Genomic DNA, 138766 nt, shown 5'->3' with positions numbered 1-138766 from the left:
ATAACGGAACAGAAGGGAATGCCCATAGAGAATAACGAAACAGAAGGGAATGCCCATAGAGAATAACGAAACAGAAGGGAATGCCCATAGAGAATAACGAAACAGAAGGGAATGCCCATAGAGAATAACGAAACAGAAGGGAATGCCCATAGAGAATAACGGAACAGAAGAGAATGCCCATAGAGAATAATGGAACAGAACAGAAGGGAATTACATTACATTACATTGAGTAATGTAAAGGGTTTGCTCAGCGCTGTACAATAGAGGGGGGGACAATACATGAAACATTACAGCAACTACGAACAGCACACGAGGGGTAAGAGGGCCCTACTCTTTCGAGCTTACAATCTAGGAGGGAGGGGGTAGTGGTACAGGAGGAAGTGGCTGTGGGGGATGGAGTGGTAGGAGGAATGAAGGAGAGCAGCAGTTAGGTGAGGGTGGGGTAGGCTTCCCTGAAGAGATGGGTTTTCAGGGAGCGCCTGAAGGTGAGGAGGGAAGGTGACAGTCTGGTGGATTGGGGTAGTGAGTTCCAGAGGATGGGGGAGGACCTGGAGAAGTCTTGCAGTCGTGCGTGGGAGGAGGAGACCAGGGAGCAAGATAGAAGGAGGTCCTGTGAAGAGCGAAGGGTACGGGTAGGGTGGTACTTGGGAATCAGGTCGGTGAGGTAGTTAGGGGCAGTGTTGTGAATGGCTTTGTAGGTCAGAGTGAGTAGTTTGAATTTGATGCGTTGGGCGATAGGGAGCCAGTGGAGGGAGAGGCAGAGGGGGGTGGCAGAGGTGGAGCGGGTGGTGAGGTGGATGAGTCTAGCCGCTGAGTTGAGGATGGTCTGAAGCGGGGAGAGCCTGCACTGGGGTAGGCCGGTGAGGAGGGAGTTGCAGTAGTCAAGGCGTGAGATAATCAGGGAGTGCACAAGTAGTTTAGCGGTGTCTGGGGTAAGGAAGGAGCGTATTTTGGCGATATTGCGGAGGTGGAGCCTGCATGTGTTTGTCAGTGATTTGACATGAGGTTGGAAGGAGAGGTTAGAGTCCAGAATGACTCCAAGGACTTTGGCTTGCGGGGCGGGATTGATGGTGGTGATGTTAGTAGTGATGGATAGGGTGGGGGGGAGGCGCGGGCAGGAGGGAAGACGAGAAGCTCGGTTTTGGAGAGGTTGAGTTTGAGGAAATGGAGCGACATCCAGTCAGAGATGTCGTTTAGGAGGTGAGTGATGCGGGCGGAGAATGTGGGGGTGAGGTGAGGGGTGGAGAGGTAAATTTGAGTGTCATCAGCATAGAGATGGTAGTTGAAGCCGTGGGAGTGTATGAGTTTGCCAAGGGAGGAGGTGTAGATGGAGAAGAGAAGGGGTCCAAGGACAGAGCCCTGGGGGACCCCAACAGAGAGGGGGAGGGAAGGGGAGGTGGCACCATAGAATGCCCATAGAGAATAATGGAACAGAACAGAAGGGAATGCCCATAGAGAATAATGGAACAGATGGGAATGCCCATAGAGAATAATGGAACAGATGGGAATGCCCATAGAGAATAATGGAACAGAACAGAAGGGAATGCCCATAGAGAATAACGAAACAGAAGGGAATGCCCATAGAGAATAACGGAACAGAAGAGAATGCCCATAGAGAATAACGGAACAGAACAGAAGGGAATGCCCATAGAGAATAATGGAACAGAACAGAAGGGAATGCCCATAGAGAATAATGGAACAGATGGGAATGCCCATAGAGAATAATGGAACAGATGGGAATGCCCATAGAGAATAATGGAACAGAAGAGAAGGGAATGCCCATAGAGAATAATGGAACAGAAGAGAAGGGAATGCCCATAGAGAATAATGGAACAGAAGAGAAGGGAATGCCCATAGAGAATAATGGAACAGAAGAGAAGGGAATGCCCATAGAGAATAATGGAACAGAAGAGAAGGGAATGCCCATAGAGAATAATGGAACAGATGGGAATGCCCATAGAGAATAATGGAACAGATGGGAATGCCCATAGAGAATAATGGAACAGAAGAGAAGGGAATGCCCATAGAGAATAACGGAACAGAAGGGAATGCCCATAGAGAATAACGGAACAGAAGGGAATGCCCATAGAGAATAACGAAACAGAAGAGAATGCCCATAGAGAATAATGGAACAGAACAGAAGGGAATGCCCATAGAGAATAACGGAACAGAAGCGAATGCCCATAGAGAATAACGGAACAGAAGGGAATGCCCATAGAGAATAACGGAACAGAAGGGAATGCCCATAGAGAATAACGGAACAGAAGAGAATGCCCATAGAGAATAATGGAACAGAACAGAAGGGAATGCCCATAGAGAATAACGGAACAGAAGGGAATGCCCATAGAGAATAACGGAACAGAAGGGAATGCCCATAGAGAATAACGGAACAGATGGGAATGCCCATAGAGAATAATGGAACAGAACAGAAGGGAATGCCCATAGAGAATAATGGAACAGAACAGAAGGGAATGCCCATAGAGAATAATGGAACAGATGGGAATGCCCATAGAGAATAATGGAACAGATGGGAATGCCCATAGAGAATAATGGAACAGATGGGAATGCCCATAGAGAATAATGGAACAGAAGAGAAGGGAATGCCCATAGAGAATAATGGAACAGAACAGAAGGGAATGCCCATAGAGAATAATGGAACAGAAGAGAAGGGAATGCCCATAGAGAATAATGGAACAGAACAGAAGGGAATGCCCATAGAGAATAATGGAACAGAACAGAAGGGAATGCCCATAGAGAATAATGGAACAGATGGGAATGCCCATAGAGAATAATGGAACAGATGGGAATGCCCATAGAGAATAATGGAACAGAAGAGAAGGGAATGCCCATAGAGAATAACGGAACAGAAGGGAATGCCCATAGAGAATAACGGAACAGAAGAGAATGCCCATAGAGAATAACGGAACAGAAGGGAATGCCCATAGAGAATAACGGAACAGAAGGGAATGCCCATAGAGAATAACGAAACAGAAGGGAATGCCCATAGAGAATAACGGAACAGAAGGGAATGCCCATAGAGAATAACGGAACAGAAGAGAATGCCCATAGAGAATAACGGAACAGAAGGGAATGCCCATAGAGAATAACGGAACAGAAGGGAATGCCCATAGAGAATAACGAAACAGAAGAGAATGCCCATAGAGAATAATGGAACAGAACAGAAGGGAATGCCCATAGAGAATAACGGAACAGAAGGGAATGCCCATAGAGAATAACGGAACAGAAGGGAATGCCCATAGAGAATAACGGAACAGAAGGGAATGCCCATAGAGAATAACGGAACAGAAGAGAATGCCCATAGAGAATAATGGAACAGAACAGAAGGGAATGCCCATAGAGAATAACGGAACAGAAGGGAATGCCCATAGAGAATAACGGAACAGAAGGGAATGCCCATAGAGAATAACGGAACAGAAGGGAATGCCCATAGAGAATAACGGAACAGAAGGGAATGCCCATAGAGAATAATGGAACAGAACAGAAGGGAATGCCCATCGAGAATAATGGAACAGATGGGAATGCCCATAGAGAATAATGGAACAGAACAGAAGGGAATGCCCATAGAGAATAATGGAACAGAAGGGAATGCCCATAGAGAATAACGGAACAGAAGAGAATGCCCATAGAGAATAACGGAACAGAAGGGAATACCCATAGAGAATAACGGAACAGAAGGGAATGCCCATAGAGAATAACGGAACAGAAGGGAATGCCCATAGAGAATAACGGAACAGAAGGGAATGCCCATAGAGAATAACGGAACAGAAGGGAATGCTCATAGAGAATAACGGAACAGAAGGGAATGCCCATAGAGAATAATGGAACAGAACAGAAGGGAATGCCCATAGAGAATAATGGAACAGAACAGAAGGGAATGCCCATAGAGAATAATGGAACAGATGGGAATGCCCATAGAGAATAATGGAACAGAACAGAAGGGAATGCCCATAGAGAATAATGGAACAGAAGGGAATGCCCATAGAGAATAATGGAACAGAACAGAAGGGAATGCCCATAGAGAATAATGGAACAGAACAGAAGGGAATGCCCATAGAGAATAATGGAACAGAACAGAAGGGAATGCCCATAGAGAATAATAGAACAGAACAGAAGGGAATGCCCATAGAGAATAATGGAACAGAACAGAAGGGAATGCCCATAGAGAATAATGGAACAGAAGGGAATGCCCATAGAGAATAATGGAACAGAACAGAAGGGAATGCCCATAGAGAATAATGGAACAGAAGGGAATGCCCATAGAGAATAACGGAACAGAAGAGAATGCCCATAGAGAATAACGGAACAGAAGGGAATACCCATAGAGAATAATGGAACAGAAGGGAATGCCCATAGAGAATAATAGAACAGAAGGGAATGCCCATAGAGAATAACGGAACAGAAGGGAATGCCCATAGAGAATAATGGAACAGATGGGAATGCCCATAGAGAATAATGGAACAGAAGGGAATGCCCATAGAGAATAATGGAACAGAACAGAAGGGAATGCCCATAGAGAATAATGGAACAGAACAGAAGGGAATGCCCAAAGAGAATAATGGAACAGAAGGGAATGCCCATAGAGAATAACGGAACAGAAGAGAATGCCCATAGAGAATAACAGAACAGAAGGGAATGCCCATAGAGAATAATGGAGTCAGAACCATTAGACATATCACATAAATCGTTAGCAGATATACTCTCCCAAGTTCAGTGGTGATGTTAGAAACTAACCACTTGCCATCCTGAGGATTTACCCCCCTTAATGACCAGGCCTCTTTTTGCTGTTCAGCACTGCACTATTTCAGCTGATAATTGCGCGGTTATGCAATGCTGCACTCAAACAAAATTTACATCCTTTTTTTCACACAAATAGAGCTTTCTTTCTGTGGTATTTGATCACCTGTGCGCTTTTTATTTTTTGCGCTATAAACAAAAAAAGACCGAAAATTTTGAAGAAAAACTATATTTTTTACTTTTAGCTATAAAAAATATATAGTAAACTCAAGGTTATAAATTTAGGCCAAAATGTATTCTGCTATATGTTTTTGGTAAAAAATCCCAATAAGTGTATATTGATTGCTTTGTGTGAAAATTATAGCGTCTACAAACTATGATATAGATACTGCAATTTACGCCATTTGTTTGCTATACAGCGCTGTGCTAGTTAAACTGACAATTGCGCAGTCATGCAATACGGTACATAAATGAAATTTACGTTCTTTTTTAGAGCTTTCTTTCGGCAGTATTTGATCACCCGTGTGCTTTTCATTTTTGGCGCCATAAACAAAAAAAGATTGAATATTTTGAAAAAAAACAATATTTTCTCATTTCTGTCATAAAAAATATTTTAAAAAACTCACATTTTGTCATAAATTTAGGCCAAAATGTATTCTGCTACCTGTTTTTGGTTAAAAAATCCCAATAAGTGTATATTGATTGCTTTGTGTGAAAGTTATAGTATGTACAAACTATGGTATAGATAATGGAATTTACACAGCTTTTACTTTCTGACTGCCCATCACATTTCTTGAGGTGCTAAAATACCAGAATAGTACAAACACCCTCAAATGACCCCTTTTCAGAAAGTAGACACCCTAAGCTATCTGCTGAGAGGCATATTGAGTCCATGGAAGATTTTTTTTTTCCACAAATTTTTGGAATATGACAAAAACAAAAAGTTGTCATTTAAATTATATATTTTTCTGTGTGAGACTTTTTGGGAGCCTAGCCACATACAGGAGCCTGAAATCCAATGACCACTTTGAAAGCCTGAAGGTGCGTAACTTCCTCATTTCACTTCCTCACTATCTATCACAGTTTCAGAGGCCCTGAAGTGCCAGGATAGCACCCAACCCCCCCCCATGACCCCTTTTTGGAAAGTAGACACCCCAAGGAATTTAAAGAGACATGGTGAGTATTTTGTGGATCTCATTTTTTTCTCACAAGGTTTTGAAATATAAAAAAAAGAAAAAATATGTTTTCGTTTTCTTTCTTCATTTTCCAAAAACTTGTGGCAACAACGAGATCTGCAAAATACTCACCATACTTCTTATCAAATTCCTTGGGGTGTCTACTTTCCAAAAAGGGGTCATTTGGGGGTGTTAGGTGCTATCCTGGCATTTCAGGGCCTCCGAAACTGTGATAGGTAGTCTGGAAGTGTAATGAGGAAATAAAGCCCTTTAAAAGCCTGAAGGTGCTTATTGGATTTTGGGGTCCTGTGCTTGGCTAGACTGCCAAAACGTCTCTCACATGTGGTACCCCCATAGTTGGGAGAAGTAGCAGAATGTATTTTGGGGAGTAATTTCACATATACCCATGGCATGTGTGAGTAATCATTAAAGTGACAATTTTGTGTACATTTATTTATTTTTTTTGTCATTTTCCAAAAACTTGTGGTAAAAAAATAAATTCTTCTATTGACTCAGCAAGCCTCTCAGCAAATAGTTCGGGGTGTCTGCTTTCCAAAACGGGGTCGGTTTGGGGGGTGGGGGCATTTTATGCCCAGCATTAGAAGATTATGCCACACATCATTCATCATTCACTCTTCTAACCACCTGAAGATCAAGCCATTTCTGACACTTTGTTCACACGAAAAAAATCTGTATTTTTTGCTAGGAAATTACATTGAACCCCCAAACATTATATTTTTTTAAGCAGGCAGCCTAGTGAATAAAATGGTGGGTGCTGCAATTTTTTATGTCACATAGTACTCGCGCAGCGATTTTTCAAACGCAAGTTGTTTGAAAAAAATACTTTTAATGCACAAAAACAAAACATTGGCCAATTATTTGGTAATATATAAAAGATGATGGTATGCCGAGTAAAAAGATACCAAAAGCTTTAAAACTGCGCATGCCGGTGCAATGGCGACAAACTGCATACATTTTTAATATCCATAGACAACGCTTTAAAAGCCTTTACAAGCTACCATTGTAGATTTACAGAGGCGATCTAATGTTAGAATAACTGCCCTTGATCTGACGTTCATGGCGATACCTCATATGCATGGTGTAACTGCTGTTTACATACCGGCACAGGGTCGACTCTCACACACACAGGTGCACACTTCTGGGGGGGGGGGGGGGGTGAGGGTGCTTTTTGTTTTTTTTATTAGTTATTTGGATTTTTTAAAAATTTTTTGCACTGTCCCCTTCATTTTTTTTAATCACTTTTAATGCTATAACAGGGAATGCAAATAACCCCTATAACTTCAATGGGTATTGTCATACTGTCAGGTCCATAAATATTGGGACATCGACACAATTCTAACATTTTTGGCTCTATACACCACCACAATAGATTTGAAATGAAACGAACAAGATGTGCTTTAACTGCAGACTGTCAGCTTTAATTTGAGGGTATTTACATCCAAATCAGGTGAACGGTGTACGAATTACAACAGTTTGCATATGTGCCTCCCACTTGTTAAGGGACCAAAAGTAATGGGACAATTGGCTTCTCAGCTGTTCCATGGCCAGGTGTGTGTTATTCCCTCATTATCCCAATTACAATGAGCAGATAAAAGGTCCAGAGTTCATTTCAAGTGTGCTATTTGCATTTGGAATCTGTTGCTGTCAACTCTCAAGATGAGATCCAAAGAGCTGTCACTATCAGTGAAGCAAGCCATCATTAGGCTGAAAAAACAAAACAAACCCATCAGAGAGATAGCAAAAACATTAGGAGTGGCCAAAACAACTGTTTGGAACATTCTTAAAAAGAAGGAACACACCGGTGAGCTCAGAAACACCAAAAGACCCGGAAGACCACAGAAAAAAACTGGTGGATGACCGAAGAATTCTTTCCCTGGTGAAGAAAACACCCTTCACAACAGTTGGCCAGATCAAGAACACTCTCCAGGAGGTAGGTGTATGTGTGTCAAAGTCAACAATCAAGAGAAGACTTCACCAGAGTGAATACAGAGGGTTCACCGCAAGATGCAAACCATTGGCCTCAAAAACAGGAAGGCCAGATTAGAGTTTGCCAAACGACATCTAAAAAAGCCTTCACAGTTCTGGAACAACATCCTATGGACAGATGAGACCAAGATCAACTTGTACCAGAGTGATGGGAAGAGAAGAGTATGGAGAAGGAAAGGAACTGCTCATGATCCTAAGCATACCACCTCATCAGTGAAGCATGGTGGTGGTAGTGTCATGGCATGGGCATGTATGGCTGCCAATGGAACTGGTTCTCTTGTATTTATTGATGTTGTGACTGCTGACAAAAGCAGCAGGATGAATTCTGAAGTGTTTCGGGCAATATTATCTGCTCATATTCAGCCAAATGCTTCAGAACTCATTGGACGCCGCTTCACAGTGCAGATGGACAATGACCCAAAGCATACTGCAAAAGCAACCAAAGAGTTTTTTAAGGGAAAGAAGTGGAATGTTATGCAATGGCCAAGTCAATCACCTGACCTGAATCCGATTGGGCATGCATTTCACTTGCTGATGACAAAACTGAAGGGAAAATGCCCCAAGAACAAGCAGGAACTGAAGACAGTTGCAGTAGAGGCCTGGCAGAGCATCACCAGGGATGAAACCCAGCGTCTGGTGATGTCTATGCGTTCCAGACTTCAGGCTGTAATTGACTGCAAAGGATTTTCAACCAAGTATTAAAAAGTGAAAGTTTGATTTAAGATTATTATTCTGTCCCATTACTTTTGGTCCCTTAACAAGTGGGAGGCACACATGCAAACTGTTATAATTCCTACACTGTTCACCTGATTTGGATGTAAATACCCTCAAATTAAAGCTGACAGTCTGCAGTTAAAGCATATCTTGTTCGTTTCATTTCAATTCCATTGTGGTGGTGTATAGAGCCAAAAATGTTAGAATTGTGTCGATGTCCCAATATTTATGGACCTGACTGTATATTCTTTTTTGAGAAATCTGGGGTCTATCAGACTCTAGATATCTCCTCTGCCCTTACATTATCTAATCAAACCAAGATCGGTATGATCATATGCTTTCCCAATTTACAAATGGCGCTGTTTATATCCTGAGAAACGGAAGTGATTAAATGCTCGTAGCTTCCAATTTCTTAGACTATAGAGATGATTGGCATCATTCCGGTTTTCAATTAGCTCTATGGTCAGCTGGCAGAAACACCGGCTGCATTCTCAGGTTCCCCTGATGACACGGGACTGCCCAAGAAGACCGTGGAAGGCAGCGGGGGAGGGGGGCATCGTATCCCGCTGCTTGTAAAAGCAATCCTGCAGCTAATTAGCCACTAGGATTGCTTTTACATGAAAGCTGAAAAAAAACGATACCAGGATGATGCCTGCAGCTGTAGGCATCATCCTGGTATAACCATTCAAAGTCCAGTGATGTACCAGTATGTCGCTGGTCCTTGTTGGGTATATATGCTATGTTCTTTTTTTTTTTGTATGCTGAATGAAAAAAAGAGAAGAAATCTCTGCCAGAAAAAGTGTGTGTTATGCCCACCATTAGAATATACAGCCCCGCATCCACCCACTTCTAATGGTGGGCACACATTAGGTTGCACGGTGCCACATGTGCCAATTCCAAGATTGTACAAATGTCTAAATAGTGGCACACTTGAATAAAAATTGTCAACGTATAAGTGGTACCCCATATAGAAAAAGGATGATACCAAGTCCCAAGTCTATGGAATGACAAAAGAGAATGCCCATAGGGTATAATGGGAACCAAGATTTGACCCGGAGTCAGAACCATTCAACATTCCAAATAAATCCTTAGCAGACATACTCTCCAAATTTAGTGATGAATGATTATCCTGTTTAATCTCAATTTTAAACATCATCATATGGAATGAGAAAGATGAATGACAGAAGAAAATGTCCATAGAATAAATAAATAATAAATATGGAAAGCAAAATTGACCTTTCCTACAGGTGATCCCCAAGTAGAGTATCAGATTGTAAGAATGATATTATTAGGATTATAGCTGTTTTCTATGGAATGACACAAAAGCGGCACATAGAATACAATGTGAAGCAAGTTGTAACTTGAAATCCAAACCATTAGACATATCAAATAAATCCTTATCAGGCATACTCTGCAAGCTCAGTGCTGATGCTTAAAATTGATATTGAGAGCAATTATCATTGCTCTCTATGGAATGACAGAGATGAATGCCCAAAGAGTGACAATACAATGACAGTTAAAAAATTTGTGTTTTTTTTACAGTTGAAAAATGACAGTTTCTTTACAGTAGCAAAAAAAATACAGTTAATTAAAAAGAAAAATATGTGAAGTCCTTGTCTGAGGGATGTACAGTGCGCCAGGTATCTACAAGCGTTAGTGAGGATAGGAGTGATTTTATTTCCCGTAGAATCCTACATGACAGACTGGATTTCCAATTGGATGTATCCTGGAGTGGATTCAAAGGCACATTGAAATCTCCCCCCAGTATAATACAGCCAGAGGCAAAACCCTTCAGTTCCTCCATTAAATGTTGGCAAAATGTTATATGCTCAGAGTTTGGAAAATAAACATTAGCCAAAGTGATTGGCATTCCAGACCAAGTTCCCTTAAGAAAAATGAATCTCCCTTGTGGGTCTGCAAGGTGATGGGTTATGTCAACTGCATTTTTTGCAGCAGTACGGACACTCCTTTAGATTTTGATAGGGAGCTCGTGGAATGAAATACCTTGGGGTAGTGTTTATTGAAAAGACTTGGCAATTTGCCCGTTTTAAAATATGTTTCCTGAAGAAATACAATCTGTGGTTTGCTGCGGTTAAGTTCTCTCAGTAATGAAACTCTTTTTTCAGGTGTATTCAGACTCTGGCATTCTGTGAGATCAAGAAGGGTTTGGTACCTAGTGAAGAATACGCCATAGTTATATAAAGGTGTCAAGGCCCGAAAGATAGTCTACCAACCAACCAACTACAAAGGGAAAAAAAAAGGGGAAGAAGTGGGAAAAAGGAAGCAAGAACGGTAGAGACACTGGGAGATGTATGAAGCTCTGCTGGTTAAATCGAGACCCAGTTATTTAAATGTAGATCAGAATGTGTGAACTCCAGATAGAGGGGGTAAAGTAAGCCACAATTGGAATGTGTCCGGCGTTCTACCCAGAGGTAACGAGGCGCGTTCACCCAACTTGTCAGGTTCACTACCGCCTGGTGGGGGCGATAGAATGACCAGGGAAAGCAGGACAAAAGAACATGTGATAGCTCAATTAAGCCCTGATTCCTGTTCTCCAGAGAATGACAAATAACACCTAATTGCGGCTCTGCTAGTTACAGACATGATGTCATTCACAAAGCATTATCCATAGTATCCTCCTATTTTCTGAGCCAATATCAAGCATATGGAAGGCAAAACTTAGCAAATATACTCTATATGTCTGTGTGATTATTTGTATCACAAGAAACATAATATCCAGTCCACACATCAATAGGGTAGAAATCTGGAGCTACCACTCCTTCATTCCAATTACACTACAAGCACAGAAATTATTTGTTTCAAAAGATTACAAAAGTCAAAACTAAAAACCTGTAACTCAGGGGTTGACCCATATATAGAAAAAAACATCACACATATATTGACTTAGAAAATCAGGTAGGTTCTCTATGTCACGCTCCTTTAGATCTCTTGCCATAGGTCATTCTTTTGGAAGAGGGTGGCTTAGATGGAGAGGTTAGAGGTGTGTGTGGTGGCCAATTCAGGCATGCGGTACTCTGTACTATTCTGGGAGTTCAATACTTGGAAGATATAATTGCTCACAAAAAGTTTGAAGCTCTTCTGGAAGCTTTAGGAAGTATTGTTTTCCTTCATAGGTTGCATTTAATGCGAACGGATAGCACCATCTATAGGGCATTCCATTTTCCTGCATTAGAGGTCTTCTGGCTCTTCTGTTTTGAAGTGATGGGAGAAGGTCCTGATATAATGAAATAGAGTGTAATAAGATCATTTTGCTGGGCTTTATTCAAGTGTAAAGCTCATTAGACAGCAAATTATATCTCATGGAGGTGCTGTGTCTGCTGGACGAGGCTTCAGTGCTCTATGGGCTCTGATAAACTCCATGACTGTGTCCCTTGGGCGATGAAGCAGGCTGTTGAAAATGGCTTGCAGTGCTTGTGTCACCTGGGTCGGGTCCACCGATTCACGTACTCCCCTCACTCTTGTGTTCTGCTGACGACCCGTTGTCTAAAGCTTCCAGGTGTCTATTAATATGGATGAGGTGGGTAGCATGTGAGGAAATGACTGTTTCTAAGCGTTCCATATTAGAAGCTCTTCTTGTATCCTCTCTCTCCTTATCAGGCAGCCCGTCAGTGAGTGTTAATAAATCAACTTTAAGTTCAGTGATAGCAGAGAAGAAAGTACTGTATGCTTGATATCTGCAGTGATCTTGGTCATATATTGACAGTGTGAAAGGGGTGATCAGAGGGTTCTAGATCTCTTACCAGATCCTCCAATGATGCCGACTCCTCACTGTGCTCTGCCTCATCCCTCTCCGGCGCCATCTTGGCCATCATCCCACCACGGGTCTGGGAGGCCTGAGAGTGCAATATGTCCGGTATACTGCGGGATCTTGCAGCAGAAAGTCGGGGACCGGGAGTTTGCTTGCTTTGTTTGCCCATTTTAGGGCTAGGAGGTCCAGAAGCCTATGAACGGCAGCGTGGGGTGCAGAGCCACCATTCCCGCTGAGCTGCAGGCCACGCCCCCAACTCTTTTTCAACTGTCAAAAATAATGGTCATTTTTCAACGGACAAAAAAACTAACTTTTCAACTGTCCTTTTTTTTCCTCTGTAAAAAACTGTCTTTTTTTTGTCACTGTCAAAAAAAACCTGTTGTTTTTCAACTGTCAAAAATAGCTGTCATTTTATTGCCACTGTCAAATATAACTGTCATTTTTAAACTGTAATTTTTGCCACTGTCAAAAAGAACTGCCATTTTTCAGCTGTCAAAAATAACTAATTTCTTAACTGTCATTTTATTGCCACTGTCAAAAATAACTCATTTCTCAATCGGTTTTCAACTGATAAAAAATAACTGCCCCTTTCAAGAGACAAAAATCCTCACTGTCATTATTTTCCACTGTAAAAAACTGTCTTTGTCACTGTCAAAAACAACTGTCATTTTTCAACTGACAAAAATATCTGTCATTTTTCAACTGTAAAAAATAACAGTAGTTTTTCTATTGATAAAAAAATAACTCCTTTTTTAACTGTCAAAAAATAACTCATTTTTCAACTGAAAAAAGTAACTTATTTTTTGCCACTGTCAAAAAACCTATCATTTCTCAACTGTCAAAAATAACTGTCATTTTTAAACGGACAAAAAATAAATTTTTTGCCACTGCCAAAAATAACTGTCATTTTTTAACTGTAAAAAAACCTGTCATTTTACAAATATCATTTTATTGCTACTATCAAAAATAAGTCATTTCTCAACTTTCAAAAATAACTGTAAATTTTCAACGGACAAAAAATAACTTTATTTGTGCCAGTGTCAAAAATAACTGCCACTGTCAAAAAACCATCAATTTTCAACTGTCATTTTATTGTCACTGTCAAAAAAACCTGTCATTTTTAAACTGTCATTTTTCAATTGACAAAAAACCCTAATTTTTCAACTGTCAAAGATTAACTGTCTTTTTTTCCACTGTCAAAAATAACTGTCAGTTTTCAACTGTCAAAAAATCTCTAATTTTTCAACTAGCAATTTTTGCCACTGTCAAAAATTACTGTCATTTTTCAACTACCAAAAAACCCTGTCATTTTTAAACGTCAAAAAACCCTCATTTTTCAACTGTCATTTTTTGCCACTGTCAAAAATTAACTGTCATTTTCTTGACACTGTCAAACATAACTGTCATTTTTGCCACTGTCAAAAAGTAACTGTCTTTTTTTTGCCTGTCAAAAATTACCTGTCATTTTTTGCCTATCAAAAATAACTTGTTTTTCAACTGTCATTTTTAACTGTCAAAAAACACAATTTTTCAACTGTCATTTTTTGCGATTGTCAAAAATAACTCATTTTTAAACTATCAAAACCCCCCTCATTTTTCAACTGTCATTTTTTTTGCCAGTGTCAAAAATGAACTGTCATTTTCTTGCCACTGTCAAAAATGAACTGTCATATTTCAACAGACAAAAAATAACTACTTTTTCAACTGTCAAAACCCCCCTCATTTTTCAACTGTCATTTTTTTGACACTGTCAAAAATAGCTCATTCTTCAACTGTCATTTTTTGCCTGTCAAAAATTAGATGTCATTTTTTGCCTGGCAAACATAACTTACTTTTCAAGTGTCATTTTTAAGCTAACAAAAAATAACTGCCGTTTTCAACTGTCAAAAAACACCTAATTTTTCAACTGTAATTTTTTTGCCACTGACAAAAAAACCCCTAATTTTTTAACTGTAATTTTTTGCCACTGTCAAAAATTACTGTCATTATTCAACTGACAAAAAATAACTAATTTTTCAACTATCAAAAAAAAGCATTTTTCAACTGTCAAAAAACCCCTCATTTTTCAAGTTTTTTTTTTTGCCACTGTCAAAAATTAACTGTCTTTTACCACTGTCACAAAAACCTCATTTTCAACTATCAAAAAACCTAATTTTTCAACTGTCATTTTTTTGCCATCAAAAATTAACTGTCATTCTTCAAATGTAATTTTTGGCAGTCAAAAATTAACTCTTTTTTGCCACTGCCAAAAATAACTCATTTTTCAACTGACAAAAAAACCTGTCAACACCAAGTTGCTTAAATTCTATTGCAGCATCCAGAAGTCATTGGGGTGGAGATGCTGATCGCAGAGTGGATCTCCAGGACAGCTTATGCCTTTCTGCCTCTCCTGATTCTCAGCTTCCTGCTGAGGCTGTGGCAGGTGAAGGTGATAATTCTGGTGGTGATCCCAGATTGGTTGAACGGGCCTTGATACCCTCTGCCCCCATTTCAGTTTGAGCCATTTCTGCATTGCGTTTTTGCACTTAATTTTTCCATTTTTTTTCCTTGTTGCTAGGCAGATTTAAAATGCATCAAAAATGCATAAAATGGTTTTCTTCAGCATTTCCATTGAAGTCTATAGAACCAAAAACGCAACTTTCTGCATTCAAGAAAGTCCCTTGCACCAGGGGAAAATGCACAGGTGTGAACATGTCCCATAGGAAATCATGCTAAATGACTGTACTGCATTTATGCAAAATGCATAGGTGGCACTGATGGGCATTGACAGACATCACTGATGAGCACTGAAAGGCAGTACTCATATATGGCACTGATAGGCAGCACTGACGGGCTCTGATAGGCGGCATTGACTGGCAGCTCAGATGGGCACTGATATATGGCACTGATCATTAGATGCTGATTACCGGCTCTCCTCACGAGCTGTCAGCTGATAACCGGCATTTCCTTATTTACATGCGATCAGCTGTGATTGGACACAGCTGATCACGACAGAGCTGAAGTCATCAGCTCTTTCCGCTGATCGGTGATCCATTGTGTCCCAGGGACACAGTGCATCAGCGATTGCCGTGGGAGGACGTCATATGACGTCCTCCCAGAATGAGAGAACCACCACCCATCCATCATTTCCTTATATGGTGGGTGGGAGGTGGTTAAAGAACCCTTTATTATGTTCATCCCAGATAGGATGGTACTCATGCTGATACTGAAGATCATGCCTAAGTGGTCTTCAGAGTCCATATCACACAAGATGTCCTTCCTACGTCCCTCTTGGGGAGTACCCAAGAAGTTAGCCCATCAGGTGTGGATCAAGCTTTAAAATGTCACATCAAGGTGACATCTGGCATCAGGAAGTTGGAGCACTTGTTTGTCATTCCAGGTAGAGTGTGTAATGATTTTATGGCTTCCAACAAGATTATTGCCTCTTGGTTGGTGAAACTCATCTCCTTGCCCTACAAGTTGATAGAGTTGGCTGTGCCCAGGGATCACATCACTGTCCACCCGAAGGGTCTTGACCTTGTGAGCGGCAGCAGGCTGAGTGTTCCCAGACACTATCTGCAAGGCAGCTATGTGGGGGTCAATATATACAATCATGGCTTATTACTGTATAGAAGCAGTCTTAATGACAGTTGAGTTTGGCAGAGAAATCCCAGCTTTTGCTTTTAGCCAGAATTGAATGTGAAGCATTATCCCTCCCATGTGGCTAGTTAGTTCTAGGTGGCACCCTTTAAAAAAACATCACTCCCCCACAGTAGTGTCCTTTGTCCCCTTTTACATTACCCCCATTATAGTGTCCTGTACCTCTCCAATGCACTGTCCTCTGCTCCCTATTCATCACCCCCCCCCACCACTGTAGTGTCCTGTACCCCCAATGCTGTGTCTTCTGTCCCCCTTCACACAACATCCCCCCCCCCAGTAGCGTCCTGCAACCCCCCCCTCAAACCAGTGTCCTTTGGCCCCCTTCACATCACCATCCCCCCCGTGTAGTGTCCTCTACCCTACTCCATAGCAGTGTTCTCTGCCCCCCACAAAGTGCCCTCTACCTCCCCATCCCCCAAAGTAATGTCCCCTGTCCTTTTCTCATCAAAATCCCCTCCACTGTAGTTTACTCTGTCCCCCCCTCCCACAGGGTCTCTAAAGCCCCCCCCCCCCCCCCACAGTGTCTCCCAAGTTCCCCTCCTACAGTCTTCTGTGTCCCCCCTCCCATGGTGTCTCCTAAGCTCCCCCTCAGTGTCTCCTGTGTCCCCCCTCTCATGGTGACTCCTAAGCCCCTCCTTCCCAAAGTCTTCTGTGTTCCCCCTCCCACAGTTTCCTGTATTCCCCCTCTCACAGTGTCTTCTAAGTCCCCCCCAGAGTCTCCTGTGTCCCCCCCACAATGTCTCCTAAGCTCCCCCTGTCTCCTGTGTCCCCCTCCCTCCCACAGAGTCTCCTGTGTTCCACCTCCCACAGTGTCTCCAAAGTCCCCTCACCCCACAGTGTTTCCTCTGCCCCCCCACCTACAGTGTCTCCTTTGTCCCTTTCATATCACACACACACACGTAGCACTGCCTGTCAGCGTGTGTAGAGCAGAGCGGAGATCAGAAAACAACATAGTGCTGGGTGGAAGGCGGGACCAGAAGCTGCCAAGCAGCCTAGCAACCAATCACTGAGCAGCTTCCGCCCCCGACCCTGCCCTCCATCCCGCACTATGCTGCCTCCTGCTCTCCGCTCTGCCTGTAACATGAGAGCAGCGAAGGCTGGGGGCAGACAAAATCATGATCACAATCGACCTGTCGGCTCCCTGCGGTCGACTGGTCGTGCACAATGAACAGGTTGCCGACCCCGCATTACAAGCTTGCACAATATGTGCCGAACATTTAATATATGCCAAAGGAAAAAGGGCCTTCTGGCCAAGAATTTCCAGTATCATATTTTGAATGTTTGGTTTATTATGCTTCTAGCTCGTAAAGTTATTAAAAGCACCTTTGTTTAGGTGTTTTACACAACATGCCGGGATGACACAGCATATTTATCTACCACTAGCTTTAACTTGTACATGTTTGGAGTTTTACTTGTCTTGAGATAAGATTTTCCACTTGATAGATCACCTCCATCACTCTGTTTTCCAATTTATTCAGTCCAGGTACATGTTTGAAGGCAATGAATTTAAAAACAAGTATATGCACCATGAAAAAAGCTAGAAAACCTTAAACAAACTGAAAATGATAGTGCAAGTGCTTAATTGTTAAGAACATTCCACGTGCTCCAGTTTTTGGCTTTTCTGTATTGTAACGAATAAAATAAAGTATTAACAGATGTTTAAACCTTCATGTTCAAGTACAAAACACTGCTGTTCAATAAGAAATTTGTCACCCTAACTTCTCTCCATCATCAAGCCTTGGTGGCCATACATGACTGTACATATTAATCCCTAGGTAAATTCACACTCCAAGCTCTAAATCTTCGATTTCCTTTAGAAGTGCTTCCTCTTTCTGGATTTTCTCAATCTGCAAAAAAAGGAGAGTAACAGTATTTTAGCAAATACTTAAAGAGTTTTGAACTTAGAAATAGCTAAAGAGGAACTGAAAAGGTTAAAGGAGGAAATGGTGTGCTATTATTATTATTATTATACAGTATTTATAAAGCGCCAATAGTTCGCTCAGCGCTGTACATTACAAAGGGGGACAGAACATGTGACAGAACAATACCAATACAATGCAAAACATGAGGGGACTGAGGGCCCTGCTCTTTCGAGCTTACAATCTAGGAGGGAGGGAATAGTGGCACAGGAGGAGATAGCTGTGGGGAATGGAGTGGTAGGAAGAGTGGAGGAGGTCGGCAAGTTAGCAGGGGGTGGGGTAGGCTTCCCTGAAGAGATGGGTTTTCAGGGTGCACCTAAAGGAGAGGAGAGTAGGTGATATTCTGATGGGTTGGGGCAGGGAGTTCCAGAGGATGGGTGACACCCTGGAGAAGTCCTGGAAGCGGGCATGGGAGGAGGAGACCAGGGAACTAAAGAGAAGGTGGTCTTGTGAGGAGCGGAGTATGCGTGCTGGGCGGTACTTGGATATTAGGTCAGTGATGTAGTTCGGGGCAGTGTGGTGGACAGCTTTGTACATCAGTGTTAGGATTTTGAATTTGATCCGTTGCGCAATCGGAAGCCAGTGGAGGGATTGGCAGAGGGGGGTGGCGGAGATGGAGTGGTTGGAAAGGTGAATGAGTCTGGCAGCTGTATTCAGGATCGACTGAAGCGGGGATAGCCAGCGGCGAGGCAGGCCAGTGAGGAGGGAGTTGCAGTAGTCGAGTCGTGATATGATGAGGGAGTGCTATCATTGAGGTATTACTGTAACATTTCCCAGAATGTGAATAAGCAGCAGAGGATGCTACTTGCTACTATCTAAGTGTAGCCATTTAATACATATTAAAAAACATAGAAACATGTATGCACTCATTGTATTATCATTGAGGTAGGCATGTCAGTCCCATACAGTTGGGGGCAGATTCCATTTGGTTCCACAAAGGGGCGTTTTCCAGCCCCGAAATACGTAACCTAAGCCACCACTGACATCCTGATGTCATCAACTGAGTACCGCTGAGCTGAGCCGGAGCTTAGTCCAGAAACCCCAGCTGCATCTACAGTACCTTGTGTTCCAGCATGGTTCCATGACTGTCACTTACAATGCAGCTTCCCAGCGCAGCTCTGCAACCACTAACCATCTCTCTGCCAAACACTGACAATCCTGGCCGCTTCCCAGATGAACTCTGCATGGGGAACATGACTGATATGCCTACCACTATGATCATGCAGTAAGTGCATTCATGTTTTTTTTATATTTTATAAATGGCTACACATAGATGGTGGTTCCCTCATCTGCTTATTCATTATCTGTGCATTAGGTTGAACTCAAGACCTGGATACTGGGAGTTGCAACCATCATTTAGTGACATTTTAGAGACTCTTTGGCTCAACTTTTATTTACCCATAGTACTTTCGTTATTAACCCCTTGACGCCGATGTAACACAAATATGTGGCCTCACAGAACTGGGCTTTTTTCCGTGGGCCCGCATATTTGCGTACCTGTCTTTCTGCTGAGAGCGCGCCGCACAGTACGCAACGTTGCAAAATTGTGCTTAGGCATTTACCATTAGGCGTGAAGGGGTTAAATACTCAGGCCTATTTTTCTCTTCTACGTCCATTGTGTTTAATACTGCGCCACAATATTCTATTGTTTTAGTTCCCAGAATGTGCCCATTGACACAACTTTAATATTTTAACTTGCGGTTCCATAGTTTTGTTGCTGTATTTTGAGTAAGGACTCTAAATGTTCCCTCTAATGCCCATTAAAAAAAAGATTTAAAGTATAGGTAAAACACTAACGTTGAAAAGAATCATTTGTTTCTTTTGGTCTGTTAAAACAAAATGTGTTTTATTATATACCTGGTCTATAGATCTATTCCTGTTATTCCTGCTGGAAATCTAGTATTGTGCCCTGGTTAACTGATGTTAAATCAAGTAGCGTTATCAGCTCTGTACGGTTTGCCCTGTGAACCACAGGAAATCCCCCCACGTTATGGATTTGAGGAGAGGGAATGTGTTCTGTAGTCCTAACACATCCTGTCCTAAAGCGATAAAGCGGCTCCTTCGCTGATACAATATGGTGAGCACTGTCACCTTAGAACAGGAAGCTTAAAGAGGATGTAAACCCTTACATATACCCAGTGAAGTGACTAGCCTCAGGTAACACTAAGAGATAAAACAAATCCTCTACCTAAGTTGTATCTGTTTATCTGCAGCCCCCTTTCCTCAACACCCTTCCAAAACACACATTTTATACAGCATCTCTCAGCTCTGAAAAGCAATGGACATGGATCTGAAGTCTCACATTGCAGAGCTCAATGGGGAGAGCTCTGAGCTCAATGTGAAGAGACATTCCCCCCTCCCCCTTCTCACTGTACAGAAGGAATATGCACAGCTGTGGCTGTCAATCACAGGCTGTGTGCAGGAGCTCCCCTGTCACCAAATAGCTTTTGAAGTTGGGAAAAGCTGTGATAACAGAGGAAGGAGCCAGCAGAGAGAAATCACATTCATATTTCATGTCTCGGGTTTACAACCACTTTAAGCCTATAATCACTGCTGTCTCAACTAAAAGATGCAGTTCTTGGATACCTTAATTAAAATGTTTATTATGTATGGGAACCTTTATTATACACAAGAATGAAAAAAGAAAAAAAAAAACCCACAAACAAGCAATTCATGCAAGCAGGACATTGCATATGTTATTACTACCAGAGAATATTTATGGTGACTCTGGATATGTCACTGATCTTACAAATAATGGGAATAGAACAGGCTTATGTAATAAAGTAACAATGTGCAGTAACCCACATCATCATTTGTCTGCAGTCTAATCAAAGAGCAACTCTGACTGGTTGCTGTTTGTTCCTCTACTCTTCACTCGCTCTCACTGAATAAGTCTGTTCATAGGAGGGTTGAGAACAGGCTGGAGACTGAATGCACTTAGCATTGCACATACCATAAACAGATCCCTGGAGACTGTTTACACAAGATGTTTTTCATCACAGTATGGATACATGGAAACATTTACATGAACGATATATACAATAACTAGCTTGATGCTGCTTAGGGAGGAGTACATCCAGTTAAAGGGACTATAAGCCCATTTCTCTTTTTAACCACTTGCCTACCGGGCACTTGTACCCCCTTCCTGCCCAGGTCAATTTTCAGCTTTCAGCACTGTCACACTTTGAATGAAAATTGCACGGTCATGCAACATTGTACCCATATGAAATATTTATCATTTTTTTCACACAAATAGAGCTTTCTTTTGGTGGTATTTAATCACCGCTGGGCTTTATTTTTTTGTGCTATTAAAAAGTTTTGCAAACAGGTAATTTTTCTCCACTGATGTGCATTGATGAGGCTGCACTGATAGGCAGCACTGATAGGCAACACTGATAATGCTGCAATGATGGGCACTAATAGGCGGCACTGCTGGGCACAGGTGGGTGGCACTGCTGGGCACAGGTGGGTGGCACTGCTGGGCAACACTGGTGGGCACTGACAATTGCCGGTTATCGGCAGTACTTTCCTCATGCTGTGACAGCGCGAGGAAAGTGCAACTGATAACTGGCAACTGCATTTACTGGTGATCTGCTGTGTCATTGGACACAGCTGATCACGTGGTAAAAGGCCGCTGTGATTGGCCTTTTACCACATCACATGATCAGCTATGTCCGTAGGATACAGCGATCATGGAGATCACCGGGAGCGCGCATTCTGGGAAGACGTCATATATCGCCCTCCCAGGACTGGACAACCGTGCTGTAGCCATCATTCGGCTATAGTGAGGTTGGCACGTGGTTAATATTTGTGCTTTGGTGTGTGAAAAATGTGAGTTTCTGTGAAAGTGTTTTAAAGATGATATCCAGTACTCATCACTGTGCTTAAATGTTCTTGTTCTACTCACTGTTGACATGTGAGTATCCTCATAGCACAATGACTATTAAAATCTGGCAATAAAGGGCAAAACTAATATTGAAGGGAGACTGACAGCATTACGGGAAAGTCTAGACTAATCTGCATTGAACATATACAATACCTACTACATACTAGTGGCCTAGAGATGCAGCCAGTGTACTCTATTCAACAATACTTAACACAAAGAATAATTATATCTAAGGAAAATTAAAGTGCAACAAAACCCAAAATAAGTAGAATCATCATAATTTGCATTACCTTCTCCTTTCACAGAGTGCTCCATTATGATGAATAACCTATGTACAAAATCTCACTTTAGGACTTTCTGTACAAGGGTGGCTACACTAGCCCAACATGTTCTCCCTGTAGGAGTAGTGTAGCCACCCTCCACAGCATGATCACAGTGGTACATGCCAGTGCTAGTACTATTATGTCAGCAGGCTGCTTCTTTGACAGCACTGCCCATGTAGCCCCACCATGCCTAAGCTGGCTGATAGCAACTCCAGTACATTGTAAAGCCTTTGCTTGCTGGGTCCCCCTTGATGAGGCACATATACATATTGCAGAATGCCAGTGCAAGGCACCACTGTATATGTAGTTTGATGCTAGCAGTGTACCTGATCATGATGATACATCTACTGCACAAACCTCAAACCCAAGTTCAAAGACAGCATTTTGTGGAGCGGAGTGGAATTGCTGCTAAATAAAAAAGAAAAAAATCAAACTTGTTCTGCATAGAGAAAATATGAGATGGTGTAACATAAAAGTGAATATGGATGTAACAGAAATGTAAGAGTATGGTAGTTTTGCCAGTAGCTGAGATGTGACATGACCTGTCAAAGTAGTGAAACTGTACAGTGCATCCAGAAAGTATTCACAGCGCTTAACTTTTGCCACAGTTTGTTATGTTACAGCCTTATTCCAAAATGGATTAAATTATTTTTTTCCTCAACATTCTACAAACAATACCCCATAATAACGTGAGAGAAATTAATTTTCAAATATTTGCAATTTGTTAAAAAAAAAAAGAAAAAAAAAAAAAAAGACATGTACATAAGTATTCACAGCTTTTGCCATGACACTCAAAATTGAGCTTTGGTGCATCCTGTTCCCACTGATCCTCGAGATGTTTCCACAACTTGATTGGAGTCCACCTGTGGGAAATTCAGTTGATTGGACATAATTAGGAAAGGCATAAACCTGTCTATATAAGGTCCCACAGTTAACAGTGCAAGTCAGAGCACAAACCAAGCCATGAAGTCCAAGGAATTGTCCGTAGACCTCTGAGACAGGTTTGTATCAAGGCACAGATCTGGGGAAGGGTACAGAAACATTTCTGAAGCATTGAAGGTCCCAATGAGGACAGTGGCCTCAATCATCCATAAACGGAAGTGGTTTGGAACCACCAGGAATCTTCCTAGAGCAGGCCGTCTGGCCAAAATGAGTGATCGAGGGAGAAAGGCCTTAGCTAGGGAGGCTGATGGTCAATCTGAAAGAGCTCCAGCGTTTCTCTGTGGAGAGAGGAGAACCTTCCAGAAGAACAACCATCTCTGCAGCACTCCACCAATCAGGCCTGTATGGTATAGTGGACAGATGGAAGCCACTCCTCAGTAAAAGGCAAATGGCAGCCCACTTGGAGTTTGCCAAAAGGCACCTGAGGAACTCTCAGTCCATGAGAAACAAAACTCTCTGGTCTGATAAAACAAAGATTGAACTCTTTGGCCTGAATGGCAAGTATCATGTCTGCAGAAAACCAGACACCGGTCACCACCTGGCTAATACCATCCCTACAATGAAGCATGAAGGTGGCAGCATCATGCTGTGGGGATGTTTTTCAGCTGTAAAAACTAGGAGACTAGTCAGGATCTAAGGAAACATGAATGCAGCAATGTACAGAGACATCCTTGATGAAAACCCGTCCCAATGAGCAACGACTCTAAGCACACAGCCCACATAACAAAGGAGTGGCTATGGGCCAACTCTGTGAATGTCCTGGAGTGGCCCAGCCAGAACCCAGACTTGAACCTGATTGAACATCTCTGGAGAGATTTAAAAATGGCTGTGCACTGATGCTCCCCATCCAACCTGATGGCACTTGAGAGGTACTGCAAAGAATGGGAGAAATAGCCCAAAAATAGGTGTGCCAAGCTTGTAGCATCATACTCAAAACGACTTGAGGCTGTAATTGGTGCTAAAGGTGCTTCAACAAAAGTATTGAGCAAAGGCTGTGAATATTTATGTACGTGTTTTTTTTTTCATTTTTTATTTTTAATAATTTGCAAAGATTTCAAAAGGAACTTCTTTCCCATTGTCATTATGGGGTATTTTTTGTAGAATGTTGAGGGAAAAATTAATTGAATCATTTTGGAATAAGGCTGTAACATAACAAAATGTGGCAAAAGTTAAGCGCTGTGAATACTTTCTGGATACACTGTAGATATAGTTTATTTTGTGTTATTAAATATACAGCATACAGAGTATTCAGTAATCACAGACATACAGTATGTTCTTAAATTAGCATTTGAAAAGGAGACAGCAAGCTTCTAGACTAGAATTGACATCTAGATGCCAAAAAAATGATTCCTTCCATGTAGACATAGATTTCTCACCTTCCTGAACCTCAAAGAAGAATCCTAGCTATTTCCGCTACAAGAACCAGCAGGGGACAGTGAGAGGGACACAGAATGTCTGCCTGCTTTGATTTATATCAACAGATCAAAGGAATCTATTTTATCTCTCATAAGAGTTAAAATATTAGTTGCAAGGTGATAAAAATATTTCCTAAAACTGTATTTGCAGATTATGTAGAATCCCAGAGAAGAACTCAAAATCATTTTAGGGTGCCTGATCGCGGCAGCCAAGCAGTGATTAGTACTATCATGAACGGAATGACGCGCTGTTGTCGAAAATCCAGCCATCAGAACCGTTCCTGGCCTATTCCACTCTGGTCACTTCAGAATACAGAACGTCCTGTGGGATGGGACCATCCACCAGGGTTGATTGGCCAAGGGCTAAAGTCCAGCCCACATCCATGTTTCAATAAATTGAGGACCCTGATATATGGACAGGGCGATTCCTACGGAGCCAGTGCAGCTGAGGAATTACAAATATTCTGACTTGCCCCAGTCACATGATAAATCTTAGTAAAGTTTTATTTCTGTTTATCCCTTTTTATTTTCATAGTGAATAGCCAATTGTTTATGTCTTTTTTTATAATGCTTTTTCTTTGTATACATTTTGTGCGCTTCCCACTTTTGGGATATTAAATTATAAAATGAATAAGTGACTTCTGTGTGCTAAGCTAGGACTCATATCTCTGGAGTGATTGATGCATTTCAGTGTCTATGTGCTCGGTCCAGGTTCATTGCCAATCTGTATGCAATTGTACTGTAGGTTGGCAGGTTGCATGCAGATTGTAAACTAGCAGATCTGCCAGATGGAGATCTGTGTGTGTGTCCACTGACTAATCTGTTAGGCAACCACACAAACTGCTAGGTGGTGGCAAGCTACACTTAGTGTATGTCTGGTGTGTGGACAGTGGGAAGAGTGATTACACTGGGGTTCTAGCCTGGAGGAATTCTATAAGGGTGTGCTAATTGCTAGCCAGCTCCCCAGCCATTAGAGTGCACCAGACTGTATGTAAGATTCATATCTGCCTATGTGTGGTCAGTCAGCAGAACTGAAGTCTTTAGTGGTGGTCAGAGGTCGTGAGGGCTGTGAAAGTGGATCTTTATTGCTCAAAGTTAGTCCCCTCATTTCCTCAATACCCTAGTCAAGGAACAAGCCCTGGTTAGCTAGCCGCCACGGGCATGCGTTCCATGACAGATGGGCTTTAGTATTTGAGGACAGACTTGCTCATGTATTTTAATGTGAAGGTTTAATGACACTTTAAGACTGATAAAGCACTTGGTCCAGGTGGCATCCATGTAAATGTGTCATTTGATATGGCACTGTATCATATTTTCTTAGACTCTCATTATACACTTATAAAAAGGGGGGAAAAAAAACACTATTTGTGCTTTTTATCTACAGTAACACATTAGTCAAAGTAGAGAAAAAGCACGTTTTTACCTGTAGGTTGCACAGCTGAAAAATATTAAATTTTTGTTCTTGAGTAAAATACATGTAAAGCCAGCATATTAACCTCAATAGGTCCTTAATGAGCCTTAAAGTGACATTAAAACCTGTTTTTAAGAACTTTAATCAGCTGATTTAAACACTTACCAAGTATGCATTTACCTTTTTATTTATCTTGCCTATTGTTCCAGTTTAAGCTGATGGCATCATAATCACTGCCCACCCCAGGTTTCCTGTTTCAGGATGGCTCCTTTCTCTTTCAGTATCCTATGGAGCAACCTTTGCATGCAGAGACTAGAGTTGTGTCTTCCTACACTGTGTGCATCAATAGAAACACAAAGCTCCAATGCCTAGGATGACAAGGCACCCCCGTCTCTCCCTCCTCCTCATTCCCTTCAAGCTAACAGACTGGCTTGAGACTGCACTGTCTACTGTTAACTCTTGCCTCTGAAGACCAAAAGTTTCAGGAAAGAAGCAGTACTGAGAGAGAAGGAATGCTGTAAACTGCAAGTGCTAGGGTAAGAATTTTACCAGCTTACTGGGGAATGTTTATTTTATTGTGCTTAATGTGTTAAAGTATACAGCGCTGAGGGTTTATTACTACTTTAATGTACCTTCACTACTTTTAAGCAACAGCTTTAAAAGAGAAGTGTGGACTTTTTTTTTGCTCATTTATACTTTCCTGGGTTGAACTGATACTGCATCTGTCCCCCGCCGGCTCTAAGTGTGAGAACTCAGGAAATCACATGACTGCTGGGTTCTCACAGCCATTCTGAACAGAGAGCAGTGACTGTCAGCAACAGAACCCTGATTGGCTCAGAGTGCTGCCCATCCGGTTCTCATAACAACCAGGTTACTGCAACTTTCAACAGAACAGTTCAGCTATTAAGCATGACTTCCAAAAGCAGAAGCACGAGTTGTATTTCCGTAACAGCTGGTGGGCCACAGGTGGTGCACCCATGAGCTATGACATCCTACATATTTCTCACAGAGCAAGCATCCTTTATTTTTTATTTAAACTGATCACATGAATGTATTCATAAAAAAACTGTGTATTACCTTTAAGATCGAAAACACATTGCTGAAATATCTAGCTTGTGTGCATTGCTATTTCTGCAAAGTACAAGGCAAAATATAATCCTTTTTCATAAAAAGAAGCCTGAACAGCCAACTCAAAATCCTGGAATTATTCACAGCAACATGTGTTTTGCTGCCACATTACGAAAGCCTTCTATAAGAATAACACTCGAGCACTAAATTAATTTTGTATTTAGCCTGGACAAAGAGGACATTACCTGGTTCTTTTCCAACATCTTGCCAGAAGCCTGGAGCTCTTTCAGTTGTTCAATTGCTTTCAGTTTCTGTCAAACAATAAATATATTGATGACTGACACTCACTGGTAGTAACTGCAAACTTCACAGTCTTAGATATTAGAAGAAAAAAGCAATAGCACTGCCTACTGGAAGATTGCAGGTAATGCAGATCATACAACATGAATACAAGGTAACGGTACAGTTGTTTGACGTTTGCATTCCAGATACGAGGTAATATGACAGAGGTCAAGTAGTAGGAAATTGCAAGTACTGTATATCCTGATAATAGGCCCTGTGCATAAAATACAAATTCACGCCACCAACCCTCCCAGCAGGTTCTTACTGGCCTCCACCAATTTCTGTGGTCCTGTTGATATAAATCTAGTGTCAGACTGCCCAAGCCTGCTCAACAATATCTCTTAGACTTCAATGGGATGTAACTGTAATGCAGGACCAATGTCTTATTTACGTGTATAGGTGCGTGCAGCCTGGCACTACATTTTTATTGTCAGGTCTACAAAAAGTGTGGCAGCAGCTGTCAGAGCTATGGACCTATGGGTAAGGGAGGGATAAGGGGTGAGATTATTTTGTAAAAATATTGCACTTATGTACTCATTTTTTTGCTCTGGGTAGGATGGGCAGTTTTAGAATGTTAGGTATTATTAAAGTCTGCGTCCCCATTGGGTAAATTTCTCTCTGAATTCTTGTCCTGGTGATCACAAGGGACAGTGGTCTCCAAACTGTGGCCTGGGGGGACGGATGTGGCCCTTTGTCTGCCTTTGTGGCATAATTCATGCCACTGACAAACAATGCGGCACTATTCCTCCCATTGACACCAACATTAAGGCGCACTATTGCTCCCACTGACACCAATGATGGGGCCCTATTCCTCCAGCTGACACCAACAATGGAGCCTTTTCACTCCACTGACCCCATCAACGAGGCACTGCTTACTCCCACTGGGCACAGTCTAGCCCCCCTAAAGTCTGAAGGACAGTAAACTGGCCCTTTATTTAGAAGGTTTGGAGACCCCTGAGAAAATGGAAAATAGGAGTCATCCCAGCAGTGACACAGGCAGCAATAAAGAAGAAATTACACAATTTCCAACTATACCTTTTGCTATTAAAAAGAAGTGCTATAAATTGTTCTCTATATTCCTGTTGGAGAGATTCCCCTCACCTCCTGATTCAGTTTCTTCACAGGATGTTGGGCGCTTTCTCAACAATGGAACACAAAGAGCAATGAAAACCTAACAAATGTTCTACAAAACATTTGCCTAGAGTTGGGTTTTAAATTAGTAACTTCACTAGTGGTTTTGCTGTAAAACACAAACACACTTAAAGCCCAACTCTGGGAAAATTTAAAACTATCCCTTGCCTTGGGGCTGTGCTTGCACTACAAGGGTTCTTAGCTCATCTTGTCTAAGGAAGAGGACAACCACTTACCCGATTCTCCACACCCCCCGACAGATGGTGCTTTCGCAGTAGACTGCACCTTGGCATCACCACGTCCAGTGCAGGGCTATGGACCCTGCTTTGGTCTTGAAGACGTCAAGATCTTAGACCAGTGGGCTAGCAGCAGGAAGGGTAGGATCATTGGATCTTCCCTTATTGTTCTCATAGACCAGGGGTAGGCAACTTGCGGCTTTCCAGCTGTGTCAGGACTACAAGTTCCATCATGCCTCTGCAAGTCATAGCTCTGTAAGTTTTCTAATGTTGCAATGTCTCATGGGAAATGTAATTTCACAACAGCTAGAGAGCCACAGGTTGCCTATCCCTGTCCTAGACCTAAACAAGCAATTAACCCTTACAGTATGGGCACAGCCCTATTGCAACGGTTACATTTTTAGTTGCCAGGATTTGGACTTTAATATGCTTCATTAAGCAAAGCTTGTATCTGGAATTGTTTCTTGAAGCTCCTCCATTTAACTGTTGGAAAAAGATTGAATAGAATACATTTCATTCTATTTGGTGCAAGAAAATGATGATATGGAAACAGACATGTATTTTGTGAGGACATGTGAACACTGAAAATTTGTAGCTTCATGGGAATAAGGTAAAAGTGGCTGTGAATGTATTTAGAGCAGACCACGTCATTAGAAGGAAAATTACAGTGAGGAATTGTGCAGTTTGTCATTACTGGCCCGTCCTTCTGACAATAGCAGTTCTCTAGCTATAATGCTAAACCTTCGCTAAGGACTACGCTACGACTTTCTAATTTGTATTCTTGTTCCAGGTCTGACTATGGCCAGGGACAGCCTTTCAAATATCATTTTCAGAAGGTGGTTAGCAATCCATACAGTGCTCAGCATAAATGAGTACACCCTTGTCAGAAAACCTTTACTTTCCTTTCAGAATCAACATTTTCTATGGGACACTATACTACAAAATACTCCCCCAAATGCGGGCCATTGATTGCAAACAAGATTTGTTCCTTTGCACACATAAAAACTTATTTTTTCTAACAAATTAATTCAAGACCATGTTGCAAAAATGAGTAGACCCCAAAGTCTTAGGAGAAAAGCTACATTTTAGACAACATCCTGATTAAAAAGAATTCAACTAAAGGTGAGTCTAATTATTCATTAAACTGGTGTCCAGCAGACAGGTGCTTATAAAAGTCCATTACTTAACAAAAAAACCCATTCCCATTTCATGCTGTCAGTAATGGCATCACATGGAAGAGAAATGTCATAAGGCCAGAGAAAGAAAATAATTTCTTTACACAGGAAAGGTGAAGGCTACAAGATCAGCAAAGCCTTACTTATCAGTCAGAGTACTGTAAAAAAAGTGATACAAAAATTTACAAAGATGGAACTGCAACCAGCTCACAGAGACATCCAGGTTGTCCACGGAAGTTAACACCTCGACAGGAGTGTCTTCTGATGAGAAGGGTTGAAGAAAATCACCATGCAAGTTCACTGCAGTTTGCTAAAGAAGTAGAAAGCCAAACTGGGGTGATTGTTTCCCATAACACAATATGGTATACACTGCAGAGGAATGGCATGCATGGGTGTCATCCATGAAGGAAGCCTCTCTTAAAACCCATGCACAAAAAAGCCTGCCTAGAATTTGCCAGGGCCCATGCTGAAAAAGAAGACTACTGTATTCTGAAGTGATGAGCCCAAGATAAACGTTTTTGGAACTGATGACTTCCAAATTGTGTGGCATTGCAAAGTTGAGGAGTACAAAGAAAAATGCATGGTGCCTACAGTGAAACATGGTGGTAGCAGTGTATTTCAATGGGGCTACATGAGTGCTGCTGGTGTCAGGGAGCTGCATTTCATTGATGGCATCATGAATTCAGATGTACTGCTCTATATTGAAAGAGAAGATGCTACTATTGTTCTGTGCCCTTGGTCATCATGCACTTTTCCAACATGACAATGATCCAAAACACACGTTTTTCTCCTGCCCTGGTTGGAACTCTCTTATGTGCCCTTTGTCTTCCATCCGGCACCGTTAAACAGTTGGAGTTGTTCCTGAACGTTTTCTCTGCTGCTTTCATCACCTTTCCCAGAGATGACTAGGGCTCCTGTCACTTTAATTATTCTCCTGACATCCTGCCAGCCCGCTATGATGGTCTAAGGAGTGGAAGACTCTTGCATGCACAAGTATTGTCAGCTTCCCTAAGGCGGACTGTTGGATGGACATTTGGAGTTCGCTATCTGTTTCTAAGTTTTGGTTACAGACCCTGCACCAGTTTTCAATTTTGTTTATTTTTTGCGGTGCAAGGGTAGGGATTTGCTTTTTAGGACCGGGGGGGATCTCCTTATCTTAGTTATGTATGTATTTTGCAATACCCACCTAGGTTTGTTAATGCAATGTCCAAGATCGATTTTGCTGCCTATAGGGACCCTTTTGCTGTATCTCCTGGCATTCAGGTGGCTACATCCACCGTGACACGACAATATGACATCTACAGGCAAAGATTGCCTCTCTATTCTCTCCTGGAACATCAGGGGTCTAAACTCCAAATACAAACGCTCTCTATTGTTACAATACCTTAAATTGCATAACCCACATAGTCCTACTGCAAGAAACCCACCTTCTGTGGAGCAAAATTATGGCTCTGAAAAAACCATGGGTGCAGACAGCATTTCGCGCCAAATATTCAACATACGCCCGCAGGGTATCTATCTTGATAAGTAAATCAGTTCCATGTGTTGTTGAAGAGGTTGCTATTGACCCTAACGGGAAGTATGTCATGCTGGTGGAGCTACTATGGAGTCAGAAACATATTATAATTAACACCTACTTGCCACTGCCTAGTCATATGGCTCCCTTATACAGTGAAGGAAATAAGTATTTAATGCTAATTTTGAATGTTTGCCCACTCACAAAGAAATGATCAGTCTAAAAATCGAATGGTATGTGTATTGTAACACTGAGACACAGAATAGCAACAAAAAATTCAACAGAAATGCATATCAAACAAATGATGCACTAATTTGCATGTTCCTGAGGGAAATAAGTATTTGATCTCCTTCACAAAACATGACTTAGTACTTGGTGGCAAATCCCTTGTTGGCAATCACAGAGGGCAGACGTTTCCTGTAGTTGGCCAGGTTTGCACACATCTCAGGACGGATTTTGGCCCACTCCTCTTGGCAGATCCTCTCCAAGTCTTTATGGTGTGGTGGCTGATGTTTGACAACTCGAACTTTCAGCTCCCTCTACAGATTTTCAATCGGATTAAGGTCTGGAGACTGGCTAGGCCACTCCAGGACCTTAATGTACTCTTGTTTTTCTTCGACCTATAAAACCGCCTCATGTATTGATCTAGAATTTGTCAGTCCTGCTCTCCTGAGTAAATTTACAGGATGCTTGTTATCTCCCTGCGGGATTATCACACCATAGTCCCCTTTAATTGACGCTCTGTGCACAGCAGCCCTGTAAAGGCTCCTTCCGGATGCTTCATCCCAAGTTCATTCACCATACAGTCTCCCAGGACCGAATTTCTTCTGGCCTACGAGACTACTGGGTATTCAATGCTGGGTCAGCTTCTTCTGCTGCGGTTTGGGAAGTCTCTAAGGCTCATAGTAGAGAGCTATATATAGCTGTCATCTCTGCCAGTAAGTCGGATCACTCCGCTCTCACATCAGACTTGCAGTCCAAAGTGTCAGATACTAATACCTGTAACGAACTAGGAGCGCAGAGAGAGAGCACACAGAGACAGATCACACGGAACACGACGTGTGGGCCTTTATTTTGGAGATTTGCGGGGTTACAGGTGATCGAACAGCTAATCCACATAACAACACAGGGTTAGTCCACAGGGTTCAACAGAACAGGTACTGCAGAATTCGGCATCCACGGGCAAGTGTTTCGGGCAGAATCAGGTTAAGTCCACGCAGGGCAGAGATCTGGGCACCACGGGGTTAATCCAATCACTGGATGCAGATCAGGGCACAGAGGGTTAAGTCCACAGGCACAGAGTCGAGCAGCGCATGGTTAATCCAATCACTGGATGCAGGGAGCAGGGCACAGAGGGTAAAGTTCATGCAGGGCAGAGATCAGGGCAATGCGTAGTTAATCCAATCACTGGATGCAGGGAGCAGGGCACAGAGGGTTAAGTCCACACAGGGCAGATATCAGGGTTAATCTAATCACTGGATGCAGGGTGCAGGCTTGCAGTCTCGTGAAGAAGGCTGGTGGGGGGGGGAACTTCCGTGGGGTCTGGCTGCAGCACAGACCTTGCACAGCAGCAGGCAGGGGGGAGCAACTTAACACACAGGACCAGGGGGCCCGCTCCAGCATTCTATGTGGAGCCAGGCTCGTTCTCGTTGCCGTGGTAACCGGAGACTTGAGGTCGTGTTACCATGGCAATGGGCCCCACCCCCCTCGACGCCGGCCCTGCACAGGGAGCATGGCCTTTGTCTCTGGTGAGCACAGAGTGCGGAATCGCGCCATGCCCGTGGAGACAGGGCGGGGGGCGAGAGGAGGGGAGCCTGCATATGGCGAATCCACATGCAGGCACAGCAGGAGGGCAGCTTGCTGTCACTTGGCCAGGGGGCAGGATGCCGCCTCAGTAGGGGACAGACTCCTGGTGGCAGCAGTGTGAGGGGATGCTGGGGAGGAGGGGTGACTAGCTCTGTGAAAATAGCGAACACTCCTCCGCTGCTCTGCAGACAACGATGACTCCATTTCCTCGGCTCACCAAGATTTGAATTTACATATGTCTGAAATCACTAGACTGGATATATATGCTCACGGGCAGGAATTTTTAGAATAAGAGGATAAAAATAGTAGGCTATTGGCAATGATGGCTCAGCACGATAGACCTATCACGATCATTCATGAAATCTATACTGCGGATGGAGTGGTGGTGTCCTCCCAGGAAGCTATTTTTAGATGAATTTAAAAATGACTACACCTCCCTTTATGCCTCCTCTTTACCACCTGATTTTAGCCCTCTGGCATAACCACCTTGTTAGATCCCTTGGCCCTAGGTTGGCTCTCCGACTCTGACCGTGCTCTGTTGGTTTCAGATACCCCACAGCAAGTTTCTATGGCTGTAGGTTCCTTTCCTAGTGGCATGCCTCCTCTTTACCACCTGATTTTAGCCCCTCTGGCATAACCACCTTGTTAGATCCCTTGGCCCTAGGTTGGCTCTCTGACTCTGACCGTGCTCTGTTGGTTTCAGATACCCCACAGCAAGTTTCTATGCCTGTAGGTTCCTTTCCTAGTGGCAAGCCTCCGGGCCTATACGGCCTGCCCATGGACTTCTGCAAGACTCATGCGGAGCTTTTAGCCCTTATACTTTCATCTTTCTATAAGGAGTGCCTGCTCATAGGCTCCTTACCTCCTTCTATGCAGGAGGCACATATAGTATTGCTGCATAAATCAGGCAAGGACCCCAAATTTGTGCTTCATACAAGCCCATAGCCTTTCTCAACAGTGGCCTTAAAATACTCACCAAACTCCTATCTGCTAGACTAAATAAGATGATCAAGTCTCTTATAGGCTTTGTGCCTGGCAGATCCACAGATATTAATATCCGCCGTTTGTTTTTGTTTTCTAATATACATACTTCACACCTAAATGTGAGTTCCAGGACTATAGCCACATTAGATATAGAGAAAGCTTTTGATACGGTGGAATGGGCTTATCTATGGGTGATGTTACGACAGGTGGGTTTCCCATTACAGTTTATAGAATGGCTACGGATTCTATACTTGAATCCTCTGGCTAAAATACGGATGGGCAGCCTTCTCTATACCTCCTTCCAACTACAACGAGGTACCAGGCAGGGTTGCCTTCTCTCCCTGGCCCTCTTCATCATTGCGATGGATCCTATATCTGAAGCCCTTCGAGTTTCTCCAAAGATTGTTGGCCTCCGGGTGGGATGGCTGGAGAAGAGGGTGGCTTTTATGCAGATGATTTACTATTGTTTCTAAATGATGCCGGGCATTCCCTCCAGGGAGCCCTCCATATTATGAACTCATTCTCCAGATTCACGGGTCTGAGGGTTAACTGGCATAAGTCACTGTTATTTCTGGTGGATGAGGGGGCACCAGCCTCCCCCTCCTCCCCTTATCCTCCTTTGCAATGGGTGGATAAATTCACTTATCTCAGTATTGTAATCTCCAAAAAGGCTTCTGATTATATAGAATTTAATCTTCATCCAGTACTGTCCGAGGCAAAGTAAAAACTGAAAGCATGGAACAACCTGCCCCTTTCTCTAATTGGCTTTGTTAACCTTCTAAAAATGAAAATCCTCCTTAAAGTTACATATATTTTTCAAAATTCCCCACAGTGGCTCTCCAAGTCATTCTTGCTTAAACTAAACCGATTGTTCCTCTCTCTTGGTTGGGGGACTAAACAGATACAAACTCAGTATCTTCACCAGACCAAAAGAGAGAGGTGGACTGGCAATGCAGGACTGTTTCAAATACTTCCATGCTGCCGAACTAGTGACTGCACACTGGTGGCTACAGCCAGACTTGACCGATACCTCCGTTGTCCTGGAAGCAGCAATTTTGCAATCCATGGATGCCCTCTAGTCCCTAGTGTTCAGAGGATTAAAATCGCCTCATAACCTCACTCCATCCATGTGTACCACTTTTTGGGCCTGGAGAGCTGGGCTTTGATTTGAATCTCTCCCCTCCAATACCTTATCCAGCATACTCCACTTTGGCTGAATCCCTTTCCCACTTTGTTACAATTCCAGACCCCAAGGCCTGGGCTAAATACAAAATAAAAATATTGGAACATATAATTGGACATAATGATTTACTCCCATTCCCAATTCTCCAATCTAAATTTAATCTATCCCCGCATTATTACTACAGATGCCTTCAGGTTTCTTATGCCTTCAGAAGCCAATTTCCAGGACATCAAATCTCTCTCTCATACTCAGAGTTGGAGGTAATCTTTGAGTGCCAAATTTGGAGAAACCCACATCAGAGCTCTACAGATACCTCCTAGTGGCGGCTAGCCCACGGTTAACATCTCTACAACAGAAATGGAGGGTGGATATCTGAGGTTCGAGACTCTCCCTTTTCTCACCTATTCTCTGCTAGAGATAAATTAAGATACAATTTAAAATTTTGCACTGGGCCTATTTTACTCCACACCAGCTGCACAGAATGAACCCCTCACTCCCTTCAACCTGTTGGCGTTGTTCACATCAAACTGGGGAAGTATTCTACATATTTTGGTCCTGTCCTGCTATTGTGCATTTTTGGCAGGGGGTGCTACAAACTATTGTACCTAGGAGGTACAGCACAAACTACAGCACCCCTTGACCCAAAATATTGCCTGTTGGAGCTGGGGGAATCCTCCGCTCCCGCATCAGCTAAGCGTATCCTCCTTAATACCATGTTTTTTATGCACGCAAGGCAATTACATTGTGCTGGAAGCAAGTCTCCTACGACAAATTTCTGGAAGCATTTAGTAAATTCCAACCTGCCTCTATATCAAACCACCTATGCTAATAGAGGGTGCCCCCATAAATTTCACAAAATTTGGTCCTGCTGGTTAGAGAACTCATCCACCGCCACCATGGTAGATGATAAGAAGGCTTAGAAGTGTTTGTATTTACTTGCTGTGTCTTCCTTGTTTGTAAAAGGTCCCTTCATTGTCTCTGAATTTAACTGTGTTCGTTTAAGCCTTGCATGTCCTGTGACTCAACCCCCCTCCCCAGGGGTTTAGTTTTAGCTGGTTTTTGTGTTGGGCCAATGCTCTGCTCCTGTGTTGGCGCTGTCTTTATTTTCTCTTTTGTTGTATGTGTTCTCTGTTAAAACGCAATAAAACAGATTTTTCTAAATGCACATTTAAGGCCACTGTTGCATTGCTGAAGAAGAACAGGGTGAAAGTGATTCGGTGGCCAAGTATGTCTCCTGATCTGAACCCAATCAAACACCTATGGGGAATTCTGAAGATACAAGTTTAAGCATGACTCTCCATCTAGCATCCAGGTTCTAAAAGAGGTAGTTCTTGAAGAATGGAAAAAGATAGATGTTGCAATATGTTGCCAACTTGTTCATTCCATACCTAGATTTGGTACTGTCCTCACAAATCGTGCAAGTCATACAAAATACCAGATGTAGTAGTTTTTGTTGTGGGGTGTATTCAATTTTGCATCAACTAATTTGAGTAAAACTGAAGATTCTGCAATCTAAGTTATATTATTACTTTCATGTAATGAGCTAAACAAATGTTCTATAAAACTAATTATCAAAATTTTGGAAATTGTTTTTGTATTCATTGATATATTACCGGTAATTAAAATCTTACTTTTCAAAAGGGGTGTACTCATTTATGCTGAGCACTGTATATCTCCCAGCACAGGATTCCTTTGAAACACATGTAAATATAGCTCCTCTCACTTTTAGCATAGACTATACACAGAAACAAGGTTTTCAAAACATTAAAGCAGTATTAAACCTAGAACCAAAAATGTTAAATACTGCAGCTTACCATTAGCTTAATCGGATGTGTTGGCTGCATTAGTTTTCTTTATTTAGGCCTTTTCCCCTCTGTTTTTACCTGGTGATTAGGCCAGTAGCACACCTCCATTGTTATACTCTGGATGAATGTGCAAAGAGACACCTTTTGACAGTAACAATGTCTGGGAGGAGGGGAGTGTTAGATGCAATAGCAGGTTTAAATACACTAACAAATTGAAATCAAACTCCAGCTAAGGCCACACGCACACTGCAGCTAAAAAAGATCCATTTCAATGTGTTTGATTTTTTTTTTCTGCAACTAAACACCCCTCTGTTAGCCTATGTGTTCATGCACACATAGACGTTTACAGGCGTTTAAAGGCAGGAGCTTTTAGGGGCAGAAATCTGAACCAAAAATGGCATTCAGGAAAGAAGCATTAGGGGAAAAAAAATTGCCCGCCACACCTAAACATGTGTAAGCACAAAATGCCTAAATGTGCTTTAATGCTAAGTGCATTTAGCGCTTGAGCCTTCATTCATTTCAATGGCCAGGACGAATGTAAAACACGCTAGATGCATTTGAAAAACATTGGTTTAGGAGCTTTTTTAAAGCTGCTTTTCTCTTGCTAGGAGCAGAGCTGTGTGTGCACGAGGCCTAATACTTTATAAGCATTTACAGAAACTTTTTTTCCCCCCTTTTGAGATAAAGGTTCTACATAAATAAAGGCTAATCATTGTAAGCACCTCTGTCCATGGTTAATGCTTTCTCTCAACCCTCTAACTGCTACTTCTGCAGGATAACTTTTCTGTTGAAAAACAACATAATTACTGGCTGGATTACCAGGTGAAAGAACACCTAAAAAAGAAAACTACTGCAGCCAGCACATCTAATAATTGATGAGCTGTAATACAATGTTTGCTTTTGGGTTTAATACTGTTTTACCAAACAATATGACCATTTTCATTAGGCAGATCTTTCACATGCACATAACTAAAATAACATTTAACCAAAACAAGTCTGAGATTTTTACTTGATGATATGGTAAGAAAGAGGAATGGCTGAATGCAAAACAGCACTTCTTACAGTAGTATAACTGGACACTGTTGTGACTAAAATGGAAGGCACTTTGATATTTCTGAAAAATCTGTCCTGTAGCTCATTCACCTGATATTACATGTATATGAAGTTCTTTTGTGCACCGATCTGTTTGTTATCTCCTTTTATGAAAAAAGTGAATGGAATATCCTCTCTCCATTAAAAAAATTGAAGAAATTATATGAAGAGCATAAAGATGGAGTGCTTCACCAGAGCACCACAGGAGGTTCCCTTGAACAGTCTCTGTTGCCTTATGAAGGGTACTTTGTATGGCATGTTATTTGCAATGACTAAATAAATAGGTCTTTTTATGTGACCATCGTCAATATCACATAAAAACTCCATAAAATAAGGGTGTAGATTTTCTAAATTCAGTGTTTGATGGATTTAAACACCTCTAGTCTATCGAGAGCTAAAAGTCTGTCTGCTGTGGTGGTGGGGGATAGAACCGGTAGTTTATTCACAGATCCTAGTGCGGTTCCTCACACAGCTGTGCCAATTTCAAATGTGACAGCAGCTTAAAAGATAAATGTATGAATATAAAAGAGGCTTGCTTTAAGCAGGATCACCACCAAATGCATCCCATTCCATTGCATGAGGCTGTGCTGCAACTGCTAACCAAATGCTTGGTTGTGGCATGATATTACAACACAAAATTCAAGTGGCAGCAATACTGTCTTGCAAACAATACTATGCTGCCCTCAAGAAAGCAATTCACCGCTTTTCAAAGGGATGGTAGCGAGTGCCACTTGTGTAAACAACCCCTAAGGTTGGATTCACATTTGAGCAAAGCATCTATGAGCGATTTTTGAGAGTTTTTATACAGCGTTGTTCAGGCATTCCTGAGCTTTGACGTTTTATTAGCCATTAGAAAAAAATATAATATTTTACATCATTTGTAGCTATGTTTTTCACCTTCTTTAGCTTTTCCATCCACTTTCATTTATTTTGTTTTATTATTATTCATTTATTTTAATTTTCTTTTTGCTAGAGTAAGGTAGAATGGGGTTAATATGTATGATCTTATTATTTACTTTTTTTGTTGGGGTGTTAATAATGATACTACTAATAATAAATGAATACATAAATGTAAATAAATAAAAAATAAATACAATAAATTAATAATATGTAATAATAAATAATAACTAACCCACAACCTTACCCCAACCCTTTAAAAAATAAAAATGATAAAACACCCTAACACAACATAAATAATTATCATTATTAATAAAAGATATATTTTTTAAAGGTTATGAGGTTAAGGTTATTTTGTTTTATTTATTATTACATATTTGTTTATTTTATTTATTTCTGATTATTTAAATTTATTTTTGTATTTATTTTACTTATTTTACATTTATTATTATATTATTACTATTTCTTTTTAAACATCTATTTTATTTGAGCAGAAATTTGCGTAAAAACGTTGAAAAGTGCGCAAAGCCCATGTTTCCATTCATTTCTATGGAACTGAAAATGCGAAATTCTGCCCAAATTCAGCAACTAAAAAAGCTTCAGAACTTGTTTGAGTTTCAGGTGTTTGGCTTCAGGCGACTTGGAGCGGAGACGTCAAACATCTCCACTGAGAATTGACTTTTGCTCCTCAAGCGTTTGTGAGCTTCGCGCTTCAAGCTACAAATGGCTCAAGTTTGAATCCAGATTAAGAGTTACCATAAGGCAAACTCTACTGGCTTCTCTTCAATCTATAGAAAAAGTGAATGCTTATTACAGAAGTTTGCCTAAGAAGAACATAAGAACAGTGAGTATGGGAAAATACACAGGCCATACAGTGCAAATTCACAGCTGCTGGAGTGAAAGTACTGATTCACTTTTTCCAAGGCATCCACAGCTACCTGGTGTTGATCACAACAGAACAGCAACACACATGGCCTCTGGGGCATGACACTGAAATAAAGTCCTATGCATGGGTAACAGCAAATTTTTGTGAGTCATACAAATCTTTTAAGTAGTAAATTTTATAACGTGAATAATGTGCAGTCACCATGGAAATATTGCTAATGCATTTAACATATGAAAGGACATTGGCAACACCTTGCTTACAAACACGTATTTCAAGAAAAGCAGACATTTAAAATTCCTTTGGACATACAACCACACCTTTTTTAGATTCTTGATCTTTTTGTCAGTTTCAGGGTCTCCTGTTGTCAAAGTGGCTAGAGCGATATTCTGATTGCTCTGCAAAACTTGCTCAGGAGGTTCATCTGTTTTGGCATCCTAAAAAAAGTAAAAACACAATACCACTAATTAATGTACATTCTAGTGCCCATTTGAATGATCTTCTAGTTAATTATGATTTAAAACAATGTAGGACAGTCTCTGATATACTCCTTAGTGCCTCATGTGTTAAATAGGGTTCACAACACACATTTTCAAACAACTTTAGATATTTACATTACATTATAAAAAGTAATTCTACCAACTGAAGATGTAAGTAAATGCAACCACTGCCACAAAACATTACAGCAGAGGCTCAAAGCCTAGTAATATCATTAGAGTTGCACTTGAAAATGTGCATAGCCTGGCAGAAATCATGAAATTTTGGCACTAATATTGAAAATATGACTGATCATGCCAAAAAACAGCCTTTTGTTTATGGATAGTGATCATATGAAGCCATTTATCATCACATAGGTCTCTGGCTCCTTTTTAAATCATAACAATAGAAATCACCCAAATGGCCATGATCAAATGTTTACACACCCTGGCTTGTTTGGCCTTGGTACCGAAAAACAAGGCAACACACACAGGTTAAAATGGCAATTAAAGGTTAATTTGCCACATCTGTGACTTTTTAAATTGCAGTTGGTGTCTGTATATAAATAGTCAATGAGTTTGTTCTCGTGTGAATGCACTGAGCAGGCTAGATACTGAGCCATGGGGAGTAGAAAAGAACTGTCAAAAGACCTGCATAACAAGGTAATGGAACCTTATAGAGATGAAAAAGGATATAAAAATATCCAAAGCCTTGAATATGCCAGTTAGTACTGTTCAATCACCTATTAAGAAGCAGAAAATTCAGGGATAACTTGATGCCAAGCCAAGGTCAGGTAGACCAAGAAAGATTGCACCAAAACTGAAAGAAGAATTGTTCAGGATACAAAGAAAAACCCACATGTGTTCTTCAGAAGAAATACAGGCTGCTCTGGAAAAAGACAATGTAGTTGTTTCAAGAAGCACAACATGATACTTGAACAAAATAAGCTACATGGTCAACTTGCCAGAAAGAAGTCTTTACTTCACCAGTGCCACAAAGAAACCCCGGTAACAATATGCCCTAACACTTTGACATGCCTCTCAGCTTCTGGCACACTAATTTAGAATGACGAGAGCAAAATAGCAAAAGAGAGCTTTACAGTCAGAACCATACGTGCTATGTTTAGCGAAGGGTCAACAAGGTCTATAGCGACAAGAAGACCATCCCCACCGTGTATCATGGTGGTGGCTCGCTGATGTTTTGGGGTGTGTGTGGGCCAAAGTGACCCTCCAGTGGTTACAGCAGAAAAAGGTGAAGGTTCTGGAGTGGCAGTCACAGTCTCCTGACCTTTGTTTCATCAAGCCATTCAGAGAAAATGTCAAAATATGTGGTACATGAAAGACGACCGCAGACTTTGCATGACCTCGAGGCATTTCCCAAGATGAATGGGCACCTTTACTACCTGCAAGAATTCTGTGCCTCATATACAACAATTACAAAAGACTGCAGGCTCTCAAAGATGCTAAAGGGAGAATACACAGTATTAAGAATTAAGGGTATGCAGAATTCTAAATAGGGGTCATTTGTTTACTTGTTGCCATTTTTTGTTTTATGATAGTGCCATTCTGTTATGACCTACAGTTGAATAATAATCCCATAAATTGAGTACATGTAAAGACCACTGGGCTTATTTACAGTAGTCAAGTAAACTAATCAGACTTTTTCTCCTGGTGAGGTAAAAACTAATTGGCTGCTCTGGGAAGTTACTAAATAAGCCTGAATGTCTCCCACGTATGATTTGTATTGACTATACAGTGGGTATAGAAAAGAATCACCCCCCTTTAACAATCACATTTAGTTGCTTTGTAGCCTTACTAGGCCATGCAAGGACATTCACCTTTTTCTCCAACAACTGTGTGGTCACTATTGCTGTGTGCTTTGGGTCATTGTCATGTTGGAAGGTAAACCCTTTCCTTCATTAACCCTCAATGGCAACATCTTTGCTTCTGTGCAGCAAACGGCAAAATAAATCATTGCCCTGCCTACTTCGGGTACATCTGGACAAATCCTGACCAAATCCCATGAGTTAGCTTTGGAAAAATTAAGAAAAAGAAGGGAATTGCGATCAAATCCTCAGATAAGGAAGGTAATGTTGTAATAATGTCTTGTGATCAATATAGTGTCATGTGCCAGCAGATTCTAAAAAATACAAAATGGTATAAAAAGGTCTCCCAACATCAAGTAACAATTCTAAATTAACCTATTATAAGATCATTAATGATGCCTTGCAAGATAATATAATTCCCAAGAGTACTTGGGAATTTTTGAACACTGAATGGTCACACTTCTCGACCTTGTATGCTCTTCCAAAAGTGCATAAAAACTTAAATAAATCCCCAGGTAGACCCATTGGGGTTTATTTACTAAAGCTGGAGAGTCCAACATCAGACTCCCTTCTGCATAGAAACCAATCAGCTTCTAACCTCAGCTTGTTCAATGAAGCTTTGGCAATGAAACCTGGAAGCGGATTGGTTTCTATGCTGAAGGGAGTCTGATTTTGGACTCTCCAGCTTTAGTAAATAAACCCCATTATGTCTGGATGTGGGGTCTCACGGAAAATGCAAGTACCTTGATGGACATGCATTTGAGACCACATGTCATTAGTTTACCATCATACACCAAGGACACAATTAATTTGTTACAAATAATTGAAAACGTGCAGCTCCCCGCCAATACATATTAGTGATCCTGGATGTGGAGGCTCTATATAGTAGTATACCACACAGTAAGGGCCTGGATATTGTTAACAGTTTTCTACAAGAAAGAAGCAGGGACCAGACTGAATTCAATGTTTTCTGATACACTGAAGTATAGACCAAGAAATAAACTGAGTACACAAGCGCAGTATATGAATAGATGACATAAAACATAATAATTTGCATAAATAGCAGACAATTAAAGACCAATGAATTAGTAAACAAGATTTTTATAAGGGAGGATTACACCTTAGGATCTACTCTATATCGTAAGGCCACAGCTGCAATACTATTCTAAGGGCCAACAGTGGTCACCCATGCAACTATACCATATAGCCAGTAGTTATGTTTTAAACAAAATTGTTCTAATCAAGCAGATTTTAAACGAGAGGCAGATTCATTAAGAATCAGATTATTAGCCCATGGATATTCAAATAAAATGTTGAAAAAAGCATATTGTCAAGTAAACCAACAGTCTCATACAGATCGGATTTTTCAGACCCCACAATATAGCCCTAATACAGTAACAACTACTAGATTAATTATGCGTTATAATAAACAACAGCAACAAATCCACCACATTGTAAACAATTACTGGTATTTATTAAAAGCTGATCCAGTTGTGGCTACATGTGTGAGGGATAAAGCCAAGATTATGCATTGTAGGAATAGATCAAATCACAGATACTTTGGTACATAGTCATTTCAATAGATCAGGAAGGATGGACCCATGCCGCCACAGGGGAACCTTTATTTGTGGTGGTTGTGCATACTGCCAGCACATCTTGCAAGGCAGAAAACATTCTGCCAAATGGTGAGATGCATGAAGCACGACACTACTTCAACTGCCAAATGGAAGGTGTTGTTTATATGATGACATGTAGTTGTGGTAGCTTCTATATTGGCAAAACCAAACGCAAGTTTTGGTAAAGAATCGATGATCATGTTTCAGCCATCCAAACGGGAGACATTTCATCCCCCGTTAGTAGACATGGGACTTGGTATCATTCTAAAAATCCACAATGTGTTTTACTCTTGAAAGAGTACATTTGAACCACCGTATCCTCCAAAAAGAGGCAAGATGGATACATAATTTGTGGCGACGCAGCCTCCGGGCTTGAATGACTCATTAAGTTTCAAACCCTTTTTGCCCTGATATTCAGCCACCTTATGTATTAATATTGTAATTTTTCTTTTTTCCTTTATATCTTGAGTATTGTTCATATAACTTATGTATATACTTCTTTGTAATGTATTATTTATATATATATATATATATTTATTTTTTTGTATGCACTCTTTGGAAAAAAATTCTTTTGTATTGTATTATTTTTGATGTATTATGATTTTGAATGTGTAATATCTATGCACAATGTATATGGTTGTGGTTATTTTAATAATGTATTGTTTAGGTTTGATGATGATTAATTTTGACTTCGAGGAAGGTGTCTGGAATCATGAGCATATATCCATATAATAATGCGCCTTTTGAAGTATATGTGGATGTAGGACTGGTTCATGTGTGCGTTTTGGCCTGGCGGTTTATCTATTTTCTCTCTGGTGTATCCCGGTGTTAACTGAGTTGATGCTTTAATCTCCGATGTCTTCACACAATGACTTCTTAAAAATAGCCGCAATCATGTGACGTTTGGCATCATGACACGCTGGCTGGTGACACCAGACGTCATGACGTTATGTATTTACATCGATAATGGCGTTGCGCATGCGCCGTAGGGTGGGATCGCCGATATTTTGGTGGTTTAGTCCGCTATTTAAGGCATTTACAATGGAGATTGTACCTCTTTGGCTGCGTTGTTGGGCTGGATTGGCAGCAATGTTTCTACTGTGTTTCCAGAGCGGTTTAGGAGCATCATTACCGCTGTATAGGGATCGTTTTTCCTCTTGCCAGAGGAACTTTTATTATTGGGAGCCCCCTGACCAACTACAAAAGCACTCTGCCTGACTTGGTATGCATCCAATTAGTAATTTATTTATGGATCTATTTAGTATGTCTTTCCTTTCTCTCTTTTTGTTGAGAAGAGTAGAATAAATTGTAGCAAAATTGGTAATAGTGAATTTAAGGTCCCACCAGGGATACAGTACACATTATGTATTGTAGTTCCCAGTTTATAGGGTCTTTACATATAACTAGTGTGGGGAGTAGACTCCTGAGAAGTCTTTGATGTCATTTTGAGTAAATGCTAATGGGGCGTGTTAGATATATTATATGTTTTATTTCAATTTTTGATTCATTATGTATAGTTTCAGAGTTTTTATACTCTTTTTTTTTCCTTGAAGAAGCAGGCTATGTCCCGCGAAACGCGTTGGAGAACAAAAGCCAAGTATCTGCTTGCAATAACTATGCCAGTTATGGAGAACAGTAAAGCATTCTCTTGTACCAATTATGCCAATTATAATATTCAGGCTATTTGAAGCCTTATTTTTGTACCAATGTGTATCTACTGTGCCAGTTACCAATCTTACAAGCATTTTTTAAAATAATGTATTATACATTCTATTTTTCATTACCACAACAGTGGGTTTAATTTTATTAATAAAGTTGGATTTACTATACAGTTTGTGATTGTATTTTTGTGGTATGGTGCCTCTAAAACCCCATTCGTTTTTTTAGTTAGGGATGTTATCTTCAGAATCTTAATCAAGGGGTGTGGCACCAATAAATCCCATTAGCAAGGAGAGATGATCTGATTTTGGATTTCCATCTCTCACCTTCTCCTTCTTATCAATGCAAAAAAACAAAAAAAACTTCGTACTCACTTCAATGCTGCAACATACCACATCAGCTCTAAGACTGAGAACTGAGTTATTACATGACCGCTAATCACTTGGATCAGAGCAGAGAGTGGTGACTCATTAACCGCTCTCCACTCTGCCCCTTGAGTGCTAATTGGAGCACTGCACATAGCTTATGCTTTCAGACATGTGCCGAGAGTCAGAGCCAGCTGTCCGTCAGGCAGCTGGGTGGATTTCAACAATACGGTCAGGATCCTTCCAGAGCCTGGAGCAGATCTGTGATATCAGCTGATAGCAGGCAATAGCTCGCTTTAAGATGAAACCTTGGTCACAGAAGAGCAAGTGACCCGCCGGAGAAGCATAGCCAAAAAAGCTGTGACATTTGGCCAAGTTTCTCTTTTAAAGTCAACTCAGCAGTTTTGTGCACTTGCCATTTTACTTGGAGGCAACATGATTATATGCAAAATTAACACTTCAGGTGATGTGCCAAATTGGTACTGACTGCACAGGACTATACTGCCTAATGACAATATGTAATACCTGTTTGGCAGCTTTCTTCGCCTCTCTCTTCTTTTGGTTTTTCAGTGCTGTTTTTGACATGGGTTTCTCAGTAGACTGAGGCTTCACACTTTGTGGAGGCTCATCTTCATGCTGTGTAAGAAAAGAAACTTAATTATATGAACGTTTGTTAAAGTGGTTTTAAAGACAAAAGTTTTTCTTTTTAACCTTTTTGCATTCTCTGGATTAAGGTAAAAAGCTTTCCAATACCTGTCCCCCACCCAGCCATCTCTAAACACTTACCTGGGCCCGCCACTGATCCAGCGCTGTGCCTGTCTGCAGCTCTTCTCTCCCTTCTCTCTGCTCTTACAGACTTCACTGAAAGCAATTGAATCCATTGGGAGCTGAGGGGTGTGGTCGAGCTGTACTGTGTGTATATCTACGAATGCACACAGCCCAGCTCGGGAGCGTGCCTGCATGTGTGAGAAGAGGAGGAGCCAAGAGCTTAGGCGAAAAGGAGGTCAAGGACCATTCTGTGCAATAACACTACACAGAGCTGGTAATTATAAAAGGTTTATTAAATTACTGTAAAAAAAAGTAGTGCTTACAGTATATTTAAAAATACATGGTTTCCATGTGTAATGACATTTACCCCTGGTTCACATATCCGCATTCCAGCGGGCCGCATTTTGTGTGGGCACGAGAGCCCATTCATTTGGACTCCTGTGCCCCAGGACACAGAGGGAAGAAGTCCCTGCACCTCTTCTGAAAATGCAGCCCGCACGGGAACCTCGGTTCCCAGTACGGTTGCGATTTCCAGTGCGGGCGGCGTGCCATTAGAATTAACGGCACCTGCCCACGGGTCCGGTTTTGTGCAGATCCGCAGCGGCACCACCTGCACATATGTGAACCTAGCCTGACACTGACATAATTAATGTACCTAAGTTGCAAAAATATACAAGCTCTCTTTGATCTGGGGAACAAGGCCTTACCTTAGCCTTTGGTAAATTTCTTAGAAGGCTTTTTCACTTCCTGGAATGTTAACAGAGGAGCCAGTAAGAGCTGGAAACATATTACCAGCTGATCTCATTAGAACACACATCCTGCACTGACCTCATTCGTACACACCCTTCACCCATCGACTTTTTTTTCACAGCATCCCCGGCATCTCTCCCCACATGCATTTACCTGAATACCCCACCGTCTCTACAGACAGGCTCAGGACGCATGCTAGACTACCTGGGGCCACATGCAGCCCACAGGACACCCCTGTTGTAGTGCAAGGGCCTGCTTGAATGGATATAAAGTGATTGGATAGATGGTGTGTCCTCCTACTATATAGTTTTGGTAAATTTAAAGGAGATCGTACAATCAGATTGTATAATGTATGGCCACATTTATACACCTAAATTTCCAAAGTTGTGCTCTCAATGTCATTAATTGGTAATGGCACATCAAACACAGAAACAAGCACACATTTTGCCACATGAAAAAACTGGTGACAAATGCAGCAAAATGCACAGTAAAAAATGTGCAACACGCCTCATGTTAAAATATCCCATGAGCTACTTTGCCACGTGTAGCGCAGCCCATTGAAATCAACAGGCTGCCCTATGTGTGTCACTGGAAAAACAAGCCAAAAAAACATGCTCCCACTACTCTTGGTGTGAATGGGGCCTAAAAGTGAATTTGGTGCGTTTACACAAGAACAATGAGGCTCCATTCACATCTGCGTGTTTCTGAATGCATGGCAAACGGCACAGAAAATGCGTGCTTTGCCATGCATTTCAGAAACACAATGCAAATATGCATTGTGTTTGTGTTGTCCTTACATGTTAAAGGCACCTTAAGTTTGGAAAACACCAAAAACTGCGGTAGCACAACGTGCTTTGCTCCAAAAATAGTTCTGGAGCTTTTCTAGGGTGATTGTTGCAAGTATGGCAGCCTGTTCCACTGAATGGGCTACCCTATGCATGACAAGTGAAAAAGCTCCAAAACACCCAAAACAAATGCATGCAGGAATGTGAGTCTTCACTACGTGGAGATGTGAATGGGGCCTGACAATTGAGTGCCTCCATCCACTCCCTCCTATGTACTTGTGTAAAGACAGACATACACTATGCAATCTGATTGTACAATGTCTGTACAATTTCCTTTACATTTACCAGAGATATGGAATAGGAGGACACACCTGAACAACCTATTCAATTGGTACCAAATCAGACAGGCCCTTGTACTACAAGCTAATGGGAGGAAGGTAGTATTGTAATGAGGGAGTTGTGGTTCAGAGTGGTGAACACACCCTATCACACCCTCTTCTGTGATGCAACAAGGAAGTGAAGACTTCTGGGAGATGGCCTAGGAAGTGAATGCTGAGATATCATCTAGGAAATGATGCAACCTGAAAATCTATTCAAACATTCAAGTAAACTGAAAAATCTAAACCTGCAGTGGATGAGGTAAGAGAGAGATATTGGGATGGCTGGGCTAGAAATGGCATTCGAAAACGCTTCTATTTATTATCTAAAGTGAAATTCTGCCTGAAAAGGTGAACTTATCGTTTAAAGCAAACCTGTAGATATACCTTTTAATAGCATTCTGAGCCTTACAGGTTGGCAAGGCAAGCAGTTACAGTAATAGGTCAATGATATGGATCAGGAGGAAGGCAGAACTGGCAACTAAGAAAGCTGCATAACAAGGGCACCCATAAACCTGCCTACTTTTAACTATGATCGGTGGCTTTACTGGCCAAAAGGAACATGCAGGAGGGGGCAGTTAACAACACTACCAAGAATTCTAAAAATCAGCATGTTACAGTTGTCTGGGATTTTGGGCTACTATAGCATTGGATGGGTCAAATAAAATGGACAAACACACACTGCCAGACATCTGCATTCTGATGCTGCACTATGTTTATGCTCTTGAAGATTTTCTTTAAAGCAGACCTTAAACAAGTATTTGTCAACTTATGAGGTATGGAAGGCCTCAACAGTGGCCCCCAACATCAAAAGGGACACATATAATAAGACGCTCTCTGGCTGCAGGTTGGCCACCAAGGAGTTAAACCAATAAAAGGAATGTCCTCCAGCTGCCAGTGCAGGGTGGGATTTACATGAGGAAGGGGCATAGATTCTACTGACAGCTATGTATTTCTACACTTTTAATACGGGTTCTAAGTAGCAAACATCAAGGAAGCCAGCTTCTTTTAAAAGGTTTAGGTTATAGGCTATGGTGTTATTGCTATATGAATCTGCCTGTCCCAGTGCCACCTACTAACCCCCCTCGCCCACCACTCAATTTTTTGCAAGGGCATCACAGGGAGCGGAAGCAAGGACAATTCTCCCCAATATGATGACAAATGGAAACAAAGACCTGAGACAAATTTTGTCTTGCCTATTCAAAACAAAAAAAGTTAGATTTTAATTTTGATTTATCAGAGCTCTACTGAATATACTTTCTTCTACGGCTTGCTACTGGCAGAAACAATAATCCAAATTAAAAGGTATGCGCTAATAACAAACTTATACAAAAGTGTATGTCATCATCCAAAAAACATTAGTGTTTTAAATAAATTATAGTGCCCAAACATAAATTAGTGTCCAAAAAAATATATATATCTTCAGTGACTTGAACCAATTGTGAGAAATCCACCACCAAAGGAGATTAACCGTTTCAATACCGTGTGATTTTACACCTTCCTGCCCAGGCCATTTTTCAGGTTTCAGCGCTCTCACACTTTGAATGACAATTGCGCGGTCATACAACACTGTACCCAAACTAAAATTTTATCATTTTCTTCACACAACTAGAGCTTTCTTTTGGTGGTATTTAATCACCGCTGGGGTTTTTATTTTTTGCTAACAAAAAAAGACCAAAAATTTTGAAAAAAAACCACATTTTTCTTTGTTTCTGTTATAAAAGTTTACAAATAAATAATTGTTCTTCATAAATTTAGGCCGAGATGTATTCTGCTACATGTCTTTGGTGAAAATAACCCAAATTAGGATGTATTTTTTAGTTTGTAGGAAAGTTATAGAGTTCACAAACTATGGTATAGATCTGAATATTGATCAATCCTGAAGTACTGACAGCCAATCTAATTTCTTGAGGTCCATGAATGTCAGAATAGTACAGATATCCCCAAATGACCCCTTTTTGCAGAGTAGACAGTCCGACGTACTTCATAAGAGGCATGGCGAGTTTTTTGAAGTTGTATTTTTTTGTCATAATTTTTCAGAAAATGAAAAAATTTAAAAAATTATTTTCACTATTTTTTTTTTTTTTACATACTGTCACCAGTGCAGTACAGCGTCTTCATATAACTGGCATGGCAGTGAACATGGACACTGACTGGTGACAGTATGAAAAAAAAATATATATATATTTTTTTTTATTTTTTTATTATATTTAATTTTTTATTACATTTTTTTAAAGATTTTTTTTTCATAGTTTACTATGACCAAAGTAGTACAATGTTACCATAGTAACATTGTACTACTTTGGGGGAGTGATCAGTATTTGTTTTTGTTTTTTTTTTATACACAGTTTGCTTATAGCAAAGAATTACTTTGCTATAAGCAAGCATTTAGCTGAATGAAATCGATTCATTCAGCTTTTTTTTTTTTTTTTTTTTTTTTTTGTGCTTAGCTGTGATTTGGTCACAGCTAATCACATGACATGTGCATGTGACCTGCTGTGACCATTCACAGCTAGGCACTAGTATACAATGGATGGCATCATGAATGAAGCCATCCATTGTATACAACTATCATGTGACCTGCTGTGATTGGTCACAGCAGGTCACATGGTACCAGCTATGGGAGCCGGTACTCGGATCTGTCATCGGCCGTGTCCGAGGTGCACGGCCCGTGACAGATCCCGCTGCTGCGCCGCTCTGCTGTGCCGCTCTGCTGTGCCGCAAACTGCGCATGTGCGGTAGCACGCCAAATGGCGTGCACCCGGAATTTAGGAGCGCATTTCAAGCCACCAAACGGCCATTGGCCGGGCGGCTAATGGTTAAATAAACTCACCAGAGCTAATGGCTGGTCAGATTATAAACCAGCAACAGCGCTTGTGCTCTGGGAGCAATGAACCCGATGTCCAAATAGATATGGTGATGTTTCAGATACTTCCAGATAATAATCACAGCCAAACAACTTTGCAGCCCAAGCTCTTATGATGAACTTCTCCACTCTTTCTCATACCTCCATGAGAGCATGCAGTACACTCAGGGACAAAAAAGAGAACATAATGGTGCAATACATTTTTTCATTTATCTCTTTAATAAAAAAGGTATAAGGAAACTCACAAACAAGGTGTCCAACAGACACCAGCTTCAATCGCAAAAAAGGGTTGAGATACAGTTAACGCTCACCGCAGATCTCTTCCATACAGCACAGACCAGCAAGGCTCTCTAACGTCCACATCAAATAGGCTACGCCCAACCGGTTTCGTCACACCGACGTCATCAAGGGGCGGTACCGCCCCTTGATGACGTCGGTGTGACGAAACCGGTTGGGCGTAGCCTATTTGATGTGGACGTTAGAGAGCCTTGCTGGTCTGTGCTGTATGGAAGAGATCTGCGGTGAGCGTTAACTGTATCTCAACCCTTTTTTGCGATTGAAGCTGGTGTCTGTTGGACACCTTGTTTGTGAGTTTCCTTATACCTTTTTTATTAAAGAGATAAATGAAAAAACGTATTGCACCATTATGTTCTCTTTTTTGTCCCTGAGTGTACTGCATGCTCTCATGGAGGTATGAGAAAGAGTGGAGAAGTTCATCATAAGAGCTTGGGCTGCAAAGTTGTTTGGCTGTGATTATTATCTGGAAGTATCTGAAACATCACCATATCTATTTGGACATCGGGTTCATTGCTCCCAGAGCACAAGCGCTGTTGCTGGTTTATAATCTGACCAGCCATTAGCTCTGGTGAGTTTATTTAATCTCCTTTGGTGGTGGATTTCTCACAATTGGTTCAAGTCACTGAAGATATATATATTTTTTTGGACACTAATTTATGTTTGGACACTATAATTTATTTAAAACACTAATGTTTTTTGGATGATGACATACACTTTTGTATAAGTTTGTTATTAGCGCATACCTTTTAATTTGGATTATTGTTGCCAAAATTTATTTTGGGTGGGATATGCTGCTGACACTTTGGTGTTTTTTGTAAGTGGCGCTTTTTTCTTTTTTAATTTGGTACTGGCAGAAACAACCAGGGTTTGTCAAAGTGAAGTGAATAAATCATAAAATGACATGAAAGAAAATGTAATATAACTGACAGCATTAAAGTTACTTTGTTAAGAGAAAAGTATATGGCTGCAAGTGCAGGCCTACTGAAAATGCTAGATGCCCGGTTGTAACTCTCTTTGGTATAGCTCAGTCACAGTTGCAGAACAAGTATGAGGTATATGAGTATCAGAAAATGGTCAGAACTTCTTATCTCCATACTTGTCAGCAACTCAGACAGCACTGAAGTCAAAGAAATATAATCACAATGAGAGAACCATCATTCTTAGTAATGGAAGCCTTCGCTAATCTCTCATGATGGTGTGTCATTAACAACATATAGCAAGTATACTGTAAAACAGGTGAAAAAAAAAAAAACTTAGGCACAGGGCTGAAGTCTACTCATCACAAGGCTGGCTTGTGAAAGGAAATTGGATTGATCATATACATGTAATGTATAAGAACTGCTATATGAAAACTAAAAAGAGAAGCTGTGATGACAATGGTAACCATATTCATGGTTTACCATAGGTAACAACTATTCATCCATTAAAAGTAGTTGATCAGGAGTTAGGAAGGTGTAAACCCAGATGCACCATCTTGATAACCTTTGTCATTTCTAGTAACAGGCAGTCAAGAAATCATTAATTATATGCTATAAATGTGTACATTTTTGTTGTACTAGAAAGTGCTGTATTCTTCCTCATCTGTGCTACTGAGTTGTGTCAAGTGTCCCTTATTCTGTACACATAGTAATCTGCCTACCTAGATTATTGGAAAACTCACTATAGCAAGTCTAATACTTGCATCAATTAAATCTATTTGGTTTGTGAATAAGAACTAGAATCCCTTACATATCAAAATGTCACAGAAGTCCCTGACAGTCTATGCTGGGCCACAGCAAACAAATTCTCCTAATCCAGTATTGCAAGACATTAGGCAGGCTGAAGTCCTTAAGGTAATAACTCTGTGTTATCCTCAAACAAGAGATTCCGGTGTGCTCGCTCTAATGTCATTAAGAGAACACTCAAAAATATTTGCATAAATTACTACCTGCATCAATGAAAATCACCAACCTTCACCACTTTTAGGACTTCTGCCCTGTGCATTTTGTTCACATCAAGTGGTTTCAATTCAATACATGTCTACTGGCTCCTTGTGTAGCTTCTACCTATGACAGTCTGAGCTTTCCTGTACAGAAATTGCAAGAGGCTTCTACCAGGTCAAATTAAGCTACTTACATAACAATGATAAAATATATACATATATATATATATATATATATATATATATATATATATATATACACATACACACAAACACATACACACACTGAAATAAATACTGAACAAGTCACCATTTTTCTACGTAAATCTATTTCTAACGATGCTATTGACATGAAAGTTACACCACATGTCGCTAACAACCCATGCAATCCATACATACAAAGAAACCAAAACAAATACGTTTAGAATTTAAGTTATGTATAATAAAATCGAATGACACAGGGAAAAAGTATTGAACATGCTAACTGAAATTTAATACTTTGCACAAAATCCTTTGTTGGGAATGACAGCTTTAAGACGCCTCCTGTATGGAGAAACTAGTCGCATGCATTGCTCAGGTGTGATTTTGGCCCATTCTTTCACACAAACAGTCTTCAAATCTTGAAGGTTCCTTGGGCCTCTTCTTTGAACTCTTATCTTTAGTTCTTTCCATAGATTTTCTGTTGGATTCAAGTCAGGTGATTGGCTGGGCCATTCTAGCTGCTTTATTTCCTTTCTTTGAAACCAATTGAGAGTTTCCTTGGCTCTGCAGTTGGGATCATTGTCTTACTGAAAAGTCCACCATCATTTCATCTTCATCATCCTGGTAGATGGCAGCAAATTGTTATCAAGAATGTCTTGGTACATTTTTTGGTGTTTTTGGGTGACGTGCAGTGCCATTTGTCCTCCAAACATGGCGTGTATTATGACATCCAAAAAGTTCAAATTTGGTCTCATCTGACCAGACTATATTCCCCCAGTATTTCACAGGCTTGTCTAAATGTGCAGCAAACTTTCTATGAGGTTTAACATGCTTGTTCTTCAGCAATGAAATGTTGTGTGGTGAGCGTGCATACAGGCAATGGCGGTTGAGTGCATTACTTATGGTTTTCTTTTAAACAATTGTACCTGCTAATTCAAGGTCTTTCTGAAGTTTTCCACAAGTGGTCCTTGGCTTTTGGACAACGCTTCTTTTCACTGTCAGAAATCTTGCGAGGAGCACCTGGTCATGGCCGGTTTATGGTGAAATGATGTTCTTTCCACTTCCTGATTATAGCCCCAACAGTGCTCATTGGAACATTCAGAAGTTTGGAAATGATTAAAAATGTAATAAATTAAAAAGTATTAAATTTCAGTTAGCATGTTCAATACTTTTTCCCTGTGTCATTCCATTTTATAATACATCAAACTGTACATCCTTCTGTAATCTTATGCCATCAGTATGTTTTGAAACAGTAAGGTTGCGAAGGTCTTGAGAGAGCTCCTTGCTTTTACCCATCATGAAAGGTTTCTGAGACACCTTTTTATAGGCCAGCTGATATTAATTTGCACTGACAAGGGGCAGGATTGCTTTATAGTTACGGATAGATTTCAGCTGGTGTCTTGGCTTTCCATGTCTTTTTACACCTCCCTTTCTTCATGTGTTCAATACTTTCTCCCTGTGTCATTCCATTTTATTACACATAACTTAATTTCTGAACTTATTTGTTTTGGTTTCTTTGTGTGTATGGGTTGCATGGGTTGTTACCGACATGTGATGAAAATTTCATGTCAATAGCACCTTTAGAAATAAATTTACCAAGAAAAATGGTGACGTGTTCAATACTTATTTTAGCCACTGTATATCTATATATCCTACAAAAAGATCAGAAGTAGACTACTGATACTTACCAGCTTATAACTAGTGACAGGCTTGTTCCTCAGTGCTGGTGGCCTGTATGCTTGAGCTGGTTTGCTCTCCTCTGCTGGTATTTCTCCAGGTACGGGCTGATAAATAATGGGCTTTGCTGGAAAGACCCCATCTGTAAATGGCTGCCAGGACACCTGCCACAGTTCTGTATTGTCTGGTACATCATATTGATGTAATATAGAACCTGTGTAGTGCCAGATCTTATAACCATTGCCAACTCGCAATCTTGGAGAACAGGTAGCAGTGACAATATGTTCCCCATTAGGACACCAGGCAAAATAGGTTGCATCAGAAGCTGTTGGCTTGGAAATAAGTTTGTAATTTTTGATGTCCCATACTTCCATTTGGCCCCTCAGGTTACCAAACCCAGCTAGTACCAATATGTGTCCTTGTGGGCTGTAGAAGGCAGCATTCCGAGGGCCAGTTCCAAAATCGAAAATGGGATCACATTTTAGGTTGAAAACAGTAGCTTTGGCTGGCATAAAACCATAAACAACACAAAATTCTGTTGAATTTTTGTTCCACACTACATCATAAATGGGACCATTTTTTGCTGGAAAAGGAAAACAGAAAGAGTAGAAAATTACATTTCAACATTTCAACCAATACTGGTTTTTAAAAACTGAAACCAGCATACAAATATCTATGCAACACAATTCTGCTGTGAATTAAAAATGTATATAAAGGCAAACATTTTTTATAAATATATATTTATTTTTTCTATTTGGCGGGGGGGGGGGGGGGGCGGGGTTGGGGGTGACTGCTGTGTGTGTGAGGGGGGCACAGCACACTACTGTGTATGTGTGTGTCTGTGTGTGTGTGGGGGGGGTGGGGTGATGTGAAGGTGGAAGGTTGCAGAGCACACTACTGTGGGAGGGTGATGTGAGAGAGGCAGAGGACACTACTGCAGGGGTGGTGATGTGAATGGGGGTTCAGAACACTGGTGTAAAGGGGCAGAGGATACTGATGTAAGAACAGGATTGTGATATAAGAGGAGAGGTGGCCATGATGTGAAGGATCCGAGTCACTGGACAAGCATGCGATTTTTGGACCTCTGCTGGAAGAACGTTTTACTGATCAGACCTCCATGGATTTTAATTCCCTACCCCTGCTGTAAAGGATAGGAGAGTTTAGTTCTGAGTTTAGTATGCCTAACTGGCTTCCTTCCTTGTCTCTTTTCACATGAACATATTGAACAGAATTAAGTTCATCAAAAAAGTTGGGTTATTACACTTACGTAACTGCACAACAGCACTTTCCCCATTTACTGCAATGTAGTGCAGTGTCTGCTCCCCATAGTAAGAGGCTCCTGTTTTGTCCACGTCAGTGCTGGCAGTGACTAGTACCGCAGTAGCTGTTACATAAGAAACATAACACAGTGTTTTAAGGTGAGACGAGAAGGAAGTAATGGAGCCTAAAATGACCTGGCAGAAAAGATTAAGCATAGTTATCTTTTATAACAACATTTATTTCTTGTCTTGCTAAACCCTTATACAACTGTACAATCCCACCAGCAGAACAATGAAACAAGCTACAGCAATGCAGCAAACTGCTAATATGGTAGACTAAGAAAAGCATCAAGACATTTTAAATTAATTACCTCGTAAACACTAGCAATGACAGGTTGCTGGAGGATATTGTAGCCGAAAGATTTGAACACTACTGTAGTATTTAACGTAAACCTGCCGGTACATAAAACTACCTTCACTGACATTATAATTGAAATGCAGACACTAGAGTACCTACATGTAACCTTTATCTATTCTCTCATCACCCTGGATGCCCCAAAACCCAAGGAACTGAAATAAGCAGTGAAATTCAAGTGCTAGCCTTCCCATTCTGCAAACGGTCACTGGATACCTCTGCATTTAATGGTAGGTAACAGGCTGTTTCATGCCATGCATGACACTTTCCAAATATTAGAATGCTTGCATTTAAAAAATGTGTTTTAATCCTTAATATTGTTCTGGTTTCAATGATTTGTTACAATACGCTATGTACTAGGGATGCACAGAAATTTCGGCCACTGAAACATAGCCTTATCGGCATTTTGCCGATAGGAAAAATTTTGCAGATACAGGGGACTGTGTGTACTGCAGATGTGATGGGGGGCAGAGAAAGGCAGGAGAGGAGGAGCGTATACAGTGACTAGCTGGCACTATATGTCAGTGCCGGTTTTTAAATGTATTTACCAGCTTTTTCTTTCTTCACTGTAGCTCAGAAAATAAGCTGTCACTTTCCCCAAGCTAAATGAAACAGTATTTCTTTTTAGTTTCTTTCCCAGAGCTAAAAGAAACAAAGTTTCCATTAGCTCTTGTTAAAGTGACAGCTCATTATCTGAGCTATAGTGAATATAAAAAAAAAAAGCGGCAATTGCATTTAAAAACCGGCACTGACATATAGTGACAGCCAGTGAGGGAGCCTCTCTGTATACACTGCTCCTCTCCTGCCCCCTTCTTGCACTTATTTAGATCCCTGCTAATAAGTGCTGCGATAAAATCAGTTATGATATAACCACATCTGAGTGGAGTTTTATATTAAGACAGAACAGTAAATCACACAAGCACAGCCTGTATACGTAATAAACACATATGGTTTCACAATTGTGGCCAAGCAAACGTTTTCTAGTGCCTGGAAACCCCTCACTTGTGCCTTGTTGAAACAAAAAACATAGGATCACCTAAGTGACGATCAACGCTACAACTGAAGCCGCGTTGCAAGGTAGGGTCCTTATACTGCATTATGGCAACCATGGATTGATCATTTCCTTCCACTGAGCTTTGACTCACCCGTTAGAATCCTGATTACTTGATTTTGGTTTTCTTTGCCTGTTTGATTATCTTGGCTCCACCCACTGACACACTGGGATCCCCTTCCCCCTCTACCCCTCCTCTTTCCACTCCCCTTCTCCCCCCCTCCTTCTGTCCTTGTAACACTTGATAGGTTATATTGTTGGCATAAGTGGGAACCTATGTTCCGATATATGCTGTTTTTCTGTTCTCCTATTAAGCACTGAAACACCATGGTCCCCAGGCTACCTTTTATACCACACTCGAAACATAAACTATGGCCAAAACTATTTTGGCCATACTTCTCTTGTGGGTCACAGGAGTATACTTATTTCTGCACTCCAGTGACTTAAGATTCAGCTGGCAACAGGCAAAGTCCGCTGTTGGCTAACATCACAGAGCCATTCCAGGCCCTGCAGGGATCACAACAATAATGTCCAGATTTGCCCAGATGTCTGGCCGGCAGCTGGCTCAGCCTTTCAGTGTGCTACTGAGAGCTTGAGCCAACCACTCCCACCCCCTTCACAGAGCAAAGGGCTAGTGATTGACAGCCACCACACTGCTCAGTGAAGCCTGAGAACTGAACGACCAGCGGCCATGTGATTGCTCAGTTCTCGGTCTTAAGGCCAGCTGGGGAGAGCTGCAGCATTAGATCGATGCTTCAGCCATCTAAGTGAGTATGTATGTTTATTTGGCTTTTTCTCCCCCCAATTACACACTTTATTGCTTTTTGGATAAGTTCTACTTACTGTATGTATCGCACCCTTAGGGCTTTATTGCTACTGTAAATGCTGTTTTCTCAATAAAAACCTTTGAACAAGAACAAATATGGCTGCCTTCATCTACATATAAGACTGCAAACTATACATAGATAACTTTTAATACAAATGCATTTGGTAATATTTATTTTATATTGTTATATTACCATAACGCTTCCTTTCTTACTCCTGGTGGCTTAATGGAGCAGCGGGGAAGTCAAATAAAGGTTAGTAGGGGGGAAATTTACTAAAACTAGAGCACTCAGAATCTGGTGCAGCTGTGCATGGTAGCCATGGTAACTTCAGCTTTTTCAATTAAGCTTTGACAATAAAATTTGGAAGCCGATTGGTTTCTATGCAGAGCTGCTCCAGATTTTGCGTGCTCCAGTTTTAGTAAATCTACCCCATATGTGTTGCTGGGGCTGGGAGCATCAAAAACAGACCAGATACTTTGCCCGGCATGGGCACAGGTTTGCTTTAAACTGATCATATTTTCATGTATATCTACAATGCTTTTGATAATATTTATATAAAGGCAAATTTGTACTTGTCCCAATTAGACCTTATGCACACTGCGCAGCTTAAAAACCGTTCATAAAGCTATATTTTGCAAACGCACTGAGGTGTATCAAGCATTTATGCATTCATTCATTCCACTGGCCAAAATATTAATCTATTCTGGCCACTGAAATGAATGAATGCTCATGCACTAAAAGCATCATGCGTTTAGACCCGTTTATAGGCATTTAAGCATGTCGGCAAACACTTCTCTCCTGAATGCATAAGTGATTTTTTTTTAAGAGCCTCTAAATGCACCTCTATGAATACACCTGCAAACGCCTATGTGTGCATGGCCACATAAGCTAACATAGAACGTCGTGTACAGGCTAAAAAGTCTTCTTAAAAGAAGCAATTTATTTATTTTGTTTACATCCAGTGTTCATAAGGCCTAAGGTTAGCTTTAATGCTCCTCTACCCAGCAGTACATAGCCATTTTACCTTCACCCCCTCTGCTGCATTTGACTGCTAAGACTTGGGTACATGCTAGCTACTTCAAGTGTAGGACAACAAGGTGACATAAGGGTGGAAAGTGAGCCCACAACCGTGTTTATTCTTCACCTACAATGCGGCAGTGAACCTGAATGAAGATATGTGTGTTTATGGTGAGGAGCATTAAAGAAGACCTGTTTTTTGCTCTGCATGTGCAAAGCACAAGTTTGCTTTGAGGTATTCACATGCATATCTACAAAAAAAAAAATAAAGATTCCCTTTAAAGAAAGTGCTCCAAAACACTCATTGCAAAGTATAAGATATACGGTTTATGGGATAAAAATTACCTTTTGAATTCCATAACATGGTGACCCGATCTGCTTTGAAGAAACTCTTATTTGCTACTGCTGAATGGGGTCCACTGAAGTTAGGATATTGGTAAAGTCTCACAAATGATGGAGCTCCTTTGCTTCCAGGAACGTAAACTGCTACCTAGAAGGGGTAAAAAAAAAAATGTTCCATGCTTCTTGTGCCAATACCAATAAAATATTGCAGTTTACTTTTTTTTTTATGTCAGAAGTCTTTTTTTTTTTTTTTTTTGAGGGGAGCTCTGTACTGGTGGGATTGGGGGGAGTTCTTTCTTTGGTTATACACGGGCCTATGTTACCCACTCCTGCACTCTATGATATACACTTTTAAATCCTGTATTCTGTGCATTCCTGAACCTTACACGTTCTGAGCACTGGCCACACCTGTGTACACCTTATAAATATGAAAACTTTGAGCTCGCAGAGGACAAGTTCCCTCATTCAAACTCAGTCCCATAGTCCACTGTCCCTTAAAATGCTACAGGACTATTTAAACAAAGCTTCAGAAAAGACATTAATAAAATGAGAGTTCACCTTTGCAACAATTAAAAACTAAATTATAAAAGTATCCTTGTGCTGAAACATTGATTCTATTTCTGTGAACATGGGGGAATCAGGTACAAGTAGCGGAGGGTGGCAAGAAAGTGTGAAGCACCATTCCAACCCTATTTTTACATAAAAGGTCAATTACAAATAAAAGACTGAACAGCATCACATTACTTTCAAAGGAGTTTAGAGAGATGCTGAAATAGTCACAAAAGTTCCTGAATTCATTTTTCTACTCTGCAGCCTCTCCACTGGCAAAATCATACAATCTTGTGCTAATCAACTATTGTGTGACTTGACAAACATTTGAAATTCTGGATAAACCCTCTGCACATAGCTATATACCCTTTCTAGCAAACTTTGCAATAAAAATAGGGATTTTTAGCTCACACATATTCCAAGACATGTTTAAACTGGCCAACTGTGTCAAAATAATCCCTTTGGCCAGTCCTAGTCTGCTCTGCAAATGCATGGGGCAAACAGACACAAAGTGGGAGAGCTATTAAGTATTATGCGGTACTTTTTCTCTGTTGAAAAACATTTGGGGGAACAGAAGGGCTGAAAAACTTCCCTTTTCTGAAGTAATGCTACTTTGGGCCACCTTCTGAGCCATAAGACATGCAAGCTGCAATCTTTGTCGGACAGCTCCTTGGTCATATGAGGTCTGCTGAAGCAATTTCCAAATGACTTAACATCCTCTTCAGCAAAAATCATATAACCAAGTGACTAGACCCTCTCACTAGGCGAGCAGCACTAGAGGGAGCCCAGACCAGAATTTCCTCCAAGACAGGTATTCCAGTTTTGTTAAACTGTTAGGACAGGTTTGTTAACACCTGAGGCTGCATTCACACTTGAGCATTTTGTAGCTTAAAGTTTGAAGGTCCAAAAAAAAGCTCAAACTTAAAAAATCAATTGTTCTCTATGGTGCCTGTTCACACCTGATCGCACGAACAGGCACATAGAGAACAATTGATTTTTTAAGTTTCAGCATTTTTGGAGCTTTGACCTTCTAGCTTCAAAACGCTAAAGTGTGAATGCAGCATAAAGAGAAGTATGTCCAAAACGCTTTTGGCTGTACTTCTGTGAATCACAGGAGCGCTGCACACCTGTGACCCGTTTTCAGCTGACAGCTGAAGCCCACTGTCGGCTGATGTCACTCAGCCGGTCCAGGCTGGATAAAGATTCTGACTTTAAAGTCAGGATCCACCCCAGAGTTTAGAGCGGAACCTGAGAGCCTGAGCCAGCTGATCCCTCCTGCTCCACAGTCCAGCGCTCCAGTAAGCACGGGGTGGATAGAGCAGACAGCGATGACCAACAGCAGCGGTGAGAAGTCAGCAATCAGCAGTCATGTGATCGCTGAGTTCTCACACAGGGGACAGATGCAGCAACGGACAGATGCTGCATCCACCAAGGCAAGTATGCTTTGGGGGGGAAAAAAAAAAACACAAAAAACTTCTCTTTTAAGAAAATTAAAGATTTGGTGACCAAACTGAAAGGATAGAAATGGATATGTGGCAAAAAGAAGCATAAATTGACAAACACATTCTACTTTCTAAATGAGCAGGCTTTAGGTCTTATAAGATTTACCAAGACAGAGCGAGATATATATATATATATATATATATATATATATACATACATACATATATATACACACTGAAGACAACTATCTGTTGGGACAAACTGCATATTGCTTTTTAATTTATCAGATTTTAAATGAAGCACATTAGCCATGAACTGACATGGTGATACTCTACCTTGCAAGGATGATCTCCAGGTGACAATTCAAAATCACTTACTTTCTGTAAGTGCAGTTTATTTGCAATGACATCTGCCAAGAAAAAATAATATTAATAAAGCTTCTACTTAACTGTGAAAGCCTAAAATCCATGAAATATATACAGATCAGCCATAACATTATGACTACCACTGTAACCCATCGACCTGGACTCCAGTAGACCTTTGAAAGTATTCTGTGGTATGTGCCACCAAGCCGTTAGTAGCAAATCCTTTAAAGCTGGCCATACATGGATCAAAATTCAGAAGGTTCAGCAGGGACCAGCTGAATTTCAATCTATGTATGGGCAAGGAGGTTGTACAGAATTCAATCCACAAATTGACTTCTGCACAACTACACTGTCAGATCTTCCCCGCTCGATCAGTAAGGGAAGCTATAGCTTGCAATGCTGATCAGTGAATTTGGACAGCGGTGAAGTCTCCCAGCTGTCAGAATACAATAGCTTAGCAGGAAGGATTACCCCCTTTCACATCAAGTAAGTGGATAGGGGAATCAATTTTATTTTTTTTCTTCCTTTGACCCACTGGTTGAACGAAAAAAACAAAAATCACTCATCTATGGGTAGCCTAAGGCTTGTAAGTTGTGAAGTGGGGCCTCCATGGATCAGACTTGTGCTTCCAGCACATTCCACAGACACTTGACTGGGTTGAGATCTGGAGAATTTAGAGATCAAGTCAACAGCGCAAACTTGTTGTTGTGTTCCTTCAAACCATTCTTGAATTCTTCTGCCCAGGCAACCTTCTTCTATTTCTCCGTGGTCCAGTTTTTTGTAGCTTATGTGCCCATTGAAACATTTTTGGCAGTGTATATGGGTCAGCATGAGCACTCTTACCAGTCTGCGGCTATGCAGTCCTATACGCAACAAGCTGCAATGCATCAGTACAGCACTAACTTTTTTTGCACCTCAGCTACAGTAGCTCTTCTACTAGACCAGACTACATAGGCCAGCCTTCGCTCCTTACGTGCATCAATGAGCCATGGCTGCTCATGGCCTTGTTGCCAGTTTTCCTTCATTGGACCGCTTTTGTCCTGACCACTGCAGACTGGGAACATCCCAGATGACTTGCAGTTCTGAAGATAGTCAGACCCAAATCTTTACAATTGCCCTGTTTCACGGACAACATGTTCACTTGCTTTCTAATGTATCACACCCACTTACAGGTGCCATTCTAACAAGATGATCAATGATATTCACTTTACCTGTCAGTGATCATAATGTTATGGCTGATCAATGTATACATCACCAAGCTGTCAACTCAGCAACAAAAAAAACCTTTCAGATTTAAATTTATCATTTCTCCAAACTCTGGATCAATCTGGTTGCTTTAAGGCAATGCAGACAGTTCTACAAGATAAAAGTGTTAAATCAACGAGGACCCCTTGAAATGAGTTGCTCTGTGCCAAGACATGAATATAATCTGGCAGGAAGAGGTAGATTTTGTTTGCGTATAAGATAAAATAATAATGTTCCGAGGCACAAAACCCAGTGATCTGAGATGTTGTTCATTCACATTTATGATGAGCTTGGTGTTGAAAAATCTCTCTGAGATGAAGATCATATATGCAACAGGAAATAATGGAAAGACATATTCTGTTGCTTATATTCAGGATCTGAAGCTTATTGCTGTCTTACCATTTATCAAATACGCAGAATATTACACAGCACTCATTAAAACTAGTGATAGTGTGACTCAGGAAAATTAGACCAATACAAAATGTATTTTATATATTTACTTTGAGTGCCTAGGATTAAAGTTTCAACTATTTTTTTCCTCAAATTTCAGATAGCAGTTTGCTACTCTCTATTACAATCTTTTATAAGTAAAACCTTCATACGCTATGGCAGCTATATCTATCAGATGTAACTGGTAACCCTGTCACTTGAATCATTACACAAGGGGTTATTTACTAAAGCTGGAGAGTGCAAAATCTGGTGCAGCTCTGCATAGAAACCAATCAGCTTCCAGGTGTTATTGCCAAAGCTTAATTGAACAAGCTGAGTTTAGAAGCTGATTGGCTACCAAGCACAGCTGCACCAGATTCTGCATATACCAGGTTTAATAAATCTCCCCCACAGTCTCCTTTTAATGGGAATCGGTTGGAACCTCAGGTCGCAACACCCTGCAAGACCCTGCCTGCTTCTTTTTAAAATATATCTTTCTTCAAAAGTAACAGACTGTTCTGACCAAACATTTAAATTATTCTCTCTCTAAAGTACATTTTGATTGTCAACACAGTAAATGCATTCTCACACAAGCAATATATTTAGAACTGCTAGGTTGTAAAGAAACAACAGATGTAATAACAGTAAACCAGAAGTGTCATTCCATGGCCCTCAGCCAGTCCTCCTTTTAGTTGTCATATCCTATTAACCACTTGCCGCCCAGCCACTGTAGAAATATGGCGGCAGGGTGGCACGGCTGGGCAAAAGCATGTTTTAAAACGCGCTTTTGCAAAACAGGTAGGGGGTGCTCCGCCGCCCTACCTGCACCGCCGATCCCGGCCGTGGGTGTCAGTTGCCAGGTCACGGCCGGTCATTACTGGCCGTGTCCCGCCGATTAGCGGCAATCACTGACAGAGGGAAGGGCTGCAGTAGCTCTGCAATCTGTCAGTTCCCTGACAGCTCCTGACACGCTGATCGGGAGAGAAGAGTTTATCTCTCCCGATCAGCGTGGCCCCGTGCAGTACACACCCCTGCCCCCTAGTAAAACACTCCCCTCACACAGTTAACCCTTTCAGTGAATAAAAAAGTTAACCCCTTCCTCCCCAGTGCCATTAGTACAGTGTCAGTGGTTTTTTTTTTGCACTGATCACTGTATTGGTGTCACTGGGGATGTCAGTAACCCCAAGTCAGTTTACCCCCCAGTGTCAGAATGTCCGCCGCAGTCCTGCCATAAGTCGCTGATCACCGCATTAGTATAAAAAAAATTAAAAATCCGAGTATCTTTCCCACCATTTGTAAACGCTATAACTTTCACGTAAACCAATTAATTTACACGTATTGGGTTTTTTTTTTTTTTTTAGTAAAGACATGACGCAGAATGCATTTTGGCTGAAATTTATAACGAAATTTAATTTTTAAATTTTTTTTACTGGACATGTTTTATAGCAAAAAGTCCAAAATATTGTTTTTTTTTCTCAAAATTATCAGCCTTTTTTATTTTATAGCACAAAAAATAAAAAAAAAAACGCACAGGCGATCAAATACCACCGAAAGAAAGCTCTATTTGTGTGAAAAAAAGGACATAAATTTTATTTATGTACCATTTTGCATAACAGCGCAATTGTCCGTTAAACTAGCGCAGCGCTGTATAGCAAAAAAAATGGCGTAAATTGCAGTATCTATACCATAGTTTGTAGACGCTATAACTTTCACACAAAGCAATCAACATACACTAATTGGGATTTTGTTTACCAAAAACATGTAGCAGAATACATTTTGGCCTAAATTTATAACCAACTTTTTAGTTTACTATATATTTTTTATAGCTGAAAGTAAAAAATATTGTTTTTCTTCAAAATTTTTGGTCTTTTATTGTTTATAGCGTGAAAAATAAAAAGCGCACAGGTGATCAAATACCACCGAAAGAAAGCTCTATTTGTGTGAAAAAAAGGACGTAAATTTCGTTTGGGTGCAGCATTGCATGACCGCGCAATTATCAGTTGAATTAGTGCAGCGCCGAGTAGCAAAAAGAGGCCTGGTCATTAAGGGGGGTAAATCCTCAGGAGAGCAAGTGGTTAAGTAATAATCAGAAAGAGCCTTTATCACTTCTGGTAAACATCTTGCATTTTAGGTAAATCTGGATTTCTATTCCAATATTAGACCATGACAGTGTTTTACTAGATGGTATGTTTTTCTATTTTGCTAATTACTAGCATACCAAAATTGTTGTCTTCAAAGAACTGCACTTCATTGTTTACATTCCTGGCACATATCTTCTCATCTTCAGACCAGCAAGGAGACCTAGAACAACCCAAGACATGTTACTGGGTTTAATAAACAAACAATATACATCAAAATTGTAAACTAAAATTCCAAAACAAAGACAAGTAAGATCAACTAGGAAAAAAATACAAATAATGGGTACAATACTTAAAGTGGAACTTTAGTCAGAAAATTAAACCCTGCTAGCCCCTATTGCAAGTATAGCAATTCTAAAACATATTAAAAATATGACCTCAGCAGTCTGTAGTGGGACATTGATTAGGGTAATAACACAGAGCTCCACTAGCCTGGTGTAACACGTTGCCAGGTTCATATTGTCTTCTGTAGCATATCCCTAGCCAAAAATGTAGCATATCCACACTCTCTGGCCCTCATTTCCTCAATTAGGTCTGCATTAAATATATTGAACATTATTTGTGGCCTTTTGATGATGGCTGAAGCTGCAACTGAGGCCATATTTAGCTCATAAGTTGACAACTAATGGCCTAAACATCCAGTAATACTGTCTCACCCTGCTCTGAACATGATTAGTTTTGTTTCTCTCTATCCTTGGCGCTGTGCCTAAAATCAGAGCCACCTGGGAATCTCTCCTCAATGCAAAACACATGAAAGCCTGCTTGGAGTTTGTAAAAGCTTTATTGCAAACTCCAAACAGGATTTCATGTGTTTTTAAAGCAGAGTTCCACTTGTCTGCCTCCTGCCCCCCTCTGCTGTCACATTTGGCACCTTTTTGGGGAGAGTGGGTACCTGGCTTTGACAGGTACTCAATCCCACTTCCAACTTAGTTCACCGTGGTGAACTGACCCAGAAGTTCAGCCCCCTCTTTCCCCCCGCAGCAAGGCTGGTTTCCTTTAGTCAAGATGAATAAATGGCTTGGGTGAAGACACCGCTGGATACCTGGACAGGTAAGTGCCCTAATAGTAAAAGTCAGCAGCTGCAGTATTTGTTGCTACAGACTTAATTTTTTTTTTTGTTGGGGGGGGGGGGGGCAGAACTCCTATATAATGTTTCCAGGTTTATTCCGCCAAGAAATTGGGAAGGGGCAATTAGCAATTCTCCTCCCATTTTTCATGCCGATTCCCCTTGCATCAGTCCCAGGCTCACACAGAAGGTGAGACCGTGGACGAGAGTGTTTTTTGCCAAGTGCCTACTAACAGCAGCCAAATAAGGCACCCAGTAAAAAGAAACTTTACATGGCTTGTTTCTGCTAATTTCTCACATAAGTTTAAGTGTTTGTGCAGTCAACAGTAACAATGTTAAAATGTATGTGGTTCTAAAAATGTTAAACAAAACTACATTGTCTTTTTCTAAGTAAAATATATATTGATTTTATGAACTGCTGAAGCCTAATAACCTTTCTCATACTTCTTGGCCAGATACTTACCAATTCTGCATCTTTTTCTGGATAAAGGATTTCACACACTTTCCATTTTTCAGGTCATACAGTTGTAGATTGGGAACACCTGCTGTGCCATCCTTCCCAGCTTTTAAAGAAGCAAACAGAATAAATCTTAAGCAGCATAGATACATGCATCATTAAGGGGTCTATTTATAAAAAAAAAAAAAATATGCATGGCTATTTATCCAGCAAAACTGCACGTACATTCATTCGGTTTGAATTACCCATAATTCTCCAATTAGTTTTAATTTTTTTTGCACAATGTATAAAGCTGTGGTTGTTGTAAAAAACTCAAATGTTCTTTGGTTCCTTGTAAACTTTGAGGTTAGGTGAATGATGGATACTTGAATATTTTATTGTGAATATTGGCACATACCCAAAGAGAAAACTATAAAGGCAGCTGATCGCTTTTACGGAGTCCGGTGACCACTTTTACAAAAAGGCTGAGAACTGGCTGTACAAAAGAGACACAAACTCACAGTCATTGCTATGGATGAGAGCTTTTGACCCTGGGTGTACCAGACATGTCCAAAGAGCTCAGGTCAATAAAGAAACAAATTGATACAATACACCAAGCTACTACATAGTATTAAATATTTTAAAACCTTCATTTATATTTTTCTCCATTTTAGCCAAAGACTAAGCTGTCTGGCAAAAGTGACAGTGATGGAAATTAGAACAAACCATGTCATTGCCAGGGGGAGTTTACAATGCCTACCTTTTAATGATATGGTTCAAATCATTTGTTTAAAAAATACAAATACTCAAGAGTGACTTTTAGGTCTAACACCTTGTTCATGACAACACAAGCACTGACATCAATTAATTCAAAGAACAGCCAGCACTCTACTTGTAATCCAGTAAATTTAGTTCATGTAGATAAAGACATCAAATCAAAGTTTCAGAGTCTTGCAGGGACATTTAACAAAGTACTTAAAGTGTTACTAAACCTACAACAGTAAAATCAGCCTGTCCATGCAGTAAAACATGCTTGTTACAGTGCATCCAGGAAGTATTCACAGCGCTTAACTTTTGCCACATTTTGTTATGTTACAGCCTTATTCCAAAATGGTTTAAATTAATTTTTTTCCTCAACATTCTACAAACAATACCCCATAATGACATCGTGAAAAGTTTGTTTTAAAATCTTTGCAATTTATTAAAAATAAAAAAAAGGAAAAAAAAAAAAAACACGTACATAAGTATTTACAGCCTTTGCTCAATACTTTGTTGAAGCACCTTTAGCACCAATTACTGCCTCAAGTAGTTTTGAGTATGATGCTACCAGCTTGGCACATCTATTTTTGGGCAATTTCTCCCATTCTTCTTTACAGTACCTCTTTACAGCCATTTCTCTCCAGAGATGTTCAATCGGTTTCAAGTCTGTGCCACTCCAGGACATTCACAGAGTTGGCCCATAGCCACTCCTTTGTTATGTGGGCTGTGTGCTTAGGGCTGTTGTCCTGTTGAAAGATGAACTGTCCCCAGTCTAAGGTCCAGAGCGCTCTAGAACAGGTTTTCATCAAGGATGTCTCTGTACATTGCTGCATTCATCTTTCCTTCGATCCTAACTAGTCTCCCAGTTCCTGCCATGGAAAAACATCCCCACGGCATGATGCGGCCACCACCATGCTTCACTGTAGGGATGATATTGGCCAGGTGGTGACCGATGCCTGGTTTGTTCAGACATGACGCTTGCCATTTAGGCCAAAAGTTCAATCTTTGTTTCATCAGACCAGAGAGTTTTGCTTCTTATGGCCTAAGAGTCCCTCAGGTGCCTTTTGGCAAACTCCAGGCGGGCTGCCATTTGCCTTTTACTGAGGAGTGGCTTCCGTCTGGCCACTCTACCATACAGGCCTGATTGGTGGAGTGCTGCAGAGATGGTTGTTCTTTTGGAAGGTTCTCCTCTTGCCACAGAGAAATGCTGGAACTCTTTCAGAGTGACCATCGGGTGCTTGGTTACCTCCATGACTAAGGCCCTTCTCTCTTGATCACTCATTTTGGCCAGACGGCCCACTCTAGGAAGATTCCTGGTGGCTCCAAAATTCTTCCATTTACAGATGACGGAGGCCACTGTGCTCATTGGGACCTTCAATGCTGCAGAAAGTTTTCTGTACCCTTCCCCAGACCTGTGCCTTGATACAATACAGTCTCGGAGGTCTACAGACAATTCCTTGGACTTAATGGCTTGGTTTGTGCTCTGACATGCAGTTAACTGCGGGAACTTATATAGACAGGTGTATGCCTTTCCTAAACATGTCCAAGCAACTGAATATCCACAGGTGGGCTCCAATCAAGTTGTGGAAACATCTCAAAGATGATCAGTTGGAACAGGATGCACCAGAGCTCAACTTTGAGTGTCATGGCAAAGGCGGTGAATACTTATGTACATGTGTTTTTTTCATTTTTTTATTTTTAATAAATTACAAAGATTCCAAAATGAACTTCTTTCATGTTGTCATTATGGGGTATTGTTTGTTGAATGTTGAGGGAAAAAATGGAATTTAATCCATTTTGGAATAAGGCTGTAACATAACAAAATATGGCAAAAGTTAAGAACTGTGAATACTTTCTGGATGCACTGTATACTCACTGTGGAAACTAAGGGGTTAATCCTCTGCATTGTGTAAAAAGGCAGTTTGATCCTTTCTTCTCTGTTCCTCCCCTTTTTCAAGCTTATCTCCTGATAAGACAGACTGAACTGTAGGCATTTGCACATGCTCAGTTTGGTGCGTACTGCTAGAGGTTTTTTTTTTTCTTGGGAGAGTGCATGTGATCAGCACAGGGCCAATCAGCACTGGTCAAACAGAGGGTCAGGGGTTTTGCATCCTCCTAGAGAAGAAAGAAAACTCCTCCTACAAGCTTTAGCTAGTTCTGGGCTGGACACAGATAGAAGTCACAAGACTGCTCTAACTTCTGATGAGAAAATGTATTTATCAGTTTAGATTTACTAAAATAATTGCATTTCCATGTTCTGTGTACTGTGGGAGACCAGATATAGAGGATGCAGGGTCCTGGATTTAGTAACACTTTAAACAATAAAAACATCTAAACCTTGGTAAACAAGCCCTGCAAGATTCTAAAACCTCTGTGTGAGGTCATGTGGAGCAAACCAGCTAATGAGTCGAATCCAGAAATGTTTTGCAAAGGGTAAATGTTCCATGCTAAAGAAGAAGATGGCCAATAAGGTTGTGGTGTCTTTAAAAACAAGAACCAGATTTCTGGAAATATTAACAGTTTTATTTACACGTAACAAGCAAGTAAATATGCATTTGAAAGCATTTTGTTAACAGACCAAAATGGAGCAAACAAAATAAGGTAAAATTATATTAAATCCTCAGTTTTTAAGTACTTTCAGCAGCTTATTCAGTATGCAACTTCATAGTTACATAGTTAGTCTGACTGAAAAAAAGACAAAAGTCCTCCTAGTTCAACCATTTATAAAGTTATAATCCTATACCCACAGTTGATTCAGTGGAAGGCAAAAAAAAACCCAGCAGAGCATGATCCAATTTGCTCCTGCAGGGGAATAAAATTCCTTCCTGATCCCTGAGAGGGAATCGGATATTCCCTGGATCAACCCCTCCTATAAATGTTAGTATTCAGTTATATTATGTTTATCTAGGAAACAATCCAGGCCTTTTTTATAGTAATCCACCGAGCTGGCCAGAACCAACTCTTGAGGGAGTCTAGTCCACATTTTCATAATTCTTATTTATATTTGGACATTAAATCTCTTTTCCTCCACACGTAAAGAGTGCCCCCTTGTCATTTTTTTTAAACCTTGCTTATGCCCCTGTTCAAGCTTGTGCCATGACCGCATCTCCCTACAAATGTATGCTTCAATAGGAAACAAACAGCCTTGTAATCTAGGATGCTAAGGCATTTCCCTCTTCCTCCAAGTTAAGAGACTGACTTGGAGACTGCACTGTCCACTGTTAAAGTGATATTAAATACAATATTAAAAAAAAAAAATGTTATGCTTACCTGCTCTGTGCAATGGTTTTCAACAGAGCAGCCCTGATCCTTCTGTTCTCAGGACCCCTGCTGGCACTCCTGGCCCCTCCCTCCTGTCAAGTGCCCCCACAGCAAGCAGCTTGCTATGGGTGCACCCGTGCCGGCTCGCTCCCGAGTCGTTGCCCTGTATGTCCATTCACACATAGAGTGACGGCTCAACCTCGCCCCCTACCCCCCTCCTCATTGGCTCACTGGCTGTGAATGACAGCAGCGGGAGCCAATGGCTCCCACTGCTGTCTCAGCCAATCAGGAGGGAGAGTCCCTAAAGAGCTGAGGCACATTGCTGGATCGGGATGGGCTTAGGTAAGTATTGGGCAGGCTGGGGGGGGGGGGGGGGGCTGCTGCTCACAGAAGGGTTTTTACCTTCATGCATAGTATGCATGAAAATAAAAAACCTGGATCCTTTACAACCATTTTAAATTTTTCCTGTGAAGAGAACAGAACTGAACACTGTAAATGGCAAGTGCTAGGTTAAGAATTTTAACAAACAATTTACTAAGGGAGTGTTTATTGTGCTCAATGTGTTACACTGAAAAGAGATTATCAACATTTTGATCGGCAGGGTTTACGTACATTTTAAAAAGTCAAACTAATTTGCACAGAATCCTTGTCAAGAGACTGCAGTCTTATCTGTAACACAGCTCAGTCTGGCAGCTACGGACACAATGAAGATTATATCAAATGAACAGATTTTCTAAACTTGGCATACTGGCAAAATTTGCAGAATAATGTTTACCATTCTTTGCTTGTCTGGAATTGCTGTTTAAAGGCAAAGGATTTTCTGACTTCATTTGGAAAAAACATTTTCTTCATGGGCAACATACTGTATAATGTGCCCTTTAAATTTTTTTGGAAATACGACCAGATGAGCTCAGAGTTACTTTGTGTCTCCAGTGACACTATTTGCGGTCCTGCTGACATTTACTTACTTGTGTAGGTCTGCCATGTTGCCAGGATTGTGTTCTTTGGAGAGAGTTCAAGGCCGACTACTTTAGGCAGATCAAAGGTGTGCAGCGGTGTGCTGTCAGCACTGTTCACTATATTTATTCTGAAAACAGAAGAAGGTCAATTAAAGTCAGATTTCATAGATTAATTATTAAACTATACCACCAATTCTCAAAAGTGTTCACTTCTCATTTGTCTCTTACCACTGCACTGTCACTACATGACACAACACATATTTCCCGTATAAACATTGCATTTTTTGCCATTATGTAATCACATACACGTTGCAGTTAAAATGTACCGTAGTTGTCAAATACATACATGCCTATTTAGCCAACATTATTTCACTGTTGTTGTGTAACCCTGGAATAAACCAATCAGATCAATCCTTACATTTCAGCTATAAGCCTATGAAATTGGCAAAAACCTTTTCAAAGTGTATCTAAACCCAAGAATGCTAGCTGCATTAGTTTTCTTTTTACTTTATGTTTACCTGGTGATCCTGCAACTAACATATTTCATGCCCTGTGACAACAATATACGCTCACTCTACCATGTTTAAAACTACAGAACACTTCCTCCTCCCCTCATCTCTATAACAAGGGTAGAGGTATTCTGTAGTCCACAGAGAACTGGGAACAATGCTGACAGATATCAGCAGAGTCAGAGAGCACAGGACATTATCAGCTTACAAGAGTTCTGGTAGGAGCAACAAGTATTTCTGTACTAATCAAACAGATCACAAACAAAACACTTTCACTGTTACATTTGTGTATATTTCACTGCGGTGGCTGCAGGGAAGAAGAGGAAGCATCAACAATGGATGTGCTATAGAACTGTATAGGTGATGCCACAGCTCTAAGGTATACCAGCCGTTGTTGAGTGCTCTCTCCATTCCCCTGAAGCCACTTCTGACTGACACTGGGGAGGTCACATGACTCAACACGCATGGCCTGAAAGTAGGTAGAAATATATACCTCTTTCTTACAGCGGGTAGTCAGCATAGGTGTTAGGCCTGGTTCACACTTATGTGTGTGTTGCAGTCTGCTTTGGGAAAAAAGTCCTTAACCCTTACCAAAAATGCAGTGACAGAAAACGCATAGATGTGAACATGTCCCATAGGAAACCATGTTAAATGGAATATAGTGTGTTTATGCAAAATGCAAAAAGCACTAAAAAATGCATAAGTGTGAACCAGGCCTTAGGAGGGGGGAGGACGCAAGTTAGGTGTAGCCTGGAATTCTACTTCAATCTAGGTACAAATAAAGTAATATGGCTGCTTTTTCTATCTGATAAAAAATAATCAGTAACATATCAAAAATATAAACATACGGTGTCTAGATTTAAGGTGTATGGGGTTACATACACGAAAGGCCTCAGGAGGAGCTAGCAGCGTGAGATGTCATCCCCTGCCGCGACCACGAGGAGGTCCGGTGGCCATCTTACAAAGGGTCAGTGCTGCAGTACTCTGCCTTTTTTTAACCCCACTTTGTACTGTACCTTCACCCACTCTGTTTGCGTATGATTCTTTCAATAAATGCTGAAATACTACACTATTGGCACCCCTTCTTCTTTGGCTCCCTTTGGAGGAGCTAATTGAATCCCACAGAATCACCTTTACATCTACGTCCAGAGGAGGGAGCCCTGCATACATACTGTCAACCCAGTCATCCTAAAGGACACCTCTGGACCTGTTATACCAGCACTGCATCCAAAACCTGATGATTTGCTGACCTGCGAGGGAGGCCCACCATTTACATGCTGCATATACCCCATCATGTAGTGATTTACATGCGCATTTCCTATGCGTATTTGGTGAGTGCACATTTTTGCTATTTAGCGTTTATCACAGGCTTTGGAAGGATCTGCTGCTGTGGAAGACATCTCTATCTACTATAATCATTTATATTTGTACACATTCATTGGTTCCATTTAGTATATCTTATTGAGCGGACGATTTTATATTTGAACTTTTTTATCAATATTTATATTTTGCATTTACACCTTTAGCGCTGAACTGGTGACAATACAACCCACCAAAATTGGTTCCAGAGAACCAAAACCATTTAACAAGTAAGCTTCCTATACACAGATTTCCAGTCATGAACTATGAGTTAATATGTAGTTGGATACAAACATGGAAATACGACACGATTTCCAGGTGTGAAAGTGACCACATGTTTCACACTGAAAGCGGACATGATGTAACATTGTTTTGCTTCCGCTGTGTGATGAGACACCTAGCTAACAGGTGGGAAGCCTCACTTACGTCATTCACTGCATGCGCTGTCAGTAATCCAGAGTCATGCAAGAGCTTACTGAGCTTCAAAGAGGGTAAATGGTCGGTGCCCACTTAGTTGGTGCCTCTGTGACTGAAGTTGTCATTTTATTTGCCATGTCACGAGGTACAGTATCAAATATTATGACAACATATACAGTTTCCAGGAAAATGTTCTCTGATAAGCATAAGCACGGTCGACATGGTCAACTGACTTAAAGAGAGAAAAGGACATTGCGCAGGATTGGGACCTGGAAAAGGAAAACCACTGCTGCAAAGTGACTGCAGAGCTCAATCTCAGCCTTCCAAAGCCGTGTCCATACAAATTGTGCAGAGGGAGATCCATAAGCAAAACATTCAAGAGCTGCAATTGCCAAACCACTACTGACTGATATTAATGCTCAGAAGAGTAGAGAGTGGTGCAAAACCCAGAAATCGTGGACTGTTGATCGATGGAAGACTGTAATATGGTCCGATTAATCGAGCCTTACACATTTTTCAATCACCAGATTTTATGTTTACATGTGGCAAACACTGTCCCAAGCTTACGACCTGGCCTGCTTTAACGTGCCAACGTTAAAGCATGGTAGTGGCACAATCATAATTTGGGCAGGATCCATTCTCATCTTGATCTTGACAGGTAGAGTCACTGCCAGCGAATATGTACAAATTTTGGCCGACCACGTGCACCCCATGCTGCAGACACTGTTTCTCCAAAACAGCACTATTTACCAAGACGATAATGCGCAGATTCACGCAGCTGGTGTTGTCAAATTGTAGTTTGACAGGCATGAATAAAGTCTCGCACCTTCCGCTGCAGTCACCGGACTTCAATATCATAGAGTCACTTTGGTCAATTTTGGAGAACAAGGTTCGGTCTTGTTTTCTGCCTCCGGCATCTCTGTGAGCACTGGTACACATTTTTGCATGAAGCGGTGTCAGATCCATTATCCAACATCCAAGACTTATATTTGTCAATTTCCAGGAGAATTCAGGCCGTCTTGGATGCTAAAGGCGGTCCAACACCATATTAGGTAAGAATTTTGTTCTTTTACCTGGTGTTGCCATAATTTTGTCCAACCTTTATTTCCAGGCGTTTCCCAAATTTACCCCTAGACCTACTTTAGGGCATGTCCTAGCTCTTTTTTTTTTTTGTTTTACTTTGTTCCTCCCTGTGACATCACCACCAGACATGCAGGGGCAGCTGCTAAGAGCTCAGTTTCTATTCATGTATCCCTCAGAACTACATTTCCCATAAGCCCCTTCCCTACACTCAATGTATGCATGGGCTCTTGGGAGTTAAGGCAGCAGCACTGTTTTGACAGGAAAAAAAACAATATATGCATGTAAAGTAGGACAGACAATCAAGCCATCAGATGGCTGGTGTCATAACTGATCACATGTGCAGCACATGGCAACTGCATATTAAACAGAGGCTAAGATGGCAGTTTCCTTGGCTATAAAGGATAGGGAGGTTTAATCCCCTTCAGAGAGCCGTTTCGTAATATGTATAAAAAAAAATTTAAAAAAAAGGAAGAAAGAAGAAGAAAAAGGAAGTGAAAATATCAATGATCTGTACTAAGAACCACAATAGGAGTTACGGACAAGTTGTATGCTTGCAGTACAAATAAAGGGAGCTCATGCAAAAGTTCTTAACTGTCTTAGGACTAGTGCATGGGCTTTTGATTTGCTACTACTTTCCATTTGCCATGTACATAGATGAAATAAAACAAAGGTGTTCCTTTATTTTCACCTGTTGATTCTGTCAGTAGGGCAATGCATGTGGATGTGGTGCAGCGGTGCAGGTTTAAAGGATTGTCAAGCATTGAGAACGTAACATATTTCCTCTCAGTTGCCTGGCAAAGGCCCTCTGAAAAGTGATCTACCATCGCTTACAGGAGTTTCTACATATACACTACTATTAAAAAGTTATTTTATGTTATAAAATGTAAGAACATAACTTAGTGGTGTACGTTGTATACTGCATATACATGGGCGCTTAAATGTCCCACACAGAGTGGAGTTTTCATTGCAGAGGGATGTTGTTGTCCACCTGTGTGATCCTAGCAGTATGTATTTGCATGGTCTTTATCCAAAAAGGAAAACAAAAACACTTTCTGTACCTGCTTAAAAAGTATTAGCTGAAGATGAACTCAAATTTTTCAGTTACTGATGTAAAATTCATCTAACACTACCCTCTCCATAGGTTGAGAATGCTCCTGTCCAAGGATGGCTATGTTGTGCCTCCATAGATACAGTGGAGGAATGAGTGAAGCCATCCTAAAACAAAAAGGTGAAATACTAGATTGATAGCTGTGATAACTGGGTGAAAATAAAGGGAAAAGGCCTAAAAAAAGGAAAACAAATGCATCCACAACATTTGAGACTGGTAAGCTCCAATATACTAATATACCTTTTTTTTGTTGTTTTTGATTTTAGCTATTCAACTCCTTCCTGACTAAGTAACACATACAGTGGGCACAGAAAAGAACCATCCCCTTTAAAATAATCACATTTTGTTGCTTTGAAGCCTGAAATAAAGACAGACACAGTTTTTGTTTTATCCAGCTGTATCCAAGTGAAAGATATGTCAGAAAAAAATAAAAAAACAATTCAAAAACAGAATCAACGAGTTGGGAAAAAGGATGAACCCCTCCTAAAAATTACTTGTAAACTCAATCAAGTGTAGCTAACCACCTTATCAATGGCACACAAAGTCATTTGACTTTCAACTGTGATCAGTTTGATTAGCTCAGCATGAAAAGAGCCTTCCTGGAGCATGTCAGTCCCAGTAGTGCACCTGAAGCAAACAACCAAGTATGGGTGGAGAGGCACTGTCAAAAGATCTCTGGGGTAAAGTTGTTAAAAGTCAGGAGAGGGAAACAAAAAAAAAAAAAAATCAAATACTTTATCAATGCCTAGAAGCACAGTGAAGTTATTACAAAGTGGAAGGTATTTGGTACAACACAGACCCTCCCTGAATCAGGACGTTGCTCCAAAAGAGCCAGGAGGAAACTGGTCAGAAAGTCAGGAAGAAACTAGTCAGAGGCTACCAAGAGGCCAACAGCAACTCTGAAGCAGTTGCAAGAACTTATGTCAAAGAGTGGTTATTGTCTGCAGGTGTCAACAATATCATAAAGTTGCCACAAATAAGGCTTGTATGGGAGAGTTGCAAGAAAAAAAGCCACTCCTCGAAGAAAGGCCACATGTAGTCACGACTGAGCTTTGCCAAAACTCACCATGAAGATTCCACATGGAAAAAGGTGTTATGGTCAGATGAGACTAAAATGTAATTATTTGGCATCAACACTGAATGATATGTCTGTCAGAAATCCAATACAGCTCACTATCCAAATAACACCATTCCTACAGTAAAGCATGGCGGTGGTAATATCCTGTTATGGGGGTGTTTCTCTGCAGTAGAGGGACTGGAACACTTGTCAGGATAGAAGGAAAAAATGAACGGGGCAAAATAAGGTCAAATTCAAGGAAAATCTGCTGCCCTCTGCCAGAAAGTTGTCAATGGGAAGAAGGTTTACCTTCCAACATGAAAATTACCCAAAGCACACAGCAATAACGACAAAACAGTTGCTGAAGGAGAAAAAGATGAATGTCCTTGTGTGGTCTAATCAGAGCCCAGACTTAACCACAGGGGTGTTACATTCCTATCGCCCGACACCGGGACATGTAGTTCCAGGCGCCGGGCAGGTAGGTTTTTTTTTACCTTCATCCCTGCAGCGAGCATGCGACAGGGTTCACCTGTCAGGTGAAAGCAATCAGCATCAGCACTGCCACTGATTGCTTCCACACAGTACCAGCCTCCACTCCCCCCTGCGTGAACCTCTCCCTGCCAACTATCTCCTGGGCTCCGCTTCGTCAGCTAGAGTGGAGGGAGGAGTGGACATGTCCACTCCCCTCCCCTTCTTGTCTTATGATGTCACTTTCGGGTCCCCATTGAGAGAAAGAATGTAATGCGGTGCGATGTGCACTGCATTACATTCAGTGTACTACAGGGGAGACATCCAGGGTCTTTTAAACCTTGGATGTCTCAATAAAGAGAACCTGTCACCAAAAATCAGTCCCACTAGTGCACCTGAAGCAAACAACCAAGTATGGGTGGAGAGACACTGTCAAAAGATCTCTGGGATAAAGTTGTGGAAAGGACAAGTCAGGAGAGGGATACAAAAAAAATAAAATCAAATACTTTATCAATGCCTAGAAGCACAGTGAAGTCTATTATTAAGAAGTGGAAGGTATTTGGTACAACACAGACCCTCCCTGGATCAGGACGTTGCTCCAAACTGGATAAAAGAGCCAGGAGGAAACTGGTCAGAAAGTCAGGAAGAAACTAGTCAGAGGCTACCAAGAGGCCAACAGCAACTCTGAAGCAGTTGCAAGAACTTATGTCAAAGAGTGGTCATTGTGTGCTTTTGAGTGGTCACCAAAAATCATCACTTAGGGGACATTGTTTCCTATGTGATGAAAAAAAAGTTAAAAAATTAAAGTTACACCTAGGCACATAACATCTCCCTCCCCCCCACAAAAAAAAATTGAAGCCCCCCCACCCCCACATATACGCACGTACAAACGTAAAAAGCACACACTGGGGCGCCTACGCATGAAAATGGCGATTGCGATACACGTTACATATCGCTGCGCACGCCAGGATGAGAGCAATAATTCTAGCACCAAACCTCCTCCATAACACTAAACTGATGACCTAGTAGGGGCTTTAAAAGGATCACCTATAGAAAATTTAGGGTACTGAAAATTGTCGCCATTTCACAAGCGCACCCAAATTTAAGGTTTGACAAGTTGGATATCTATTTACTCGATGCAACCTCATCTTTTATATTTTACAAAAAAATAGTCATTTATTGATTTTTTTTGTGCCCTAAAATTAACTTACTTGTAATTTTACTGAAATTATGCGGTAATATCATGCAACATAAAAAATTGGAATTACCACTTATTCTCTAAGGTCTCTGCTTTCAGAAAATATATAATGTTTGGGGGATTTATGTAATATTCAGGCCTAAAATTATTTTTTTAATCTTGTGCAAAAAACGCAAAAACGGCTCTGGCAGCAAAAGGGATAAAGGATAAGCCTGACAGTCCCTTTTCCAGAGGAGCACCCAATCAGTGCTCATTACACTGCAAGGTCTCTCCCCTCCCTGCTAGTCCCAGGTTGTGGTGCTGGAGACAGGCAGGGAGGGGAGGAGGAGATAAACAGCGCAATGTTAAAAATGTTACACATTTAAGTCGCCATAAAACGTTTTTTGTTTTTAAAACAGTCCTAAAATCACCTCTGATTTAAATACGGTTTTGGTTAAAATGTATTTATTTTTTTATCTGGACAAATAGATTGTCATAAGGGACAAGAAGATTGGAACACTGATTTAGTCCCTGGACAAGCAGTTTTTTTTTTTAAATTTCCACACCCCTGAAACCCCACTGAAAATCTGTGGAATGACTTGAAGACTGCAGTCCACAAATGGTCACCATCAAATGCAACTGAACTAGAGCAAATTTTCAAAGTGTGGGTAAATACTGCAAAGTCTAGATGTGCAAAGTTAGTATAGACATATCCCAACAAAATACTCACACAAAGGGATGATCTTTTTTTCCAACTCGGTGATTGTTTTTTTATTTTTTTTCTGACATATTGGTGTTATATCTTTTACTTGGATGTTATAAGTTGCACTGAGTAAATACAGATGGATAAAACAAAACTTGTCGGTCTTCATTTCAGGCTGCAAAGCAACAAAATTTGATTATTTTAAAAGGAGGAGGGGGGGGGGTTCTTTTTTACATCCACTGTATATGCGGCATCTAGGAAATGGGCTTTAACCTCTTCCCTACCATGGGACGTCCTTCCCTTCTATGGACATCCTCCCAGAACACGCCCCTGCATGCCCCCAGCGCCGCCGGTGATATGCTGCATAAACGGACACAGCTCATCATGTGATACAGTAAACGGCCAAACACACCAGCCTTTTATCATGTGATCAGCTGTGTCCAATTACGCAGATCACCGGGTAAATACATTTGCCGGTTATTGGCTGCACTTTCCTCACGCTGTCACAGCGTGGGGAAAGTACTGCCGATAACCAGCAATTGTCAGAGAAGTGATCAAAACTGATCACACCACAGCAGTGCCGCCCACCTGTGCCCATCAGTGCCACCCAACTTTACCCATCAGTGCCACCTACCTGTGCCCAGCATTGCCACCCATCAGTGCCCAGCAATGCCGTCAGTCAGTGCCACCCATCAGTGCCGCCTATCAGTGTCACCCATCAGTGCCGCCTATCAGTGCCAGCTAATCAATGCCACCTATCAGTGCCCATAAGTGCTGCCTATCCGTGCCACCTCATCAGTGTCCATCAGTGCAGCCTCATCAACACACATCAGTGAAGGAGGAAAATTACCTGTTTGCAAAATTTTAGAACAGAAACAAAGAAAAACTTTTTTTTTTCAAATATTTTGCATTTTTTTGTTTATAGTGCAAAAAATAAAAAACCCAGTGGCGATTAAATACCGCCAAAAGAAAGCTCTATTTGTGAAAAAAAAAGATAAAAATGTCATATGGGTACAGTGTTGCATGAACGCAAAATTGTCATTCAAAGTGTGATAGCGCTGAAATCTGAAAATTGGCCTAGGCAGGAAGGGGGTATAAGTGCCCTGTAGGAAAGTGGTTAAGCCTGTGCACTGCATATATATTGGTTCCTGTGTTTGAAACAAATCTGCTGGTCTTGTGCTAGTGGCTGGGAACCGGAGAACCAAAGCCCGTTCACATGATCACTGAGATAGTCTGTATTTGGCTATCACAGTGCTAATTCACTCTATTGCCTGTTTCTGTATAATTTCTCCTCTGTGAAGAGCTGAAACAGACTTCTCCTCTTGTGAGTGCAAAAAAACAAAAAACCCACAAGATCAGGGCTTTATCTAGTTTAATGAGTGTTAGTGGCAGTGCCAGTTAATGTTAGTGGCAGTGAAGTGGCAGTTGGTGTCTGTGTTAGGGTCAGTGTGTTTTAGGTTACAAATAAAGTTTTATATCTACTCTCAAAGCCAAAAGCCACAAAAAAATGTGTACAATTGTTTCTTGGCCTTACCACAGGTACAAAGAACAAATAATGCACACATATGTGGTATCACCGTGATCGCCAGGAGTAGGAGAATTTATTTTGCAGTTTTTTCGGTGGCGGGTGTAATAGTAAAGGCAAAAAAAATACACAGCTAAAGTTTATAAAAATATTTTATGATTATTATTTTGGGTCAGTTTTCTTTTCATAAAATAAAATCAGAAGATATCCATTGCCATGTCCTGAAATAAACAAGGTATAATCCACTTGGATACAGTATTTATGATATGTACAGGTATACTAACACATGTGAAAGTTGCAAAATTGGGTTTGAGTGTTAAGGTTTTGGCCCTGGTTGTGAAGGGATTAGAAGTATTTGTTTTACCTGAGATAAATATTACACTACACACCACTTTATTGTGGACTCACACTTCTCAGAAATGCTGAGCGCAGAAAATGGGACCTCCCCATAGCCTTGTTTCACATATGTGCCCTTACTGAAACTGATTTCATTTGCAAAGTCATTTTACTGATTACTTTAATTATAAAAAATAGAATAAAATACAGAAAAATACTTGATATAATGGTATGGTACTTGACAAAGAAAATTACAAAATTAACTGTACAGCGCACTGTCACACTAGAAAATATAGCAAAAGATCACAAGCTATGCAACAGCACATAAAAAGAACTATTTGAAAGTAGGACTTACACTTCTCCATTACACCATCCAAATAGCTTCCCATCTCTGCTAAAAATGGACACTTTGCAATTTTTGCTGCTGTCTCTAAAAGAAAAGAGCAAAAACACTTGAGAGTTCTTATCATTGGAGATTATTTGTAGAACATTATGCCATGCTTTCCACAGATAGTGTGGCAACAGTAGCTTGGTGGTTCGATGGAGTAGAATATGAAGGGATTAAAATAAGCAGAAACATTTACGGATGTGAAAAATGGAGGTGTGACATGCTGCAGGCTGTGCATCTGAATTAGTTTGGAAAGATCCCATCAGAGGTTCCGTGTGCAAGGTAAAGGTCATCTGTGCTCTTTACTGGGTATAGAAACCGTTATTGTTGTGTCTCTGCACCCACCAACAGATCCCAGGGAATCCAAAAGTCTTCTCCTGTGTTCCAGTATACTTTCCTGATGACATTCTCCTCTACGATGCCTAGAATTTCCTACAATTAACTGGCAGGTATCTCTCAGCTGGCTAGAGTCTTGTTCGGCTATTGAAGCATTCTCTTTGGCTGCTACAGCAGATGTGTGAAGCACTCAATAAGTGAGGGTAATAACAAAACACACTAATACACTGTGATTTAATTATTTAGACAAAACAAAAAATTGCTAAAATAGCTAATCAATGTGCAATGTAACAATTGATGATGAAGCTCAAAAACAGTGATAGTGTGTAAAATCATACATGGCCATAAAGGACACTGTAGAATAATAGTATGGAAAGCCTAGCTGATAAACTTTGGAATGTCAAAAGCAAACTTGTTTGTGCCTCATTTATTTACAAGCCAGGCTCTACCTTTACAAAGAGATCAGCCTAGTGGACTGTTCACATACCACTTAGTGTTCTGAATAATCTACCAAAGCTCAAGGCTTTGCAGGTTTCCCTCTACTTGGTCTGAAAACCTTTAGAGCTGCATGCAAAAAAATACAGCCTATTTTACTCCTATTCTGGCTCCAAGATGGTAATGTTTCACAGAAGCTAAACATCTCAGAATTAGTAATTTGGCTAACTCCTACTGAACCAGACTTCAGTTGCTTAACCCATGCAACATCCATCCAGTGAGTAAAATAGAAGAGTTTTTCATTTTGTATCTTATTTACACTCAGCACAGAGAACCAAGCAGAGAGGAACCGGTGACTGCCTTCTGCCTGTAAAAATACTTATTTGTTTACAAGGTGGAAATGGATAGATTGTTTATCAATGGTAAAAAAAATTATTTAAATTAAATATAAATATATTATATTAAAAGGGAAAAAAAAAAAAAACTTACTGCTGAAATGAGTCATGGTTGGTAAACCTTGGAGGTCCCTGGATCAATTGGATTCCATCAGAACCTCTGACTGTGGAAAGAAAAACAATGACAACACAAATGAGATTCTAGTCATATAAATACATTTAGAAAACATAAAAAGTGGAGCTCCTGTCTCCAGTGAAAACAAAATAAAAGTCAACAGCTATGAAAACTGGTCAAAAAAAAAAAAAAAAACAGCCACTCACTCACCTGTGCTATGATCCAGCGGTTTCCTCACCTCAGCCAGGTTCACTGGCCATCCTGTGTCCCTGGCATCCAAAGCGTGAGCACCCGGCCCACTGCGCATGCGCGTGCAGCACTATGCCTTTTGAATGGTCCGGCAGTCTTCTGCGACCTGTCACATGTCCCAGAAGACTGCGGGGAGGAGGGGGAGAACTGCCTAGATAATCGCAGTGAAAGTGGGAGCGGGTACCTGTCAAAATCGGGTACCTGCCCCTACCCACCCGCACTCCCCAAATTGCCAGTCCTTAATAGGGAGCGGAGGACGATGTGGCCTTAAAGTCAAACTTCCCCTTTTGAGTGGAGCTCTGCTTCAAAGTGGTATTAATCACTGCAGCCTCAATCCTATTCTGACACTTCTCAGAGGCCCTAGAGAATAAAACGGTGGGTGTTGCAATTTTTTTTGTATGTTACAATACTTGTTTGGTACAATATAAATGATGATGTTACGCCAAATAGATGTCACGCTTTAAAATTGCGCACGCTTGTGGAGTGACTTATTTAAAATACTCCATAGGCAACGTTTTAAAAGCCTTTACAGGTTACCAGTTCAGAGTTACAAAGGAGGCCTGGTGTTACAACCCCTGGCAAAAAGTGTGGAATCACCACTCTTGGAAAATGTTCATTCAATTGTTTAATTGTGTAGAAAAAAAAAATAATCACAGATATGCCTCAAAACTATTTTCATTTAACATTCAAACCTTCTGGCTTTAAGAAACACTTAAAAAAATAAAAAAGAAAGGAAACTGTAGTGAGTTGCAACTGTTTTTGCAGATCAAGCAGAGGAAAAAAATATCGAATCACTCAATGCTGAGGAAAATATTATGGAATCATGAAAAAAACAACTACAGTACACCACTAGTACCTTGTTGCACAACCTCTGGCTTTTATACCAGCTTGAACTGTCTGAGGCATGGATTTAACTATTGACAAACAGTATTCTTCATCAATCCGGCTCACACTTTCTCTTATTGCAGTTGCAGATCAGTTTTGCAGGTTGGAGCCTTGTAATGGACCATTTTCTTTAGTTTCCACCACAGATTTTCAATTGGATTGAGGTCCCGACTATTTGCAGGCCATGTCATTGACAATATATGTCTTTCTTGAAGGAAAGTTTTTTTATGGCTTTTGCTCTATGGCAAGATGCATTATCATCCTGAAAAATGATGTCATCATCACCAAACATCCTTTCAATTGATGGAATAAGAAACGTGTCCAAAATCTCAATATAAACTTGTGTATTTATTGAAGATTTAATGACTGTCATCTCCCCCGAACCTTTACCTGACATTCAACCCCAGATCATCAATGATTGTTGAAATTTGCATGTTTTCTTCAGGCAGTCGTCTTTATATGTTTCATTGGAATGGCACCCAACAAGTTCCAGCATCATCACCCTGCCCAATGCAGATTTGTGATTCATCACTGAATAGCACTTTCATTCACAGTCCATGATTGCTTTACTTTAGCCCACTGTAACCTTGTTTTTTTGTCATGATGGTTTTCGTTTGGCTTTTCTGTATATAAATCCCATTTCCTTTAGGGAATGTCTTACAGTTCGGTCAAGAGACATTGACTCCAGTTTCTGCCCATTTGCTCCTCATTTGTTTTGTTGTGCGTTTCCAAGGCATAATGCTTTAAGTTTTCTGTCTTGACGCTTTGATGTCTTACTTGGTCTATCAGTACACTTCCGTTTTACAACCTTTCCATTTGATTTGTACTTGGTCCAGATTTTAGACACAGCTGACTGGGAACAACCAACATCTTTTGCAACATTCTGTGATTTACCTTCCTGAAGAAGTTTTATAATCCTCTCCTTTGTTTCAACTCACATCTCTAGTGCTGGATTCTTGTCAAATAGTTTGGTACAACAGCTCACCAAGGTGTGCAAGCACTCTTTTTAAACTGTAATTAGCAGATGTAATCTGATGCAGATGTTTTAGAACTGCAAAGTACATGGCGATTCCATAATATTCCATAATTAAGCGATTCCATATTTTTTTCCTCTGCTTGATCTGCAAAAATAGTTGCAATTGACTACAGTTTTCTTTTTTTAAGTGTTTCTTAAAGCCAGAAGGTTGGAATATTAAATGGAAATAATCTTGAGGCATGTCTGTGATTGTTTTTTTTTTCCTACACATTTAAACAATTGAATGAACATTCTCCAAGAGTGGTGATTCCATACTTTGTGCCTGGGGTTGTAGAATGATTGCAATTCTAGAGCGTTCATGGCAATACTTCACATGTGTAGTGCAAACACTGTTTACACATGCATGTGCGATCTACGCATGCGTTTGACTTTGTATGAGAGCACAGGGGTACGGGGGGGGGCTTAAACATTTTATTAATTTTATTTTTTTTCATGGTCTCTAATTTTTTATCATGTTTATGGCTATTACAAGGGATGAATAACATCCCTTGTTATAGCTGGAGCAGTGACAGCTTTATGACAGATAAAAATCATCTGGTCAAACCAAGATCAGTTTGACCAGATGCTTTCACAAGCCACTAATGGCTTGTTTACATCCTGAGGAAACCAGAAGTGACAAAATACTTCCAGATTCTTATACCATAGAGATGATCGGGGACGTTCCGGACCTCTAACATCTCTATGGTAAGCCAGCGGAACTGCTGGCTTTGGTCCTAGGCCCCTTGGTGGGATCAGCCACTGGGAATGCTTTTACTTAATGGTGCATTGCTGCCTGAAAAAAAGAAACCAGAATGATGCCTGTAGCTGCCAGAATCATCCTGAGACATAACCACTTCAACCTGGCGACGGACAAGTATGTGGCGGAGACTGAAGTGGTTAAAACCCAAAAGCAAATATTTATTATATTGCAGCTTACCATTTCTTAGATGTGATGGCCAGTAAGTCTGTTTTGTAAAAGAACAAGCTCTCCCTCAGAATGAATGATTTAGAGATGAGATAAACCATTTAACACTGGTAGGGGTGCTTACAATGAACAGCTTTTTTATGTAAAACCTTTATCTCAAAAGAAAAAAAAACTATTTGCTGGAACTACTTATCATGTATTAGCTGGAGTTTGGCTTTGATTTGTGCATTTAAATCTGCTTGTACATGTAACGCGCCCCTTCCTCCAGACTGACAATGCTGCTGTCCAAAAGTGCCCCCTGTGATCCTTCATCTGGGGCACTCTAAGGCCTCATGCATACTGGACGTTTTTTTTCTAAACTATCCTAGAAGCCTTCCTCCTGGAAGCAGCATTTTGGCAAAAATAAAACAAAAACCGCCTGAGCCGGAGCCTGTCAATGCCGCCTTCAATGGCGGTGACCACCAACACATGCAGTTCCCCCCCCCAGAGGAGCACTGCATGCAGACTGGAGACACTGGGGCCACAGAGTCCTGCCACCTGTATGAGAGCCCCACCACCAGCACGGATTTCAAAATCTTTATCAATGCCTAGAAGCACAGTGAAGTCAATTATTAGGAAGTGGAAGGTATCTGGTACAACACAGACCCTCCCTGGATCAGGACATCACTCCAAACTGGATGAAAGAGCCAGGAAGAAACTAGTCAGAGGCTACCAAGAGACCTACAGCAACTCTGAAGCAGTTGTAGGAATTTATGACAAAGAGTGGTGACTGTGTGCATGTGACAACAATATCATAAATTCTCATTTTTCAACTCAGTGATGTTTTGAATTTTTTATATAAATTCTTGCAACTGCTTCAGAGTTGGTCTTGGCCTCTTGGTAGCCTCTCTGATCAATTTCCTCCTTGCTCTTTCATCCAGTTTGGAGCAACGTCCTGATCCAGGGAGGGTCTGTGTTGTACCAAATACCTTCCACTTCTTAATAATAGACTTCACTGTGCTTCTAGGCATTGGCAAAGTATTTGATATTTTTTGTATCCCTCTCCTGACTTGTCCTGTCCACAATTTCATCCCAGAGATCTTTTGACAGTGCCTTTCCACCAATAATTGGTTGTTTGCTTCAGTTGCACTAGTGGGACTGACATGCTCCAGGAAAGCTCTTTGCATGCTGAGCTAATCAAACTGACCACAGCTGATCACAGTTGAAAGTCAAATGACTTTGTGTGCCATTGATAAGGTAATTAGCTACACCTGATTGAGTTTACAAGTAATTTTTAGGAGGGGTTCATCCTTCTTTCCAACTCAATGATTCTGTTTTTGAATAGTTTATTTTTTTCTGACATGTTGGTGTCATATCTTTCACTTGGATGTTTTAAGTTGCACTGAGTAAATACAGCTGGATAAAACAAAAACTGTGTCTGTCTTCATTTCAGGCTGCAAAGCAAGAAAATTTGATTCTTTTAAAAGGGGGGGGGGCGATTCTTTACTATACCCACTGTATATCTTCCCCAATCTACTGTGCAATTAATAAACCTGGAAGTGCTCAACTGAGCGTTTCTGGGTTCAGAGCTGTCAGAGTTATGAATGAGATGCTGTGTAAACAATCTAGTCTGTCCTGTTCTTGATGGGGTGAAGGGTAGGGGAGATACTGGAAGTCTTATAGATCCCCGATGTCTCCATAAAGAGAACCTGTCACCTGTCCACGATATCACGTAGGGAGCTTGTTAACTCCTTATGAAAGCTATAAAGTTAAAGTGGTTGTAAACCTGAGACAAGAAATATGAACAAATCATATCCCTCTATTAAGTGCACTAAGTGTCATTTCTGTTTGCCTTCTCATTCCTCTGCTATCACCTAGAGCCACTTCTGACACGTTTTCCTGACACCAAGAGAAAAAAGCTGACAGTGGAGATACCAAGAGCACACAAACTGTGGTTGACAGTCTCAGCTCTGGGTGAAGAGGGGGAATGTCTCTTCCTGTCAATCAGCTCTCTTCACTGAGCTTGGCAGTGTGTAACTTCAGCTTTCAGTCAGCTAAGACCAGATTTATAAATTCTGGACTTTATTTTATTTATTTCAGGTACTTATATAGTGCCGTCAGTTTACGCAGAGCTTTACATATATATATATATATATATATATATATATATATATATATATATATATATATTGTACATTTGAAGAGAAGACTGCAGATAAACAGGTACAACGTATGTAGGAGGATCTCTGTGTATCACCTGAGACCAGTCACTTCACCGAGTATATGTAAGGGTTTACAACCACTTTAGAACAGAACTACAGATATACTTTTTTTCATTCTGGATAGAGTAAAGGAGGGTTATAACTCCTGTATCTTTTTGCCATCTATCTCTTGTTGGGGAGATTTCGCTTCACTTCCTGTCTCATAGCTAAAACAAGAAGTTAGCGGAAACGCCACCAAAGTGAGGGATTCCCTGGTTGTCACCAGAATTATGTCTCCATTGGAAGATTTCTCCGCTAAGCCTGTTCTGGTGAAAATCCACATTTTGGGATTTTCCTTAATTTTCACAACTGAGCACTTATGTTGCGCTTGCAGTGCCACTAAAAAGTGATTCTAAAGGTTCTTATTTTTTGGAAAATAAGAAACATGTCTATACTTACCCACTATGTGTAGTTGTATTGCACGGAGCAGCCTGAATCCTCCTCTTCTTGGGTCCCCCGCAGGCTCTCCTGGCCCCTCCTTCCTGTCAGGTGCCCCCACAGCAAGCAGCTTGCTATGGTGGCACCAGCTGCTCCATGCGTCCATTCACACACTGAGCTGTGGCTCAGCCCCACCCCCTCCCTTCCCATTGGTTGACTGGGTGTGATTGACAGCAGTGGGAGCCAATGGGCTTTCTGTCTCAGCCAATGAGGAGGCAGACACCCGGGACAGCCCAGGCTGTCATTCACATTGCTGGAACGCGATGAAGCTCAGGTAAGTATTGCGGGGGCACTGATGCACACAGAAGGTTTTTTACCTTCATGTGTAAAGGTAAAAAAACCTTCAGCCTTCACAGCCACTTTAATTGTTATTGGCACCCCAAATGCAGCCAGCAAATGTGGTAAAAATAATGCCGGGCTGTATGGCTGAAAAAGATGCAGGAGCTTCTCTGGCCGGCTTTTTGAATGTGAACACATATGTATGTAACATTGTCTGCACCACACCTTGCTCTGGATGTAAAGGGGATTTCAAATAAAAAGGAATTAAACAGTATGATTTGTCAGGATAACACATCTCACACGCATGATAGCATACACATGATAGCACACATGTTGGTGTGACGGAGTCCTAATAAATAATAATACAAGGCTTTGGGATGACTGGTACAACTTTCCATGTATTACACCGTCAGGGCCCCCCTGGCTCCACATGCTGTGCTCTCAGTGTGCTGTCACCATCCTGCCATGGCACAGTGCACAGCTCTACAACACGTGTCCCACGTGTGCTCCCTCCGAGGATGAACACCACACTGAAAACACAGCCCGGACCACAGAGCTCACTGCTGACAACAGGACCACCCGCCCATGTGTCCACTATAATGCCCCAATACAGAGGACACAGACCTGCTAGCAGCGGTATGGGAGGCGCCATGTTGAGCCGGAAAGGGACTGCTGACGTCAGAGATTGGAGGAGGAGCTACTACTACTAGATACACGTACCCCTTACTGCCGCATCACTAGTCCCTCTATGGAGCAGACACATCCGCTGGTGGGCGGTGGTATCCATCCGCCGTGAGAGGCGGGGCCTGCGGTAGAAGACACGTGTGATGTTATCCTGTCATACTGAACGGGTTGTATGTTACAAGGAAATGGTCTGTTAGCCACAGAAGAGTCTTTGCTGATTCAGTCTTCATAATGATAGGCCACACTCTGCATGAGATCAGAAGTGGAGCAGCTGTACAAGGCAGCCATTCACCTTCTATCTGGATATTTTTCTATGTAGTAGGGTTTTGGAGGTTTTTTTGCACTTCTGTATGTCTAGGCGAAAATGACATTTGCACCCCCCTCCCTGCCAAGATTCTGCGGGTGTGGATCCCAAGAGAGCTCACACGTGGCTCCCCTGCACATGCTCAAAACATGTCTGCTACGGAAGTGCGGAACATTTGCTGTGTTTGCACATGCGTGGGAAATCTGCGTGTTCTCAGATCTGCCAGGAAATAAAGCAGAAAACTGCAGATTAAAAAAAAAAAAATAATCCTCTGCAAGGTAATGTCATAATGTGCTAGTATACATCACTTTAGGACAAACCCCTCCAGCAGTGCAGTCACCACTGTCAGGTCGTCCACGAGATCTGGCCATGCCGCAATGACTTCACTCCTGCGCATGTGTCAGGAGTCACAGGCCACAGCACAATGTTCTGATGTTACGACACGGTATGCCATTCCTTCACAGCACATGCCCTGGCTCTCAGAGCGAATATCTCCTAAATCGTGCACATTTAGGAGATGTTTGGTTTACCTAGAGGTACGTTAACCTGTAGGTAAAAAGCAAGCAAACTTTACTACCACTTTAAAGGCCAGACAGACCTCTCAGTACATCTCCGCACAACATAATAAGGGCCTTTTCACACTGATCAGTTTTAAAATGTATCCCTTTAAATCCTATGGAACTCTTCACACCAGTCACTTGCATTTTTGGTGTATGTTAGGAGCCTTTCTCATTGATCAGTTTTGGTTAAAAAAGCAGAAGATTATCTGTTTTTACTGCATTTTTGCAATGCAGCAGTAGAACGCAGACAAAAATGCCACTGAAACACAACTGACCAGTGTGAAGAGTTCCATAGGATTTAACCACCTCCCACCCACCATATAAGGAAATGACGGGCGCAAGGCGGTTCTCTCGTCCTGGGAGAATGTCACATGACGTCTTCCCATTCGAACCACGCATGCGCGGCTCCGGAAGCGTGCGGTGATCGGTGGTGCGCTGTGTCCCTCGAACACAGCAGATCACCGATCAAAGGAAAGAACCGAAGATTTCGGCTCAGTCATGTGATCAGCTGTGTCCAATCACAGCTGATCTCATGTAAATAGGGAAATGTCAGAGAGGAGAGACGGTAATCAGCATTCCTCGGAGGGGACATGTACACTGATCATCAGGGCACTGATGATCAGTGTAGCCCCAGCAGTGCCACCTGTCAGTGTCAATGCCAGCTGTCAGTGCTCATCAGTGCCTACCAGTGCACATCAATGCCACATATCAGTGCTCATCTTAGCTGCCTTTCAGTGTCACCTATCAGTGCCAGTCAGTGCCACCTATCAATGCCAGACAGTGCCAGTCAGTGCCATATATGAGTGCTGCCTTTCAGTGAACATCAGTGATGCCTGTCAATGCCCATCAGTGCCTCCTCATCAGTGCCACCTATCAGTGCCCATCACTGCAGCCTCATTAGCGCATATCAGTGAAGGAGAAAAATCACTTATTTACAAAATTTTAAAACAAAAACTAAGAAAAAACTTTTTTTTCAAAATTTTCAGTTGTTTTTGGTTTGTTTAGCAAAAAATAAAAAACCCAGAGTTGATTAAATACCACCAAAATAAAGCTCTGTCTAAAAAAAAATGACAAAAATTTCATATGGGTACAGTATTGCATGACCACGCAATTGTCATTCAAAGTGCAACAGCACTGAAAGCTGAACATTGGCCTGAGCAGGAAGGGGGTATAAGTGCCCAGTAGGCAAGTGGTTAAAGGGGTGCATTTTTCATGCATTTCTCTTCCATTTTTTTTTTTTCTCAAAAACTAATCAGTGTAAAAGGGCCCTAAGGCCCCTTTCACATGGGCATTCAGTGTTTCTCACCAGTTTTCTCAAAGAAAAATGGATCAGTTGTACATCAGTTTTTTCTTCAGTTTTTCACATCCATTACCAATGCAAAAACAAATGCAAAAATGGATCTGAATGTAAGTGGACAAAAAACTGATGTAAACGGACAACTAAATAAAATGAGGCAGCGCTACCCTAAAACCATAATATAATACAAAATAACAGAAAAAATACAAGGTAAATATAAGTGACAATGAATCAGTGAATTGATCCTCTCTGGGATCTCAAGTGAAAACTGATCTCACCTGGTATTGGGACCAGGAACCAATGACACACACTGTCCAAATGGGACCATATATATGATAAAAATAAAAAACGTTAATCCCTGAAAGGGATTGATACTTTCATGCAAATAGTGACCAAAAAACGTGAACTCCTAACAGGGATCGACAATTTCATGCAGATCGTGACCACAGATAATGGCTAAATTAAGCCATATAAAACCTCATGCTAAAGGTGTATTTGCATGGGAACATTGGGTGCAGCAAGATGGCGTCCGCGCCGGAAGTACGTCACCACGTGACTTCTTCAGGCCAACGATATGGGTAATAGGCGGACACTATATAGGGAATTCAGATGTCAATCACTGGAACCTAGGCAGACCTATTGCGGCCATTTCCTTGGAGTCCGGTAACCGGGACAGACCAATGCTAATATTGCAGTCCACCCATGGCCAATTAACAAAGAGAGCTAATAAATAGATATACTGCATATCTATCGGCATAACTTATTAAATATATAAATGACTCGGTAACTAACAACCTTTTTATTATTATAAACCTTACATGAAGATAATACAAAGTTGCCATAGGTAAATGCTCCAGGAAAAAAACAGATACATATTAACCCATAAAGGATAACCTAGGAGTATATTACCTATTGGCATGAATAAATACATATAAATCTAAACTACCACTATTAAAAATATATACTTTATTCAAAATGAGTAAAAATTCTAAGTAATCTAAATACCTATAAAAACGCATGAAAAACATTAAAAACGCATGGATACGACAATCCAATAACAGGGGATGGGGACCCTGATTAAATCCTAAGCTGAAGATGCATATAATAAGCACTAATAGATAAAGAGATAAATCTAATATCGGATATTAAAGTATATTAATTTATAAAAAATATTATTATATATAAAAATATTAATGATAAAAAATAATAATAAAAATAAATAATATATATATATAATGCAATCTTAACTACTCCCAATAATTATGTTACAGACACCCACTAAATGTGTATAATGGTGTTCAAGGATAAACGCACACCAACGTGCGTACATACAAAGATCCAGGCAAGCACACCCCTACCATCAGTGTACATAATAATCAGTAAATATAATATAATATTAATAAAACACTAAAAACTAAAATAACTAAAAAACAGTCAGGTAGCTATATATTCATCAACATCGTCCAAAAGAATGACAAGAGATACATAAAATTATTATTGCTTATATCTTTATAGTAATGAACCAAAGTCACTAATAAAGCAATTTAAATTGAATTCCACATTTAAACCTTTTGGCGTTTGGGTCTGCATAGAAAAAATCCATCTGGATTCAGCTTGGCTAAGCGTTTGGACCTTATTACTACCTCTCCAATGCCTTTTGTATTTTCTATTCCCCAGAAGGTCAAAGAAGAGGGATCCTAGTTATGATGTGTGGAGAAGTGTCTGGAAACGTTATGTTTGGGGAAACCATTTTTGATGTTCTGAACATGTTCCCTTAACCGTTTCCATAATGGTCTCTTAGTCCTACCAGTATATTGTAATCCACACTTGCATTGTAGTGCATAAATCACCCCTTCTGTTCTGCAAGAGATAAAATCTTTAATCTGAAATTCTACCCCATTACTGTGGGCAGAAAACTTATTATGCTTAGAATTTTGTCCTTTTGTGGCCTTTTTGGTCCAGGAATGTAATATATTTCTGTGCTACAGGAGGATCTAAAACATTTTTAACTAATTTTGTACTTAGTGTTGGAGCTCGTCTATAGATGGATTTAGGTTTCCCTGGAAGTAGATCTGATAATGTTTGATCAGCTTTAAGTAAAGACCAATGTCTTCTAAAAATATTTTAAATTTTTTTATAATGTACATTATAATCCAAAATAATAGCTAGCTGATCATCAAAGTCCACTTTTATCTTGTCGTTCAGCAGTGTACTTTGATCCATATTGGCAACCTCTCGTATTATCCCTTCAACTTGGTCCTGCTGATATCCCTTATCAAGAAAGCATTGACCAATAGTTTTAACTTGTTCCATATAATCTTCTTTAGAGGAACAATTCCTCCTAAGCCTGACACATTGTCCTTTAGGTATGTTCAAGAGCCATGGGGGATAATAGCAGCTATCAACTGGGATGTACCCGTTAATTTCCTTCCCTTTAAAAAACGTTTTCGTCATGATGTGTCCCTCTTTAATAAGAATAGTAAGGTCCAGAAAGTTAATCTGTGCATTATTGTATTCCCAAGAAAATTTAATATTCTTATTATTATCATTATCATTCAATTTATGCAGAAAATGCAATAAATCCCCATCTGCACCTTCCCAGACTATAAAAACATAAATGTATCTTTTTTAGAGTACTAGACCTTCTGGGGGGTGTTGGTAAACTTCCTCTGTCTCCAAGTGTGCCATGAATAAATTTGCAACACTTGGGGCGAAGCGTGCTCCCATAGCAACACCCTTAATTTGACGGTAGAAAGCTTTGTTGTGCCAGAAATAGTTATGCGTGAGAAAAAAAGTCCAAGCATTCAATCAAAAATTTCCTCTGGGTCCATTTGAGGTTCCTAAGTGTTCTTAACCCCCAACTGGTTGCTTCTATGGCATCATCATGACCAATGATGGTATAAAGGGATGATACATCCGCTCTCGCCACAAGCATTGAAGATGGTTTTCCCTGTATATCTCCCAATAGCTGGATTAGATGTTTGGTATCTCTCAAATACGAACAAGTATTTTTAACCAATGGTTGCAAAAATGTATCTATGTAATGGCCTAATCTGGCAAAAACCGATTGTATCCCATTAACAATTGGGCATCCAGGTGGGTTAGTAGGATCTTTATGAATCTTTGGTACTGTATAGATTACAGGGATTCTACATTTATCTGGAACCAGATATCTTGATTCCTTATTATTGAGCAGACTGTTATTTAATCCCTTTTTAACTAACATATCAAGTTCTTTTTTATATTTAAAAGTAGGGTCTTTACGTAGTACCTGATAGGTTTCTGTGTTGTTGAGTTGTCTCTCTAATTCTTTCAGATAATACTCCTTGGACAAAACAATGATTCCTCCTCCCTTGTCAGCTGGTCTAACCACTATATCTTGTCTTTTTGTAATTTTTTTTTATACCTAATTTCATCATTCGGTTTGGTTTAAGTTTAGGAATAACCAGCCTATCCAAGTCATGATTAACCATTTTTTAAAAACTTCTACATGACTGTTATTACAAACTTTTGGGTTAAAAAGCGATTTATTACGCAATGTGGTATGAGCAGTCTCACTGCTTGGGGCACTATTAACCGTGCTTTTAGCTCCGGCTAGTCCTAAAAAATATTTCTTAATATTTAATTTCCTAATATACTTCTGGGTATCAACATAGATATCAAATTTATTCACAGGTTTCATATTTGAGGCCTTTGTCTAACACCATGAGTTCCTCCATCGTGAGGTCAGATCCACTCAGGTTAAACACCCCTTTTCCTATCACTCTCTTTTCCTTTTTGGTCTTCCGTCCTGCTCTACATCCCTTCCTCTTTTAATTGGCCACGGGTGGACTGCGATATTAGCATTGCAGGATAGGTCTGTCCAGGTTACTGGACTCCAAGAAAATGGCCGCGATAGGTCCACCTAGGTTCCAGTGATTGACATCTGTATTCCCTATATAATGTCCGCCTATCACCCATATCGTTGTCCTGAAGAAGTCGCGTGACGTAACGTGTAGGACGCGAGCATGGTGACGTACTTCCACTACGCGGTGGTGATGTACTTGCTGCACCCAATGTTCCCATGCAAGTACACCTTTAGCATGAGGTTTTGAAGCTTGATATATTCTTATACATTGTGAGTGGGCATTTGGCTGTTCTGTATTTTGAGAGTTTATTAAATACGGATTTACATTATGGGAGGTTTCTCTTTATCTTTACCCTACCTGTGATGTGAGTTGGTGGCTGACTGCTTTATGCTGGAGGGGACCTGGCTGTTCCTAGTAAGGGGGATATCATCTACCTGAACAGGTGTCCATAATGTGAGGGAGCCGCATCAGCGAAGATTCCTGGCTCCAAATAAAAAAAGCATTTTGGCCCTTTGAGGGTCGCTTCAAGGAGGTGAGGGGGAATTTTAGCCACATATGGATTATTTCCATCGGTGGTCATGCACATCCACAATATCACTTGCACATAGAAGTTTTTGGAATATTTTGGTGTATACGCACCTTTTTGGACTTTGTTTTTCTCTTGTTTTAGTGGACTATCTTACGTTATTTATTCAAGTTGATGTGATTGCATTAATATATTTTTTTGCATTTGTTATGTTTTTATGGCACTTTGCACTATTGTATATACCTGTATTTGATCCCACATTGAGGGATCCACTTTATGTCACATTTTAGTATGTATATGGCTTAATTTAGCCATTATTTGTGGTCACGATCTGCATGAAATTGTCGATCCCTGTTAGGGGTTCACGTTTTTTGTTTTTTGTTCACTATTTGCATGAAAGTATCAATCCCTTTCAGGGATTCATGTTTTTTATTTTTTATCATGCCATTTCGACAGTGGGTGTCATTGGTTCCTGGTCCCAATACCAGGTAAGATCACAGTTTTCACTTGAGATCCCAAAGAGGATCAATTCACTGATTTATTGTCACTTATATTTACTTTGTATTTTTTGTATTATATTATATTAAATTATGGTTTTAGGGTAGCGCTGCATCATTTTATTTAGTCATTTATTATTTCCACTTGGTATATGGTTAGATGCTAGCAGCTCCCACACACTTGATATATTACTTATTAGTAGCGCAGGAGATCTTCATTATTAATGTAAATGGACAACTTCCGGTTTTCATCCATTTGCCCATAGGAATGCCTTGTAGTCCCTTTAACATCCATCAACAAAGGGATGAAAAATGGACAGACGGAACACCCGTGTGAAAGGGGCCAAAGGAAAACCATGGTGATGGAAGGGGGGCAGAGCCAAACAAAAAGGGACCCAAGTTCCTCTTTAAGGCCCCTTTCACACTTGTGGACCGTTTGTTTTTCATCCATCTGTTGATCAATGCTTCTCTATGTGTAAACGGATGATCATCTGTTTATGTGCGCTTCCGTCAACATCCTTTTTTTTTTTAATGGATCAAATCCCTATTTTTGGTCCTTCAAAAAAAAAAAAAAAAAAACGTAATGGACGAAAATCACATGTAAACGGACAAACAGTGCGTTTTTGAATTGCTGCTGGATGTAAAAAAAACAGAGTTAGACTTACCAGTAACTCTATTTCCAGGGGTCTTCCAGGAAAGCCCACGAAAGACATAGACAGGACAGGAAATGCGTTACCCCACAAAGAATAAAAGGCGGTCCACAAGTAAACCACAAGTACCGAAGGACAGACCTGAAAAACATAACACAACATAGCATAACATAATGGATCAGGCGGGAATCCGGCTGTCCTGGAAGACTCCTGGAAATAGTTACCAGTAACTCTAACTCCGGTTTTCCCAAGTTGTCTTACAGGACAGCCCACGAGGGTGGGACCACTGCCTGAAGGACCTTACGCCCAAATGTTTGCTCCTCACTGTTCAGCAGATCCACCCAGTAGTGCTTAATAAATGTTGAGAAGCTCGACCAAGTAGCCACCTTACAGATTTGATCTGGGGAAGCACCAGCTCTCTCTGCCCAGGACGTGGATAAGGCCCTAGTAGAATGTGCATTAATGAAAGGCACCGATAGCCCCTTGGTTTGGTAGCAACAAGAAATGGCTTGCTTGATCGATCTGGCAATAGTTGGCTCAGGAGCTTGAAATCCTCGACGTTTGCCGCAATAGAGGATAAACAGAGCATCAAACCTTCTGAATTGTTTGGATACTCCTAAATAATGCAAGAGACATTTCCTTACATCCAGCCGACTGAAATGCTCTTCCCTTTCATATGAAGCAGAGGCACAAAATGTCTTGTGACCTATGAAAAGTCGTGGCTACTTTCGGCAAAAAACCCGGGTCTGTTTTCAGAATAATCCTGTCATCAAAAACCAGCAAGAAAGGTTCTCTGATTGATAGAGCTTGCAGCTCACTTTTTCTATGAGCCGTAGTGATAGCCACCAAAAAAACTGTTTTCCACGTAAGCAGTTTAATGGAAGCTTCCGTCAAAGGTTCAAATGGACTGGACATCAAAGCCTGTAAAACTAATGAAAGATCCCAAGAAGGGCGGGACTTTGAAGGCACTGGTCTCATTCTAGCCATCGACTTAAAGAAGCTGGAAACTGTAGGATCTCTCAGGAGGGAAACTTTCAGAAATACTCCCAAGGCTGCTGCCTGTACCTTTATGGTGCTGAGAGATAATCCCTTGTCTACTCCTTGAAAGAAATCTAAGATTGTCTGAATGGAAGTCTCTGTATGTCCTTTCTCCGTCATCCAAGAATTACATTTCTTCCAAATCTTAAAATAGATGGCTCTAGTAATCGGCTTATGATAGTTAATCAATGTTTGGACTACCCTATCCGAAAAACCTTCCTGTTTTAACAACTGCTCCTCAGGTATCACGCTGAGAAGTTTAACATGTCCAAGTCTGGACAACGAACCGGCCCCTGTGACAAAAGATCCTCCCTTTTTGGGAGCAACACTGGAGGGCAAACTGCTAGGTATTTCAGGAGGGTGAACCAAGGGTGTTTCGGTCAATGTGGCACTATCAGGATGAGATCCAACTTCTGCAGCTGAAATGTTCGTATTACCGCTGGGACTAATCTTAAGCTAGACTGTAAGGCCACGGATTTGCCAGAGCATCTAAAGCCACTGCTGCATCACCTGGATTCATGGAGAAAAATCTCTGAACCTTCGTATTTGCTTGAGAGGCAAACAGTTCTATCTCTGGTTGGCCCCACATATCCGTGAGCCAAGAGGAAACTTCTTCAGCCAGTGACCATTCCTCCTGTTGACTGAGAAAATCTGTCAATAAGTTCTGGGAGTCCTTCAGGTGTAAGGCTGAGATTGATGCTAGATTGGCCTCTGCACGCATCAAGATCCTCTTCGCAATTCCCTGCAGCCATGGACTTCTAGTTCCTCCCTGTTTGTTGATATAAGCCAGAGCCATACTGTTGTCTGAGAAGATTTGCAAATGATGACTCTTCAATTGCTCCTGAAATCTTATCATTGCGTTTTCCACAGCCAAGAGTTCCCTTAGGTTTGAGGCATATCTGGCCTTGTCCCTTGACCACTGGCCCTGGGTCAACCTTTCTTATATGTGTGCCCCCCAACCCCATGAGGAGGCATCTGTTGTTATCCTGCGGGAAACCATCCAGATCCACTCTAACCCCTTGGAGAGATGTGCCTCTTTTCTCCACCAGCATAGAGTCTACTTGACGCTTCTCGGAAGGAGGACTCTGAAGTCTAGGGTATCCCTTGACCCATCCCAGGCTCTGAGCAAAAAATGCTGAAGAGGCCTTTGGTGAAAACGGGCCCAAGGAACTGCTGGAAAACACGCTGTCATGAGACCTAGTACTACTGAAATCTTTCTCAGGGAAACGAAGATTTGATTGCAGCTGTGCTACCTGGTACGTCACTTTGTCTAGTTTGCAGGGAAAAATACTTTTTGAACTGTCGAATCTATGATGTACCCCAAGAATCTTATCGACTGACATGGCTCTAGATTTGATTTTTCCAAATTGATCACCCATCCTAGTGTCTGAAGGGGATTCTGGGTAAACTATAGATCCATCCGCAATTGCTCTTCGGAGGGAGCAGCTAACAGGAGATTGTCTAAATAAAGAACTATCAAACTGCCCCTTAATCTCAGTGGAACTAGAGCTTCTCCCGGGACTTTGGAAAACAGCCCAAAAAGGAGTGCTCTGCACTGTAAATGCAGAACCTTCTCCTTCAACCTGATGACCATACTCAGGTTCTTTTTTTATAAGAGGGATGAATGGGTACATGAAGGTATGCATCCCTCAGATCTTGGGTCACCATAAAATAACCCTGTCAAAGGATGTTCCTGAGAGAGTATATTGACTCCATACGAAAATGTTTGTACTTTGACACAAATTCAGGATCAAGTGAAATTTTCTTGAGCTTTTTTCATCACGAAAACGTGAGAATAAAAAACCTGACACCTCTCTTCCCTCGGAACTGGGACTAAAACCCTCTGATCTACCATCTCTCCTATTTGCAAGCACAATGTTCCTGCTTTCTCCCAATCCCGAGGAAGATTCGTGATCAAGAATCTTTGGGGGGGGGGGCAAGGTATCGAAATCCAGCATGTAACCCTGACTTATCAGAAGAAGGATAAACAAACTGGAGGTGATAGAATCCCAAGCTGGGAGGAAGGCCTCCAATCTTCCTACCACGGGGAGAATGGAGTCATTGGGTTTTAGAGGAGGGTTGAAGAGGATTGAACAAGATTCCACCTTTACCCTTACGTTTGTTGCCTGCCCAATGTTTCCTTAGCCTGGCCTCTTTGCCTTGTGCCTTTGGCCACGAAAAAGTCACCCAAAACCCTTTTCTTTTCTGGGAAGGCCTTCTTCTTATCAGCCGTGCGCTGTAGCGCCTCCTGCAAACTGGGACTAAACAGGTTATCTCCCTTAAAGGGCAGCACACACAACAGAGCCTTGGAGGTGGAATCACTGGACAAAGTTTTAAGCCAAAGTGATCTCCTAGCGGAATTTACCAGAGCTGATGATCTAGCTGCCAATCTTACTGCTTCCCCAAAAGAATCCTCCCGAAACCCAACTGCTTTAAAGAGCACAGGGAAAGATTTTAAAATCTCTTCTATGGATGTACCACCACTTAAGTGAGACTTCAGCTGAGACAGCCAGAAGTCAAGGTGTCTGGCTACACAGGTAGAAGCAAGGGCTCGTTTGAGACTATTAACAGTATAATCCCAAGCCCTTTTGAGGAAGACCTCCCCTTTCTTGTCCATAGTGTCCCTAAGGACTACTATGTCCTCGAATGCAAGGTCAGATCTTTTGGAAACTTTTGATAAGGGCGCATCCAATTTAGGCTCCTTATTCCAGGGATGCTCTCTTCTTTTGAGGCTGTTGGAGGAAAAAAAGGCTTGCACCCTGTGTCAGGAATGGACTCGGCACTGGTGGTGGGACTCACCTGCCGTATGGGCTGCAGTACCAGAGCTGACCAGCGGGTGCTCTCAGCAGCCAGAAGCTCACACCTGCAATCAGCCAAACCTGGGGCTGATTGCAGAAAGGTGTATTTAAGGCATGACCAGGCCTGTGATCTGGGCCTTGGTGTATGTTTTCCCATGAGCCTCTGTACCTGGTATCTTGTGTTCCTGCTTCGTTGCTGACCCGGCTTGATCCTGACCTCTGCTGACCGTCTCCTGTTGAACCCCTGGCTTGCCTGACCATCCTTCTGCCTGATCCCCTGTACCGCGCTGCCCGTGAGTTACTGAACCCGGCTTGTGACCTTGACCATTCTCTGCCTGCTCCTTTGGTACCTTGCTGCCCGCACGTTGCTGACTTGGCCCGTCTGACCACGCTAACTACTCTGCCATCCATCCATCCTGCACGGATCCAGCCGTACCTGCACATACCTCTGGCGGATCCCTCTACCACTAGCAGGTGTACTCAGGGGCCGCGACCTGGTTCCTGTCTGCTCCAAGTCCATCCCCACCATCAGGGGCCCTGGTGAATAAGCAGACTGGGACTTAGACTCCGCACCCTGGGGAATCCTGTCCTGGGGACCACTAGAAGTACCACCAAACGTTCATTACAGAACCCTACGGCCGGCCTGACCGTTCCACCTCTCCAGCCCTGACTACGCCTGTGTTCCTGCACCTACTAAGATTAGTGGAAGGTTGGTTTGTTCACTGTGCGTTTATATATATATATATCTGGGTGGCTAATAATAAACTGTATTATTATACTATACCTGAAACCTGCGTTTCCCTGTGTCAGTCCACACCTTTCAGGTCATTCCTAGATTCCTGACATCACACCAAGGCCTTTCCTGACCAGAAGTGGCTGCACAGGGAAGCCATCTTGACTTGTTGTGAAGGATGCATCCTGATGAGGTTATATATTTGTCTATGCTAGTCTTTGATGACAGAGAATATGCCTATCAGACTCTGCGGGAGTATACCAGGGATCAGCTGCTAGAGTGCATACGGGTCGCTCATTCCCTAGTAGGTCAGGACCTAGAGCTCTCTGAGGTGCAACCATTGATTCAGGCTTGTGTTGAGTTGGCTTCATCTAGTACCCCTGAAAGCAGGGATGAATTCCTTCCTCCATAACGGGTGAGTCAAATAATATCACTGGTATGGTTGTTGGAGGATGATCCGGATTGCTTCTTGGAGCATTATTCAGCATGTTCACCACATGTGCTAAAGAAGTGTATAAACGCAGTGCAATCTTCGACCAGACAGGCCTTGTGTAAGCTGAGCGTTGTCCAACCCTTACTGCAGACATGGTCAGACTTGTTACAGCTAGCCTCAGTCAGCTTGCAACAAACCAGTCCTGCTTCTCATCATTCCTCTGTTCAAAGCTCTCTTTCTGCATTCCCGACAGCACCCCCAGTGACAGCCCAGTGTACCCTGCTATCTACCACATGTCAGTACCCTGCTCCCACTCGCTGTACCATCGTACCAGTTGACTCGGTGCCAGTTGACTCGGTGCCCGCTGTCGAGCCAGAGGACTTGATGCCTGATGATTTGGTGCCCGCTGTCGTGCCCGTTGACTTGGTGCCCGCTGTTGTACCAGTTGACTCGGTGCCAGTTGACTCGGTGCCCACTGTCGTGCCAGTTGACTCGGTGCCAGTTGACTCGGTGCCCACTGTCGTGCCAGTTGACTCGGTGCCCGCTGTCATGCCAGTTGACTCGGTGCCAGTTGACTCGGTGCCCGCTGTCGAGCCTGATGACTTGATGCCTGATGATTTGGTGCCCGCTGTCGTGCCAGTTGACTTGGTGACCGCTGTCGTACCAGTTGACTCGGTGCCAATTGACTCGGTGCCCGCTGTCGAGCCAGATGACTTGATGCCTGATGAGTCGGTGCTCCCTGTCGTGCCGGTTGACTTGGTGCCCGCTGTCGTACCAGTTGACTCGGTGTCAGTTGACTCGGTGCCCACGGTCGTGCCAGTTGACTCGGTGCCCGCTGTTGAGCCAGATGACTTGATGCTGGTTGACTTGGTGCCCGCTGTCGTACCAGTTGACTCGGTGCCAGTTGACTCGGTGCCCACGGTCGTGCCAGTTGACTCGGTGCCCGCTGTTGAGCCGGATGACTTGATGCCTGATGACTCGGTGCCCGCTGTCGTGCCAGTTGATTCAGTGCCCACTGTTGTGCCAGTTAACTTGGTGCCTGCTGTCGAGCTTGGTGACCCGGTACCCGCGGTTCTGCTAGATGGCTCGGTGCCCGCTGACATGCCCGGTGACTCGGTGCCCGCTGACTTGCCAGGTGACTCTGTGCCCGCGGTTCTGCTAGATGGCTCGGTGCCCGCTGACATGCCCGGTGACTCGGTGCCCGCTGACTTGCCAGGTGACTCTGTGCCCGCGGTTCTGCTAGATGGCTCGGTGCCCGCTGACATGCCCGGTGACTCGGTGCCCGCTGACTTGCCAGGTGACTCTGTGCCCGCGGTTCTGCTAGATGGTTCGGTGCCCGCTGACGTGCCCGGTGACTCGGTGCCCACTGACGTGCCTCTGCCCGCTGCACAGCCCGACATGCCAGCCCCTGATGTCCAGCTAAACTGGCCAATAACTGATTCCCAGCCTGCTCCTGGAAATCCTGTGCCCAGTGACCTGCTTTCCTGGGTTCTCCTACACCGGGTGTCGGCAACCCGCGGCTCCAGAGCCGCATGCGGCTCTTTTTCATCTTTGCTGCGGCTCCGGAGCACACTGCCCACCAGGTGACAGGCAATAGGGTTTCAGTGGTCGGCAAGCCGCGGATCGCAAGCCACATGCGGCTCTTCTGTGTGCCGGGCGCCCGCTCCCCTCCCTCCTCTCGGGCGGCCGCCTCAAAAGTCAGGACTCTTTTAATCCGGCCCGCGGAGCGTGGAACATTAGCTGTCAGGATGTAGGCGGGGCAGCCAGGATGTAGGCGGGGCAGCGTGCCGAACTCCTTTCACAGTCCGCCCTGAAGACCGGAACACAGCGCGGGAACACAGCGAGAGGAACGCGCGGAGCAAAGGTAAGTGAATTGAGACAATATGGGGAATTAATTACTATAGGGGGGATGAATTACTATGGGGGATGAATTATTATATGGAGGATTAATTACTATGGGGGATGAATTACTATGGAGGATGAATTACTATATGGGGGATGAATTACTATGGGGGATGAATTACTATGGAGGATGAATTACTATATGGGGGATGAATTACTATGGAGGATGAATTACTATATGGAGGATGAATTACTATATGGGGGATGAATTACTATGGAGGATGAATTACTATATGGGGGATGAATTACTATGGAGGATGAATTACTATATGGAGGATGAATTACTATATGGGGGATGAATTACTATATGGGGGATGTGATACTATATGGGGGATGAATTACTATGGGGGATGAATTACTATATGGGGGATGAATTACTATGGAGGATGAATTACTATATGGGGGATGAATTACTATGGGGGATGAATTACTATGGAGGATGAATTACTATAGGGGGGATGAATTACTATGGGGGATGAATTACTATGGAGGATGAATTACTATATGGGGGATGAATTACTATGGAGGATGAATTACTATATGGAGGATGAATTACTATATGGGGGATGAATTACTATGGAGGATGAATTACTATATGGGGGATGAATTACTATGGAGGATGAATTACTATATGGAGGATGAATTACTATATGGGGGATGAATTACTATATGGGGGATGTGATACTATATGGGGGATGAATTACTATGGGGGAAGAATTACTATATGGGGGATGAATTACTATGGGGGATGAATTACTATGGAGGATGAATTACTATAGGGGGGATGAATTACTATGGGGGATGAATTACTATATAGGGGATGAATTACTATGGGGGATGTATTACTATATGGGGGATGAATTACTATGGGGGATGAAGTACTATATGGGGGATGAATTACTATAGGGGGGATGAATTACTATATGGGGGATGAATTACTATGGGGGATGTATTACTATATGGGGGATGAATTACTATGGGGGATGAAGTACTATATGGGTGATGAATTACTATAGGGGGGATGAATTACTATATGGGGGATGAATTACTATATGGGGGATGAATTACTATGGGGGGGATGAATTACTATAGGGGGGATGAATTACTATGGAGGATGAATTACTATATGGGGGATGAATTACTATATGGGGGATGAATTACTATAGGGGGGATGAATTACTATATGGGGGATGAATTACTATGGGGGATGAATTACTATATGGGGGATGAAGCTAACTGCACGATCCTGTATATAGCATTAAGGTAAGAAACAATATATGCAGTGTCGGATTTGTTTTAAATGTTGCAATGGTTTTGCGGCTCCCAGTCTTTTTTTTCCCTTCGGAAACGGGTCCAAGTGGCTCTTTATGTCTTAAAAGTTGCAGACCCCTGTCCTACACAAAGAGAAGTCTACCAGCAGGAAACCCAGCCAGCCGGTTTTCTCCGGCAGTTGGATATTCAGCCAGTTACCTGACCCGGGCGGTGGAACATTTTGCCCACTAAGGACTGTCTGGAGCGTCCTGAGGCCGCTCCTTGAGGGGTGGGTACTGTCAGGAATGGACTCAGCACTGGTGGTGGGACTCACCTGCCGTATGGGCTGCAGTACCAGAGCTGACCAGCGGGTGCTCTCAGCAGCCAGAAGCTCACACCTGCAATCAGCCAAACCTGGGGCTGATTGCAGAAAGGTGTATTTAAGGCATGACCAGGCCTGTGATCTGGGCCTTGGTGTATGTTTTCCCATGAGCCTCTGTACCTGGTATCTTGTGTTCCTGCTTCGTTGCTGACCCGGCTTGATCCTGACCTCTGCTGAACGTCTCCTGTTGAACCCCTGGCTTGCCTGACCATCCTTCTGCCTGATCCCCTGTACCGCGCTGCCCGTGAGTTACTGAACCCGGCTTGTGACCTTGACCATTCTCTGCCTGCTCCTTTGGTACTTTGCTGCCCGCACGTTGCTGACTTGGCCCGTCTGACCACGCTAACTACTCTGCCATCCATCCATCCTGCACGGATCCAGCCGTACCTGCACATACCTCTGGCGGATCCCTCTACCACTAGCAGGTGTACTCAGCGGCCGCGACCTGGTTCCTGTCTGCTCCAAGTCCATCCCCACCATCAGGGGCCCTGGTGAATAAGCAGACTGGGACTTAGACTCCGCGCCCTGGGGAATCCTGTCCTGGGGACCACTAGAAGTACCACCAAACGATCATTACAGAACCCTACGGCCGGCCTGACCGTTCCACCTCTCCAGCCCTGACTACGCCTGTGTTCCTGCACCTACTAAGATTAGTGGAAGGTTGGTTTGTTCACTGTGCGTTTATATATATATATATATCTGGGTGGCTAATAATAAACTGTATTATTATACTATACCTGAAACCTGTGTTTCCCTGTGTCAGTCCACACCTTTGTGGTCATTCCTAGATTCCTGACACCCTGGCTCCTTCCATTCCAATTCAATAGCCTCATTCAGGGATTTATGGACAGGAAAAACCCTGCACTTTTTATCCTGAAGACACTTGTACATTAAGTCATGTCTGGAGAGCTGGACCCTGTCTTCTTCTATTTCTAACGTTTCGTAAATGGCTTTCAGTAAGTCATCTACTTCATCCAGAGAGAGCTTGTACCTCGATGACCTAGCAACTGAGATCTCTCCCTCCTGTTCCTCTGAAGAACTTCTCCTATCCTCGCTTTCCGAAGATGATGAGGAGTTCACCCCTAAAGTTCTATCTAGGACCTCCCGCCTGATTTTAACAGGTGTACGGGTCTGGGCTGTGGAAGGGCCGCCTTCCTCTGAGGAAGGAGGAGTTGGGGTAGGATTTTTAAAATCCTCCAACAGTATCTTGAAGGAAGTGAATGTGGTTACCAACTTGTCCTTTACTAATGACAGCCATTTGGCACAAGCTGAGATAGAGTCCTCCTTGACGAGACTATTAATACTGGACCGGCACAAGGGCTTGCTCCAAGTAGATCCCAATTTGGCTGCACAAACCGCACATTTTCTTCTCTTGGAGCCAGGGTTTAGACCCTTGTCCTGAGCTTTAGTCTGCAAAATAACAGCAGAAAAGAAAAGGACCCTGAGCCCCCATAAATCTTACTAGATAACACACCCTGTGCTCTAGCAAAAAGGAGGAAATGTGCTTTGTCAGAAACAGCCTAACACTTAAGGAGCTGTATGTGACAGGATAAAACCTACACAGGCATACATCTAGGAACCCTTCCCTTTGTTTTTACCTGTGAGGAGCTGGTGCTTGCCTGCCTGGAATCAACCACCAGAATTGCAGCCGTGGGAGGATCCAAAGCCACAAGTTTCTCCATTCCAGTCTCTGCTGTAGCCGTAGAAGACCGCACCAGCAGCTCAAACAGTCCGCCCTGTGCCTTAAATGGGGATTGGAACCGGCATCCCCTGCTGCCGGTGATGACATCACCCGGTGCTGGAAGTGATGTCACTACAGCTTCCGGATCCAGTGTGAAACGCAGAGGCATCCCCCCACTGCACAAAGAGGAAGCCCGGGCAGGAGCGGAATACAACCACCTATATTCCCCCAAGATGCAATCTCCAAGCGCCAGGTAAGGCCGCAGAGAGCACTTATCCTCCTCCACAGGCAGGGGGACTACTGGTCAAGGGATGCCACCACAGTTACGGCCTGCTCTGGGAAGGGTCAGACTGTTGCAGCTAAATCTCCAAACACCCCCAGAGGAGAGTGCTGCAGGGCTAGAAAACAGGGAATCCCAAGTGAAACTCTTTCTCCCCCAACCAAGCTTCCAACCAGCCCTGGGGAGAGAAATTTTCCACATGGTTCCAGGAAACATGTTACCCCGTCCAGAGGAAATACTAATAACTGAGGCTGGAGCCTGGAGGACTGCCTTTTTTTCTCTGTAGGGTAACGTGTTTTCTGTCCCATGGGAGGCTATCCTGGAAGACGACTTGGGAAAACTGATGGTAAACTTCATCCATTTTTTCTTTGCAAAATCCTGACTGAACTGATGAAACAAATGGTCCTGCAAGTCTGAAAGGAACTTTAAGCAGAACTAAACTCATTGATTCAACTGTTTAAAAAAACAGTTACATTCCTGGTATGTCAGGAATACTAACTGTCACATTTGCTTGTGCTCTGAACCAAACTGTCAAACCGTCAAATGACTGGTGTCCTACCTGATCACATGTGCAGCTTCATGGCAGTTGAAATCAGAGGCTAAGATGGCAGTTTCCTTTGCTGAAAATGATAGGAGGGTTTAGTTCCGCGTTAAGCTTTGAAAATGAGAGAAGCTGATAGGTTGCCATGCACAGCTGCTCCAGATTCTGGAAACTGTGAGCAGACAGCTTTTTATTGCAGAGGAAACATGCTATATCTTTTCTGCAATAATACATACTTACCTGCCTACTCACTGTTTTCTACTGAATGCACGCTGAGATGTGCATGTGCAGCTCAGTGTGCATTCCCAGCACTTTGGATGTGCTGAAATGACTGAATCTCATGTGCATGCACAGGATGGCATCATTCCTGGCCGACAAATTAAGAGTCAGAAAACCTGGCACGTGGGGAGAAGATGACAGTGGCCAGCGAGGGATGTAACCACCGCAGCACTGGAAGGTGGAGATGAGTATCTTTGGGGGTTTAATTTAAATTATTTAAACTGTATGGGAACCCCAACACCAATCACTTGACCATGGTTTACATGAGCTAGCTGCCTTAGGGCTCCTTCACACCATGTCTGTTGAGCTATGATGATCTGCATAGATCATGTAGGCTGAATGCAAGAGCACATAGAAAACACATTTATTGAATGTGTCCTGTTCACACATACAGATGCGGTAGTGTGAACTGTGTAAAAATGCAGCATGTATGCAATTTTACACAGTGCAACCAACTGCACAGCATGTCATTGCAGCATTTCATAAGTTGAGCATAGAGTTGATTAAAGTGTCATTTTGTGGTGCTTCCAAAACGTTGAAATTGAAAAAAAACAAAAGTGAAGTGCAATCCATTGCAATACACCACCCCTACAAACTGAACACTTGTGTTTCAGCACACAGGATGGTGTGAACAAAGTTTTCTTTTTTACATTTTTTGATCTATTTTGTTCACCTGGTGATGCTACCAGAAACACACTTCCTGTCCTAGGGTGACAACACTCAGTCACTCCAGTCCACACACTGAAATGCATGCATTATGGTGTAAAGTCTGTAGGGAAAGTAAGTTTTGGCTTTATATGTACTTTAAACATTTTTTATCAATATAATATGATCTAAGCTGAGATGTGCACCAGTGCAGCTCATCCCTCCGTCTTCTGTGAGTCTATCAGTACCTCCATATCCATTTGGAGTGTGCCATTATCTTGCACACCATTTATTACCATGTCCTCTCTATGGAAGCCTCGGTTCTTTCATTTCTGTGTGCTGCACTATGTTATAGTGCTTCAGATATATGTTCTGCAGACACTTCTAGTTTTCATCACATGTGTAAAGTACATTGGATAAGGCCATTTTGGTAGAGGGGATATGTATAGTAGATTCACTTTGTGAAGCGCGTTTAAAAGATATTAAACGTCTACTTTGTCACTGTTTCTGAGCATTATTCACATTTGTTTAAGTTCATGATTATACCTGAAAATACAGTAATGCTGACATATAGAGGAGCATGAGGGGCAGAGGTATGTGTTAAAACAACATTCCGCCCTAGGTGTCAAGGTATATATGCACATAATTTAAAAATATATTTAAAGCAGAACCAAACCCACCAATCACAGTTTCCCAAAACAGACATATTAAAGTCATGTCTTGAATGATAAATGTTACAAGTGCACTTATGACTTCTCTAAATTTAATAAATTCTCCCCAGTTTTCTTCCAGCACCTGAGAGTGCATAACATAGGCAGTTAACAGAGCCCATACGTTAACATAAACAAAACCACTGCTTGGGATGGTTACCGTGGTTCACATGATTTGACCAAAATTTGAGCTACCCTCTTGAGTTCCGCTGGTTTTGGGTCCCCCTTTACGTCCTGCACAGCCAGGCAAGACTTGCCAAGAACTTGCATCCAGCAGACTTCTCTCTTATGGGCCCTAGGGGTGTAGAGGTACACCGTGCTTGCCCTGCAGCTGTGGATAGAACTGCTTTCAGGCCTTCTAGGTGGGCTGGTTCCTCTCCAAGCAATGTAGGCTGTCCTTCCCTGGTAAACTGCAGGGCAGTAGAGCTCCCTCTTTCAGCTCTCCTCTTTTCTCCTCCAGCCTGGAGGCAGAACCCCCCTTCTCAGGGCCCCCTCCCAGGCTACTCAGCAGCACCTCTTAGCATTTCATCTTCTACCCAACTCTCCTGCTGGCCAGGATCTGTCATAGTCCACGGAAGATTTTATTTTTGGCAACAATTTTTTGCAAAATGACAAAACATTGTTTTTACACAAAGTTGTCAATTAAATAATATATTGCTCACACATACCATTGAGGAGGAGGGGGTGGTCGACTGTGTCAAAAGCTGCGGAGAGGTCAAGGAGTAGGAGCACTGAATAGTGGCCATTAGCTTTGGCAGTTAGCAGGTCGTTGGTGAGTTTGAGTAGGGCAGTTTCGGTGGAGTGTAAAGGACGGAAGCCAGACTGTAGGGGATCAAGGAGGTTGTTGTCGTTGAGGTGGGAGCTTAGGTGATTATAGACTAAGCGCTCAAGGAGTTTGGATGTAAATGGCAGCAGGGAGATGGATCGGTGGGATCCAGGGAGGGCTTTCTAAGTATGGGAGTGATGTGCGCGTGCTTCAGAGGGGAGGGGAATGCGCCAGTAGAGAGGGAGAGATTAAAGATGTGAGTGAGGGAGCGTAGGATGGAGGAGGAGGGTGATCGTAGGAGTTGTGAGGGGACAGGGTCGAGGGGGCAGGTGGTGAGGCGGGCTTCAGAGAAGACCTTAGTGACCTCTTCAGTGGTAGCAAGGTCGAAGGAGTGGAGTGTTGAGGGGGTTTTAATGTGAGGAATGTTAGGTGGGGTGGAGGTCTGGACAGTGGCGAGGTCGAGGGAGAGGGATGTTGAGGGGGTTTTTGTGTGAGGGATGCTAGGTGGGGTGGAAGTCTGAGCAGTGGCGATCTCGCTACGAATTGTGTCCATCTTGTTTTTGAAGTGGTTGGCAATCTCGTGGGCGGTAAGTGAGGTACTGGGTGGAGGTGGGGGCGGAGAGAGTAGAGAGTTAAAAGTAGAGAAGAGCCGGCGAGGGCTGGAGGAGAGGGTATTGATGAGGGTCACAAAGTAGGCTTGCTTGGCAGCATGGAGGGAGGAAGTGTATGTGAGGAAGGCAAATTTATATTGGATGAACGCTAGTTGGGATCTGGTTTTGTGCCCTAGTTGCTCCAGCGCACAACTGCGTCGTTTGAGATTTTTGGTATGATCAGTCTGCCAGGGCTGAAGCGGTCGGGGTCTAATGCTTCGTGTGATTAGAGGCGCTAACGAGTCTAGAGTGGTTGTAGAGTTGTTGATTCATTTATTTATTTTTGGTATATATATATATATATATATATATATATATATATATATATATATTTATGGTTTATGAGTGTACAGTGTTTGTCACATTTATTTAATTATTTATTTTATAGTGTACACAGAGTGATCTCACAATTCACGTGTTACTCACATTTTTGAATCTTGGTTTGTTTTTGCATGTATTTGTTATAAGTATATACTTATTGGTTGGTAAAGTATTTACCAATGTTATTGAGGTAATACACTATATTAGTTTCATTTTTTTGAGGTATTCACCTGATCTGGATTTATGGGAACACTGAAGTTGGACACAGAGGATTTATTTATTTTGGACATTATTTAATATTTTATACACATTGACTGACACAAAAAAGGTTTATAATATGTCTCTACTAACTTTTCACATCTAGACTTTTCAATATTTGCCCACTCTTCTTTGCTGAACTGCTCAAGTTCAGTTACATTTGATGGTGACCTTTTGTGGACTGCAGTCTTCAAGTCATTCCACAGGTTTTTAATGGGGTTTAAGTCTGGACTCTGATTAGGCTATACAAGGACATTCACCTTTTTCTCCTTCAATCACTGTGTGGTCATTTTTGCTGTGTGCTTTGGGTCATTGTCATATTGGGAGGTAAACCTTCTTCCCATTGACAACTTTCTGGCAGAGGGTAGCAGATTTTCATCAAGAAGTGAATGGTATTGTCAGGAATCCCGTAGTCCGCCGTGGCGCACGGGACTGCGTAGGGTGCGAATTGCCTAGGCGCAGCAACATGCAGGCGCTGGGACCCAGCACTCGCGCACCCGGGTGCGTGCCGGGCACCAATGATGGTGCAGGGTGCCCTATTTAAACAGACCTGTGGAGTGCACAAATTGCCGTATGGTCTTTATCCTGCTGTTCCTGTTATTGTTCCTGAAAGATTGCTTGTTGCCGACCCAACCTGACCCGGATTGCTGTGACCTTCTCCTGCTCTGACCCCTGGCTTGTCTTGACCATTCTTCTGCCTTCTGTTTACCTGACCTCCTGTTGCTGAACCTGGCCTGTGACCCGTTGATCCTTTTAGCCTGCCGTTCTGTACCGTCTGCCTCTGCTGTTACCGATCTGGCCTGTCTGACTACGCTACACTCCGTCTCTTCACATCAGGCTCTCACCTGTTACTTGCCACTGGCAACTACCTCTATCGCAGCCGGTTGTACTCGGGGGCCGCGACCTGGTCTCAGACTGCTCCAAGTTCATCCCCACCATCAGGGGCTCTGGTGAAACAGCGTGCTGGGGCTTAGATTCTGCGCCCTGAGGAATTCCGGTCTGTGGGTCGCTAGAGGTTACTGCCAGTCGGCTCCTGACAGTACCATACGGCCATGGCTGAGCCTGGAAGAGGTCCGTCCCCAGTGGATGAGATATGCCAACATCTAGCGGCGCTCACCCAAGCGGTCAAGACACTTGAAGAGGGGTATGCACATCTGGAGGGACGTATTCAGACCCTAACCTCACCAGCAGTCATGCCAGCAGTCCCAGTCTCCTCTCTCCCTGCTGTGGGCCCCACAGAATCCCCCGCCAGAGCAATGGTTGCCGTACCTCCACCGGCACCTTGTGTGCCAACACCAGAGTGGTTCAACGGGGATCGAGGAAAGTTCAGGGCATTCCAGAATTCCTGCCACCTGTACTTTGACCTGCAGCCACGGACCTTTTCTTCGGAATCCGTGAAGGTGGGGTTCGTCATATCTTTATTGCAAGGGGAACCCTAAGGCTGGGCCCACCGTCTGCTGGAAGCTCGTCATTCACACTTGAATTCAGTCTCCGCATTCTTTAAAGCAATGGCTCAATTATATGATGACCTGCAACGAGCCGCTTTGGCTGAAGCGACCCTGCATACCTTGCAACAAGGTCGCCGGACAGCAGAGGACTACGCCTCTGAGTTTAGGCACTGGAGCAGGGACACCCAGTGGAACGACGCAGCCCTGCGTCATCAATTTCGCTTGGGTCTATCTGACCCCCTGAAGGATGAACTAGCCAGAGTGGGCGTACCAGAATCCCTGAAAGATTTGATAACCCTGGCCATTCAAATCGACCACCGGCTGCGGGAATAAAGGCTAGAGAGATCCAGTCAAGGTCCGAGACCGACATGGGTGTTGCCTCGGGTTCCGGTCCAGCCTCATTCCCCAGTTAGTAATCAGAATCCTGAGCCATCGGAGGGGCCCACACCTATTCAACTCGGATTGATGCGGCCTTCCATGACACTCGAGGAATACCAGAGATGTTGGTTAAACAACCTTTGTCTATACTGTGGAGCGGCTGGGCACTTTGTACGCTCCTGTCCAGAGAAGTTGAGGAAGTGTGCCTTTGTCGCCTCTGCTATCTCTCCAACATGCATCAATAATTCAACTCACTTAGCCGTGCCTATTTCCTTCCAGCTCCCCGGAAGAACCATGCCAGTTACGGCCATTATTGATTCGGGGGCCTGCAGTTGTTTCATAGATCTTAACTTTGCAGCCCAACAGCAGATTTCCCTTCAGACCAAAGAACACGGCCTGAACATCTTCCTGGCTGACGGGTCTCGGATAAAATCTGGATTGGTAGACCGTGAGACTCCTCTGATCCGTACCACAGTGGCTGGTCAGCATCAGGAACTCCTCTGTTTGGACGCCATCGCGTCCCCATTGTTTCCGGTTATCTTGGGGCTCACCTGGTTACGAGCACATGACCCCCAGATTAACTGGAGGACAGGGTCAGTTCAGTTCCGTTCACAGTATTGTCAGGAACATTGTTGCCCCAGGACATCACTGACTACCCCGACCCTATTCTGTATGAACACGGATGAGGAGCTATCTCAAGCAATCCCTCCGGCCTACCATCACTATCTGGATGTATTTAGTCCACGGGGAGCAGACATCCTTCCCCAGCACCGGGCATATGACTCTCCAATTGACCTTCTTCCGGGGTCTGAGATCCCCTTCGGCTGAATCTTCCCCCTGTTGGAGCGGGATTTGGGGGCTTTGAAGGAATATATAGATGAGAGCCTCCAAAAGGGATTCATCCATCCTTCCACGTCACCGGCTGCAGCCGGTATTTTCTTTGTGGAGGAGAAAGACAAGACCCTGAGGCCCTGTGTCGATTGCCGGGAACAAAATAAGATAATGGTAAAGAACCGTTATCCCCTTCCCCTAGTCCCTGAGTTATTCCAGAGGTTGAGAACGGCATCTATTTTTACCAAGTTGGATCCCAGATGCGCCTATAATCTGGTCCGTATACGCGAAGGGAATGAGTGGAAGACGGCATTCCGCACTCGATTCGGTCACTTCGAGTACCTTGTCATGCCATTCGGGTTGTGCAACGCACCTGCCACTTTCCAGCACTTTGTGAATGACATATTCAAAGATTACCTGGATATCTTTGTTGTGGTCTATTTAGATGATATCTTGATCTTTTCCCCATCCTTGGAGGCACATCGAGGTCATGTCCGGAGCGTGCTGGAGCGACTCTGCCAGCACGGGCTCTATGCCAAGGCAGAAAAGTGCAGCTTTGAACAACACAGCATCCCATTCCTGGGACTCATTATTTCCACTACTGGAATTGCCATGGACCCCCAGAAGATCTCCGTTATCTTGGAATGGCCAGTGCCCACAGATAAGAAGGGTATCCAGCGGTTTAATGGCTTCGCCAACTTCTACCAGAAGTTCATCAAGAACTTATCAGGCCTGGTATCCCCCATCACTCAACTCACAAAACTCTGAAGAAATTGTTCACGGCAGTACCCATCCTGAGCCACCCAGATGCATCTCTACCCTACATACCGGAGGTAGATGAGTCCGAAAACGCGGTTGGGGTGATCCTGCACAAAGGAAGGGTGTGAAGGAGTTTATGCACCCAGTAGCCTTCTTTTCTAGGAAGCTTACTCCAGCAGAAAAGAACTATGATATTAGAGACCAGGAGCTCTTGGCAATTAAGTCAGCCCTGGAAGAGTGGAGATACAGTTGCAAGTAAAAGTATGTGAACCCCTTGGGATTACGTGGAGCTTTGCATGAATTGGGCATAAAATGTGCTCTGAACGTCATCTAAGTCACAACAATAGAAGAACACAGTCTGCTGAACATAATACTACACAAACATTAGATGTTGCCATGGTTTAATTGCACATAACATGTAAACATTCACAGTGCAGGGAGGAAAAAGTATGTGAGGCCCTAGCTTAATGACTTCTCCCAGAGCTAATTGGAGCCAGGAGTGAGCCAACCTTGACTCCAATCAGTGTGATGATATTGAACAATTCTTGATCTTAGGTCTTCTGAGAGCTCTTTGACAGGTATTTTGCCCCATTCATTTTTCCTTCTATCCTGACAAGTGTTCTGGCTCCCTGCTGCAGAGAAAAAACACCTCCATAACAGGATATCACCACCTCCATGCTTTACTGTAGGAATGGTGTTTTTTGGATGGTGAGCTGTATTGGATTTCTGCCAGACATATCGTTTAGTGTTGAGGCCAAATAATTCAACTTTAGTCTCATCTGACCATAACACCTTTTTCCATGTGGCCTCAGAATCTTCAAGGTGCATTTTGGCAAAGCTCAGTCGTAACTACATGTGGCCTTTCTTGAGGAGTGGCTTTTTTCTTGCTACTCTTTCCTTACAAGCCACATTTGTGGAGAATTTGTGATATTGTTGTCACATGTACACGATGACCACTCTTTCACATAAATTCCTGCAACTGCTTCAGAGTTGCTGTTGGCCTCTTGGTATCCTCTCTGACCAGTTTCCTTCTGGCTCTTTCATCCTGTTTGGAGTGAGATCCTGATCCAAGGAGGGTCTGTGATGTATTAAGTACCTTGCTCTTCTTAATAATATACCTCACTGTGTTTCTAGGCATTGATAAGGCTTTTGAAATTTTTTTGTATCCATCTCCTGAATTGTGCCTGGGACTGAAATGCTCCAGGAAAGCTCTTTTCATGCTGAGCTAATCAAAATGACCCCAGCTGATCACAGTTGAAAGTCAAATGGGTCTCTGTGCCATTGAGAAGGTGATTAGCTACACCTGATTGAGTTTACAAGTCATTTTTAGGAGTGGGTTATCGTTTTTCCAATTCATGTATTTCTGTTTTTGAATTTTTTAAACATTTTTTCTGACATGTTGGTGTTATAATTTTCACTGGGCAAATACAGCTGGATAAAACAAAAACTGTGTTAATTTCAGGCTGCAAAGCAACAAAATGCGATTATTTTAAAGGGGGGGGGATTATTTTCTATACCCACTGTATACATGAAAAACTCAGAGGAAAAAAAAGACTAAAAACTTTTGAAAATACACTGACATTGTAAAACATACAAGGAGCGTTAATGATCTGGTTCCTCTACTTTAAGCCTTTATCCAATAAATGGCCCCACCTTAGTGGCAGTGCCCTCGCAGATCCTCTGACTCACCTGTAGTGCCAGGCAGTGGGTATCACTGCTCTGCAGTGCCATCCTCAGGTCCTCCAGCAGTTCCCAGAGTTGTTGGTTCTCATCACCCAGCCTCTTTAGCTCCTCATCCTCCTTTCTTAGGCTCATCCCCAGGCTCTTCCTCTTGTTCAACCAGATCTGGCTCTCTTGGCTCCCAGGCAAGCGGAGGGCCACAGGTTTGTAACCGATATGCCGCAGAGCTTGGTGTTGAAGTGTTAGAAGGTGGGGCACTCCGGCAGCTGCTCAAGCAGCCACTTGCATTCATCCCTCTGGGCTGCAGGTCCAGGACCCTGTAGAGGGAGCGGAAATCTTCCCAGAAATGTTACCCTCTCTTCTCCAGTCCAGGTGATGGAAGCCCTCTTGCAGGTATTGTTCCAGTCTGACGGTCAGCACAATGATCTCATTGTCCAGTCCATAGTGACAAGCCAGGACACTGACCATCCTCTGGGGGAGTATGGCAGGCCAGCCACTGGGGGAAGTATGGGAGGTCCTTCCAGGCTCCTGTTTCACTAGCATGCCAGGCGGTAAGTGATGATGCGGGTGCTGACCCTGGGACATGTGGCCTGGCAAATGCCCAGTGTGCCCTATGGCTAGTTCAGGCCTGTGTACCATGTCTCTTTAAATCTAAACTATAGGGAAAAATGCATCTAAGATAATAATATCTAGCCATACTGCATCCAGCCACAATCACTGCAGGCAATTGCTGGCTGTGTGAACAGTCATGAATAGCTGCAGTCCCCGACAGACTGTCATTGCAGTGTATGGGCTTGGCAGCTGCAGTTAACTGTACACCCAGCCACAGGCCACAATCCCAACCACAGAAATCAATAGATTATTTCTGTTGGGATTTTCAGTGTGGCATGCATCCTTAAATTGTAATTTTGGTACAAGGGGACACACAGTGGCTAAATGGTTAACATTTCTGCCTGGCAGCACTAGGGTCATTGGTTCGAATCCCAACCACGGCACCGCCTGCCTGGAGTGTGCATGTTCTCCCTGTGCCTGTGTGGGTTTCCTCCGGTTTCCTCCTACACTCCAAAGCCATGCTGGTAGGTTATTTGGCTCCTGTCTAAATTGGCCCTAGTTTGTGTATTTATGAATGTGAGTTAAGGACCTTAGATTGGACACCCCTTGAGGGTTAGTGACTGATGTGAATGCATAATATATGTGTAAAGTGCTGAGTAAATGGATAGTGCTATACAAGTACCTGTAATAAATAAATAAAGTAAAGAAAAAAGGTGTTTTTTTTTTTTTTTTAATTGTACATTTTTTTTACGTGAAATGAGAATAAATTAGGAAAGCAAAATTCTACTAAAAAAAGTAATTAAAATAATGATATATAACAATAAAAATAGTAATTAAAAATATGAAAATAAAAGCTAAGGGGAGAAGGCAATTAGGGCTTATCAGAGTTTCTAAAAAAATAATACTGTACAGTAAGGTCCATAAATATTGGGACATCGACACAATTCTAACATTTTTGGCTCTATACACCACCACAATGGATTTGAAATGAAACGAACAAGATGTGCTTGAACTGCAGACTGTCAGCTTTAATTTGTGGGTATTTACATCCAAATCAGGTGAACGGTGTAGGAATTACAACAGTTTGCATATGTGCCTCCCACTTGTTAAGGGACCAAAAGTAATGGGACAATTGACTTCTCAGCTGTTCCATGGCCAGGTGTGTGTTATTCCCTCATTATCCCAATTACAATGAGAAGATAAAAGGTCCAGAGTTCATTTCAAGTGTGCTATTTGCATTTGGAACCTGTTGCTGTCAACTCTCAAGATGAGATCCAAAGAGCTGTCACTATCAGTGAAGCAAGCCATCATTAGGCTGAAAAAACAAAACAAACCCATCAGAGAGATAGCAAAAACATTAGGCGTGGCCAAAACAACTATTTGGAACATTCTTAAAAAGAAGGAACGCACCGGTGAGCTCAGCAACACCAAAAGACCCGGAAGACCATGGAAAACAACTGTGGTGGATGAGCGAAGAATTCTTTCCCTGGTGAAGAAAACACCCTTCACAACAGTTGGCCAGATCATGAACACTCTCCAGGAGGTAGGTGTATGTGTGTCAAAGTCAACAATCAAGAGAAGACTTCACCAGAGTGAATACAGAGGGTTCACCACAAGATGTAAACCATTGGTGAGCCTCAAAAACAGGAAGGCCAGATTAGAGTTTGCCAAACGACATGTAAAAAAGCCTTCACAGTTCTGGAACAACATCCTATGGACACATGAGACCAAGATCAACTTGTACCGGAGTGATGGGAAGAGAAGAGTATGGAGAAGGAAAGGAACTGCTCATGATCCTAAGCATACCACCTCATCAGTGAAGCATGGTGGTGGTAGTGTCATGGCGTGGGCATGTATGGCTGCCAATGGAACTGCTTCTCTTGTATTTATTGATGATGTGACTGCTGACAAAAGCAGCAGGATGAATTCTGAAGTGTTTCGGGAATATTATCTGCTCATATTCAGCCAAATGCTTCAGAACTCATTGGACGCCGCTTCACAGTGCAGATGGACAATGACCCAAAGCAGACTGCAAAAGCAACCAAAGAGTTTTTTAAGGGAAAGAAGTGGAATGTTATGCAATGGCCAAGTCAATCACCTGACCTGAATCCGATTGAGCATGCATTTCACTTGCTGAAGACAAAACTGAAGGGAAAATGCCGCAAGAACAAGCAGGAACTTAAGACAGTTGCAGTAGAGGCCTGGCAGAGCATCACCAGGGATGAAACCCAGCGTCTGGTGATGTCTATGCGTTCCAGACTTCAGGCTGTAATTGACTGCAAAGGATTTGCAACCAAGTATTAAAAAGTGAAAGTTTGATTTATGATGATTATTCTGTCCCATTACTTTTGGTCCCTTAACAAGTGGGAGGCACATATGCAAACTGTTGTAATTCCTACACCGTTCACCTGATTTGGATGCAAATACCCTCAAATTAAAGCTGACAGTCTGCAGTTAAAGCACATCTTGTTCGTTTCATTTCAAATCCATTGTGGTGGTGTATAGGGGCCAAAAATGTTAGAATTGTGTCGATGTCCCAATATTTATGGACCTGACTGTATATACACTTTTTTGTAGGTTCCTAATTTTTTTTTTCTTAGGAGCATTGCTCCCGCGATCAGCAGATTGTGGGTGCAATCTCAGGATTCTGCAGATTCTTACTACAGCTGTCTGCCCATACCTCCCGTATGGGCAGTTACTGAAGTCCAGAAAGATCAATGAACTATGAGAACTCTCACGATCACCCTCGCAGTTTGTTGAAAGCTATAAGCCATCTACCTCCATGGCAGACCAGATCAGAGTTTGAAATAAAGTGGTAGTAAACACCTTGTACCTACAGGTAATCTTATAATAATACGGTAGGTACAAGGATACTAACACATTATGCCATTACCTTATTATCAGGGGGAAATTTCTTTTTTTTTCTCTTTAACTTTTTTACCACTTTAAGTATTAGTAAGGGGTTAAATATTAATTGTATTTTTGTTGCTTTAATTGACATCATATATAGACCAAAGATCACCCATTTGATCTACATGTGTATGAAATAGAAAAAATACAATGTAACAATAATTTTGTCACACTATTTATAAAATCAAGCTTCTTAACATTGTTCCAAACACTGTTAAGAAAACTCAGTTTTACACCGCAGCAGATAAGTTATAGTTTATAATGTGTTTTTTACATTTCATAAATAAAAGTGCTTATTTTGCAGATAATGCACAAAGCATTTCTATGCGGTTTGCTTCATAGAACAAGGAAAGTGTCAAAAGGACCTTAAAGTGTCACTAAACCCAGGACCCTGCATTCACTATATCTGGTCTCCCACAGTACACACAACATGGAAATGCAATTATTTTAGCAAATATAAACTGCTAAATACATATACTTATCAGCAGTATATAGCAGTCTTGTGACTTCTATCAGAGTCCAGCTGAGCACATGTTAAAGCTTATAGGAGGAGTTTTCTTTCTGCTCTAGAAGGATGCATGACCTCTAACCTCTGTCTGGACAGCACTAATTGGCCCTGTGCTGATCACATGCACTCTCCCAAGGTAAAAAAAAAAACATTCTAGCAATACACACCAAACTGAACATGTGCAGAATGACTCCACATGATATGTCTTATCAGGAGATTAGAAGGGGGCACTGGAAGAAGGGTAGGATCAGAGAAGACAGGATCAAAGGACAGCATTTTACTCAATACAGAGGATTAACCTCCTAGGTTCCACAGTGAGTATAAAAAGCATGCTTTACTGCATATACAGACTGATTTTACTGTTGTGGGTTTAGTAACACTTTAATCCATGAAAAAAACAGTTTTCCTCTGATATCTGTTTAAAAAGACTCTGACCCAGTGCAGTGTCCCCAGTATGAGTCACACAAAATATATGTGGTCCAGTACAGTGTCCCCTAATTGTATCACATAGAATGCACTAGACTTAGCGCAGTGTCCCTGGTATGTTTCACATAGAATATATAAAGCCCAGTGGTGTCACATAGGATGTCTGAGGCCCAGTGGCATTACACAGAGTGTATAAGGCTCAGTGCAGTGTCTCCAGTATATGTTACATGGAATGAATGTTGCCCAGTGCAGTGTTTACGATATATGTCACATGGAATGTATGAGGCCCAGTGCAGTGTCTGCAGTATATGTGTATTGGACCCAGTGGTGTCACATAGGATGACTGAACCCCAGTGGTGTCACACAGAATGTATGAGGCCCGGTGCATTGTCTTTGGTATATGTCACATAGGATGTATGAGGCCCAGTACAGTGTCCCCGGTATGTGTCACACGCAGTGTATGAGACCCAGTGCAGTGTCCCTGGTATATATTACACAGGGTGTATAAGGTCCAAGCAGTGTTCACGGTATATATCACATGAAATGTATGAGGCCCAGCACAGTGTCCCCCAGATGTCACATGGAATGTATGAGGCCCAGAGGTGTCACATAAAATGTATAAGGTTCAGTGATGTCACATGGAATGTATGAGCCCCAGTGATGTCATATGGAATGTATGAGGCCTAGCGATGTCAAATAGAATGTACGAGGCTCAGTGATGTCACATGGAATGTACGAGGCTCAGTGATGTCACATGGAATGTATGAGGCCCAGTGATGTCACATGGAATATATGAGGCCCAGTGATGTCACATGGAATGTACGAGGCTCAGTGATGTCACATGGAATGTACGAGGCCCAGTGATGTCACATGGAATGTACGAGGCCCAGTGATCTCACGTAGAATACAGTGAGGAACCGAAGTATTTGAACACCCTGCGATTTTGCAAGTTCTCCCACTTAGTAATCATGGAGGGGTCTGAAATTCACATTGTAGGTGCATTCCCACTCTGAGAAACAGAATAAAAAAAACAATTCAGGAAATGACATTGTATGATTTTTAAAGAATTTATTTGTCTTGCACTGCTGAACAGAAGTATTTGAACACCTGAGAAAATCAGTGTTAATATTTGGTACTGTCAGGAATGGACTTGCCAGTAATGGTGGGACTCACCTGCCTTGTGGGCTGCAGTACCAGGGCTGGCCACCGGGTGCTCTCAGCAATCAGAGACTCAACCCTGCAAGTCAGCCAAACACCTGAGGCTGATTGCAGATGTATTTAAGGGATGGCCAGACCTGCAGTCTGTGCCTTGGTGTGTGTTTTTCTATGGGCCCCTGTATCTTGTTACCTGCATTCCTGCTCCTGTCTGACTGATTCGTTGCCGACCCTGCCTGATCCAGACCTCTGCTGACTTCTCCTGTTTGATCCCTGGCTTGTGACCCCGACCATTCTCTGCCTGACCCCCTGTACCTACCTGCCCGTTAGTTGCTGTACCCGGCTCGTGACCTGACTACTCTCTGCCTGCTCCTCCTGTTCCTACTTGCCCGATTGTTATTGACCCGGCCTGCCTGACGACGCTTGCATTGTATGTACTGTTGTCTGTGGGTGGTTTGGTTCGTTTGCACTGTGTTATGTTTTAGTATTGCACTGTGTTTGTATTGTTAGTATTAATAAATTATATTGTTTATCACATATCTGAAGCCTGCGTTTCCCTGCGTCAGTTCACATACCTCTGGTCATACCCGGAGCGCTGACAGGTACAGAAGCCTTTGCAATTACAGAGGTCAAACGTTTCCTGCAGTTCTTGACCAGGTTTGCACACACTGCAACAGGGATTTTGGCCCACTCCTCCACACAGATCTCCGCTAGATCTGTCAGGTTTTGGGGCTGTCGCTGAGCAACACGGAGTTTCAGCTCCCTCCAAAGATGTTCTATTGGATTTAGGTCTGGAGACTGGCTAGGCCACTCCAGAACCTTGATATGCTTCTTACGGAGCCACTCCTTGGTTATCCTGGCTGTGTGCTTCGGGTCATTGTCATGTTGGAAGACCCAGCCACGACCCATCTTCAATGCTCTGACTGAGGGAAGGAGGTTGTTGCTCAAAATCTCACAATAAATGCCCCATTCATCCTCTCCTTAATACAGTGCAGTCGTCCTGTCCCCTTCACAGAAAAGCACCCCCAAAGCATGATGTTACCACCCCCATGCTTCACAGTAGGGATGGTGTTCTTGGGATGAAACTCATCCTTCTTTTTCCTCCAAACACGACGAGTGAAGTTTAGACCAAAAGGTTCTACTTTGGTCTCATCTGACCACGTGACTTTCTCCCATGCCTCCTCTGGATCATCCAGATGGTCATTTGCAAACTTCAGACGGGCCTGGACATGTGATAACTTGAGCAGGGGAACCTTCCGTGCAATGCATGATTTGAAACCATGACAGCGTAGTGTTCTACCGACAGTGACCTTTGAAACTGTGGTCCCAGCTCTCTTCATGTCATTGACCAGCTGCTCCCTTGTAGTTTTGGGCTGATTCGTCACCTTTCTTATCATCAGTGATACCCCACGAGGTGAGATCTTGCATGGAGCCCCAGTCTGAGGGAGACTGACAGTCGTCTTTAGCCTCTTCCATTTTCTAACAATTGCTCCAACAGTTGATCTATTTTCACCAAGCTGCTTGGCAATTGCCCCATAGACCTTTCCAGCCCTGTGGAGGTCCACAATTTTGTCTCTGGTGTCTTTTGACAGCTCTTTGGTCTTGCCCATGGTAGTAGTTGGCGTCTGACTGACTGTGGGGTGGACAGGTGTCTTTAAAGAGCTCAGACAGGTGCTACTAAGTTAGATTAATGAGTGGAGTAGAGGTGGACTTTTTAAAGGCACAGTAACAGGTCTTTGAGAGCCAGAATTCTTGCTGTTTCTTAGGTGTTCAAATACTTATGTTCAGCAGTGCAAGACAAATAAATTCTTTAAAAATGATACAATGTGATTTCCTGAATTTGTTTTGTAAATTCTGTCTCTCAGAGTGGGAATGCACCTACAATGTGAATTTCAGACCCCTCCATGATTTCTAAGTGGGAGAACTTGCAAAATCGCAGGGTGTTCAAATACTTCTGTTCCTCCGTGATGTCACAGGGAATGTATGGGGCTCAGCGACATCACGTGAAATGTATGCGCCTCAGCGACGTCACGTGGAATATATGAAGCTCAGCGGCGTCGCGTGGAATGTATGCGGCTCAGCGACGTCGCGTGGAATGTATGCGCCTCAGCGACGTCGCGTGGAATGTATGAGGCTTAGCGACGTGGCATGTATGTGGTGCAGCGATGTCATGTGGAATGTATGTGGCTCAGCGGTGTTGCGTGGAATGTATGAGGCGGTGTACCTGATATTTTTTACACACCGCTTGCTTCACAATGTGAAGATGACAAAACTGCACCCCCCCCAAGGAGGAGAATAGGTAGGTAGGGGGGAGATACATGAGACAGTGTTCGGTGACCTGGGAACAATATTGCCATTGGCTTCCCTCAGAGGAATGATTTGAGGTACAGTTTGCAGAAGATAGTCCGGCCTGTGAACACTGCGATGAATGAAGACCAGCACACCTCCATCACAGAGCTTTACTAGCCCTACAGACACTAAACTCCTCTCCCGCCCTCCACCAGTACACGGAGAGCTACCAGTGCACACAGGACGGGAACACACTCAATACAGCCAGGGAGTGTCGGCTGTGCCGGGAAGTGGGCGGGCACACAATGGAACGCCCCGACCCGCCTAGGCTATGCTATGACCACTGTACACCGCTGACAGCGCCGCACTACCACGTGTGGGAGGGACTATTTGCCGAAGCCTCATTACGTGTGTCGTCAGACGTAGTTCCGGTTGTGGGCGGGACTGTGGAATTGCCTACGCTGGCACCTCGGCGGGTCACTATTTACAACTCACACACCCTGCAAGCCAGGTGATCGTTCCATAGGGACCTGATCCATCCGCCGCACCGCAGACATGGTGGCCAAACAGAGAATCCGAATGGCAAACGAGAAACACAGCAAGAACATCACACAGAGGGGCAACGTGGCCAAGACCGCGGTATGTGCTGGATAGAGAGGGAGGAGGGGAGAGGGGGAGCCGGCTGGCCGGGGCTGATCATTGTCTCTCCTGTCTATAGAGGAACGCCACGGACGAGAAGTCATCGGTAGGTCCCTGGTTACTGGCCCTCTTCATCTTCGTGGTCTGCGGATCCGGTGGGTGCATTCTCTATTTACATTACTATTGGCCAATCACTGAAGGAGCTACAAGTACCAGCAATCCCTGCCAGGGTCAGATAGTTGTGTGTGCCAGCACACACCTTACAATCTGATTGAACAATCTCCTTCAGATCTAATTCAGCTGTATAGTGAATTGTCTGGGTAGACCAGGTTGGTGCTCTTGTTACATAGCTTTGGTAAATCTAAAGTCCATTGTACCATGTATGGTGACCTCCAAGGTGCTCTCATTGACTCCCAGGTCCATGACCCTCCCATACAAATGACTAGTCCTTCAGCGGTCACACGTTATCAGGGATCAGTACCTATACATATGTGTAGGGTAAGCCGTGTCCAGATTGGTGGTTCCAGATTGTAGATCGGTGGTAGCAGATAAGTTGGCCGATGTGATTTTCCAGATGATCTCAGACTGGACACCTAATCTCCCCCGTTACTAGTTCTCCTTCAGTGTTTCCTGTGAGCTCGGCCCCTGCTGGTCTTCTGCACACATCTGTGTGTGTATGTATGTATATGTGTGTATATATATGTGTGTGTGTGTATGTATATATATATATATATATATTCGTACTGCACACAGGGCCTCCTCACCACTTCCCTTCCTCTCTTCTCTCCTGAGGTCTTCAGTGTTGTCATTGTCCATCACTAGGAGCTGTTGTGTTCTGACACCTCCGGGATAGCACTCTAATTTCTGATGCTATCAGCTCGGTCTTCTGCTTTTTGGCACTAAAATCACATTGTATTGCAGGTAACTGGAGGTGTAGTAAGTGTTCATCTCCTAAAACCAACATTACGCCATCCTGGGTCACTCTTGGTGTTGCCATATGTTGAGTCCCATGTCCACGTCTGCATTTTATAAACACACTGCTAATAGGCATGTTGTAAAACCCCACTTCAGGATGTATTCCTTGTACCCCCCCCCCCCCTTTTTTTTCCCCAAATCCAATTGTAGGACTAGGAAAAAAATTCCGAGGCTAGGCTCACACTTGTGCCGTATCCAGTGCATTTACCAGTTAGCAGAAACATTTGTTTTGATTTCTTATAGTTCACAACTCTGAGTTTTTAGCCAGTGCGTTTTTTTTTTTTTTGGAAAGGGTCAGGGACTTTTTTTACCTGTAGAAGTTTGCATTTTTGTTTCAATGGAATCCCATCAAACGCAGTTATTGCTTTGTTTATAATGCGTTTCTGCTGTGTTTTTCATCTGCATGACAACAAACACCTCCCCCTAACAAAAACTTCCCAAAAACTGCAAAATGTATAAAAAATGCACCACAAATAATTTTGGAAAAACACGTCAGTTGCAACACACATAGGTATGTATCTAGAGCAAATACCCTTTTTAACATGTCTTAGAGCAGTTGTAAAGTCCTGAAAAAAATCTGGTCCTCCCGCAAGTTAATGTCAGTGTGCAGTGCATACTACCGCATTCTGAAAGACTTGCCTGGAAAACGAAGACCTGTTACCGCTAACAGGGCTTTCATCCATTCTTTCGTCTAGGTTTGCAGGCTTCAACTGATTGGCTGAGCTGCGATGTCCTTACTCCCACGCATGTGTATGGGAATTGAAGCTGTGGCACAGAGGTCCATATTGGTGGCATGTTCATTGTACCCTCAATTCAGAGCACATGCACCAGGGACATCACTGGCTGCAAAACGTGAATATCTCCTGAAAGGTGCCTGTTTAGGAGATATTAATTTTACTTACAGGAAATCTTTATTATTTGCTTACCTTAGGTAAAAGTGACAAATTGGAGATTAGTGCCACGTTCACGTGTCACTGCAGCCTGGAGTGATCTGTTTACTTCCTGCTTAGGTCCCTTATCAGGTGTCCACATCAGTGACTCCGTGACCTGGACACTTCCAATTGGATATCCAGCAGTGGGGTCCTCTCGGAATTCAGAAGAGGATGACGTCATCACAGCAGGGTGACAGGAGACTATAGATCTCACTCTGTTCACACCGCTAAAGCCTGGAATGAGGCTTTAAAATGGATATTTGTTGTTTCCCTTATACAAAGGAGTTATGACAGTGTTCATCTAAAGCCAAAACTTTAATTTTTTAATTTTGGATAGAGTTGGGAAGTGTTAAACCCACTGCCAGTTTTTTCTACCATCAGTGTTTCGTGGGAGATTTCTCTTCACTTCCTGTTCTGTAAATTCAAAAGGAAGTGCGAGGATGTCTTTCTAGTATAAGGGAAGCTCTCTGGGAGAGAGTTGTCGCAGGAACAGGTATTCCTGTTCTGGAGGTAGTTTAACATTTAGGCTGTACCCTCACTTTCTGGTGACATTGGTGATCAGGATCATTCAAAATGAATCTTAACTGGGACACAGCCAGCAAAGAGAGGAAAAAAAAATCTCTCCCTTCGCTACATTATCTAAATCTACGAAGGTTTGCTTGCTAGTGCTTCAGCTGGAAGTGGACCTTTTATGTATGAGGGGGAGGATGGCGTATGATCAGCTGGAAGCGGACCTTTATGTATGAGGGGGAGGATGGCGTATGATCAGCTGGAAGCGGACCTTTATGTATGAGGGGGAGGATGACGTATGATCAGCTGGAAGCGGACCTTTATGTATGAGGGGGAGGATGACGTATGATCAGCTGGAAGCGGACCTTTATGTATGAGGGGGAGGATGACATATGATCAGCTGGAAGAGGACCTTTATGTATGAAGGAGAGGATGACATATGATCAGCTGGAAGAGGACCTTTTATGTATGAAGGGGAGGATTACGTATGATCAGCTCGAAGCGGACCTTTTATGTATGAGGGGGAGGATGACGTATGATCAGCTGGAAGAGGACCTTTATGTATGAAGGGGAGGATGACGTATGATCAGCTGGAAGAGGACCTTTATGTATGAAGGAGAGGATGACATATCAGCTGGAAGCGGACCTTTTATGTATGAAGGGGAGGATTACGTATGATCAGCTCGAAGCGGACCTTTTATGTATGAGGGGGAGGATGACGTATGATCAGCTGGAAGAGGACCTTTATGTATGAAGGGGAGGATGACGTATGATCAGCTGGAAGAGGACCTTTATGTATGAACGGGAGGATGACGTATGATCAGCTGGAAGAGGACCTTTATGTATGAGGGGGAGGATGACGTATGATCAGCTGGAAGAGGACCTTTATGTATGAGGGGGAGGATGACGTATGATCAGCTGGAAGAGGACCTTTATGTATGAGGGGGAGGATGACGTATGATCAGCTGGAAGAGGACCTTTATGTACGAGGGGGAGGATGACGTATGATCAGCTGGAAGAGGACCTTTATGTAGGAGGGGGAGGATGAGGTATGATCAGCTGGAAGAGGACCTTTATGTAGGAGGGGGAGGATGACGTATGATCAGCTGGAAGAGGACCTTTATGTACGAGGGGGAGGATGACGTATGATCAGCTGGAAGAGGACCTTTATGTACAAGGGGGAGGATGACCTATGATCAGCTGGAAGCGGACCTTTATGTTTGAGGGGGAGGATGACGTATGATCAGCTGCCCATAGCCTCCTGGGATATCTACATCATACATCCCAGGAGGTTGACATGTTTTGTTTGAAGCCTGTGCCCCATTAAAGACTGGAGTGTCTGCACATGTGCAAAATCAAGGGCACCTCATCAGGGGGCTTCTGTACGAATGAGGAAAAGACAGCTGGCTTCTGATCATGGGTGCTTCAAGATGACAGCGAGGGTCTGGAAAGGAGCAGCAGAGCAGTGGGTGAGAAAAGGAAAATGCAGGATTCTCTGGGCTTGAGTGTAGATTGAGTATGTCTATGGCATAAAGAAACATCAAAGGAAAGTGGCCTATGGAAAGGAAAATGGACTGGATGAAGTTCAAGTCTGATCTACACTCTATCTAAACAACACAAACCAGAAACGCTATTTAATTCCTTTTTAAAAATTTAGAGCAAATTCACCCATCCATCCGCATCTCCATGCTTTATTTTGCTGAAAAATCATTTTAAAACACCCCCTGGCATTTCTGGTTGTGGCCAACTTGAGTAGGGACAGATGACCCATGTAGCATTTACTTCCTGGAATCCATCTGCCCTTAGATTAGGCATGCAGGAAGGTGCGGTTAGCTGAGAACCCTCTCCCGAAGACCCCTGGGATTTACAGCATCATTTGCCTTGGCCAGGAATCCAGGAAGTAACTGAAGAAAATAAGTTTAGAACCAGTAAATATAATATACTTTCCTATTTACTAATGCTTGCAGCATAAAGATTAAAAATAGTCAATGTTGATTGAGAGAGTGAAGTTCAGCTCTAAGTTTTGTTCTCTCATTCTTACTGTACTAACCCATGTATACTTTTGTGGTTCTGACCAGGGTGGATTTGATTTAAATCACGATTTAAACCACTAATCAGTAAGGCTTGATTTAAATCCTAGTTTTCTACATAAAGACTAATTCTTGCTGGTATAACTTTAATATGCAAGTAGATGAAGATTTTTAGAACAACAACTTTTCATATTAGTTTTTTTTAACCCCAGGTTAATAGGTTAATCATTCATATTTGTACAACTTTTCTGTTGTACTTAGGAAGGAGAAAAATAATCATTACCTTAATAATTTAAATAGATTTATTCAACTTAAGCAAATAACATATGCTGTAATGTTATTGTTTCAACAAACATCCATGTTTGTTAACTAATTTGGCTAAACAAAAGATATATATTTTAAGAAACTTAGACTGTCAGCCCCTTCCTCCTCACACTTAGCTTCACTTTCTTCTTGTGCAGATCTAGTCCACTCCAAACAATCAGAAACATATTGTTTCTATTCTATTCACTGAATTTCTTGAAACTTAGCACTGAAGGGGTTGATTCTGTATTCATAGGTTTGTAGAAGTTAGGATGAAGGTCTTTTTCTTAACTCTGTTCATGTTATAACATTTTTGCTGTGAAGAAGAGGCATGTGATCTCCGCTGAGTCAAATTCAGTTTTGAGAACTGCAAAAGTAAGCCAACATCTGTGATAATATCTTGTAGGCAGAGAAACTGCCCAATAATCTTACAAAAACCTCTGGAAGAGCATGACATTGTGAATGGATTAATGGAATTTATTTACCAAAAAAATTAAACATATACAGCCTTATTCTACATAATTAAAATACTAATCTTTATTTCATGATGGAATAACCTTTGGATGGTAATATATTTTCCTCAAAAAGCATTTTATTTAAAAAAAAATCAGATTTTAAATAAAAAAAAAACTTTTTTTTTTTTTTTTTTTTTTTTTAAATCATTGATTTTTATCCACCCTGGTTTTGACCCTTATGTACTTTTATTCTCACCAAACATATCCATATGCTCACAGCTCTGACCCACTTGTGCTTACAGCTCTGACCCGTATGTACACTCACTTTCATAGTTTTGACCCAAATAGTCTGTCTTACTACACTGACCCACATGCTACAAAGCTTACCCTTATGCTCTCTCATTCTTGCCGTACTGATCCATATGTTCACCCTCACGGTACTGATCCATATGTTCACTCTTATGGTACTGATCCATATGTTCACTCTTATGGTACTGATCCATATGTTCACTCTTATGGTACTGATCCATATGTTCACTCTTATGGTACTGATCCATGTGTTTTCACTCTCACGGTACTGATCCATGTGTTTTCACTCTCACGGTACTGATCCATGTGTTTTCACTCTCACGGTACTGATCCATGTGTTTTCACTCTCACGGTACTGATCCATGTGTTTTCACTCTCACGGTACTGATCCATGTGTTTTCACTCTCACGGTACTGATCCATGTGTTTTCACTCTCACGGTACTGATCCATGTGTTTTCACTCTCACGGTACTGATCCATGTGTTTTCACTCTCACGGTACTGATCCATGTGTTTTCACTCTCACGGTACTGATCCATGTGTTTTCACTCTCACGGTACTGATCCATGTGTTTTCACTCTCACGGTACTGATCCATGTGTTTTCACTCTCACGGTACTGATCCATGTGTTTTCACTCTCACGGTACTGATCCATGTGTTTTCACTCTCACGGTACTGATCCATGTGTTTTCACTCTCACGGTACTGATCCATGTGTTTTCACTCTCACGGTACCGATCCATGTGTTTTCACTCTCACGGTACCGATCCATGTGTTTTCACTCTCACGGTACCGATCCATGTGTTTTCACTCTCACGGTACCGATCCATGTGTTCTCTCATACTCGCCGGACAAATCCATATGTTCTCTTACAGTTCTGACCCATGTGTTCTCTCATACTCGCCGGACAAATCCATATGTTCTCTTACAGTTCTGACCCATGTGTAATCTCACCAGATAATTGCTATTTTCTCACACTCGCGGTTCCGACCCATGTATGCTTTTACTCTCACCAAAAAGATCCATATGTATTTTCACTCCCACTGTCCTTACCCGCATGTTCTCACTCTGGCACTGACCCGTATGCTCTCTTGCTGTATTGTGTACTGAGCCAACTGGCATTGCATTGACATGTATGTTCTTACTACTTTACACACAACAAAAACGCAGTAAAGAACATACACTTTAGACTCATTGAGAAAATCATGAAAATTAAATTGGATCGTGGCCTACAAAGTCTTCCCTTGTCCAGAGTCTATGATTTAATTAGTGTACACTCCCAAAACCATGAACCTATATTGCAGTCTACCACAGACCAAACGCCTGTGTATACACATAATAAAGAAGACTAGAGCTGTGCCCTCCAAGAAAGATTGTTTTTCTACACAATTGCTGTAAATGCCATGGTAATGTAGATTTAAAAATTCGAGCTGACTTTGTGTTCCATATCACAAGAGATGCACATGTATTCTCACTTCACATCACTCAGGACATCACTCAATGTAAATATACAACTGTATATAGAGATCCTTGCTTGATCCCAAAACGGAAGGTATTGAGTATGTCCAGGGAAGTGGGACACAAAGTCGGTACGTTTTTTAACTTCTAAACAATTGTGTAGAAATAAAAAAAAACTTTTCTTGCAGACACAGCTCTATTTTCCTTATAATGTTTAGGTCCATGGATGCCTGCAATGCTGATCTGTTTTTGGAGTGTTCAGAGGTAAAACTAGGCACCATCTAGTGGAAGCTAATGGACCTGCAGTCAATGTGGAAATCCAGTTCTACTAGGCACCATCTAGTGGGGGTTATCATAACTGCAATGGAACAGCATACAAAATACTCATTTAGATCGCTCTGGCAGCTTGAAAAACAGAATTTGTCCAGCCCTAGTTTACAGTGCAAATAACGTGTTCAAATGTTTTTGTTTTTTTGTTTTTTTTAAAGTAAGCTTATCCAATCTTTTTCTTATTCTACAGCCATCTTCCAGATCATCCAGAGCATCAGGATGGGCATGTAAAAAGTCTGCCTGCAGATAATTTTTGTTCTCCTGTGAAGTATAACATGAACTGTTACTTTTTTTTCTTTTTTTTTTCTGTTGATCGGGACAAAAAAAATAAAACCACGGATTTCACATAACTTTTCCAGAATGACGACTTGTACAGCAATTATTCAAGTCATTCCAAATGATTCCACCAAAGTCATTCCATGTTTTCTAATCCATACCACAGTGCCTTCAGAGAGCACCATATGCATAAGAGCAATAAAGGCAGATGTGCTATTGTGGAGCTACTTATTCAGTGAACTGTCAATTCAGTGTGGAACTAATTTGTATGCAATGTAGATAAATTTAGTTTGAATAGGTCTTGTGTTAAAGCTATTTGTGTTAAATATTCTACCTTTTTTAATGTATAAAATTGGTTACTTTTTAATTTAAAAATTGAAAGCTGGAAGACTGATTCCAAAATAATTTGAATATTCTCTACATGCTGCAGGGAAACCTATCCCACATGTCATTAGTTTTAGCACTCATTTGGAATATGTCAAGTAGTTTAGGAGAATTGCTGCAATGCTCTGTAGCAGCTTTGTGCAAAGCGATACGTTAAGGAACAAGATACTGTCTTATGCCAGTAAACTTTTTTTTTTTTTTTTTATACGTCCCTCCCTCCTTTTACATCTGCACAATAGAGTGGGACTATGCTGTTCATCTCTGATGTTGACTAGTAGGTGAAGATCTGGGTAATCCCCCTTGCCACCCAGGTGCATTGTATCTAGATGGTATTTGTCTTTGGGAAAAGGCCACTTTCAAACTGTGGAAATGTTCGGCTTTGTAGTTTATATCTGCTTTTTTATGCATGCAAAACTCAATTGCCATTCAACTTGATTACCTTTTGGTTATTATGTACCATTTTCCACCAAGTTGTGAAATGAAGGTTAGCAACACAGCTTGAGTAGGGACAGCAAGTAACTCTAAAGGTATTGTAACAAAATGTGATGTGCAGCAAAAGCAGTGTACAATTGCTGCATTTTTTAAAAACAAATAAAACCTGACAAAAAACCCTCAGTTGTATTTAGAAGTCATTTTTCAACTGCTGCATTTAAAAACGGTTGATAGAAAAAGCAAAAAACAATAGTTACCCATCTTTACTCAGAGAATATGGATCTGAGGAATGCTCTAGATTAGTGAAGAAATTAGGGATACACCGAAAACACCCCTATTGGCCTATACGAAAATAAGCACTGATACAGGTGCCGAAAATAATCCGTGCTGACGCTCTGTAGTTCTCAGCCTTACCTGAGAAACCACTGAACGATCCTGGCACTGGGCATAGAAATGAAGGAAAGATGGCCTCACTCATCTCTATGCCCTTGGAGGACCAGAGCGATGTTGCTTCTGGTTCCACCATCTTGTAAACAAGGCTGTATTATTATTATTATTTTTTTTTTCTTTTTATAAAGCACTAGATTAATGCTTTTTCTTTTATCTAATGCTTTACATTGTAGAGGAGAGATGTGGGGTCCTATTGACCCCTTATCTTTCCATAAAGAGGACCTGTCACTAAATATTTCAATCACAAGGGATGCATGCATTCCTTGTGATAGGAATAAAAGTGATTACATTTTTTTTTCTTTTAAAGGGACAGTGTAAAAAAAAAAAAAAAAGTTTAAAGTGCCCCCATCCCCCCTGTGGTGAACACATACGTAGGCTATGTACAGTAAATGGTGTTCAAACCACACGTGAAATATCGCCACAAACATCAGAGCAAGAGCAATAATTCTAGCACTAGACCTCCTCTGTAATGTTACACTGGTAACCTGTAGAAATTTTTAAAGTGTCACCCATGGAGATTTTTTAAGTACCGTAGTTTGACGCCATTCCACAAGCATGCGCAATTTTAAAGCATGACATGTTAGGTATTGATTTACTCGGCATAACATCTTTCGTATTTTCCCAAAAAAAAATGGGGTATATATTGTGGGGTTTTTTTATCATTAAAGTGTATTTTTTTTCCAAAAATATATATTCATTTTTAAAAAAAACTGTCCCTTTTGGTTTTTGGCCAAGTGCATCCTGAATTTTCGGTTTCGGCACCAGAATTTTAATTTCGGTGCACCATTATCTGCAATGTATATTTTTAATTTTTTTTTATGTTGCTGCTCATTTTGTCCTCTACACAGTTTGGAAGCTTGACTTTGGTACTCAAAGGCCAGGTTGTTTAAAGCTGGTCATAGATTGCTCTAATTTCGGTCTGCAGCCTGAATGAGTAGAATGCAGTGTTTATATAACGCTGATCTCCACATCTGGACACAGCACCACTTTACTAATGGACGCATACAAACTGAACAGTTAATGGTGTCCATATATAAAAGTGGTAATTGAGCGCTGGGAACATAAATATAAAGCCGCTAGCATAAAAGGTAACCTCTAAAACCCAATATGAGAAATGTCAAAAAGTATGCAGCGCTAATATTAATAAAATCAGATAAATAATTGCACAATAACATATGTTAAGTAACTCAGTCCATATTTAGTGGTAAAGCAAAGTGATTATGTGCAAGTGTCCAAAAAATCCATGATCAAGGATAACCGTGACTCTTGTGTTCTTGTGAATGTACAAACATTGCTGCACTAACTAGATAGCGTATTAACTGCGCGTGGAGCAATTAAGACCCGCTTCTGGTGCTCTGGACTTGTGATACCAGGAAGATGTCATCTGCAAGTGGGCCACTAGATGTCATCAGTCTAGGTGTATTCTTAACCCCTTGACGCCGACGTAACACAAATATGCGGCCTCACGGACCTGGGCTTTTTTCCGTGGGGCCACATATTTGCGTACCTGTCTTTGTGCTGGGAGCGCGCCGCTCGGCGCGCTCCCAGCACCAAGACCGCGGTGTCACTGAGAGCCCCGGGTCCCGTTCTAACGATCGGGACCCGGGACTCCCGATTCCGGGTCACGTGATCGCTGTGATAGCCTCTGATTGGCTATCACAGTGATCAATCACTGTGCAGCCCGGCCCCCTTGTTTTCTCTCTCTCTATGAATGGAGAAGAGAGATACATTGTATCTCTCGAACTCCTGACACAGAGAGAGAAAAAAAAGTTTGTAAAAAAAAAAAAAGATAAATATTAAAAAATAAAAGAAAAAATAAAGAAAAATACCTAGATCAAGGTTTGATCTAGTTCAGTACCAGGGTTAGTGTTTGGGTCAAGGTCAGGGTCAAAGGTCAGGATTTAAAAAAAAAAAAAAACATTGGTATCAGTGTCAGTTAGTGTTAATGTCAATGTCAGTGACAGTGTGTTTTATATTAAAAAAAAAAGACAAAAACAAAATGCGCACTGTTGTTTCTGGACTGTACTACGGGTACAAACAACAAATAACATACACATATATGGTATCGCTGCGATCGTCAAGAACTGGAGAATGTATTTTGAGTTGTTCTTTGGTGGTACGTTATGGTCGTAACAAGAAACACACAGTTAAATTTAAAAAAATTATTTTTTTTACTATTTTGGCCCAGTTTTCCTTTAATAATAAAAAAAAATTAGGAGCTATCCATGACCATTTACCACCAAATGAAAGCCCAATTTGTCCTGAAAAAAACAAGGTATAATCCACCTGGATGTACAAAGTAGTTGTGACGATATGTACGGTTTTACTAACACGTCAACGTTGCAGAATTGTGCTTAGGCATTTAGATTTGTTTTACCCTTAGGCGTGAAGGGGTTAAGCCATCCACCAGGACAATCACCAGCGGGGGAGGGGGAAGTCACACATCACTCCAAATCATCAGGAACCTTCAAAAGCGTGCTCCCATGGAAATGATGAGCCCCAAGAAAGCTTCTAATAGTGTAGTAGGTCTTTAATTAGCAAAATTCCAGCATATACAGATTAAAATAAAACTTACATCCGGATCTGATCTGGCCACCCCGGTGTCAGTCAGGATAGCCTTGTGGTATATGTACACAGGTCAGGGGCACCTCCCTA

General features: G+C 42.0%; 2 protein-coding genes across 2 annotated transcripts; one reads left to right on the top strand and one right to left on the bottom strand.

The window, feature by feature from the left end:
- Nucleotides 1-17516: 17516 nt before the first annotated feature.
- Nucleotides 17517-91377, bottom strand: EIF2A (eukaryotic translation initiation factor 2A). Its single transcript, XM_089672592.1, has 14 exons — nucleotides 91285-91377; nucleotides 84609-84678; nucleotides 83316-83390; nucleotides 73228-73346; nucleotides 68267-68366; nucleotides 66818-66900; nucleotides 62896-62969; nucleotides 60572-60716; nucleotides 56925-57041; nucleotides 55669-56240; nucleotides 46541-46651; nucleotides 40394-40510; nucleotides 27269-27334; nucleotides 17517-17906 (listed from the first exon to the last, which is right to left on the bottom strand). Exons 1-14 carry the CDS (start codon nucleotides 91310-91312, stop codon nucleotides 17841-17843), a joined length of 1743 nt encoding a protein of 580 aa, XP_089528718.1. The 5' UTR covers nucleotides 91313-91377; the 3' UTR covers nucleotides 17517-17840.
- A 35666-nt stretch (nucleotides 91378-127043) lies between these two features.
- On the top strand, nucleotides 127044-135840 carry SERP1 (stress associated endoplasmic reticulum protein 1). The gene is made up of 3 exons (XM_089672591.1): nucleotides 127044-127269; nucleotides 127349-127424; nucleotides 134760-135840. The coding sequence occupies exons 1-3, from the start codon at nucleotides 127186-127188 to the stop codon at nucleotides 134798-134800; spliced, it is 201 nt and encodes a 66-aa protein (XP_089528717.1). The 5' UTR covers nucleotides 127044-127185; the 3' UTR covers nucleotides 134801-135840.
- Nucleotides 135841-138766: the final 2926 nt, after the last annotated feature.

This window comes from Staurois parvus, unplaced genomic scaffold, assembly GCF_062004578.1.
Source record: "Staurois parvus isolate SC_StPar_1 unplaced genomic scaffold, SC_StPar_1.0 ptg000131l, whole genome shotgun sequence".
Lineage (NCBI taxonomy): Eukaryota > Metazoa > Chordata > Amphibia > Anura > Ranidae > Staurois > Staurois parvus.
This window is presented reverse-complemented; position numbering and strand designations above follow the sequence as displayed.

What these genes read in the sequence shown, in the direction of transcription:
- SERP1 (XM_089672591.1), top strand. Translation starts at nt 127,186, where the DNA reads ATGGTGGCCAAACAGAGAATCCGAATGGCAAACGAGAAACACAGCAAG. An exon ending in GCAACGTGGCCAAGACCGCG is followed by an intron (nt 127,270 to 127,348) that starts GTATGTGCTGGA and finishes TCCTGTCTATAG; the next exon opens with AGGAACGCCACGGACGAGAA. An exon ending in CTTCGTGGTCTGCGGATCCG is followed by an intron (nt 127,425 to 134,759) that starts GTGGGTGCATTC and finishes CTTATTCTACAG; the next exon opens with CCATCTTCCAGATCATCCAG.
- EIF2A (XM_089672592.1), bottom strand. Translation starts at nt 91,312, where the DNA reads ATGGCGCCTCCCATACCGCTGCTAGCAG. An exon ending in AACCATGACTCATTTCAGCA is followed by an intron (nt 83,391 to 84,608) that starts GTAAGTTTTTTT and finishes CTTTTCTTTTAG; the next exon opens with AGACAGCAGCAAAAATTGCA. An exon ending in CTGGAGATCATCCTTGCAAG is followed by an intron (nt 60,717 to 62,895) that starts GTAGAGTATCAC and finishes TACCCCTTCTAG; the next exon opens with GTAGCAGTTTACGTTCCTGG.